The sequence below is a fragment of the Beta vulgaris genome, chromosome 6 (assembly GCF_026745355.1).
Source record: "Beta vulgaris subsp. vulgaris cultivar EL10 chromosome 6, EL10.2, whole genome shotgun sequence".
NCBI lineage: Eukaryota > Viridiplantae > Streptophyta > Magnoliopsida > Caryophyllales > Amaranthaceae > Beta > Beta vulgaris.
In genome coordinates, this window is record NC_079207.1 from 61,807,143 (window position 1) to 61,951,321 (window position 144,179).

At 36.3% G+C, this 144,179-nt stretch overlaps 7 protein-coding genes and 1 long non-coding RNA gene across 27 annotated transcripts in view; 5 read left to right on the forward strand and 3 right to left on the reverse strand.

Annotated features, from left to right (window-relative positions):
* Nucleotides 1-2,431: 2,431 nt before the first annotated feature.
* LOC125491523 (uncharacterized) lies at nucleotides 2,432-6,471 on the reverse strand. Of its 2 annotated transcripts, XM_048647281.2 has the most exons (5): nucleotides 6,113-6,471; nucleotides 5,817-5,902; nucleotides 5,675-5,735; nucleotides 3,375-3,701; nucleotides 2,432-3,269 (listed from the first exon to the last, which is right to left on the reverse strand). In XM_048647281.2, exons 4-5 carry the CDS (start codon nucleotides 3,699-3,701, stop codon nucleotides 2,817-2,819), a joined length of 780 nt encoding a protein of 259 aa, XP_048503238.2. In that variant the 5' UTR covers nucleotides 5,675-5,735; nucleotides 5,817-5,902; nucleotides 6,113-6,471; the 3' UTR covers nucleotides 2,432-2,816. The 2 variants fall into 2 exon arrangements, with proteins under 2 accessions (XP_048503238.2, XP_048503239.2); XM_048647282.2 differs by lacking the exons at nucleotides 5,675-5,735; nucleotides 5,817-5,902; nucleotides 6,113-6,471 and having other exon boundaries at nucleotides 3,375-4,268.
* A 3,605-nt stretch (nucleotides 6,472-10,076) lies between these two features.
* On the forward strand, nucleotides 10,077-57,293 carry LOC104902901 (protein ALP1-like). 15 transcript variants are annotated; one of them, XR_007275035.2, is made up of 5 exons: nucleotides 10,078-11,700; nucleotides 11,810-12,662; nucleotides 13,408-13,450; nucleotides 15,076-15,388; nucleotides 16,535-17,171. XR_007275035.2 is itself a non-coding variant. In XM_057395366.1 (5 exons), exons 3-5 carry the CDS (start codon nucleotides 13,421-13,423, stop codon nucleotides 14,606-14,608), a joined length of 1,011 nt encoding a protein of 336 aa, XP_057251349.1. In that variant the 5' UTR covers nucleotides 10,099-11,700; nucleotides 11,810-12,662; nucleotides 13,408-13,420; the 3' UTR covers nucleotides 14,609-15,005. The 15 variants fall into 15 exon arrangements, 7 of the variants coding, with proteins under 7 accessions (XP_057251348.1, XP_048501913.1, XP_048501909.1 ...); XR_007275038.2 differs by having other exon boundaries at nucleotides 13,412-13,450; XR_008969706.1 differs by lacking the exons at nucleotides 15,076-15,388; nucleotides 16,535-17,171 and adding exons at nucleotides 13,550-14,264; nucleotides 14,343-15,027.
* Nucleotides 53,082-55,895, reverse strand: LOC109135778 (uncharacterized). Its single transcript, XM_048646718.2, has 2 exons — nucleotides 55,526-55,895; nucleotides 53,082-54,168 (listed from the first exon to the last, which is right to left on the reverse strand). The coding sequence occupies exon 2, from the start codon at nucleotides 54,147-54,149 to the stop codon at nucleotides 53,082-53,084; it is 1,068 nt and encodes a 355-aa protein (XP_048502675.1). The 5' UTR covers nucleotides 54,150-54,168; nucleotides 55,526-55,895.
* On the forward strand, nucleotides 55,183-56,635 carry LOC104897263 (uncharacterized). The gene is made up of 2 exons (XM_048646717.1): nucleotides 55,183-55,196; nucleotides 56,212-56,635. Exons 1-2 carry the CDS (start codon nucleotides 55,183-55,185, stop codon nucleotides 56,633-56,635), a joined length of 438 nt encoding a protein of 145 aa, XP_048502674.1.
* A 12,408-nt stretch (nucleotides 57,294-69,701) lies between the features above and the next one.
* On the reverse strand, nucleotides 69,702-72,291 carry LOC125498316 (uncharacterized). 3 transcript variants are annotated; one of them, XR_007275222.2, is made up of 3 exons: nucleotides 72,100-72,266; nucleotides 70,015-71,560; nucleotides 69,702-69,917 (listed from the first exon to the last, which is right to left on the reverse strand). It is a non-coding gene; the product is annotated as an uncharacterized LOC125498316 (long non-coding RNA). The 3 variants fall into 3 exon arrangements; XR_008969884.1 differs by having other exon boundaries at nucleotides 70,015-70,106; nucleotides 70,485-72,266; XR_008969883.1 differs by having other exon boundaries at nucleotides 70,015-72,291.
* Nucleotides 72,292-91,260: 18,969 nt separating this feature from the next.
* On the forward strand, nucleotides 91,261-92,885 carry LOC130591882 (uncharacterized). Its single transcript, XM_057395830.1, has 4 exons — nucleotides 91,261-91,395; nucleotides 91,572-92,097; nucleotides 92,231-92,441; nucleotides 92,531-92,885. Exons 1-4 carry the CDS (start codon nucleotides 91,261-91,263, stop codon nucleotides 92,883-92,885), a joined length of 1,227 nt encoding a protein of 408 aa, XP_057251813.1.
* A 434-nt stretch (nucleotides 92,886-93,319) lies between these two features.
* LOC130591883 (uncharacterized) lies at nucleotides 93,320-94,501 on the forward strand. The gene has a single exon (XM_057395831.1). It carries the CDS (start codon nucleotides 93,320-93,322, stop codon nucleotides 94,499-94,501), a length of 1,182 nt encoding a protein of 393 aa, XP_057251814.1.
* Nucleotides 94,502-141,282: 46,781 nt separating this feature from the next.
* Nucleotides 141,283-144,179, forward strand: part of LOC104897260 (uncharacterized) — a 9,185-nt gene continuing 6,288 nt past the window's right edge. The window contains exons 1-3 of one of the 3 annotated variants that reach the window (XM_057395370.1): nucleotides 141,283-141,810; nucleotides 143,128-143,349; nucleotides 143,607-143,665. In XM_057395370.1, coding sequence (XP_057251353.1) covers nucleotides 141,510-141,810; nucleotides 143,128-143,349; nucleotides 143,607-143,665 — 582 coding nt within the window. In that variant the 5' untranslated portion in view covers nucleotides 141,283-141,509. Of the gene's footprint in view, nucleotides 141,811-143,120; nucleotides 143,350-143,606; nucleotides 143,666-144,179 lie in introns of all 3 variants that reach the window. The other 2 variants (XM_010684101.4, XM_048646428.2) reach the window with 2 other exon arrangements.

Genomic DNA, 144,179 nt, shown 5'->3' on the forward strand with positions numbered 1-144,179 from the left:
CCAAACATAGGTTTATATGCTGGCTTGTTATGAAGGAAAGGCTTAATATAGCCCTGAGATTAAGAAACATGGGAATTACAAATGATCCATTATGCAGATTATGTGGTATTGAGGATGAAACTCATTTACATCTCTTCTTTAACTGCCCTTTCAGTCTAGAGGTGTGCAAGTCAATCTCTAAGTGGATGCAGTTTGAGTTATTTGGAGACACCATTGACAGCAGCTGTAGGAAAGTGCTTACCAGCAGAAGGTAAGGTTCCAGAAGCAAAGCCTACTAGCAGTGCTGGGGGCTGCTATCTATTTCATATGGCTTGCAAGGAATGATGCAGTTTGGAACTGTAAAATTGATATCATCAGGCATCATGTTCATAGAATTCAGAAAGTTTGTATAGATAGAATCTATAGTGTAGGGCCTGTTCGGCAAAAGTAGCTGTTGGGTAGCTGTTGGCTGTTGGAGTAGCTGTTAGCTGTTCGGGTAGCTGTTAGCTGTCGGCTAGTAGCTGTTACTCTTAGCTGTGAAAGTAGCTTGTTTACAATATAAGTGTTCGGTAAAAGTAGCTGTTATGCTTATATATGATAAAAATAACATATTTTTTAATTATAATATTAATTATAATTATATGATTAATTACTATATGGTTAAATCAAATGTTTATATTATGAACACAATGCATTATTTTACTTTTCATAACAAATAAATTTTAGTTGGATTTTACAACTCTTAATATAGTATTCAAATGTATACACTTTATAAAAACTAAAACCATCTTGTAATGAATAAAATATGAAAAAATAATATTATTTCGAATAATTCAATAATGTTGTCTAACTCTCCAAATAAATTTAGCATAAATTTAAAATTAGGATTGTGAAACACTAAAATAATAAAATGGCATTCATATGCATTAACTAAAAAGCAAAAATAGTCTTCATCAGGAACACATTCTACAAAAACTAATATCCTTTACATTAATTTACTTGGCTACGTTTAGCTCGCCATAAAGATTCCGCTATCTTATCACGAATAATCTGCATTTCAGTAGAGCTTCCCGTTCTAATTCCACCACATCTGAAGTAACATGAACATCAGGAAGCTCCGACGAGGGTATAAAATCAGGATACTCCTCTAAAACTCTAAAAAGGGGTCATTAGGTGAATTTATTCTAATATAGTTATGCAATGCAAATGTAGCAACCATAATTTGTATTTGTGTCTCAACATTATATTGTGGCATGTTAGTAAGTACTTTCCACCTCTGCTTCAGGACTCCAAAACATCTCTCAATGCAACTTCGAAGAGATGAGTGCCAGCGATTAAAAGTTTCTCGATCATCTCGTGGAGGTGTGTGTTTAAATTGTTCTAGATGGTACCTTGTTTTTGGGATATGGTACCAAATAACCCTTTCGATCTGGATACCCTTTATCAGCCAAGTAGTACTTACCTACATAAAATTTGATTGAAGAAAAAAATAATTTATTAGCATGTAACACATACTATATTCCCAAATTTGTAAAATTATATTCGAAACATAAAAATGATTTGTAAATAAAAATACCTTCAGGTGGCTTAGGAAAATTTAATTCTGGAGTTTCAATCGCATGAAGAAAAACCCGAGTATCATGTGCTGAACCTTCCCAACCCGCCGATACAAATGTAAAACACATATCAAAATCACAGACAGCCATTACATTAAATGTGGGAATTCCTTTCCTTCCTCTATAAGGCATTTGTTGATCCTCGGTATCATGCTGTTATATGTGTACCATCTATACATCCAATACAATCCTGTAAGAATATCATATAAATCCCATATTAGACATATATAAACATTATAGTTTTATACATATATAGGACACAAATAGAAACCTTAAATAAAATGTACCTTAAAAAATGGCATATATCTTTTATCTTGAGCTATTTTTGCAGGCACACTTGTGAAATCGGGATCATAAGGCTTTATAATATCATGTGCAAGACTCTTCACCTTTCGACAAGAAATTGAATTAAGAACTTCATGAATTGCTCTACTAATAGAATCACCAGAACGTTGAAAACGCTCACCAAGAACTCTATTTGAGGCACCTTGAGCAATTGCGTACAAAAATATGCCGACTTTCTCAAAAATAGGCATGTTACTACTAGCTTTCAACCCATAATTTAATGATACTCCTTACATAATCTCAAAAATAATTGAGGCTCCATCCTAAATGCATTGACACATCGAATAGGGTGGCCATTTATCACTTCTTTCATCCACATCTCCCCCGTTAAAATTGAAGTCATGCAAGGTTCCTTGTAAATGTACTTATAATAATATGTAATTATTAGAGACATTGTGTACGCTATTGCAATACACATTTTGCTTTTCTTTTCGACATTCATATTATGTTGAACCTGTCAATTATGAAGCAAACCACAATTATATGCACCATAAACAAAGATTTTAGTAAATTCATATGAAATATAAATTCAACTACATCCTCAAAAGAAAAAAATACAAGAAACTTATTATCCATACACTTCAAACACAATAAAAACATGTAAAAGCAAATAAGAAATTAGTCTTAAACTAAAGAAGCTTCAATGCTTGTTTTTCTCGTTAAGCAAGTATTGCAACCACTTAACCCTAGTTTCATCATCCTCCATACTAAAGAAGACTTCCCTACTACTAGGATCCTGAATTACAGTAGTAGCATAAAACCACAAATCACTACATTTTTCTAATTCGTAATTTTCTACCATACGATTAAGCATTTTCATTGCTACAGGGATTGTGGACATAGATGGATCAATGCTATCAATAGAGCTGCTTTTACTCATAAGTTTGACACATTGTGACATTTCCTTATTTCCTTAGCCAACATGGCAGATCCAGCAGACTGCCTTCTTGCACGCTTCAACGGTACACTATTCTGCTTTGTCATAGGTTGCTTCTTAGAAGAATGCATGTCATTATCCGCACCTTCACTAATTACTTGTGAACCACCTCCTCGATTACCTGAGGTGGCACCATTTCTTGCTTGTTCCACAAAATTTCGAAAAAAGTTCCCTTCATCTAATAATTCAGTTGTAAAATCATCAACTCTACGATTTTCTACAAACTCTTCCTCAGTATTTTCATTCCCTACTGTAAGGTCTTCAATGTGGTCCATTGAAGGTACATAAACATTTTCACCCGTTGCATACGAGTCTCCAAATAATTTATCCCAATTAGTTTCAAGAGTTGAGTTGACACCCCTGTGTCGAAACTTTTTAATATCTGGATTTTCCTACAAAAATAAACAATACTTGTATTAAATTCCACTAATTGTTATCCTAGTGTTGTTGAAAATTATATTACTAAAAATCATTATGGATAATAAATATTAACGCACCTTGATTTTTCTTTGCCACCACTCATCTGATGCATCAATTTTTCCAGAATTTGGATCCCACCCGAGACCAGTTTCCGAAGATTTTAATTTAGTCCAATTACGCCAATCTCTTCTCATTGCATCATATTTATGATTGCAACTACTCAAGTTACTAAATGGACGGCCAATTTTTTTTTCCACGTCTATTTGGATTTCCTTCCACTTGAAACATTGTGATCGACCATTGTCTTTAATGAATTGAAGGCATACTTCACACAGGATGATAGTGTCCTCATCAGTCCACTTAAATACCTCTTTCGTCCCTTCTTTATTACTAGATGAAGCCATCTACGTATTTAACATAACCATGAAGAATATAAAATCTTAATTACCAAGCTAATTAATAGCAACAATAATAATAGAAACAAAGCAAAATTATTGAAGGAAACAAAGAAAATCATGATTAAGAAGATAGTAAAAATCTAAAAAGTATCCACTCCAATCTTCACATTACGAACTAAACTACACAAACTCAAAAGAGCACTTAAAGGCCCCTTTCAATGTTACAAACCAGTCACAGACCAAATTCTTATATAGTATTAGCCTAGATCCTCAACTATCATATCTTTTACTTTAGTTGGAATATGATCTGCAAAACTCCTAGTAACACTCTAATAGTCTAATTATTGGATATGAAATGAATCAAAGTGAAAAGTTCAAAGTTGAAAGAAGCTACCATAAGTTACTGCTCGGGTGAAAATGAGTGTCTAGATATGAAGCAGTCTGGAAAAGAAATTGAAAAAAAGCATGGAAAGTACGAGAAGTAAAGCACTCTCAATTCATGTCCTATACATCATCAAATTATACCTCCTCACCACCAAAGCAGTATTTCTGTTACATTACGCACTACACAAACTCCCTAAGACCATTCAAGTTGTATGATCTAGCAACTTCAGAAATGTTACAAACCAGAGATAGACCAAATCAAGCACTTAAAGGCCCCTTTCAATTGCGAGCTCATCCAAGAACCAGCACGTGACAGTAAAACTCAACACTGATATGGTATTAATTCGCAAGGTCCTATAACTTTTCTTAGTGAAACAAATTTATTATCTTTACTTTTTGGCTATAAAGAAAAAGATATGATAGTTGAGTTCAATATGTTATGCTACAATTTTACTGAAATAACACCAGATCCACATTGACAGATGAGTAGTTTTAGTCCTCAAGTTCAGCTAAATCATGTTTTCAATTTCTTATAATACCCCCATATTCTTATATAGTATTAGCCTAGATCCTCCATCTTTCTTTTCTCAAGTTTTTTTCTACTGTCAACAAGATATTCGATTTCTGATTATTCTCCATTTCAAATAAATAGTGTAGATCACATTCAATGACATATACTATACAAAAAACTTGACAGGTCAACAATACACCTTTCATAATCAACTATGCAACAGTTTAATAAATGTACAACGTAAGGTTAATTGGAGGATGTATATGAAGAATAATAAGAGTATATGATTTTTATCCATTTGTCAGCTTTGTCATCCTTCTTTGTCCTATTGATTGATAATCTTATATCATCATCCGAAAGAAAATGCAGGCAGAGCAGGCTTAGAAAATGCAGGCGTATGATTTTCAATTTCTTATAATACCCCCTATATTCTTATGTAGTATTAGCCTACATCCCTCCATCTTTAATTTCTTTTCTCACTTTTTTTCCTACTGTCAACAAGATATTCAATTTCTGAGTATTCTCCATTTTAAAGAAATATAGTGCAGATCACATTCAATGACAAAGACTATCCAAACAACTTGACAAGTCAACGTACACCATTCATAATCAAAATGCAACAGTCTAACCATGTACAATGTTGGTGCAGAGTAGTTCTCATACGCAAGCAAACATTATGTTTGAGTGAAAATTATGCAAATTGCAAAAAGAGGCATTATGGAAAATCGTTTTAATATATGGAATTTAAACCATAGTCCATAATATTTGTATGATCTTTGTATTATAAGTTGCTAGTCCAAAGCAAACAAATTAAGCTAATAACAGCGACAATTAAGCTCATGAATACAAAAACTACTTCAATTTCCTCAAAATCAATCAAATTGAGCTCAAGTCAAACACCCAAAAAAAAATCCCAAATCCCCACAACTAAAACCCAGTCAAACCCATTTTTTTCCAATTCAGCTATTAAAATCATACTCACTTATCAATCGATCAAACAAAAACCAAACTAAAAAAAATCAGCAATCAAATTAAGCGAACAATAACTCATCAATAAAGGTAATTTTTGAGACAAATCACATACCTTGGTTTCAGGCGATTGAATCTCTTGTGATAATTATGAACCCAATGAAAAATGGAAGAATCTGTACAATGTAAAATTCATACTTTAAAAAAAAGAGGAGCAAAAAAATTAGTCATAATAGAAAGAGGAATTATAGATTTACCTCGACGAAGAAATTTGGAGATGATACTGTTAATTCCCATAGAATTTATAAACATATACATATTGTTATTTTTGGGATACTCAAACCTAGAATATCACGCACACAAGAAATTACAGCGCCTGAATAATAGAGATTCTGTTAATCTCAAATATTCATCCATAAAAAGTGGATTTTTTTTTCAAAAATATTATTCAAGGTTTGTAAAACATTAATCAAAAGCAAAGTGTATCATAATGTTTTGTGAAATCTTTATATCTCATTCCCTCTGTAATAATTACTGCCATATCGTCACTAACCTTTATCTAGCTTGAATTGCATGCCAATACATCTTTTCTTTTCATCTAAGAAGCAATACCATAATCATCACCATAGGTTAGCTATTAGAGCGATGCGAGTCAGATATGGAGGATTGGAGTGTAGAGATGAGAATCAGTCTCCATAAATATGTCGCCCTATTTTCCTTTGAAAAAAAAAAAAAAAAAAAAGTAGAACGCTGTTATCATAAACTGAACGCTATATTTTATAACGTTTGTGAAAAGCTAGTGAAAAGCTACTTGAAACACTAACCACTACTTCAACCTCTAGCATGCCAAACACATAATTAGTGTTTTGACTTAGTCAAAACACTAAAAGCTACTCCAAAAGCTGTCGCCGAACACGCCCGTAATCCTATATAAGATTACAAATAGAGATAGAAGTTGGTTAAGAGATAGAGCTAACTCAATGTTGATTTGTAATTAGCTTTTTGGCAGGCCTTGGGGGAGAGGGTCCAACCTAGTTGGTTTGTCTCTCCCTTGGTTTGTGGTGGTTTGTATAGTTGTTTTGGTGATCAATATACTTTACTTAACTAGCAAAAAAAAGGACCGAGGAGTGAAATGAGATAGAATTAATCTGCTACTAGCCTATTACTGCAGTACTGCTAGTATAATTTACTTATTTAAAAAATGGAGCTAAGTGCAATAGTTTGGCGCCAAGTAAAATTGTCTGGCGCCAGTTGAAATATTTAGAGAGGGAAGGTTGAAAAAGTCCAAAATTTTAAAAATAGTATCAATTTTTTTGAATATATACATTATATATATATATATTAAATATAAATATAAATATATATATGTGTGTGTGTGTGTGTGTGTGTGTGTGTGTGTGTGTGTGTGTGTGTGTGTGTGTGGTGTGTGTGGTGTGTGTGTTTATGTGTGTGTGTGTGTGTGTTTGTGTGTGTGTGTGTGTGTGTGTGTGTGTGTGTGTGTGTGTGTGTGTTGTGTGTGTGTGTGTGTGTGTGTGTGTGTGTGTGTGTGTGTGTGTGTGTGTGTGTGTGTGTGTGGGTTGTGTGTGTGTGTGTGTGTGTGTGTGTGTGTGTGTGGGTGTGTGTGTGTGTGTGTGTGTGTGTGTGTGTGTGTGTGTGTGTGTGTGTGTGTGGGCGCGTGTGTGTGTGTGTGTATATATGTGTGTATATATAAATATTTTTGGACTAGCGCGTGTGTGTGTCTGTCTCTGTGTGTGTGTGTGTGTCTGTCTCTGTGTGTGTCTGTCTCTGTGTGTGTGTGTGTGTGTGTGTGTTGTGTGTGTGTGTGTGTGTGTGTGTGTGTGTGTGTGTGTGTGTGTGTGTGTGTGTGTGTGTGTGTGTGTGTGTGTGTGTGTGTGTGTGTGTGTGTGTGTGTGTGTGTGTGTGTGTGTGTGTGTGTGTGTGTGTGTGTGTGTGTGGGCGCGTGTGTGTGTGTATATATGTGTGTATATATAAATATTTTTGGACTAGACTGGACTTATTGGATTCCAAAGGGATGAGTCCAAATCCAGTCCAAAAATATTTGGACTCGAAAATTTGAGTTCGAGTCCAGTCCAAAAAATTTTTAATCCAGTCTAGTCCGACAAGTTTGGACTGGACTGGATTGGACTCTGGACTTTTCGTAGTCCGCTTACACCCCTACTGATAAGTTGTCATATTAGGCCTTTTAAAAGAATTTAAGGAAAAAATTGTTATGAAATATTATATTGATTTGCCACTATTCATTCATTATTTAACTTACTCTCGTTAGTCGTATATTGTTTTATTTATTTGCGACATTGATAAACTGATTTACCCCGACCAAGTGCGACCTAAAATCTTATGGACTCGAGATGGACTCATACTGGAACGGAACCGACCCGACTCAAACACAAAGTTGACCCGATTGTGACCCGTTCTCGTATGACTCGTTTGCCATCTTTATTATAATAGATAAGTAGATATATATACCATGACTTTTTCTAGTAATAATGTTTTCTCATAGGTTTAATACATTTATGATTATTTTTAGATTTTGACTATTTGTGTTTCCTTATATACAAAACAATCTTAACCATAAATATTTATACTTGGAAAAATTATAAATAAGAAACAACAATTCAAGTTTCATGAAATACATAACATTTCAAGAAAGTTGATCTATTATATTATGTTCTTGTTCTTTTGTACTTATTTTCAGTTCAGTTTAGTTCAGTTCAATTGAGTTAAGCCAAGTTCAGTTAGTTTTCTCTCACGGTTTTCATTCATATTAGTTCATTTCAGTGCAATTCAGTTCAGTTCAGTTCAATTTAGTTCAGCCCACGTCAGTCGAAAAGAACAGAGCCTATATAAAGACTATAATAGTTCTCATAAAGTTTCAAGGAAAAATAGTGTTGCATGAATATATGAGTATGTGACTATCAATCTACTTTATTGTAAAAAAAAAAAAATACTATCAATCAAAGCATTGTCCTAATATAAAAAAACAATTCTATTACAAAAAGTGTTGATTACATTGTGCATGAACAAAGTTTTAATTTTGATCAAGCCCACCGTTTCTCTTACTACCAAGTAACAACTGGACTATATTGTATAGATAAGTTTCATATTCAAGTCAAAGTTTGATGTACAAAGCTATAATATGTTCATATTAATAAATAGAGAGAGACATGACTTATAACATACCTTATTTACATCTGTCTTCCACTTTCCCTCTATGAAACATCTTTCTTCCACTCTCCCTCCATGAAATGCATCTCTCCTCTGCTATGGGGTATGTCTCTCTCTCTCCTAGCATCGTGTGTGACTCCATTGGCGACTGTCTCTGCATCATACGTTATGTCAATTGGCGACTTCATCGGTGCCGCTACCTTAAGTGTCTTACCCATCTCACTCATGTCTTCACGAATTTCCCCATTTTCATTCACTACTGGGGGAAATTGAAATCAAGTAGTGAGTTTACAATTTCAGTGGACAAATGAAGAAATTGGATGCTAATTGTTTGGCAACTCTTCAACAACTATAGATAGGGATAAGTGTCGATTTAGTTTAAGTTGTGCAAGGTTGCCAATTTCAATATTGACTTGCAGGTTAGTTTTTGCATGTGAAAGATTTTGGTAGGAATTTTTTTGTTGTAGTTACATTTTTCAGTACAATTGATAAAAAGTTGTGTGGGTTTTCTTAATTTCTTGTGAAATGCAAGAGATAAGTATGGGTGCTATTAGTTGGAAATTAGTTTTTTTTCTTGTTTAGAAGTTTAATCGGATGAATTTAAATTCCCCATATAGTTCTACATTTAACATTATTTTTTATGAAAGAGATAAGTTCATAATAATCAAAGGGAAGAAGTTTCATGATGCAATAATAGTGTAGAAGAACTTTCGTATAATGTCTAGTTTTATGATTATATGGATATAAACGCATATAAATGGATCACACGAATTTAAAATATTTACTTTACTAATCAAGAATGTCATGATGCAAATTTAATTGAAGTTTAAGTTTTGAAACATAAGTACTGTAACATTGGGTTATTGTGATTTTAGTTTATCGTAAGAACATACCTTTTTTTTTTTCTCTCTTGAGTGAAACTGCAACTCATTTGATTTGCTTGCTGCTCTTCAAGATGTGGGTCACTTAATCTTGACTCCATAGTTGAAATCACCAGAAAAAATAATTAGACGTTATAGTTGTACAAAGAATATGGGGAAATTTTTTTTAGTTATGCTTTATAATTACATAATGTTGATTTTCCAATTAAATTGTGCTGATGCAATGGAAGAAGATGAACAGAGAACAAAGTATCTCGAAGGATTGAAGATTTTGGAAGAGGAAGAAAATGGAGAAAAAAATTTGTCGTGTGGTTTTTTGTTTCTATATTTTCGGTTACTGCATTAGTTAACTGCTTGTAGTGGCAGTTTTGTTTAGTGGACGTAGTGATTAGTTGTAATTTTATTAACTTAATGAGGGTAAAATGGAGCTTTCATTATTTTGGTGTCCCCCTATAGTTCCCATAAGAATAGAGATATTCAAACGGAACCCTAACATCCCAAATCAATTCTGCTTGGCACCTTGCCGATCCCGAAATCCTAAAATTAATTAAAAAATTCTATAATTGCAAATCCAAAAAAACCTCCCAAACTTACTCGTTGGTAGCATCTGATCGGAACTCGGAAGTAGTATAATGGCACCAGAGATGGCAAATAAACCACCCAGGGCCGCTGAAGACAAAAGGAAGGTTAAGAAATCATCACCGGCACCAAAAAAGGCTGAAGACAAAAGGAAGGTTGATAAGTTATCAGTGATACCGGAATTCAGCGTGATGTTGAGGACTCAGTGCACGGGTCGCGGGCTAATGTGGGTCAGGCTTGATGATGTTTGTAAATCCATGAATAAGATGGTTAATCGACACAAGCAACGGGAGGAGGCCGCCACCACCCATAATCACGACATAGGTACGTGCGATCGAAACCTGTTTCCTACCAAAAAATCCCTCCTAAAAGTTATGAAACCCATGTACCCCAGCTCCTGCACGCCCCCTCCGAATTCGCTGTGTGTTTGTATCAACAACACTCTTTACTGTGTTGGCGGTGACGAGGACATCTGGGCGTTTCATAATGTTGCCTCTGAAATGTATACTGGCAGTTGGAAACTTGAACCCAAACCCCTCTCTTACTTCTTAGACCAAAACAAAGAAAAATTTGATCTACTGCAACGTCCCCGCCTTAATCTCAGTCATTGGATGATCCAAGCTCAGTTTCCTCCTCCTCCAAAACTATACCATGACCATGACCATGCTAAAGAAGCCAAAGCTAGAGGAGATAGTGGAAAAGGCAAAGCTAAAAGTAAAAGTATTGATGATGATGATACTAATGCTTGCATTTGGAGCTGGGTTGAGTCGCCCCTGACCTCCCCTAGGTTCTTTCCTCAGGTTGTGACTGTGGGCGATAAACTCTACTTCTTCGGAGGCAACCGCCCGCCTTTCCCTGAAGTGGAGAAACCCACTGACATGCCGTTTGGTGAAGTGTACGGCCCCGGTGGTCAGTTTCGTGCACTACCTGAGCCTCCATTCCCTAGAATCCCCAGTAAGACCATGGTGTTGCTGCCTTGTCTTGGAGACAAAGGGGAAGAGAAGATACTTGTGGCCTCTACCGCCTATTATCCGGCCCCTTCTGCCACCGTCATGTACTGGTACGACACTCATGACCAGTCTTGGACCGAGTTCAAGGATGATGACCAAGACCACAATCTGTATTACACCTTGTTTGAAAAGTACGGGGATTCTGCCGTCCCTGTTGCGGAGCATAACGCTACTTATTGGCTCAATGGGGCGCATACGCCCCTCAGCCTTTGCTGCTATGATTGGAAATCTTGCAAGCTTTACGAAGGCGAATTTCTGCAGCATTTTGGTGGTCCATGTAGGCCTAGGTTTCTGTTCCATCTCCAAGGTGATTTGTTTTGTTTGATTGATGAGGAAGTCGAAGATGAGAAACCTGTAACCCAATTCCACTTCATACTTTTACTCGTCTCCAAAAACGACTCTAATGCTACTTTGGACACCAAACTCTTGGGTTGTTACTGCTGCAAACTCAGTGGTGTCCAGTGTATTAGATACGCTCATCTATTGTAAGTCGGATCCTTTTTCCCCCAACTAACTAACTAACTAACTTATGCTTTCTTTCTTTCATGCTTATGTTGAATCTTTTTCTTTCATGTGTGCTTTGTTGTGCTCCAGGGAATGAATATGGGGTTTTGTTGATCTGATGATTCTCGACCCATGCTACTTGTATATTTGCCGTTATCAATGTGCTTCGATTACATATCCTTATATTATGCAAGCCTTCTCTACTTGCTTTTGTAGTTGCTCCACTTTTTGACTTGTACATCTCCCAAATTCACCTGCTTTGGCCTCTAATACGTCAAATTATTCGCCCGGTTAGTAGTTACTATGTTAATGGTTGAATATTTGGAAAATGACATAGGTCGTTCATTAGCCTATACATTGAAACAAATTATTTGGAAAATATGTCACAGTATGAGGGTATGATAATGTTAACAGTTTATAAGCATATCATGTCTTTGCACTAACGACTTTGAGAAGCTCTTTTCGGAAATGTGTTGGAATTAGTGCTTCAAATTAATTACTAGCAAGTCAAAAAGTAGTTATTTTTGTTTCCTATTATTTAATAGCAGTAATTGGTTGGTTTACTTAGTCTTATAGTTTTAGAAACATGGATAGTCCACTTTCAATTAGGCTCCGTTTGGTAGGGCGTAAAAGGTTTTCACTGAAAATAGTTTTCCCCATTTTCCATTGTTTGGTTTGGGCTGGAAAATTGGGCTGTAAAATAAAGGTGTAAAATAGTTTTACATTATAATGAAAACATTTTCCCCCAAAATTGGGAGGAAAACGTTTTCCATTCTCTCGACAAACATATGACTTTCTCTCTCATCTATACTCACCTCTCCCTCTCATCTATACTCACTACTCACCTCTCCCTCTCATCTACACTTTCTCTCTCATCAAACGGGTAAATTTCACGCCATTTTGAAGCAGATTCTCTCAATACGGTTTCGTTTCGTCGAATTTGGTACATTCTAATCTCTATTTTTTTCTTATAAATTTCGGTATTTAGGATTTTTAGGGTTCGAATTTGTTACATATTTCGATTATTTTTAGGGTTTATTTGCTGAATATTTGATTGTTTTTATGGTTCTTTTTACACGAAATCCGATTATTTTAAGGGTATGTTTTGCTGCAAATTTGTTTGATTTAGTTTAGGTTAATAAGTCCAATTATATCTAGGGTTTTGATTATTTGATATAGTTTAATTTTGAGGTGAGATTTTAGTGAAATTCAATCAGTGGTTTAGGGAGATCAGTTGTGTACTGGAGTTTTAGAGGTTTTTATGACATTGTATAAGCTCTAATTGATCAGTTTTTGTTGTTTTTGATGTGTAAGTTTTTGACGTGCAGATTACTTATTTTCGTGTTATGTTTTTATGTTTATTTTCGTTGTCTGATTTGTCTTTTCATTTTGATGATCTTTTGATATTGTTGTCAAATTTGAAGGGTTGTGTTACTGTTGTGTTCATTTATTAGCTGACATTTTTAATCATTATGAGTGTTGTTGCTGGGCTACTTTCCTACTTTGGTTTATGACTACGATTGGTGCTGGTTTGATATGGTATCTGAAATTGTTGTGCTAGTTGTTTTTTTTTGGATTGTAATCGTTTATAAGTTTAGATTTTCATTTTTATGTAGGGTAAGTTTCCAATGCAAGCTCTATTATATTGTTTGTCTTCATGTTAACTTTTCTTTCTGGTTTGTCTTAAGTTAGGAAACTATAATGGAGTCAAACGATGTTCAAAAGTCTCAGGTAATAATCTGTTTTGCCCATTAATAATTTGTTATATGTTCTTTGTATTCAATAACTAATTTCCTTGAATTTTCTTTTTGATTTTTCGAATATTTGTAGATAATCCGTAAAGGCATGATCGTAGGTGCTGTTGCTGCCATTATTGCATCTGTCCTTGCTTTTTTGAAAGTAAATAAATCTAGGACTAGAAGACCTAAAATAATTAGGCAACCTTATGTTAATAGGGATAGCTTGAGGGAGGCTAATATCGATAGTGTTTTATATTGTGGTGATTGTCATTGTCTTGGGCAGATTCGTACGAGACCTAGTGCTTTTTATAGCTTATGTAATATTTTAGTTGAAAAGGGACTTTTGTCGAAAAGCAAGCAAATGAGCGTCAAGGAACAAGTATTACTTTTTCTATATGTGTTGGGTCATAATGTGAGATTTCGGGATGTTGGGGGAAGATTTTTTCGATCTACATGGACTATACATTGCTACTTCCATATTATGCTCCAAGCAATCCTTCGATTGTACCCATATGTCGTGAAACCACCAGCAACTGACTTGCAACCAGAAATTCAGAACAATTCTAGATTTTTTCCTTGGTTTGAAGACTTCATAGGAGCTATAGATGGGACCCATGTACGTGCATCTGTTCCTCTTGATATGCAAGAGAGATTTCGGGGAAGAAAGGATAAGACAACACAAAATGTTCTAGCAGCTGTTGATTTTGATCTAAAGTTCACATATGTCCTTGCTGGTTGGGAGGGTTCCGCTCACGATTCAAGGGTTTTGGGTGATGCACTTAAAAAGGGGTTTAACGTTCCCGAAGGTAAAATATTTTCTTATTGGCAGTAATGATCTAAAGTTCACAGTTGAATAAAATATTAATGATAATTTACGGATGTAGGGAAATACTATCTTGCCGATGCTGGGTATGGGGATCGTAAAGGTTTTATGCCTCCATTTAGAATATGCCACTTGAAAGAATATGCCAACAACGCTCCTGAGAATGAACGAGAATTATTCAATCTGCGCCATTCTTCACTCAGAATGTGTATAGAGAGGGCGTTTGGAGTTTTAAAAAAGAGATTTCGTGTCTTGGATGCAGAGCCATTTTGGTCATTTGAAATCCAAGTGGATGTGGTTCTGGCTTGTTGTGTAATACATAACTAACTTAGGGGGGTTGATCGAAATGATGAAATTACAAGAGAGGCGGATTTAGAGATTGCATCACAAGATACAAGAACATCACTTTCTAGGAAGGAAGTGCGTGAAGAAACCAAAGAGTGTGTGAAAAAGCGTGATGCCATAGCATTGGCTATGTGGAATTCATACAAAAAGCGTCGAACTAATTAAAATTGTAATTTTTTTTTCTTAATTTATTGAAGTTGTATTAGTACTGATTTTGCTCGTTCTTATTATTACAAAAGGCAACATGAGTATTGCTTAATTTGGTGAATTTGTGAATAACATTTCTCTGTTCGTGTCTACTTTGCTCTCCCTATTGCAACTCTGATTTCTGGTTCAGTGTTGCTGTTTTTTGGCCTGATGAAGTGAAGGATGCTAATAGTAAATGTTTATGCTATATGACTGCATAGAAATTATATAGTTTTTGCGATTTTCTCGAAATGTTTATTCAGGTAAAGGAAGAGAAGAAAGCTAATTTTCGTTGGACAAAACCAATGTCTAAGGAGTTATTGGAATTTGTTGCTGAAGAAGTGAGGAAAGGAAAGCGGCCAAATAACACTTTCAGGACCAGCTCCTTTATAGCTGCTGCAAAGATGATTTCTGAAAAGTTTCACACCACATGTACGGCTGACCATGTTGAGAATCATAACAGTGAGAAGTAGTTGGGGAATTATTTCTCAAGTGCGGGGAAGATCCGGATTTGGTTGGAATGACAATGTAAAGATGGTAACTGCATCTCCAACTACATATGATGCTTATATTCAGGTATGTAAAGATCGATGTATCTAACTTGCATTATCAAGCTCTATTGTTTGGTATGTTCAAAAATAACACAAATAAAATCAAACAAAAATAAAAAGAAGAAAGAAGCTCGGGTCTTTGAGTTATAACATCATGTATAATGATACATTGAAATGTTGACAATATATATTGAAATCTGTTTCAGGTCTATAATCAATATAAAAGTTAAATTGTTACAAACAAATAACATAGAGGTAGTATAGCACACCATTGTATTATGATCTTAATACTAAGACATTGTTCCTTTAGGCTAATTTTTATTTAATTAAAAAAAAAAAGCAGTTTACACAATTTCCAGCAAACTATCCTATCTTTAAAGTTTATATATTCAAGAACCAAATATTGTTAAAATAATGCAAGCATTCAAGATCCAGATTGCATTATTGCTGTCAATAGAAAAGGTAATTTACTGTTTACTGCCAAAAATTGGCATTATTTCTCAGTTGGCTGTTTATGCTTTGTTTTGCTACCAATGCACTGGTGATAGAAAGTGATTCTGAGGAAGTTAACTTGGTATTGAGAATTTAGATAGAATTTTAGAGGACAAGGAAGGGATGTTAATGATGGGTAGCATTGACATATGATCGTTTCATAAGTAAATTATTATAAAGCATGGTAATTTTAGTGGAAATTGGGATTCATGTGTTTGGTTCCAAAAGTTGGTATGTCTCACTTTGGTGGTGATGTAAATCCAGATGTTATTGTTATCATACTATTTTGAAGATGTTCAAATATGCTTTAAATTTAGTAGTATGAGAGAGTTATTAGTTTAATTCGTCATGTTTACCAATTAGGGTTGTTAAAATAATGCAAGCATTCAAGATCCAGATTGCATTATTGCTGTCAATAGAAAAGGTAATTTACTATTTACTGCAAGTCTGCCAAAAATTTGTCATGTTTTCAAAGCTTTCTTTCTCACTGTTGTGTTATAAAAAGAAGAAAGAAGCTTTATTGTTTAGTTGTGTTATATCAACAGGTACTTCTATCTTCTGTTTTGTGTCAATGTTGTGTGGCAGACTTGCAGTTCAAATGTGGGCATATACTATTGAGCATTGTTTTGCAGTTCAATTCTATTGGATGATTGATGTGTGTTAATCCTTTATTTGACAGCAACATCCATCTCATGAGAAATAGTTGAACAAAAAAATTGAGATGTATGAGGAGATATCGATAGTAGCGGGCAAGGAGATTGCAAGGGGTAATTTTTGCAAGACGTTTGGTGACATTCAGACCTCAAGTGGACAGCCAAGTACTGTTGAAACCGAGCCTACCAAGTCAGATAGTGCAACTTCTTCCGAGCCTAGGTCTCATAGGAAGAGGTCTTGGGTCGAAGAGGAAGAGGGTGACTTGCAACATATTTCTGCTCAACTCGGAGAAGTTGTCACTGCTCTCAAAAAAATTTCCCAAAACCAACTTGATGTGCAGAAACTTTATGAAGAGCTCATGAAAATGGATGATGTCGAAGAAGCCGTTCGTGTTGCTGCTTTTGATCACTTAGTTGAGCGTGAAATGCTTGCTAAGGCTTTCTTGACAAAGAGTGAACCTCTTCGCAAGCTATGGCTCCAAAATTTTGTCAAGTCTCTACTCTAAGTTTTTTTTTATTCTACTAACTTTTTGATGAGAATTATATACATAGTATGTGTTTTAGGGGTTTTTTTAATGAACTATTGTTATGCCTAATAGTTTTATATTATCGTGTTATGGATTGTTCAAATTTTGGAAAGACTAAAAAAAATGAGTGTTTGGTTTTTCTAATTATCTTATGTTATTATGTTTGAAATAAAATAAAATATATTGTTATTTTTTAAAAAAACATATCATATTTCTTCCTCATAATAATTTGGGGTAGCAATATGAGAGGAAAAAAAAGAAGTGAAATTACTATACAATAAGGAGTATCCATATTCAATAGGAGTAGTTGATTTTCCATCCAACCAAACAAAGGAAAATGCTTTCCATGGAAAATCATTTTTCATCCAACCAAACAACGGAAAACTTTCATGGAAATGAGTTTTCCATTGTAAATGGTTTTCCATGGAAAACCATTTTCAGTTGAAAACGTTTTACGCCCTACCAAACGGACCCTTAGTGTTCCTATTTTTGTGTTAAATTAGTTATTTGCTTAAGCCTTATAGGCCACTTGATGTACTTTGTTTCTTGGATTGTATGAGCTTTTCAACATCATTTTCTCTTCTTCATTCCCCTCTCCCATCTTTATGTTAGAATTCCAACATAATGTATGTATTTCCCTTATTTATTATGTTTGTGGCAATTGACATAGCCAAACAGTGTCTAGCCCTGCAGGGCCTACTTTTACATAGATATGTACTCCGAATGGTAAGTAAGAAGTTATTTCAATTATAGAATTACTTGTATCACCTTGCTTGATCATGGGGGCTAGATAGGGGCAAAAAAATTTGAGGTCAATAGATACTGAGCCATACACTACGTAACTAAAAGCTAAGGCCTGGTTATACTTGATCAATTCTACTTCTTTTTATATAGAAGATTGTGATGGAATTGTTGATATTGAGTTAGGGTATTAATGACATTCAAAATTTATTAACCAAAAACCTCCGTTCTCTTCATATGGTACATAGATATACTTGGTTCCTGGAATTTGAACATGTGAACTGCCTTTGTTGCTATAATTCTCTTTCTCAGGTGGAAACAAAGCGAGGACTCAACTAAAAAAGGCAGCTATGTGGACAGTGAGGAGTTCTTTCCCCATTTCGGGCTGCAACTGCGAATTGCGTAGCTCCTCTCTTGGCTTGCTAAAGATTGCTTTTGCCTTTTGTTAACTGGATAATTTGGCCTGTATATGATTGCCCCAGGTTAAAATTTGCTATGCTGCTGTGTACTTGTTAGGATGGTGAACGGTTACTAGTAACTTATTAATTAGTCTGTAAATAATTATCTGTGTGCTACTTTGGCATGGTTTTAAATGAACTTGCAAATTATGAGTTGGAAGTGGCTGATGGCTTATCTTAAATGACTTTGTTTGATTGTCGATTTGCACTGTTGGAGGCCTTTTTCTTTTGGTTTTTTTGGGGAAATTCTCAGTACTGGTCATATTCATATGCTTCGGCCTTTTATCGGTGGTAGCCAATTAAAAGTTTAATTATCAGTGGCTTCACTTAATTAGTGTAGCAATAAAAAAATATAACCTAAGTGATGATTAAACGTTAATGGCAAATCTCAGTTACTTGAATGGTGTTGAAGTTAACTCAGGTTTAGCACTTCAATCACTAAGCTGACCTATTACCAGCAGCACTACATTTCCTACATCACAACAACTTGGTTGAAACAAGTATACACTCTCCATTTTCCGTTCTCTTCCTCTCTCTCTCTCTCTCTCTTTTTTTTTTCTTCTAATTTTTTGCTTCGTTGAACAAGAAATTTAAAACTTGCAAATTCAACAACAATCCATAAGCTTTAACTTTTCGCTTTCTTCTAATTGTTTGTGATAACAACTTAGCCTGGCGAATCATCGATTTTTTAGTGTCATCAAACATGTTTTCACTTTTCAGTCCACTACTCTTGCACGATGCCTTTTCATTTTCTATTTTTTTCCTTCTTAAGTACGGAGTATTAATATTTACTTGGTGCTTGACATCGTTTAGCAGTAGCTGCTTTGTTTTTGTGGCTTTATTGTTCGTTTTCTTAGATTTTTCTGAACGATTGTGTCTTACTAGTTCATTATTTTTTTGTACTGTGATGCATGTATGTTACTATTATACAATACTTGCAATTTTTATACAAGAAAATGTCTTCAATTTGATCCATCTTATAGATACATCAGCCACAATAGACTTGGCTACGTTGGTGTTAGATGAATGTTGATTATAAGCAAGGAACTGGGATAGTCGGTCTTGTGAGAGAACGCCGCCGCAGCCCATGATCGTTCTGGGGTCAGGCAGCACTGGCTTGAATATAACCTTATTCCGGTGAACCCAAACGGCCCACAAAACTAAGAGGAGATTCTGACTCCATGGGCTATCATGCCCATCCTCCTTTAAGAAGTAGATTAAGAAATTATGTAACCATTTCTACAGTGGAATAGTTTGGATAGAACTTAGGTTGAGGCTAGGGCTGGAAGCACTCCAGATATGCTTGGTAAAATAATAGTCCCGGAAGACATGATCTTCGGTTTCATCATTAACCCCCGCAAATTTAAAAAGCAACTAGCATTTTGGCTCGGGCGTTGCCCCACGTTATGCAGGTTCTTTTTACATCTCCGTTTTTTTTAGAATGTGACAATTTGACCGAAAATTAGTACTTTTTTGGGTCAAAGTATCACATTTAAAATAAGGGTAATGTTATATGTAGCCCTAAGTGATACAAATAAACATTAATTACATTTCTAGAAATGAAAACAGTAATTTCAAAATTCATGACAAAATTTCACATTAATTGAGGTAATAAATGCTTGATTCCATTTTTTATTTTCATTTTAATCCCCCTATACATAACCCTTACCGCTATGTATATCATTTTCTTTAAATAAATAAAGGAAGTATCTTATACATTTACATTTCATATAAGTAACCTAGTGAAATTGAGATTGCAAATGTAGTCCAGAAAAATTTAACACTTAATATAATACAAAAATAGTAGAGTACCCTAAAGTAAGTTTTAAAACTTAATATAATCTCTATTATATAAGTAAAGGGAGGAGGTGTGGTGTCCTCATTTGAAATAACTAGAATACCCTCTAATAAATCAAACAATGTTTTTTTCATAATATATTTAAAAATGAGAATCAATGCAACTTGCCATATGGAATAAGTCAAAATTGGAATATGCAATTCACCATTAATAACTTGACTAGATTTACACAATCATCACGAAATTAATTAAAGTCTTCAATTTTAAAAAAGTTAGTGATATATCATGACAACAAAATAATTCGTATTTACAAAGTTCAAACAATATGGTTTATGAACCTGTACAATCGTTAAAGAACTATACTAAAGCCGCTGACAAAGAATTATTAAATCTCGACCAAAATTTTAGAAAATAAGTAAAAATCGGTCACCTTTAGTTCAAAAAGATAATAATATCAACAAAAAAACTTAATAATTTAAATTACTACCAAAATAATTTTAGATTAAAAAAATTATATGCCTATTTACAAAAGATTGTCGACGCACGCATTGCGTGCATATACGACTAGTACATAATATTGAAACTTAATACTTTCAGAAAAGCATTACAAGTCGGTTGCTGTTATAAATGGTGTATAATGACACGTCAATTCTTCTTCTTGTTTTTCTTTTTTGAAGGTTTTAATCTCTTCTTGTTTTTTTGTTTTTGTTATTTTAAAATTAAGAAATTTGCACTACTTTTAGGTGTACCAATCCACATTAATAAATGATTTATTTCATTCTGATTGAAAACCCATCTCAAAAAAAGGCTATAATCCGTATTTAATTTTGACTATAAGAGTCATAAATAAAAGGGGAGATTATCTTTAAATATAGAACAATTATGTTTAAAATGAGGAATATATGAAACTACGATAAAACTTGGTTAAGTTGATAAGTGTATGTATTATTTGATAAGAAACTGTTGTTCGAATTTTGCTATAACACAATTTTGGTGAAAGTTGAGGAGTCCTACATGATGCAAACGCTTCAATATATTTTATAGATTTGCACTATTTCTAAGTGGACCAAAGTGACCGAAGTGAAAAAAAGGTGTATTTGATTCTGATTGTGAGGCCTAACTAAAAAAATTATAATCATGTATTCAATGGTGCTCAAGTGCTCAACTCAATAGAAATGTTATATTCTGTATTTAATTTTCACTAGACTTGAAAATGAAAGGGATACTCCAATAATAATAAAATCTGTTTAGAAAGAGGGATATATTAATTAACAATGAAAGTTGGTTAATTTGATAAGTGTGTATTATTTGATAGGAAAGTGTTGGGTTTGAATCTTATTACAACCATCTTTTTCACTTCCTCCGTTTTAAATTAATGTAACGATTGAATTTTTTATATCTCACAAATAATACCCATTTGTTGCATTTAATTTGGAACGGAGGAAATAGATTAAATTCAACAATTAAATAATATCTTTAAAACATATGGATTAATTTTTATTGCATTGAACAACAAAACAATATCTTTAAAAAGAGGGGTATAGGAAACAATAGTTAAGGTTGGTTGAATTGGTAGTTGTGCAGTGTTTGATGAGAAAGAGATGGGTTCAAATCTTGTTGTAGTCATATTTTTAATTAATAGAGTTTAACAGAATGACATGGTATACATGTGGTATTAATGAATTGAATGAGCTGATGACATGGCGTATAATTGAATTGAATGAGATGGTGACATGTCGTGCATGGAGTTTGTTTTGAAAAGTGATGTGAGAGCTTTTCTTATGGATTTATGGTCTTTCTTTTTAAATTCTATATATAGATATATACTCCCTCCGTTTCCTAAAGATCTTCTCTCTTTCCGTTTAAGGGTGTTTCCAAAAGATCTTCTCTCTTTTTCTTTATTCCTTATTTGGCAAAACAAATTTCCTTATTTACCCTCTCATGTCACTATCATATGATCCACCATTACATTATTAATTCAATTTTACTCCCTTTCTCTCTCCTACTTTAACCCCTTTTTATTTGTTTATTTATCTTAATCTCTTTCTCTCTCCTACTTTACTCATACCATGCTCCACACAACTTGATTTTCCTTGGTATCTGTAGGAACAGTAAGTGGGAAGATCTTTAGGAAACGGAGGGAGTAAATAGATATATAGATATAGATTTCACACTTAATGAGAATAGAACCCTCCAAGCCAAGAGCTTCCACTTAGGAGGCAATTTCACAGAAAATGTCATGGCCGGTGTGAAGAACTGAAGTTCCTTTGACAAAGAAAATCATATGCATCTTGTTTCTGTCTAGAAATTGAGGGTTATGATTCCTTTGCTTAGGGAGTACCGGGTCAGATTCGAATGTCCTGAGTCCAAAGTCCGTACGCCGGAATCCTGCAAAAGTAACGGTTAGACTGCCCCGGGGGTGGTTCCGGGATCGCCTCTCCGACGCTCAAGTCAGTGATCAAGCTTAGAGAGATAAAGTCTAGAGAGAGATGCTCTGCTTTGTTAGGTAAGAATTCAATACCTTCTCATTGATGAGGGGGTTGAGTATTTATAGTGCTGGGGATTTCCCAACTGTAGGCCAGCTAGGGGCACTGACAGCTGGAATGCACCATCACAGGTGGGGCCCACTGGAAGCTCTAAGGCATTTATTGGGCTGGATTATCCTTGGTAAGCTTAAACCAGGAAATAAGCCCAAACAATTAGCCCCACGCCAGGAATGGGAAATATCGAGGCCTTGCTGAAATATTTCCAGTTCGTGGCGGAACCTAGACAGTTTGTAACCCAGGTGGCCCTGCTTCTCAGGCAGGAAAGGAGGGCACGTGCCGACCCGATCTCCTCAAGGAGGAGGGGTGGCTAGAGTGCCGACCCGGTCTCCTCAAGGAGAGGGGTGGCCTCAGTGCCGACCCGGTCTCCTCAAGGAGAGGGGTGGCCTCAGTGCCGACCCGGTCTCCTCGAGGAGAAGGGTGGCTTGAGTGCCGACCCGATCTCCTCAAGGAGAGGGGTGGCCTTAGTGCCGACCCGGTCTCCTCAAGGAGAGGGGTGGCCTCAGTGCCGACCCGGTCTCCCTTAGGAGAGGGGTGGCTTGAGTGCCGACCCGGACTCCTCAGGGAGAGGGGTGGCTTGAGTGCCGACCCGGTCTACTCGAGGAGAAGGGTGGCTTGAGTGCCGACCCGGTCTCCTCAAGGAGAGGGGTGGCCTTAGTGCCGACCCGGTCTCCTCAAGGAGAGGTGAGTTTAGTGAACGGCTCGGCCTAGGGACCAATGAGCCCCATGGTTATCCGAGCCGGTTGGACGCGGCTCGGACGAGGGGCCAATGAGCCCCATGCTTGTCCGAGGCGGTGCCTGCTCTCGCTAAGTCAATCTGGGACTTGGGAGACTTACTCAACCAAGGAGGAGTGCCTCCAAGGGCTGAGCTAGGTGGACGCGGCTCGGATGAGGGGCCAATGAGCCCCATGCTTGTCCGAGGCGGTACCTGCTCTCGCTAAGTCAATCTGGGACTTAGGAGACTTACTCAACCAAGGAGGAGTGCCTCCAAGGGCTGAGCTAGGTGGACGCGGCTCGGATGAGGGGCCAGAGCCCCATGCTTGTCCGAGCCGGTGCCTGCTCTCGCTAAGTCAATCTGGGACTTAGGAGACTTACTCAACCAAGGAGGAGTGCCTCCAAGGGCTGAGCTAGGTGGACGCGGCTCGGATGAGGGGCCAATGAGCCCCATGCTTGTCCGAGGCGGTGCCTGCTCTCGCTAAGTCAATCTGGGACTTAGGAGACTTACTCAACCAAGGAGGAGTGCCTCCAAGGGCTGAGCTAGGTGGACGCGGCTCGGATGAGGGGCCAACGAGCCCCATGCTTGTCCGAGCCGGTGCCTGCTCTCGCTAAGTCAATCTGGGACTTAGGAGACTTACTCAACCAAGGAGGAGTGCCTCCAAGGGCTGAGCTAGGTGGACGCGGCTCGGATGAGGGGCCAATGAGCCCCATGCTTGTCCGAGGCGGTGCCTGCTCTCGCTAAGTCAATCTGGGACTTAGGAGACTTACTCAACCAAGGAGGAGTGCCTCCAAGGGCGAGCTAGGTGGACGCGGCTCGGATGAGGGGCCAATGAGCCCCATGCTTGTCCGAGCCGGTGCCTGCTCTCGCTAAGTCAATCTGGGACTTAGGAGACTTACTCAACCAAGGAGGAGTGCCTCCAAGGGCCGAGCTGGGTGGACGCGGCTCGGATGAGGGGCCAATGAGCCCCATGCTTGTCCGAGCCGGTACCTAAGGTTTTGGACCACTGGCTGAGGCGACCGAGTGGGTAACCTTGAGCTGATGAACTGGCAATACTGAGCTGGTGAACTTAATAGTTCTTGGGAACCCAAATGCCACGTGGCAACGGTGGATTATTGGGGTGCTTGAAAACATGGTGGCGATTCAACTTCTGGTTATTTATGACTTTTGTGACGATTGATATTCCGAGGGGTTGTGCCTTTTGAACAGTTTTGGGCAGTTGGGAGGCCCATTAAGGTGTTGAAGACACAAGGCCCGGTCCAAGAGGTGACGTGGAGCACGGGGACCGAGGTTTTTGCCTATAAGTAGGAGAGAGGGGAGAGATTTTTGTCACTTTTACAATTCTCTCTCTCTCTCTAAATTTGAGTTTTCTGCTCTCTCTCTCTCTACTTTAGAGCATTTTCTCTCCTAAGTCCGAGCCCCATCTTCTTCGTCCGACCAGGTACGCACTTGTTTTGTTTTTCGCTAAGTTTTTCTTCTCTTGCTTTTAATAAAATCGGCCGACCCCCTTCTGTTGATAAATAATGGGGAGCTCGTCCGAGTCAGTGACACCCCCTCCCTCACCTCCTTATAATTTAGCCGAGGAAGTGAGGGGTATGGGAATGGTTTTGGTGTCAACTTTAATAAGTTGCCCGGATCCCTCGGCGTGCCTGAGGCGCTTTCCCTCCCAAGTACTCCTTCGCAAGCCGAGGAGGAGGAGGCCGAGGGTACCATCCCCCTACCCTGGGAGGTGTCCCTGGCCTATCCTTCTTCGAGGAGTTACTTAGACAAATATTTGTCTGATGGTGTAGTTAGGATAGCTATGCCAGGAGAGGAAGGCGAAGCTTCTACATCGGGTCGGCTCGCGTATCCGAGATCGACCCCAAAGGCGGTCCGGGCGCCAAATTTCCACTTCCATCTTTAATAAGGGCCTTATTGGAGGATGCCCGAGGCCAAGCAGCGAAGTTCCAAATAAAGGACCCCTACATATTAGTCCGACCCGATGCTAGCCATACCATTCTGAGTCCGCCTCCTGGATGCACCGCCTTTTATTACAAGGCCATGGAGATGGGCTTAAGATTCCCGCTGACCCAGTTTGAGAAGGACATATTGAATGCCTACAACCTATGCTTGGGTCAGCTGTCTCCTAATTCGTGGGCGGAATCTTGGCAGTCAAGTAATATGTGATATCATTGGCGTCAGGCCGACCCTCACACTCTGGCGCCATTTGTACAAGCTTGAGATGCCAGCGGGGATCACGGACCTGGGTGGTGGTGTTTCCAAGCTCGGCGAGGCTACCGAACCGTTCTTGACTTACCCACTTCTCAAAAGGGGTTTCGCCGGTGCTTTGCCTTCGTCTACTATGGGGGAGAATGGGGCATCCGACGTGCCTCCATCTGACGACCCAAATCACTGCCTCAACTTCAAAGTGCCCGAGCTGTCAGAAGACGAAGCCGTGGCCGCTATTTACTTTCAGTTGGAGGCTAAGATAGTAGATGTTGGTGAAGTTTTTGTGGCGGGGAACTGGCTCCCGAGCTGCAAATCTTTAAAGATGAGCACTTCCTGCCGCGTTCGGTCTGAGCCCGGCTTTTCCCAAGGGTAATTCGGCAAAAGGGGGTCCGGTTGACTTTTTGCTTTTACTTGTTATATTTTGCTAACTGTGTTCTTGTTCTTTGCAGAAGCTTCCTTAGCTTACATAAAGGAAACGACCAGAGATGGCCGAACGACTGACCTCCGCTGCACTGAAAGCGGCTCGGATTAGGGCCGAGATGAAGGCCAACAAGATTAACAAGCCTTCTAAGCCGAAAGTGAGAACCCTTTCTTCCGACCCGGTTTGGCTTTAAGTTCTTCAATTTCTCACCCTTTTAATGTGTTTTGCAGGATCCTTCCAACCCTAAACCGAGGAAGCGCAAGGAGCGCACGAAGAGAGGGTGGAAATGACGGAAAAGGCTTTGGCGAAGGCCCGAGCCGAGCAGGAGGCTCGCCAAGAAGGCTAGAAAGGACCTTCCGTCGAGGTGAATAGTCCTCGACCCGATTCGAAGGTGGGGGACCATGTCTCGTCCATCCCTCAGATTTCGAGCCTGTTCGGAGTCCGGGGTACGACCGGGGCCTCTCACCTTCTCCGCGAGCGCTCTTTTCCGAGGCGCCGGTCCCGTTTACCAAATGTCCAAGACGGACAAGAAGAAGAGGATCTCCGACGCACTGGAGATCCTATGTACTCAAACGACCGAGATCATATCAATGAGGTCAATCAGAGGAATGAGTCGAGTGAGCTCTTTCGCTCTTGGATGGACGTAAGTGAATTTTCTCGCCTTTTACTTGCTTTTATTAGGCCAACTTCTAACTGTTTATTGTTTCTGCAGTTTTCCATCCGAATGACTAAGTGCCGAAGACCGGCTCGCCCTGGTACAAGAGGTCTCGGACCTGAAGAGGCGGCTCGGAGCACTTTGATGAGTTACCAGGCCAAGGAAGCTAAGCCTGGCCGAGCTCGCTTGGAGGAGGCCAACAAAAAGATCGAGAAGGGCGAGGCGACCTGGAACAAGAGAGGGAGGATTGGCAGTCGAAAGGACCAACCTCTCTTGCCAAGGACAACGCTGAGTCCGCCAAAGCTACGGCCGAGACCAAGCAGGCTCAGGCCGAGAAGGACTTGGGGGAGGTCCGGCTCAAACTCTCTTCGGCCGAGGCTCAACTGAAAGAAGCCCAAGCGGCCGTTTCTCGCTCTCAGGCGGAATGGTTCAAGCTTGGCAGAAGTCGGATGACTGTACCGATTTTGCGCCGACGTGGGCCAGTCTTCCCATAAGATGGGCGAGGACGAGGCGCTTGCTAGGCTTAAGGTAGCCTTTGCTGATTCCTGTCCCGGGCCGACTGGAATTCAGTCTGGTCTCGCTACCAGGAGTTGGCCGATGCCGAGCAGCTGCGATCAAGGCCAAGATGGCTGAAGAGATGAGCTCGGACAGCGATTCTGACTCTGACTCTGATGATGAAGGGGAAGATGCTGGTAGCACCGAGCCAGCTCCACCAGAGCAACCTGCCACTGGTCCTTCTACTTAGCTTCCTTAGGATTTTATTTTCTTAGCTTTGGCCTTGTCGGCCCTTTTAGCTTTTCTGCTTTCCGACCCATGCTTTTGTAAACTTTGGTTGTATTTTCAACTTTTATCAATTGGAATACAACTACTATTTTGCAACTGTCATTTGTCGCATTTTTTCGTTATTTGCAATATTACAACATTCAATAGACAATAAACTGGTTAAGTTTTGCTTGCCTTTTTGTTCAAAATAATTTAGACTGGTTAAGTCTTTCATTTCTGGGGTATAAAACCGACTTGTACATGGACTGGTTAAGTCCGAGTTACAATTTGATTTGCTTGCTAAACCGACCAGGTAGTGCTGGCCTTACATCATGCCCCTAGTGCAAGTAACGAAAAAAAGTTACACATAGAATCTTTTGAGATTGTCTAGGTTCCAAGGCCGAGCCAGGGGACCCCTTCGGGAGATTCGAGTCGGAATGTCCCTGGCTTGATGATTTCTGTAACCTTGTAAGGGCCGTCCCAATTTGCCCCCAACTTCCCTTTGAGATGGGAAAGTCCAGTGGCTTCGACCTTTCGGACGACCCAGTCGCCTAGACTGATTGGCCGAGGCTTTACGCGGCGGTTAAAATGCCTTGTGATCCTTTGCTTGTACCGTATGGCTTGTAGCAAAGCATTGCCTCGGGTTTCTGGCAATAGGTCTAAGTTGATGGGCTTTTCTTCTTCATTTTGGTCGAACTCATAGAATGTCATCCGAGGGGAAGGAATTCCCACCTCGACCGGAAGGACAGCCTCGCTTCCATAGACCAAGCCGAAAGGGGAGTGCCCCGTGGCTTCTTTACCGTTGTTCGAGCCGACCAGAGTACTCCAGGTAGGTCGTCTACCCATGCCCCTTTAGCGGCATCAAGGGACTTCTTGATACCCTTCAGGACAATTTTATTAGCCGACTCGGCTTGCCCATTGGTCTGAGGGCGGGAGACGCTGAAAACCTTGTTTGAATGCCGAACCGGGCACAATTTCTCGAGTCGGCCCACTGTTGAACTTCGGCCATTGTCTGATACCAAGGCTCTTGGAATTCCGAACCGGGTAATGATGTTCCTCCATATGAACAACTGAACCTGCTTGTCAGTAATTGACGCCAGTGGCTCGGCTTCGGTCCACTTGGTGAAATAATCAATTGCCACAATTAGGAACTTCCTTTGCCCAGAAGCCGGGGGAAAAGGTCCGAGCAGGTCCATGCCCCACTTGTCGAAAGGCAGGACTGCTTGAATGGTGGTGAGGGGAGTGGCCGGCGCCCTCGGTATGTCCGAGTGAATCTGGCAGGAGGGACACCGTCGGACTAAGTCCGAGGCATCAGCTTTAAGGTAGGCCAATAGTACCCTGCTCTTAGCGCCTTTCCGGCTATAGTCCGACCCCCTTGATGGCTTCCGCAGGCTCCTTGGTGTATTTCTCGGAGGACATAATTTCCTTCCTCGGGAGTTATACATTTGAGGAGGGGATGAGTGAAAGATTTCTTATAGAGCTGCCTTTCATGCCAAAGGAACCAACCGGACTTATGCTTATCCGGTCGGCTTCTTTAGGATCACTGGGTAAGGTCCCGTCTCGCAAGTACTCCACAATTTCACCCATCCAGTTTGAGGATCGATTGAGTACGAGCTGCTCTTTAGCATTTATGCTAGGTTCCTTCAACACTTCCCAAGTAATGGTTCTGGGGGCCGACCCCTCAGCAGAACTAGCCATCCGAGCCAGTGCATCAGCCTGCTGATTTTCCGAGCGAGGAATGTGGGTGATCCGGAATCCGGACAACCTTGCAATGACAGCTCGGGCTTTGGCCAAGTACATCCTCATGTTGTCCTCCTTTGCTTCATAGTCTCCGGAAATCTGACCCACTATGAGTTGTGAGTCGGACTTGGCTAGATTGAGGTTGCCCAGCTAGGATGCATAGCTGATTCCGAGGATGAGAGCCTCATACTCGGCTTCATTGTTAGATCCGAGAAATTCGAACTTAACAGCATATTCAATTTTTTCTCCGACCGGAGGTTTGATGACCAATCCGGCTCCACACCACTCTTTGTGGATGACCCATCAACAAGCAATTCCCACTCCTCTTGCGACCGACCGGGGGTCGAGTTGCGCATTCAGTGATGAAGTCAGCGAGTGCTTGGGCCTTGATGGCTCTTCGGGGCTCGAACTCGAGCCCAAAATCTGCTAACTGGTCTGCCCAATCACTCATCCGACTCGAGTGATTTCTATTCTCAATAAGCTTCCGGAGCGGTTGTCCGGTTAGGACTTTGATGGGGTGTGCTTGAAAATAGGGCTTGAGCTTCCGGCTCGCCATACCAAGGCAAAGACCATTTTCTCAACATCGCTGTACTTCGCCTCGGCCCCCTATAGGCGTGGCTGATGAAGTACACGGATGTTGCTTTCCTTCTCGCTCGGCTATCAGGACGGCGCTAAGAGCGTAGTCCGAGACAGCCAAGTAGATAAACAGGGGTTCCCCCGGCAAGGGGGAGATCAGTTTGGGCAAAGATGCCAAGTGATTCTTGAGGTCAGCGAAGGCTTGCTCGGCTTCGTCATCCCATGCGAACTCTTTTCGCTTCAGGGCCTTGAAGAACAACAAGCTTTTATCGGCCGACCGGGAGAGGAACCGACCAGTGCCGCTAAGCAGCCGGTTAGGCGCTGTACTTCCCGAACATTCCGAGGCGATTTCATTTCTAAGACCGCTTTTTTTGTCCGGGTTGGCCTCTATACCTCTCTCATCTACTAGAAATCCGAGGCACTTTCCCCCTTTAACTCCGAAGACGCATTTTTTGGGTTGAGCATCATTCGGTATTTCCTTAGGGTGCTCAGCGTTTCTTTCAGATCTGCGGGTGATCCGACTGGGCCTTGCTTTTGACTATCATATCGTCAACATATACCTCAATGTTCCGACCCAATTGGTCGCTGAAGATTTTGTTGACGGTCGCTGATATGTCGCCCCGGCATTTTTGAGGCCGAAGGCATCATTTTGTAGCAGTAGACACCCTGAGGAGTGATGAACGCGTATGAACCCTATCCTTCTCGGCCATGGGAATTTGATGATAGCCGGCATTTGCATCCATGAAGCTGAGAAGGGCGTGCCCTGCCGTTGAATCGACCAGCCTATCGATCTTTGGCAAAGGGTGATTGTCTTTTGGGCAGGCTTTGTTTAAGTCGGTGAAGTCGACACACATTCGCCATGCCCCACTCGGCTTTTTGACCAAACCACTTGGCCAGCCATTCCGAGTATTGACACTCTTCTATGAAACCCGCCTCGAGCAGCTTCTTGACTTCTGCTGCTGCCGCGGCATTTCTTTCGGGACCTTGGTGCCTGAGCTTCTGCTTGATAGGTCTGAACCCCTCTTTGATGTTAAGCTCATGGCACATGATTTTCGGGTCGAGCCCCGGCATTTCTGTGGCCTCATAGGCAAAGACATCTTGGTACTCCGTGAGCACTTGGATGATATCTTGCCTTGTTTGCGGGTCCATGGCCTTGCCTACCCTGACAGTCCGACCGGGGTCCTGGCCGATCGCGACTTCTTCGTCCTCTTCGGCTGGTTGAGGACGTTCATATTGCTTGGGGTTTTCAGTTATGTACACCCCGAGGCTCGTTGAGGGCTGACCCCCTTCATACTTTCTTTTTTTCGAGTCCTTTTGGACGTCGTTGTCCGAGTCCTTTTGGACGTCGGTATTTTTGAGGCTATTCACATAGCACTCTCTTGCGGCCTGTTGGTCGCCTTGAATTTTTCCTACCTTCCCGTCATCAGTCTCAAACTGCAAGAGGAGCTGGTAGGTGGAGATGGCGGCCTTGGCCTTGTTTAGCATGGGCCTCCCCATTATTATGTTGTAAGGCAAAGGGATGTCTACCACCAAGAAGTCGATCGGTAGGCTTCTCCCCTTACCCTTTTCACCCATCCGAGTGGGTAATTTATTGATCCGACCGGGTGGACAGAGTTGCCCCCGAAGCCTATGAGCGGCTGAGCCATGGGGTAACATCCCGTTCGGTGTACTTCAGCTTTTTGAGGCAGTCAAGGGTGATTATATCAGCGGATGAGCCGCTATCCACCAATACCCTCTTCACCTTTGTATTCGCTACCTTGAGCTCGATGACAAGGGGGTCGTCGTGCGGAACACGCAACGTCCGACTAGGTTCCCCAAATGTCATGACGGGGCAGCTAGCTCGGGGAGCTGAACATCAAGCACCTGATGTTTAAGGTTCTGGAGGTGAGCCTTGCGCGCTCGGCCGGTTAGGCCTCCCGACGCAAATCCTCCAGCGATGACACCAATGAAGCCTTCGGTGTCCCCACTGTTCGACTGACCCACCTTTTGCTTTCCCTTTTCCTCGCTCGACGCTTGAGGTAGTGGTTGAGTTTGCCCTGGTCGGCCAAGCCGTTCAAGGATTTTTTGAGCTCCCGACAGTCATTGGTGGTGTGACCGCATTCCTTGTGGTAGTCACACCACAAATTCTTGTCCCTCCGAGACGATGACGTCCGGATGGGCGTTGGCCTGGGGAGCCAATTTTTGTCCCGGATGCCAAAGTAGATTTCCTTCCGGTTTGTTGAATCGGGGGTCGTTGCCATTATCAGTGAGCCGATCCCCTCGGCCCCCTGTTCTTTGATGCTTAGGCTGACCCGCGTGATTCCCTTCATCCTTCCTTTTCTTGCCAACCTCGTCCGAGTAACGGCAGATATCCGTTGCTTGGATGAATCTTTGAGCCCGAGCCATGGCTTCCGAGTAAGTTTTGACTTCATTCTCGGCTAATGACCATCTGAGCCGACCCGGTTGGAGGCCGGACATGAGGGCAGCGAAGGCTACAGCGTCCTGTAGGTCGGTTATTTTGAGAGACTCTTCGTTGAACCTCTTGATGTAGTCCGACAAGGATTCATTCTTGTCTTGCTTCACCCCCATGAGGTGAAGGCTGGTTTTTCTTTGCCTCTTTCCCGCTACGAACTGATGGATGAAGAGGTGCTCCAATATGGCGAAGTCAGTGATGACCCCGCCGGCAGTTCTTGGAACCAATTCAGAGCCAACCCTCTAAGGGTGGTAGGGAAGAAGCGGCACCAAGTGGCCTCGCAGCTTGTCTGCACGCTCATTTGAGCCTTGTAACTAGCCATATGATCATCTGGGTCGGTTAGGCCCGCAAATGGCTCGATCAGGGGGGTTTTAATTTTACCCGGAGGTTGGGTCCCTAGGATTTCCTGACTGAAGGGGATCAGGAACTTGAGCCCCCTCCAGCTAGCCTAGGGGCTGAGAATGAGCCGAGTCCCCTTGGCCCTCTCGGTCATTTGCTTTCTTCCTGAGGAACTCCCGAGCGTCATAGCCTTGGCTGAGGCGCTTCTTGTTGTTAAGGAATTCCCGGGCATCTTGGGGTTTCCGACCCGCACCCCCCCTTGGGGATTTAGATACATGGGTCCTGCATGCTGACGGGCCGACCCCTGTCGCGCGGACTTTTCCTTTCCCGGTGGCTCGGGTCTCTCGCATCGGACCGTGGCCGGCTAGGCTGCGGGTCTCGATTAGAACGAGAGTTGTCCCTCTGAGAGCGGACGACCGTGCGCTCCCTGGGCTCATGCTGATTGAGCGGGACGACTTGTTGTGGTGCCTCTGCTGAAGCATGGCCATCATGTCCATCATACCCTTTTGGAATGTCTCCTGGAGCTGAGCCGTGATAAGGGCCAGGTCAGACGCGAAGAGCGGCTGAGGCTCCACATGCTGGATATGCTGGGATACTGACCGAGGGTCCAAAGTTTGGACGTAGGTGACCTCCGAGCCGGTGAGGGAGTCCGCTCGGCCTCTCGGTTATGCGCAGGCGAATGGCCTCGCTCCGGTCGGGGATCGGGGATCCCGATTATGTGCGGGCGAGTGGCCTCTCTGCCGCCTGCGAGAGACCTGCTCGGAGGCTGGCTTGCCGCGAGTGTTTTGGTTGGTGCCATGGTCAATTGGCGTTCTGAGCTGAGTAGCTGAATGAATAAATCTGAGTGAGTGGTGGCGAAGTAACTTTTTGTACTTCCCCACAGACGGCGCCAAACTGTTTCTGTCTAGAAATTAAGGGTTATGATTCCTTTGCTTAGGGAGTACCGGGTCAGATTCGAATGTCCTGAGTCCAAAGTCCGTACGCCGGAATCCTGCAAAAGTAACGGTTAGACTGCCCCGGGGGTGTTCCGGGATCGCCTCTCCGACGCTCAAGTCAGTGATCAAGCTTAGAGAGATAAAGTCTAGAGAGAGATGCTCTGGTTTGTTAGGTAAGAATTCAATACCTTCTCATTGATGAGGGGGTTGAGTATTTATAGTGCTGGGATTCCCAACTGTAGGCCAGCTAGGGGGCACTGACAGCTGGAATGCACCATCACAGGTGGGGCCCACTGGAAGCTCTAAGGCATTTATTGGGCTGGATTATCCTTGGTAAGCTTAAACCAGGAAATAAGCCCAAACACATCTTTAAATGTCAAAACTCAAAAGCCCCAGCATCGTCAAATTACAATAAAGGATATGACACGAAACGACTTTAGAAGTTGTAGACCAATTAAAAACCCGACAAACTCCTCCTATCTTCCAAACTTTAAGTCTCTGAGTCAATGAGATGATCAATTGTAGATTTGAAGTTAAGAAGGTTCTTTAATTTAGGTTCTGGCTTGGATCCTCGTACCCATGGGTCATGCCAAATGCTGGTTCTTCTACCATTACCAATGTTGATTCCAAAACCTGGACTAACCTCAAATACACTACGACACAAACCTCTGAAACCCTACAAAACTACTTCATCCGTTCCAAGAAGCCCGCTACACTTTATTTTACTTCATCCGTTTCAAGAAGTCCCTACACTTTTATTGTCCACCATTTCCTAGGCAATTTTTGAATAGTGAGAGTACGAGAAGGTGAGAGTGGGTCCCAAGCTATTTTATAGAAGATAAAGTTACCAAAACAAGTTGAAAAGAAAAATGTAGTAGCACTAGGGGAAAAAAGCAGAAGGGCTGCGCAAGAAGGGCTGCGCTTTTGATAAAAGCGCAGCCCTATTGTTGAAGGGCTGCGCTTTTGTAAAAAGGCGCAACCCTACAAAACAGAAGGGCTGCGCTTTTTAGAAAGACACATCCCTACACTTTGGGAAGGGCTGCGCCATTTAAAAAAGCGCAGCCCTACAAATTAAGTGAAGGGCTGCGCTTTTTTTAAAAGCGCAGCCCTTCTGGCTTGGTAGGGCTGCGCTTTTTTTAACTCTACTTTGATTTTTTTTTGAGTGAGTTTTAGTGCGCGCATGTACACCTTTCCCTATTTCTTTCACTTAGAGTAATTACGAGCGAAAAACCGAGTGCACCACCACCACCTTGCGAGCCCTAATTCGACACACCACCACCACCCACATTGCTCCACCACTTTGCGCGACCACCACCACCACCACTACTACCACATTGGCGAGTTTTTTCGAGTGCACCACTACCACCACCACCACATTGCGCGACGGAATTTGAGTGCACCACCACTGCACCACTGCCGCCCACTTCTCTTCTCTTCTCTTCTAGTACAGTGGGTTTGAGCGACCTAACTCGACTGGTCCGCCACCACTGCACCACTTCTCTTCTCTTCTCTTCTCTTCTCCACCATCACCACTTCCCTTCTCTTCTCTTCTCTTCTCATTTCTTCTCCACCATTTGAGTGGTTAATTAGGTATGAATTAATTTTGTTTTTAAGTTACTTTTGTTTTTCTTAATTGAATTAAATGATTAATGTGCAATGTGGGCTTTGTCAATTGTAGGAAGAAGAGGCTCAGGAAGGCAAATAAAGTCCCAAGTATATCTTTTCTCTTCATTGCTCGTCGTTGGTGTTAAGAGGTAACTAATAAATAGTTTAACATGTAGACAAAGTTGATAATTTATTGATGTATATATATATGTATTTTTTATAATGTATATTATAATGTATTGATATGAGATTGTATGAAAACGCAATGTGATTTAGCTATATATGAAATCTACAAGTTGTTTGAATCATCATCATATATGCCTAGATACCCGTTCAAGACTTACTTATTAGGAGTAAGTCTTGAATAGTCCCCGGTTTGGGACTGTTCTTGGACGTTTGATCTCACTTAGGTGGTGAATGTGTGTCTTCTTTTCAATTCTGAGGAAAATCTTGGCTTATCTTTTCTCTACATTGTTCTCTGGGTACATATGTAGATAAACAATTATCTACATTGTGTACTTGGAGAACTGTAGGGAAATGCTGCTGGATTTTCCTTAGAATTGAAAAGTTGGCATATATTCACTAGTGAGATTAGACGTCCAAGGATGGGTTAGGTTGGAGTGATAAGGACCTTCGACTGCATGCATACAATTGAACATGTCACTATCTTAACTTGCTGTATACGTGTGTGATTTGAATATGTGAGTGTATGTACTTTAATAATGATTGAATAGTATAATGAATGTTGTGTTTAATTAATAGAGGTGGTCTTCTTGAATGAGATGGATCGTACTTGGATGTATGGTAGTCGTGAATCGATTGAGTTTGTGAATGGGGTCTCGGAATTCTGTAGAAGTGCATTAGAATATCAAACATCCTCTGGAGCAGTCGACTTTTATTGTCCTTGTTTGGATTGTAGAAATGTGAGCAAGGTTAGTAGTATACATGTGGTTAGTGAGCATGTCTTTCGTCGTGGGTTTAGGCCTCAATACCACGTATGGGTTTGGCATAGTGAGCAGGGGAGGTATATGGGAAGCTCGGGAGTAAAGAATGATGTATGTGAAGAAAAAAAGAAGGATGGTGATGAGTTAGGGGATGAGAATTTGGATGATGAATTTGGAGATGATGATAGGGATCGGGTAGACGAGATGATACATGAGGTTGAAGATCAGTCATGTAGACGACCTCATATTTTTGAGTCTATCTCTCAGACTGCTGAAAAGCCGTTGTATCCAGGTTGTACAAAGTACACCAAACTTTCCGCGGTGGTAACACTGTTCAACATTGAGTCGAATGCTGGTTGGATGGACTCTAGTTTCACATCGTTGTTGGAAGTTTTAGCTGAGATGCTCCCTGATGAAAATGAACTGCCAAAGTCGTACTATTATGCGAAGAAGCTGATGTGTCCTTTGGGTTTAGAGTACGAGCGGATACATGCTTGTCCTAACGATTGTGTGCTTTATCGTAATGAGTATGAGCATTTACATGAGTGTCCACGTTGTGGATTGTCGAGGTACAAGCGTGAAGGAGCTGGAGGTTGTGAAGGACCACCAGCCAAGGTGTTGTGGTATCTACCCATAATACCTAGATTTAAGCGCATGTTCTCAATTAAAGGAGATGCGAAGAATTTGAGGTGGCATGCAGATCGTAGGAAGAAAGACGGTCTGCTCAAGCATTCGGCTGATTCGCCAGAGTGGAAAACTATCAACAGGGTGCATAAGTCATTTGGTAATGAGGATAGGAATCTGAGGCTTGGATTATGTACGGATGGCATGAACCCTTTTGGCAATCTCAGCTCGCAGCATAGTACATGGCCAATAGTTTTAGTGGTTTACAACTTGCCTCCTTGGTTGTGCATGAAACACAAGTACATGATGTTGCTTCTTCTATCGGGGCCCAAACAACCTGGAAATGACATAGATGTATACCTTCAGCCGCTTGTTGAAGATTTACAGAAGATGTGGAACGAAGGAGTGTTAGTATTTGATGCGTATGCTAATGAGATGTTCACTCTGCGTGCCATGCTTTTTTGTACTATGAACGATTATCCAGCTTATGGGAACTTATCTGGGTATAAGACTAAAGGAAAAGAACCTTGCCCGATTTGTTTAGATGACATGAAATCTACACACCTTAAGGGCTGCAAGCATGTGTATATGTGCACACGAAGGCTCCTCAGCCGCGACCATCCCTATCGGTTTAAGAAGAAGGCATTCGATGGGACGGTTGAAGAAGAAGTTGCTCATAGACCATTAACTGGTACTGAAGTTTATAATCAGGTGAAGGGCATTGAAACAGTCTTTGGTAAACCTGCTAGTGAGGTTGATCGACCTACAGGATTATGGAAAAAATAGTCCATTTTTGGAAACTCCCATATTGGAAAGATCTAAAGGTCAGACATTGTTTGGATGTCATGCACATAGAGAAGAATGTTTGTGAAGCTATTATCGCGACACTTATGAATATTCCGGGCAAGACAAAAGATGTTAAGGCGTCACGACTTTACTTGGAAAAAGAGGGGATTCGACCAGAGTTGTGGGCTTAGAAAAGGGACGGAAGGAAGAAGAAAAGAGGGGAGGAAAGGGTTGATGATGAAACTCAGAAAAGTAAAAAGGTGGAGGATTCAGAGAAGAATTATTTGCCACCAGCTTGCTACACGATGTCGCGTGCAGAGAAACGGATTTTTTGCGAGTCATTGTATGGCATTAAGGTCCCTACTAGCTACTCATCGAATATGAAGCGCTTTGTTACCTTAAATGGTGAGTTGAAGTTATCGAGTATGAAATCGCATGATTGTCATGTCATGATGCAAGTATTCTTACCGATTGCAATTCGTGGGATACTTCCAAAGCATGTGAGGCACACCATTACAGAACTGTGTTCATTTTTTCATTCAATCTGCAGCAAAGTCCTAGACCCGTCGACCCTCGATTCCTTGCAGGCCAGAGTAGTTGAAACTCTTTGCAAATTTGAGATGTATCCCCCCCCCCCTGCATGCTTTGACATTATGGTCCATCTCATTGTCCATCTAGTTCGAGAAATTAAGCTGTGTGGTCCAGTGTTTTTGAGGTGGTGCTATCCTTTTGAGAGATATATGGGAACTTTAAAGGATAAAGTTCGGAATCCTGCACAACCAGAAGGTAGTATAACTCAAGGGATTGTGGGTGAAGAAATCAGTAATTTTGTGGCTGAGTATTTTGCTAGTGTTGATCCTGTTGGACTTCCGACATCCCGACACGAGGGCAGACTTGAGGGCAAGGGTACAATTGGTTCAAAATTGATCACACCTTCCGTAGAAAAGCGTAAACAAGCTCACTTATTTGTATTGCATCACGTACCAGATGTCCATCCTTATTTAAGTGAACATGTGGAGGAATTAGCAATCCTGGAAAAGGAGTGAGGGCATTGACACAAATGCATAACAAGGCTTTCATTGATTGGTTTCATAAACGAGTACTCAATGATTTGGATGAAAGTGTTCCTGAAACAGTCAATCGGTTAGCATTTGGTCCTCGTGAAGCTGTACGCTCTTATGAGGGTTATGATATTAATGGGTATACGTTTTGGACTAAACGTAAAGATCTAAAGTCAAGATCGCAACAAAATAGTGGTGTTTCACTTGTGGCGTCGTCTACACAATATGCAAGCTTGAAAGATAAGTCACATGTACATGCTGAAAGCAACTATTATGGGCGAGTACAAGAAATATGGAAGCTGGACTACTGTACTTTTAATATTTGCGTCTTGTGTTGCACGTGGGATGACAATAATCGACGTTGTGTAAGAAACGATGATCCTTGCGGTTTCTCTCTTGTTGACCTTAGTCGTCTACGTGAAACTGAGGAGCCATTTGTAATTGCATCACAAGTCAAGCAAGTATTTTTTGTAACTGATCCTGCTGATCATAAGTGGTCAATTGTTGTACCTGGTAAAAGGAGTATCCTCGGTATTGGTGATGATGATAATGAGGAAGAATATGATGGGTTTGAGGACCTCCCCCCTTTTACCTATCCTGAAATTCGTGTGGAAGATGATGTAAATATGTCGGAGAACTATATGCGTGTAGATCACACGGAAGGGATAAATGTACTTGAGGATCCTGTGAAACGGCGGAAGGTCAATAAATCATGAAACATAAACTCAGGTGTGTAATTTCTCCATTTCCGGCCTATTTTCGCCTTTTCGCTCCCAAATCGTACTTATCAAGTGATTTAACCCCAAATTTTCTTTGAACATGATTATATAAGGTATGATATAACTAGTATGTAGATTGTTAGGCTTTAATTTGTTGTTGGTTGAATTTCGGCAACGAAAAGGCCATTTCCGGCCTATTTTGGCCTTTTCGCTCCCAAATCGTACTTATCGAGTGATTTAACCCCAAATTTTCTTTGAACATGATTATATAAGGTATAATATAACTAGTATGTAGATTTTTAGGCTTTAATTTGTTGTTGGTTGTATTTCGGGAACGAAAAGGCCATTTCCGGCCTATTTTGGCCTATTTTGGCCTTTTCGCTCCCAAATCGTACTTATCGAGTGATTTAACCCCAAATTTTCTTTGAACATGATTATAGAAGGTATAATATAACTAGTATGTAGATTGTTAGGCTTTAATTTGTTGTTGGTTGTATTTCGGGAACGAAAAGGTCGTTTTCGGCCTATTTTGGCCTTTTCGCTCCCAAATCGTACTTATCTAGTCTTATATGCACGTGATGCGTGCGAAAATATGTAGAAATATAAATTAGTTACTAATATCATCTAGTAAAGCAGTAATTTTTAAATTTGAAATCAGTTTACTAAATCAGGGATCTTAATTTTTTTCAAAAATTTAGTTGAGAATGAATTAATTGATTGTGTCGTAGATTTTCATTATTTTCTTTCTTTTATGCCTTTTCTATTTATGCCTTTTCTATCTTTTAATTTTTTCATTAATTAGGTAGTTACATTCTTTTATATTTATTTTTCTCCTTTTTAAAATTTTTTTATGTCCTACCCCTATTAACATATATATATAGCCGGCAAGTTGAACTGACTCGAAATACCCAATCTGAGACTCGTTTTCTCCCGAATAACCCGTCCCGAGACTCGTTTTCATCCGATAACCCAACACGAAAGTTAATAGATCGAATCCAAATCTACCCGGCTTGTAAGTCACCCGTCCCGAAAGTTAATACATCCGAATAGGAAGTGACTCGACCCGAATTTGACCCAATAATGATGACCGAAAACTCGACCTGAAAAGTTGTCATATTAGTTGCTTTTAAAAAAAATTAAGGAAAAAATTGTCATGAAATACTTATGGACTATTCATTCATTATTTAACTTACTCTCGTTTGTCGTATATGTGTTTTATTTATTTGCGACATTAAAAAACCAATTTAATCCGTATGACTCGTTTGCCATCTTTATAAAATAGATAAGTATTAGATATGTATACCATGACTTTTTTAGTAATAATGTTTTCTCATAGGTATAATACATTTATGATTATTTTTAGATTTTGACTATTTGTATTTCCTTATACACAAAACAATCTTAACCATAAATATTTAAAATCGGAAAAATTATATATAAGAAACAACAATTCAAGTTTCATGAAATACATAACATTTCAAGAAAGCAGATCTATTATATTATGGTCTTGTTCTTTTGGACTTATTTTCAGTTTAGTTTAGTTAAGTTCAGTTCAGTTAAGCTAAGTTCACTTAGTTTTCTCTCACGGTTTTCATTCATATTATAGTTCATTTTGGTGCAATTCAGTTCAGTTCAGCCCACTTCAATCCAAAAGAACGCCTATATAAAGACTATAATAGTTCTCATAAAGTTTCAAAGAAAAATAGTGTTGCATGAATATATGAGTATGTGACTATCAATATACTACATTGTAAAAAAAAAAAAAAACTATCAATCAAAGCATTGTCCTAATATAAAAAACAATTCTATTACAAAAAGTGTTGATTACATTGTGCATCAACAAAATTTTACTTTTGACCAAGCCCACCGTTTCTCTTACTACCAAGTAACAACTGGACTATATAGATAAGTTTCATATTCAAGTCAAAGTTTGATGTACAGAGCTATAATATGTAAATATGTTCATATTAGAGAGAGACATGACTTATAATATACCTGATTTACATCTCTCTTCCACTTTCCCTCTATGAAACATCTCTCTTCCACTCTCCCTCTATGAAATGCATCTCTCCTCTGCTATGGGGTATGTCTCTCTCTCCTAACATCGTCTGTTATGTCAATTGGCGACTTCATTGGTGCCGCTACCTTAAGTGTTTACCCATCTCACTCATGTCTTCACGAATTTCCCCATCTTCATTCACTACTGGGGGAAATTGAAATCAAGTCGTAAGTTTACAATTTCAGTGGAAAAATGAAGAAATTGAATGCTAATTGTTTGGCGACTCTTCAACAACAACAGATAGGGATAAGTGTCCATTTAGTTTAAGTTGTGCAAGGTTGCCAATTTTAATATTTACTTGCAGGTTAGTTTTTGCATGTGAAAGATTTTGGTATGAATTTTTTTTGTTGTACTTACATTTTTCAGTACAATTGATAAAAAGTTGTGTGGTTTTCTTAATTTCTTGTGAAATGCAAGAGATAAGTATGGGTGCTATTAGTTGGAAATTAGTTTTTTTTCTTGTTTAGAAATTCAATCGGATGAATTAAAATTCCCCATATAGTTCTACACTCAACATTTTTTTTTTTTTGAGGGGATTCAACATTATTTTTTTATGAAAGAGATAAATTCATAATAATCAAAGGGAAGAAGTTTCATGATGCAATAATAGGGTAGAAGAACTTTCTTATAATGTCTAGTTTTATGATTATATGGATATAAACGCAAATAAATGAATCACACGAATTTAAAAAAAAATACTTTACTAATTAAGAATGTTATGATGCAAATTTAATTGAAGTTTAAGTTTTGAAACTTAAGTATTGTAACATTGGGTTATTGTGATTTTGGTTTATTGTAAGAACATACCTTTTTTTTTTCTCTCTTGAGTGAAACTGCAACTCATTTAATTTGCTTGCTGCTCTTCATGGTGTGGGTCACTTAATCTTGGCTCCATAATTGAAATCACCAGAAAAAATAATTAGACGTTATAGTTGTACAAAGAATATGGGGAAATTTTTTTTAGTTATGCTTTATAATTACCTAATGTTGATTTTCCAATTAAATTGTGCTGATGCAATGGAATAAGATGAACAGAGAACAGAGTATCTCGAAGAATTGAAGATTTTGGAAGACGAAGAAAATGGAGAAAAAAAAACTGTCATGTGGTTTTTTGTTTCTATAATTTCGGTTACTGTATTAGTTAACTGCTTGTAGTGGCAGTTTTGTTTAGTGGGAGTAGTGATTAGGTGTAATTTTATTAATTTAGTGAGGGTAAAATGGAGCTTTCATTATTTTGGTGTCCCCCTATAGTTCCCATATAGAATAGAGATGTTCATATTAGAGAGAGACATGACTTATAATATACCTGATTTACATCTCTCTTCTACTTTCCCTCTATGTAGTGGCAGTTTTGTTTAGTGCGAGTAGTGATTAGGTGTAATTTTATTAATTTAGTGAGGGTAAAATAGGAAGATTTTGGCCTATTTTGGCCTTTTGTATCTCGAATCTTGAAGGAGTGGTTCAAGATACACATCTATGTCATTTCCGGGTTGCTTAGGACCCGAAATAAGAAGTGATAACATAATAAATTTATGCTTCATACATAACCAGGGAGGGAGATTATAAATGGCCAGTAGAACCGGCCAAGTGCTATGTTGGGTACCTATTGTGCCAAATGGGTTCATCCCATCTGCACAAAGCCCAAGCTTAAGATTTCGAGGTTCTTTACCGAAATCAGAAAAGTTTTTTGGTCGATATTTCTCCATTGCAGAGAATCGGCCGGATGTCTAAGCATCCCATCTTTCTTCCTCTCGTCCGCATGCCACGTTAATAATTTAGCATTATTTTCATCCGAAAATAACGCCTAAATCTCGGAATGATTGGAAGATATCAAAGAACCTTCGCCGAAGTTTCTTTCTTTCTCACCCCTCATCATTCTCCTTTCTCTTGTATCGAGACTTTCCACACCTAGGACACTCACGCAAATCCTTGTGCTCGTTTCGATACAACACACAATCGTTTTGACATGCATGTACCATTGGACACAACGATTTCTTTGCCTCATAGGTAGAGTTGGGAATTTCATTCCCTTCAAGTAGCAATTCTCGTAAGCAAGTGAACAACTCACTTAGACTTTTATCTGTCTAACTGTGTTTCGATTTCATATAGAACAATGTGAGGACGTCAGACAGTTTAGTGAAATTCTTACAACTCGGATACATAGATTTGCCCGCTGTACTTAGAATAGTATCATACATATGCGGACAATCGGTTCCTTCATCCTCCACATTGTGCAACATCTCATCTACCCTATCATTCTCATTATCATCATCTCCTTCAACCTCAACCTCAACCTCAACCTCAACCTCATCATCAATGTGATCAACATGCAAATAATCATACAAGCTAGTGGAGCTCATACCCTGATCATAAAACTCTCCATGCCATGTCCACCTAGTATAGTTACTCTTAAACTCATGAAGAATCAAATGATTTTTAATTTTATCCACATCACGATAACCCCTTGAGTTATTGCAATCACAACAAGGACACAAGACTAACTTTGACCCATTCTGCGATTGATGTTCTAACGTAACCCTGATAAATTCATCAACCCCTTGTAGAAATGTCGCCGAAATCTGATTACCATACATCCAGTTTTGATCCATATTCAAACATTGGAGACACCAACCAAGAACACAATGGATCACATCATTAAAAGTGGCTTATAAAATGCAGTCATGACCATTTGGGTCCTTGTCACTCCAACCTAACCCATCCTTACTTGAGTTTCTCATGTCACTAGTATGTCCATATAGGTTTGATTATAATTCAACATATACTATCCTAATCACATAATAACCAAACAATTCACATATACTTTCCCAATCATATAACCAAATAATTCCTTAGATTTCCCGACCTTCCCACCCCCATATAGGTCTAGTCATAATTCAATATTATAGAGACAATTAAAACAAAGCCAAACTAATGGTTAGATTAATGTAAATAGAAAATAACAAAAGGTATAATACATACCTCTGCTCTCAAGGAGTAGCGAAGAAAAGTACAACGACGTGCGCTTGGAGAACCGACAAACCGACGGGTACTAAGGTGGCAACTAAAGTACAATGTAAAGGAATGACAAAGTGAGAGAATGCAACATCATTGAAAGAGATGATTTTGGATCGTCACACAGCTTATCACTAAATTTCACAAATTCTAGGTAAATAGGAAACTACAATATAAATCCTAATACGTTTGAAATTCTAAAGTGCGCACTCAAGAATTCTAATTCATAATCAAAAAACATAATTCTAAAGTGAGCATTCAAGAATTCTAACTCATAATCGAAACACATGATTCTAAAGCGAGCATTCAAGACTTCTAACACATAATCGAAATACATAATTCTAGAGTGAGTATTCAAGAAACAAATGCAAGAAATTGATTCAATATAAAACTTATGAATATAATTATATATTAGCTAGCAAGGAAGTATTTCGGAACACTACACAAACTATACAAATTCATAAGCTACAAACATCCTAAATTCAATCTAAAAATTGATTTCACACATGTTTATCATGAGTTGAATTCTAATTTTAACCCCTTAACAAAAATTAGAACTAAAGTTATTTAATGCAACCCCTGAAAAATTAAGAGAACTTGAAAATACATGATTAATGTAAATTAATACAAAAAATAAAAAAAACAACAAGAATAACATACATTGTCGACACCGGCACCGACGGTGGCAAGTAACTCCGTAGCGGCGGCGGCAGGTTGGTCTAAGTGGCAACAAGTGAGAGAGAAAGAGTGCACCGTAAAAAATGGAGTGACCGAATGCATGAGAGAGAGTTTGGGATGAGACGCAAAACCGAGTGACGTTAATGGCATCGGCGGCGAAACGACGACAAGTTTTTGCCAGTGAAGTGGGGCGGCAGCCGGTGAGTGCGACTGAAAACCGAGAGAGAATGAGAGTTAGGATTGTACCGACAATGAGAGAGAGAAAATGCGAATCTAAAAACGCCACAAACCACCAGAGAGGGGTTGAAAGTCACCAGAGAAGCAACAATCGTCGGCGAGCGAGTGTGAGGGCGAAGGGTTGTTTGCAGGTTAGAGAGAGAGTATGAGATTTCAGTTTTTGCATGTAATTTAGGGCTCGAAATAATATCGTTGGGCTGCTGGGGGCGAAAAATGATTGTGGGTAAAGGGTGATTTGTGTTGGATGGGCCTAGAGGTCTGACGCAAATTAGCCTTTTGCAACGCACTTTAGTGAAGTGCGACGCAGATAGGGGCCTTTCCAGGATGCAGCGATGTGCGTCGGATGGGACTCGGTGTCCGACGCACATTCTTGTATCTGAGCTATATGCGTCGCACATCTAGAGGGTACAATGCATATAATTCGTATCTGGTGCTTACATGCGTCGCAAATTATGTTTTTGCATCGTTTTGCTTATCGTGTGACGCACTTGTTGGATGCAAATCGTCCTTTTTCTACTAGTGTGATGGAGCTGGCTTCCCCCATAATGGAATATCAGCAAGCAAACTCCTTATCTATTCAGCTTCTTGACTTGCCAGATCTGAAGCAATAAACTCAGATTCCATTATAGATTTGGCAATACATGTTTGCTTTGATGATTTCCATGATATAGCTCCTCCATCAAGAGTAAAAACATAACTGCTTTTAGATTGAATCTCATCATTATCCAACACCCAATTAACATCACAAAATCCTTCAAGGACATAAGGTGTCCTTTGCTAATGTAGACCCCAATTTATAGTTCCTTTTTTATACTTTAACAATCTAATCAAGGCAACCCAATGCTCCCGATTAGGATTGTGAGTATACCTGCTCAATATACTAACATCATAAGCTATATATCATGTCTAGTATAATTCATCAGGAACATTACACTACCAATTATTTTTGCATATTATTCTTGTGATATACTACCACCCTTATTCTTTTTCAAATGAATACTAGAATCATATGGGGTTTTCATGGGAACACAATCAAATTGATCTAACTTCTTAATATTTTCTCAATATAATGAGACTGATTTAAAGATATCCCATATGATGTTCTAGTAATCTTTATTCCAAGAATAACATTAACCTCTCCTAAATCCTTCATCTCAAAACAAGAAATTAGGAAACTCTTAGTTGCATAACTACGTCTATGTTGGTCCCAAAGATCAACATATCATCCACATATAGACATATGAAAACACAACCAAGGTCATCAAATTCGGAATAAACACAAGCATTAGAATCATTTACCAAAAAACCATTTGAAGTAATAGTTGGTGAAATTTATCATAGCATTATTTTGGTGCTTGTTTTAAACCATACAAAGATCTAATAAGCTTGCATACCTTGTCCTCTTGACCAGGAACCTCACATCCTTCAAGTTGCTTCATATAGATCTCCTCATTTAACTCACCATTCAAAAATACAGTTTTCACATCCATTTGATGTACTATTCAATCGTGAATAAATGCAAAGTGCAATTAATGCTCTAATGGTGGCTATCTTGGACACCAGAGAATAGGTATCATAGAAGTCTAAACCTTTCTTTTGGCGATGCTGTCCAACTACCATTCTAGCCTTATACTTGTCTAAGGACCCATCAGGCTTGCATTTCTTTGTAAAGATCCACGTACTACTTAGGGCCTTATAACCTTTAGAAAGGTTTGACAAAATCCAACTATTATTACTTATAACATACTCTATTTCACTGTTAAGAGCCTCTAACCAAAAACTTGAGTCTACCAATCTCATGGCCTCAGCACAGGTTCTCGGGTTCTCTTCGAATACAAACGCATTGACATCTTACTCATCTAAGCACTCTTTCTCAGCTAAAAAGGTAGTAATAAAATCAAGTCCGAAACTAGACTCAATTCTAGCTCTCTTACTCCATCTAGGTTCTAAGGTCTTACTATATGCAATCACTACTACAAAAAAGGGCAAACACAACACCCCATAAATTAATTCTTATTTAAGCAACCGTTATATGAAGTCTAAATTTAACGTTTTAACTGTAGAACTATTATCTTAGGTTGTATTGATAATATATAACTTAACACTTAATTTAATATGTGTTATCTTTGCTATGAAAATATTATGTGTGATGCTTTAATTTTTTAATGAGAATAATAAAAATTGTTCTCTTTGCTTTATTATCAACTAGTTTTATATGCACGCAATGCGTGTGAAAATATGTAGAAATTTAAATTAGTTACTAATATCATCTAGTAAATCAGTAATTTTTAAATTTGTAATCGGTTTTCTAAATCAGGGATCTTTATTTTATAAAAAAAAATTAGTTGAGAAGGAATTAATTAATTGTGTCGTAGATTTTCATTATTTTCTTTCTTTTATGCCTTTTCGATCTTTTAATTTTTTCATTAATTAGGTAGTTACATTCTTTTATATATCTTTTTCTCCTTTTAAAATTTTTTCATGTCCTACCCTTATTTTATTTATATAGCCGGCAAGTTGAACCGACTCAAAATACCCAATCCGAGACTCGTTTTCTCCCGAATAACCCGTCTCGAGACTCGTTTTCACCCGAATAACTCGTCATGGGACCCGTTTTCACCCGATAACCCGACCCGAAAGTTAATAGACCGAACCCAAATCTACCCGGCTTGGAAGTCACTCGTCCCGAAAGTTAATACACCCGAATAGGAAGTGACTCGACCTGAATTTGACCCAATAATGATGACCAAATCAAACCTGATAAGTAGGGGTGTAAGTGGATTTGACTGGATTGGACTTTGCCAAATTCAAATCCAGTCCAAAGTTTTTTGGACTCGAGAAATTGAGTCCAAGTCCGATCCAAATTTTTTTTGCGTCCAGTCCAATCCAGTCCAATAATTTTTTCTTGAGTCTGAATCCAGTCCAGTTCAGTCCAATTATTATATCTTTTTTTCCGATTTAGATTCAATGATTCACAATGTTTTTTGAGATGCTTGAGCGTTTGACATCTGATTCAATTATCAATATCCACAAATTAGATTGAAAGCTTAAATTAAAGTAAAATACTATGAATAAAAAGTTGAATTAGATGCTTACCTTGATCTAAGTTGAGAGGAAGCAGAGAGACTGAGAATTAATCTGAGGGAGAAATTGAGAATGCGAGAGTAGAGATAGCGAGGTAGAAAGAAAAAGAAGAGTAAGAGGAAGTGAGTAGTAAGGACTGAGGAGTGAAGTGAGATAGAATTAATCTGCTACTAGCCTACTACTGCAGTACTGCTAGTATAATTTACTTATTTAAAAAATTGAGCTAAGTGCAATAGTTTGGCGCCAAGTAAAATTGTCTGGCGCCAGTTGAAATATTTAGAGAAGGAAGGTTGAAAACTCCAAAATTTTAAAAATAGTATCAATTTTTTTGAATATATACATTATATATATATATGTATATATAAATATTTTTGGACTAGACTGGACTTATTGGATTCCAAAGGGATGAGTCCAAATCCAGTCCAAAAATATTTGGACTCGAAAAATTGAGTTCGAGTCCAGTCCAAAAAATTTTCAATCCAGTCTAGTCCGACAAGTTTGGACTGGACTGGATTGGACTCTGGACTTTTCGTAGTCCGCTTACACCCCTACTGATAAGTTGTCATATTAGTGCCTTTAAAAAAAATTTAAGGAAAAAATTGTTATGAAATATTATATATGATTTTGCCACTATTCATTCATTATTTAACTTACTCTCGTTAGTCGTATATGTGTTTTATTTATTTGCGACATTGATAAACTGATTTACCCCGACCAAATGCGACCTAAAATCTTATGGACTCGAGATGGACTCATACTGGAACGGAACCGACCCGACTCAAACACAAAGTTGACCCGATTGTGACCCGTTGCCGTATGACTCGAGATGGACTCATACAGCCGTAAAGGTTTTGTGTGATCCTTTTTATGCTATCTTGTAAACTATTTTGGTAGAGATGCGGAAAAAACAATATTGGAATTTTTATGGGAAGGGGCAACATTCAATGATATGGGGATAGTTAGCTCCTTATGCTATGATCTCATTTAATTACTAATCTATAAATTTAGCCAATTTTACTCCTCCTAAATCAGCAAGTTGGGCTATTAAGTATATTTGTAAGGGAAGACAAGAGATAATGAGTAGTTGTCGAAGCACTTGGATGTCTGCTAGTCAATATCAGACTGCTGATTTGTATAAACAAATTCAAGGGAGTAAGGCAACTTTACATTGGTGTAATGATGTTTGGGCTCATTATAACATACCTAAACATAGTTTCATCTGCTGGTTGGTTATGCTGACACTACAACAAATAGCTTCAAGGAGGGCAATTAAAATTGCCCTCTTTGATACAAAATTTGCCTTCATAGGTTACGAGGGCAATTTTAAAATTGCCCTTCCGTTGCCCTTGTAGCCCCGTTGTATTAGGTTTAAAGGGCAAATCTCATATTTTTGCCTCTTTGATACAATAATAAAAGGGCAAAAAATTTTGCCCTCTTTTGATTCATCAACTAAGGCAAATAAAGTTGCCCTCTATGATCATCAAAAAGGGCAATACTTTTGCCCTCTTTGCTCAAAAACAAGGAAGACAAATACAATTGTCTTAGTTGGTCTACAACAAACAGGGCAAAAATAGGATATTGCCCTGTTTGTACTTTATCAAGCGGGGCAAAAATAAGGTATCGCCTTCTTTGAACTTTATCAAGCAGGGCAAAAATAAGATATTGCCCTCTTTTTACTTTGTCAAGCCCTGCTAGCCATCCATTAACATGATAGAAGTTGGGAAAAATTGCAATTGCTAAAAGTGTCGGGAAGCACGTAACATTAACACCAGATATCACGTAATACACCTTGCAATTTCTGAAATACCACATGTCTCAAAAATAAGAACACAGTCTGATGTATCTACACTACCAAATCACTATTTGACATTTTCTGCACCAACTAAGCTTTGCAGCGGCTAAATCTTTACACTCTCAACTAAAATGTTTAATGTACAAATCAGATACCACATAAAACCAGAAAATTCTAGACGAATCACATTTTCTGCACCTGAGACTGAGATAGTCAGGAAGAGTCCACTAACATTTCTTCATAGCAAGAGCACCATGCTGACAAGTCGCCAAAAATTGTGAGCCTCAGGAACTCGGTCACAAGATCTCTTCATCTGCTCTATAAAACTGTAGCAACTTCAACTCTGCCATTTACAGAACATTACAGAACAAGTCATTTATATTAGTCATATTTTTGTTTATAAGAATCTACCGAGTATTAACATTAACAGAAGAGAACATGTCTAATATACTAAGTATGATATGTTCTCTTTGTCAGAATTTACTTCAACTGTCAAAGAAACAACTAATATATAAAACAAATGTTTTCAGTTAGAATGTTATTAAGTTTGTCTTCATGTTTATTTTCGAAAATATCAGATGTTTTATAGTTTCATTTTCAAATTAACAAGTAAATGTTATGTACTACCTGGAAAGTTACAAGTTTACAAAAATGAAACTCAAAGTTGTACATGAACTAATATGAAAGTCAAAATGATTAAAGTAGAAAACTGAGCAGGTATAAGTGTATGATCCAATAAATATTAGGCCAAACTTCCATTTTAAGCCATTAGAAAAGAAAGGTAATAAGACACTTTTTTTTTTATTAGATTTCAAACTTTCTCATGTTACCTCTCAGATACTCTCAATTAAGAGTTTATCCTATAGAATTCTACAAGGTCTTCTCATGTGCTTACAGATTTGAGATACTATTATGGTTAGCGATCATGTATACGCCAAGCAAAAGATTCTATACTATAGGTTGAACTTTGCAGCTTATGATAGTTTCTTCAAGAGCAAACAAATATCATCAAGCTTAACTTTACCATCAAAATGAAAACCAATACTGCAATATAATAAGTAATTATGTATGTAAGTTTTTTATGTGGAGGAGTTGATTATAAGACAAGCCTTATTATGTCACCTGTAGGCAGTTGAGCTTAGCTAGAATATGTAAGTAGCACTGTTGACCTGGGCAAGCTCTACAGACCTGTTGGCGCTCCTAAGATTTGACTTCCTTAACTATTGTCCAGAAGTGGTGCACCTTTTCAGGGTGTGCATTAAACCTCCTGACAATTCAGCTCTGCAGACTTCTGCTATTTTCATGCTAGATGAGTGACCTTTATGCGACTTATTAAGTTGAACTATTAATAGCGATGTTGATTGAGATTATGCTTATTGCCACATTACAACACAGAAATCTTGTTAGAATTCTAGGATCTGTGTACATGGGGAAGAGAAAATGTTGCTCTATGAATACATACCTAATAAGAGTTTGGATGGCTTTATTTTCGGTAGGTTTACTTTACTTATCTACTTCTAAGTCTCTTATATTGCAGACTTCAAAAGCATCTTGCAAAAGCAACAAAAAGAAAGAGTTCATGAATTGGAGACATTACCTGATCAAAGCCCAAGTGAAGTCGTAATGACCTCAATCTTCTTTTCCAGTCTTTCCTCTCTTTCTTTAGCCTCCTTTTCCTTTCTCTGACTTTCAGCTTTTAGGAAATCTAATTCAGCTTGCATTGCATTGTTATTACCTCTTAGTTGTTGAATCTTCAGCCTCCAATTCTGCTTTGCCTTTTTCCCACCCTTGTCCACCACCGGATGTCCTTTACCAAGGCCCCGGGCATACCCCGAACAATGGCCAAGCACCTTCATGTAAGCCTCGTCTATGGAAAGATTATCAATGCCATTCTCTTGAATTTCTTTCTCGTGTAACGTTTTAAATTCGTTGAACTTTGCTTCACCCTCTTCATCAAAACTACCATCTTTATGCCTTCGGTAATCCATCAAAGAAACATTACAGAACAAGTCATTTATATTAGTCATATTTTAAACCACCAAAAATACATACATGCAAATATGTATTTATATCAGCAATCTGCAATTCACCAATTTATGACAGAAATTCTTTTATCAATCATACTTCCCTTCCCATGCATAACCCCTTTACTTCCCTGAAGCTGAAAACTTGATTTGATACGTCTAGGGAACTCAAAAAACCAACTGCACAGTGCACAGTAACTAAGTAGTTTTAAAAAACCAACTGCACAGAACACACTGCCAGAGTCCAGAGACTTTTCTTAAGCCACTTCCTCTCCTAATCAAATATCTGCTAACTTCGCTAAACTGAAAAATCTTACTACATTAATTTCCACCAAAGCCAAGAATGATGCATTAGTTGTTTACCAATTACCAGATTAGTAAAAGCGAAAGAAAAATATCAGATAAGCTGAAGCCATAGAGATGAGCCTCTGACACAACGAAAAACACATGAGAAGAAGACGATTTAACTCTTGGGTATACCGTCAAAACTATTTTGATATTTATAGATGATGATTAAAGACAAATTAGAATTCAATGAATCAAACCAACCTCTTGTCTGGTGGATGTTTAGGTTGCAAGCAGCCCAAGGGACATGGTATTACTAATGGTCTAATGCTTACGAAATGTAATATAAAATTTGTAGTAGTTTGGCATCTTGTTGCTGTAAATTACTACAATTAACTTGCACAGATTAGGAATTGTTTGTAGTGCTCTTTTCTCTTTTGACCTTTAATTATTTTCCATTGAGAAGCTTACATTGTTTATTTAAGTTCACTATAGAACTCATACTTGTTGGAGGGAGATGTAATATGCCAAAGCAATGCCCTTGAATCTTAAATTGACTACTTTGTACATTTACTATATCCCTGTTCTGACTCTTTGATTTCCCCTGGCATAATTGCGTCAATCCCACCGTCATTCTTTGTAGAAATGTGAATACTTGGGTATATATCTACTTGATATAATAGAATTGACATATCATTTGCTCAATAGGACATGAATTATGCTGAAATAACTTACTGTTTTGTTTTTCTCCACAATTTCAAATACATTGGGTCATTATCAGCTTCTGTTTGTGTTACGGTGGATTGAAACCATCGCATGATAGACCTAATCTTACGTTACGTGCATCAGCCTTAAACTCGGGATATAGATCATCAAGGTGCTTCCATGCCATTGAATCAGCCGGGTGCCTTAGTATGTCCTCATCAACGCGCCTCTCGTTATGCCATCTCATGTGTTTTGCAATTCTTGATGACATAAAAAGCCTTTGAAGCCTTGGCACCAAAGGAAAATGGCGAAGAACCAAGCGAGGAATTCTAGGCTTAAGTTGTGAGATCCCTTGAGATTTTGTTAAAGAAACGCTATCATCTAATTCACCACTGCTTTCTTTCCATCGAGACTCCCCACAAATAGGACATGCATCAATGTTAGCATAGTCTTTTCTATAAAGAATACAATGGTTCACACAAGCATGAATCTTCACATAGTTCAATCCAAGATCTTTTGTGTACTTTTTTGCTTCATATGAACTCTTAGGGAAGCTCACATCATAATTAAAGGCCTTGTGCAATGCATTAAGCAACCCATTAAATGACTTATCACTCCAACGACCACTCACCTTAAGTTGCAAAAGAGTTACAATGAACTCTAATCTTGAGAATGTCTTACACCCTGGATAAATCTCTTCTTGTGCATCTTTCATCAATTTGTGAAACTTGTCAGGGAGTTCATCATCACCCCTATCCCTATCATCTGAAACTTGAGGTTCTACAACTACATTTGTGGCCTCACGCACCAAAGAAGCTAAGTCATCAGACACAAGGGGATCTTCATCCTCAAAGTCATCACCTTCCTCTTCGGACATCTCTTCATCCGTGACTTCAAAGGATTGTTCCTCTCCATGAAAAATCCATGGATTGTAATCAGGATCTATTCCGACTCGAAAAAGATGAGCCCGCATAGTATCTTGATCTTGATCAAAATAATTTCGACAATTCAAGCAAGGACACCTTAACTTTACCCCAGAATTAGGAGCGGTGTCCCTAAATGCAAAGTCCAAAAACTCTTTAACACCTTTCTTGTAATCTCCTTGTTTCCTTCCATTAAACCCTTGGATGTGCATCCAACTTCTATCATTATCCATGATAATTCCCAAAAAATAACTGAAATAACTTAACAAAAAAAAATATTAAAAACATACATCATAAAAAAACCAAAAGCCAATCAAATAGCACTAACAGTCATAAACTGAAACACCTCCATTTCTAAATATTTAAGTACCACTTTGGCCGTGTTCTTTTTACCGTAATTCTCATATATTTATTATATGAACTTATTACATATTATTGAAGTTCATTTTATAAGCTGTTAAAACTTAACTAAACTTAAATTGAAAACTTATTTTTTAAAATAAAGAGAATGCACCCTTAATTTGTCAATTTATTTTCTACGACTCATTAAAACTACAAAAGACAGATATGTTTTATACAAATTGCAGCTACCTATTGGATGCAACCAAAAAAAAACATAACTAATTTTAACCATTAAGTAGCTAATCTCTTTCTGACATAACAAATTAACAGCAAATTAAATTAAAAAAAGATGTGGAAACTAATCAAATTTTGCAGCCTAATGGAATTCCAATCTTTTTCAAATCAATTCCATCCCAAACATCATCTAAGATAACCAAGATTCTATCTCCGTTTCCAATTCTTTCCATAAGTCTCCCCGCTCTGCCAAGTTCACTTTGGTTTGTAATTGTCATGCCTAACATATCAATTAACTGACCTTGAATCTTGATAATGTCAGGGGTCTGAGACACTACAGCAAACACCACCTTATCAAACATATTACTGCACACTTTACCAATATACTTAACCAAGGTTGTCTTGCCAATCCCCCCATCCCAATGAGACCAATAATCCTTTTGTTTTTACTTTCCAAAGCTTTAATAGCCGCATTGACAGATACAACAGCTGAAGGAAAAGCAGTGAACTCGTTATCTGATACAAGTTGTATTCCTTCACTCGGGTAAGATACCGGTGGATAGTTATTGCTACGCTCCACAAGCGACACAATTTTTTTCATTTTTTTCATGGCTTGCTTACTTAGCCTGTAACGTTGCTGACAATCAGGACATTTGCTCTTTGAAGATGAATATTTATGATTTATTTCCTATGGCATCTGAAAGGTGAACAGAGCTTCTAACAAATTGCAGGGAACAAATCATTAGACCTAATTATCAAATCACTTAGTATATCAAATTATCGCTTTATCAAGGAACTCAATTCAAATCACTTAGACGTCTGCAGTACGATACACTATGTTTGTAGAAGATTGTTGTAGCATCTCAATTGCTTAATCAAGGAACTCAATTCATAAAAATCATTATCAAATCACTAGACCTAATTAAATTCAATTCGTCTGATTTTGTGGAAAAAGTTAAGCAAACCTAATTGACAAAAATGCTGAAACAATCATCCATACATCTAATTTAAAAAGCGAAATTGAATGATTTACCTGAAGATGCGATCGAATTAGGAAATTGCTAAGAAAATCTGCGAGAAACGTCAATTCGAAGGCTTGAAAAACTGAATTCGAAGGCGAGAAACGTCCAATCCCTAAAACGATGAATTGGTAGGGAGAACTGGTCCTTTCAATGTTCCATTGAAGATTATGATCGAAGATTACTGCCCAAAATCACCAGATTTTCTAGAACATGTTAAGTGAGATTGAAGATTTTGTAGAACACTCTTTTCGAAAGAACACTGTTTGTTTGCGGGGAAATTGAATCGAATAGAACAGTGTGTCATTTTAATCCTTTTTTTTTTTTTCCCTTCATTATTAAAGAGGGCAAAAGAGTTAAAATTGTTGTTTTAGGTATTTAAGAGGGCAAAACTTTAAATTGTTGTTTTAGGTTAATATTAAAAAGGACGAAATTTTAAATTGTTGTTTTAGGTTAAATATCAAAGAGGGCAAAATTGAAAAGTTGTCTTCTTAGTTGGTATCAAACAGGGCAATTTTGAAATTGTTTTCTTAAGTGATAGCAAAGAGGGCAAAACAATATGATTGTCTTTTTAGTTAATATCAAAAAGGGGGAAATATTTTTGTCTTCCTTGATACTATTAAATAAGGCAATCAACTAGTTGCCCTATTTTATTCAAATAAATTGCCCTCTTTGATAACATTTCTTGTAGTGTGAACAGGTTGCAGACTAGGGACAAACTTGTGAAGTTTGGGGTCTGTGAGGAAGATACTTGTATGTTGTGTGATGCTGGGAAAGAAGATCAGCAACATTTGTTCTTTGAGTGCATCTACAGCAGGAAGTGCTTGCAAGCTATTAAAGAGTGGCTGGGGATTCATACCACATCCAGAAACATAGTGCAGATTCTGGATTGGACTAGGAGGAGATATAGAGGTAGTAATTTCAGAAGGAAGGTAGTCAGGGCTGGTATTATAGCTGTGGTGTACAAAATATGGCAAGAAAGAAATAATGTGCTGTGGAACTCACAAGTTCGAACTATTGTTTCTGTTGTAAATGATGTAAAGTATATAGTAAAAGAAAGAGTTAGGACTAGATTGGGGAAAAAAGTGAAAGATAGAGATGTTGTATGGCTGCAGAGCCTATAACTTTGTTTGCAGCTTCTGTAGACTGAGTGTTCTGTAGTTCATTTCGGATAGCACATTGCTATCTCAGTTTTGGCAATACAAATTTTACTTACTTACCAAAAAAAAAAATTTAGTCAATCCCTTATTTGTGCTCGGACTAGTTTCACATAATAGGTCACTCGATGTCGTCATAGTGTGGAATCAGTATAAGACTCATCTTTATCTAGTAAATGTAGTGAACTTGATGTATTGATACTATTTTTTTGTGCTTTCTTGAGTTAAAGCTGAATATTGTGCTGTTTATATTACAAAAATAATTGTTTGGTAGACATTTAGCTCAAACTCTGTTCTTTCCTTTTGGACTTTGGCCTAACTTTTGAAGAGTAAGTGTAATCTTAGGATCAAACTTCCAGTTTATTGTTCCATTACAGGGGTTTGCAGAATCACTGTACATTTGGGGATTAATTTGTAACAGTTACACTTGAAAGGAAAAACGACCTAGGTAGTTTTTTCAAGCCCCTTGCTATCACTTGGAACTTACTCTAGTTTCTGCGAGTGCATGTAGATCTAAGGATCAATTATCACTGCTGTGTACTTCTGACTTTGTATGATTGCTATGCAAGCTGTCTTAACACTACCTTTTCCCTTTCCTTTGTCCAGCAAGGAGCTCATGTATGTATCAGCAAGTCCGTGTTGAGATCCTCTAGAGTTTCAAAATAACTCTACACGGTAGAGTTTGTTAAATATCAGTCGTTGATTAAGAAATCAAAGACTTGTATTTTCTTTCCCAAAAATCCCCCCTATTTTTCCCCCGAATATCCTGCCCATATCTTTTCCATTCCCACTAATCATGAGCACTTGATTTTATAATATATGATTAGGATTTAACTCTACTTTGTAGAGTTTCCATAAAACTCTAGAGGATCCGGACCTAGCAAGTCCTAGGTCGTTTTGCTCATTTTAGTTCTATACAATTGAGGGATCCTGTGCCATGCATCTCTATCATGGTAAGTTTCTACATATTTAACTATTTATAATATTTTTTTATTTGATTTCTATCTTAATTTATATACAATTTATTTTGTATTTTGACTGTTGATTCATTAGAGCCATTTTATTCAGTAATTTAGGAATGACAAATGATGATGGTAACGAGGACTATCAGATGCAAATCAATTTTCAAGCATAGCTAACATACTTGTCTAACCACTTTCTGTTAAAGAAACTCTTTATTTTCTGGCATCTGCATATATTTTGAAAAATATAATGTATATTTTGGAGAATATGATACTTCCTCTGTTTTTTATTAGATGTTACACTTTTCAAATCACGGACTCATAGGTAATTTTTGGAGAGGAGAGGAGAGAGATAGAGAGAATGAAAAACAAAAGGGTCCCATAGGAGAGAGATAGAGAGAATTTATTACCCAAAATAAAAGTGTAACATCTAATTTAAAACTTCCTAAAATAGAAAGTGTAACATCTAAAAAAACGGAGGAAGTAATAGTTTCATGGTAATTCGGTGGGTTTCCTTGTAATGTACATGCATTGAATTGGTTTATATAGACTAATATTTTAACTTAATTGGTATCTTTTTAAATTAATTTAGAATTGTCAAAAAGATTCAATAATTGCATGTGATATGCAATGCTAGATGAGAAAGATGGGGCTACAAGCTACTACAAATAATGATGTAATATTGCAATTAGATATCGACTATAATCTTTGTTTCGACAACAAAAATATTTGTTGGCATAAAGATTTTCTGAAACAATGACTATAAAATTTGGTTGACAACAAAATATTTGTAGCGAAAAAGTTGTTTTGGCAACAAATACTCTTGTAGCCAAAGGAGAAATTTTTGCAACAAGTTTCTTCGTTGCAAAAAATAACTTACATAGTCCATCCATGTTTCGAAATATAGCACCAATATTTATGCAGCAACGAAAATGTCGTTGCCAAAATAGCATATTCCGCAACCAAAAAAAATCGTTGCTAATTAAAACTTTACGTAACGGCATCTACCATAACGAGCCGATGTCGTTGCTAAAAATATGATTTTTTTGTTGCCAAAAATCGATATTCTTGTAATTATATAACAAGATGTATATATATATATGAATTGCGATTATTTACATTAGAGAAGATGCACACCTTAATTACCACACAACCACAACAAAGAAAGTCAGCTGAAATATACATAAAATCGCCTTCCAATAAGACAATAATTACAATAAATTTCATACCCTGAACTGCTTATCACAATCTGAAACTCGGACTCGGTAGAATCATAAGGTGGGTTAACTTCACAGCCATCTCTAAAGCTTCCAGTTTCCTGGATGGAAAGCAACCAGTCGTCTCTTTCCTCAATGATCATAGTCTTGGTCTGCTTCAAAACATCACTGTAATAGCTGATCTCATACCTTCTCGAGACACCATCGTCCCACGATGGTAAGTAACCGTTGCAATTGTTGGATTCTGATAGCCCTGCATCGATCTCGCCGCTTTCGTTCTTCCATGGATTGTGGAAGCGCAGTTTATGGTTTGTGCTGTTGATGATTTTGCCCAACCTTATGCGTCCAAAATTGGCCATTTCGATGAGAGCTTTGGATGCAAGCTGTTATGAAGATACTGTACGTTTTATTGGATTATGCATCTTTACTAATATTGAAATTGGATAATGCATTGATTATTCTCATGACTAAGATATTTTAAGCAAGTATTTTATCGTTTGTAGGAATCCCCCAGCAAGAAAGAAAGCTTGGTGACATGTACTTCGGATAGAAGTTATATTGCTTACAAAGATAAACTTAGAACCAGTCCATTTTTCTTATAAACAAATATTTTTAGAGGAAAAGACCAGGCCATTTCAATACCCTACGCGTAAACGGCTATAGAAAGGGTATGGAAATCTACTCTTCGTCGAGGCTAGCTCGGCAATGGATTTATATAGTACGCTTCAAATACTAATTAAATCTTCTCCTCCACAATTTTTGGAACATATATAAATCATGGTGACACAGTTTTCTAGGCAAATTGAAGAAAATGTAAACGGAAAAATTTAGAGAAATACAAACATGATTTTAGAACATACATTCATTCACATCCTAAGTGAGATAAGAAACTCAAAGACAGTCCCAAACCGGGGACTATTCAAGACTTACTCCTAATGAGTAAGCCTCGAACAGGTATCTAGGCAAATGATGCACATTGCAATAAAACAACACAAACCAATCCATTCCTTAGATTTCCCTCCTCACCCATTAAGGTATGTCCAAATAGGTTTGGTTATGCATGATTCAACATATATTTTCCCAATCACATAATAATCAAACAATTCACATATATACATCCTAAATCCAAATAATGGTTACATTAACATACATAAAAAAAATAACAAAAAATATAATACATACCTCTGCTCTCAAGGAGCAGCGAAGACGAGCACAAGTGCACGAGCTTGGAGAACCGGCAAACCAATGAGGACTAAGGTGGCAACTAAACTACAATGTAAAGGAATGACATAAGTTTCAAATTCGAAATTGAGCATTCAAGAATTCTAACTCATAATTGAAGCACATAATTCTAAAGAGAGCATTCAAGGTGGCTTAGATTTCTCTCCTTCTCTATTCGGTTTCCATCTCAATGCAAGGTTACAAATCAAGCAATAGAAATTATTCAGATACTTAGTTACAACATATTATAACAAACTCACTTGTTATAGGGGAAAATGCAGCTCCTAAGGTAGATTGAAAAACCTCTTTTGACGGTTGCTGCAAAAACAGAGAAAAAATTGAAAAATAAGTATAATTGAAAAAAGTACAACAAATTTACACAATCCATTACTCATTCCGAATATGCAATCCATTAACAGTATATGAAAATCAGTTCTGAATTTGCTTTTAGAGCTAATTTTACCATGCATGAAGTAAATATACGATTCATAAAATAACTTGAAATACCTACTTTGCTGGCGGCTGGACCGTCGCGGCTGCAGGTCAGTCCGTGGCGGCTGCAGGTCGCCGTAAACTTAGTCCGTGGCGTGCAGCGAAGGGAGATTGAGAGAGAACCGGCGGTGCAGCGAAGGGAGATTGAGAGAGAGAACCGGCGGTGCAGAAGCAACTTAGACCGAGATAACGTGCACTGGCGCGAGAATGTGAACGAGGGTGCGCCGGCGAAAAGGGCACCGGCAGAGTAAGGAACGAGAATGAGAGAGAGAGAGAGAGAGAGAGAGAGAGAGAGAGAGAGAGAGGAAGTCGCACCAGAAGAGGAAGTCGCCGGCGAAATTCAGGGTGCGCCGGCAAGATTGTGAGCGAGGGTGCGCCGGCGAGAGTGTATGCGCCGGTTTGTTTGAGTGTGTACGAGGGTTTCGCAGGAGGGAGAGAGGGGGATAGCAGTCAGTTGCATGAGTTAGGGCTCCAAAGAATGTCGTTGGGAAATATTACAAAAAGAGTGAGAAGTATTAAAAGCCCAATTGCGGCGCACCCATCAAGCAGCATATTAATGTGCGTCGCACCCCTTGCTTCGTGCGACGCACATTAGTCTCGCAATACTCCCACCACTCGCAGCTATTTGCGTCGCACACAAGCACCATGCGTCGCACCTATGTAATATGCGTCGCACCTATGTACTATGCGACGCATATTTCTCGTGTCCTGCTATTGTTTTTGATCTTTTGCGTCATACTCTGCTGGTAAGGCGACGCAAATAGATGTTTTGCGTCACTTCCGTGTCTGTGCGACGCAAATCGTCCTTTTTCTACTAGTGTACAATAAAAAATACAAGCACTATATTATATGATAGAGAGTGTATAATGCATAATCAAACCACATATAGAGAGACTAAAGGTGTTTGTATAATGTAATAGTTATTAAGGCTGTAAGTTTTCCGCTCGACCAAATATAGAAAGACTTTGGCTCCGTTTGGTAGCATGTAAAATATTTTCCATGAAAATGAGTTTTTCTTTTCCTTTCATTTTTCGTTGTTTGGTTTAATAAGGGGTGTAAAACAAGATTTCCATCAAGGGAGCTTTAGGTAAAAATCATTTTCCTTTCAAAACGAATGGATCAAACACATTTTCGCTCCTCTTCCTTAGAATTCTTTTACTATCCTCTTATCCATCCTCTCCCTTCTCCTTCCATTTTTCTCTTTTCCATAACTTTTTTTACATTGAACCAAATAATGGAAAATTAGCTTTGCATTTGAATTTTCCATTGTAAAATGTTTTACATGAAAAATCATTTTACATTAAAAATATTTTACGTCCAACCAAACGGAACCTTAAGGTCTTTGTTAAGCAATTTTCTATATAATAAAATAAAATTTATATTTTCCTTGACCGAACTCAGACATGTATTTTCTCTATTCAAATTTTATGGATATTAAATTAGGAATCCGATCGAATCGAAGGTATGATTTTGAATCTCTTAGCATGTTGAGGCCAAGGGATTAAACCACATATAAACACAAGGTTTGTGGAGGGTGAGATTGTCAAACATCAAAGACGTATCCACAAGAGAGTCTGGAAGACCCAAAAAGATGTTTTTGTAATGAAAAGATTTCCAAAACAAAGATAACTTACATAATCAAGAAGGATAAGGTTTATAAACTTTGTTATTTCTATTTGCTTAGAACTTCAAAATTTGAAGTTCCTTTCTTTCTCTGTGTGTATATCCCCCTTCGGCATGAAAACCATTCATTCTTGAGGCCCACAACTTAAACCTACAAGCCAACTAATTAAGAACACCCAAAATCTCAGACAAGAAAAGAGAGAGTTGTATTATTAATAGATGCACACATCTGTACAAAAAAGGCAAAGTAGGACAAATTTCCTATAGTGCAGTGCACTATATCTACAATACAACATCATACTTTAACCAAGGTATATTACATATGTATCAAACTTCTTACAACCCCCCCCCCCCTCAAGTCGGAGCTTGGCAAAAGTTACAAGACCGAACTTGAATGCTAGGAAGTTATGCTGATGTTGACCCAAAGCCTTGGTCATCAAGTCTACTAGCTGCATTGCACTCCTCACATGAGATGTTTGAATGAAACCTGACTGCACATTCTCCCTTACATAATGACAATCAAGTTTCAAATGTTTTGTTCTCCCATGAAAGACCGGGTTTTGAGCAATATGTTCAGCAGCCTTGTTGTCACAATGTAGAGTGATGGGCTTGGGAATAGGTATGTGTAAATCCTCTAACAACCCATCAATCCACACTATCTCACTAGTGGTTTGAGACATACTCCTATACTCAGCTTCAGCTGAGGGCTTGGAAATTATTTTTTGTTTTTTTTTTTGTTTTCCAAGAGATCATGCTTTTACCAAGGAAAAGACAATAACCAGTGAGAGACCTCCTACTGTAAGCACATGATCCTCAGTCAGCATCACAATAACTGTGAGCGCTATTTGATGGATAGAAAAGACCCCAATCCAATGTGCCTCTCAAGTATCGAAGGACATGTAAAGCAGCCTGGTAGTGAGGTTTCCTAGGTTGTTGCATGATTTGGCTTAATTGTTGCACAGACTAGGAAATGTCAGCTCTTGTGAGATTGAGGTAGAGAAGTCTCCCAATCATTCTTCTGTATATTTCAAGGTCTTCAAGCACATCACCCTTCATCATTAGAAAGACTTAGACCCTTTAGGAAGGAAACTTGGCTTCCTTGCATACCAGTAATAGCAAGAATAACTAGAATATACTTTCTCTGGTTCAACAATGTTCCATTTTTCTTTCTGGCAATTTCTATTCCCAAAAAATATCTTAATTCACTGCCTCAAGTCATTGAGGTCTTTCTTCAGCTGATATAGTAATGGTGCATTAGTCTGACCATAACACTCCTTCAGCTCATCCCACAGCTACTTTGCTATCTCAATGTACATCAAACTAGAAGAGATGTCTAGTGAGATGTATGGTAGTAACCAGCATCTCACAGCACAATCATTGCTCACCTAGTTTGCATAATTCTTGTTTTTGCTATCTGGTTTATATTCCTTCATGTCAATGATCCAGATTTTGTTCTTAGCTCCAAGGGACATCCTCACACTTCTAGACTTGTTTAGATAGTTATCACCCTTGAAAACTATACTCCCAAGTTGTTAATTCGAGTGGCAGCAATACCTAAGAAGTAAGGATCTGCATATCCTCTCTCAGTATTTTCAACCTCATTTCCTTTCCTTTCTCCAGTCAATTCAGAAATTCAAGAAAAAAATGAAAACTTTGACAAGATAAATATTTAAATCACTGCTCTGATACCATGAAAAGAGTTATAAAGCAAAGATAAATTAAATAATTAAGAAGGATCAAGTTTAGAAATAAACTTTGTTATTTCTATTTTCTTATAACTTCAAAACCTGAAGTTCCTTTCTTTCTGTGAGTGTATATCCCCCTTCGATTGAAAGTCATATGGCCATTCATTATATTATTACATCTTTATGAGTCCCACACCTCAAACCTACGAGCCAACTAGGAACACCCAAAACCTTAGATAAGGAAAGAGAGAGTTGTATTATTTACAAGTGTACACATCTGTGTAAAAAAGACAAAGTAGGTCAAATTCCCTATAGTACAATGCACCATATCTATATTGCAGCATCATACTTTAACCAAGGTATATCATATATGTAGCAAACTTCTTACAGTAATTGTCAAAGTCATTTTTTTCAATTATTATTGTAACAGGATTGTATAACTAAATATGAAGCAGATGATGACAATGATGATGTGTAATGAAAATTAAGTATTAGGGAATATTGCATGTATTTTTGTATTTTAGGCTAATATATATTTATCTGTATAACTTGAGTTAGTGGCGTTTCTTTAAGTTGTATATAATCCCTTCACTAGGCGAAAAAAAAGGAAGGGTTGCGCTTATTCTAGAAGCGCAGCCCTACTAGTGAAGGGCTGCGCTTTTTTCACAAGCGCAGCCCTACTAAGTCAAAAAAGCGCAGCCCTTCTGACTTAGTAGGGTTGCGCTTGTGAAAAAAGCGCAGACCTTCTTTTTTGTAGGGCTGCGCTTTTTGTTACAAGCGCAGCCCTACGTTAATTTTTTTTTTGTATGAATTAGTGCGCCCATGTACAGTAGAGAATTACGAGCATTCTTCCCTCTTTCCCTCCCTTAGAGAATTTCGACGAAAAAATTTGCGCGACCTAACTCTGCTGCCCACCACCACTGCTCTACCACCACGACCATGACCACATTGCTCCACCACTGGGTTTGCTCGACCTAACTCCACTGCCCCTGCTGCCCACTACCTTGCGCACCACATTGTTCCACCACTGTTGCCCACCACCTTGCGCACCACATTGCTCCACCACGTGCAACCGCGACCATTCTCTTCTCTTCTCTTCTCCACCATTTGAGTGGTTAATTAGGTATGAATTAATTTTGTTTTTAACTTAATTTTGTTTTTTCTTAATTATTGAATTAAATGATTAATGTGCAATGTGGGTTTGTTGAATGCTAGGAAGAAGAGGCTAGAGAACAATTAAAGTCCAACTATCTCTTCTCTCTTCATTGCTCGTCGTTGTTGATAAGAGGTAACTAGTTTAACATGTAGACAAAGTTATCATGTGCTTCAAATTGATTATGTTATGGTAATTTATTGATGTATTTATGTATTTTTTATAATGTATATGTATATTTATTGATATGAGATTGTATAAAACGCAATGTATTTAGCTATATATGAAATCTACAAAGTTGTTTGAATCATCATCATATGCCTAGATACCCGTTCAAGACTTACTCATTAGGAGTAAGTCTTGAATAGTCCCCGGTTTGGGACTGTTCTTGGACGTTTGATCTCACTTAGGTGGTGAATGTGTGTTTCTTTTCAATTCTGAGGAAAATCTTGGCTTATCGTTTCTCTACATTGTTCTCTGGGTACATATGTAGATAAGCAATTATCTACATTGTGTACTTGGAGAACTGTAGGGAAATGCTGCCGGATTTTCCTTAGAATTGAAAAGTTGGCATATATTCACTAGTGAGATTAGACGTCCAAGGATGGGTTAGGTTGGAGTGATAAGGACCTTGACTGCATGCATACAATTGAACATGTCAGTATCTTAGCTTTTTGTATACGTGTGTGATTTGAATATGTGAGTGTATGTACTTTAATAATGATTGATGCATTATAATGAATGTTGTGTTTAATTATTAGAGGTGGTCTTCTTGAATGAGATGGATCGTACTTGGATGTATGGTAGTCGTGAATCGATTGAGTTTGTGAATGGGGTCTCGGAATTCTGTAGAAGTGCATTAGAATATCAAACATCCTCTGGAGCAGTCGACTTTTATTGTCCTTGTTTGGATTGTAGAAATGTGAGCAAGGTTAGTAGTATACATGTGGTTAGGGAGCATGTCTTTCGCCGTGGGTTTAGGCCTCAATACCACGTATGGTTTGGCATGGTGAGCAGGGGAGGTATATGGGAAGCTCTGGAGTAAAGAATGATGTATGTGAAGAAAAAAGAAGGATGATGATGAGTTAGGGGATGAGAATTTGGATGATGAAGATAGGGATCGGGTAGACGAGATGATACACGAGGTTGAAGATCAGTCGTGTAGACGACCTCGTATTTTTGAGTCTATGTCTCAGGCTGCTGAAAAGCCGTTGTATCCAGGTTGTACAAAGTACACCAAACTTTCCGCGGTGGTAACACTGTTCAACATTAAGTCGAACGCTGGTTGGACGGACTCTAGTTTCACATCGTTGTTGGAAGTTTTAGCTGAGATGCTCCCTGATGGAAATGAACTGCCAAAGTCGTACTATTATGCGAAGAAGCTGATGTGTCCTTTGGTTTAGAGTACGAGCGGATACATGCTTGTCCTAACGATTGTGCGTTATCGTAATGAGTATGAGCATTTACATGAGTGTCCACGTTGTGGATTGTCGAGGTACAAGCGTGAAGGAGCTGGAGGTAGTGAAGGACCACCAGCCAAGGTGTTGTGGTATCTACCCATAATACCTAGATTTAAGCGCATGTTCTCAATTAAAGGAGATGCGAAGAATTTGAGGTGGCATGCAGATCGTAGGAAGAAAGACGGTCTGCTCAAGCATCCGGCTGATTCGCCTGAGTGGAAAACTATCACAGGATGCATAAGTCATTTGGTAATGAGGATAGGAATCTGAGGCTTGGATTATGTACGGATGGCATGAACCCTTTTGGCAATCTCAGCTCGCAGCATAGTACATGGCCGGTAGTTTTAGTGGTTAACAACTTGCCTCCTTGGTTGTGCATGAAACGCAAGTACATGATGTGTCGCTTCTTATATCGGGGCCCAAACAACCTGGAAATGACATAGATGTATACCTTCAGCCGCTTGTTGAAGATTTACAGAAGATGTGGAACGAAGGAGTGTTAGTATTTGATGCGTATGCTAATGAGATGTTCACTCTGCGTGCCATGCTTTTTTGTACTATGAACGATTATCCAGCTTATGGGAACTTATCTGGGTATAAGACTAAAGGAAAACAACCTTGCCCGATTTGTTTAGATGACATGAAATCTACACACCTTAAGGGCTGCAAACATGTGTATATGCGCACACGAAGGCTCCTCAGCCGCGACCATCCCTATCGGTTTAAGAAGAAGGCATTCGATGGGACGGTTGAAGAAGAAGTTGCTCATAGACCATTAACTGGTACTGAAGTTTATAATCAGGTGAAGGGCATTGAAACAGTCTTTGGTAAACCTGCTAGTGAGGTTGATCGACCTACAGGATTATGGAAAAAACAGTCCATTTTTTGGAAACTCCCATATTGGAAAGATCTAAAGGTCAGACATTGTTTGGATGTCATGCACAAAGAGAAATGTTTGTGAAGCTATTATCGCGACACTTATGAATATTCCGGGCAAGACAAAAGATGTTAAGGCGTCACGACTTTACTTGGAAAAAGAGGGGTTCGACCAGAGTTGTGGGCTCAGAAAAGGGACGGAAGAGAAGAAAAAAGGGGAGGAAAGGGTTGATGATGAAACTCAGAAAAGTAAAAAAGGTGGAGGATTCGGAGAAGAATTATTTGCCACCAGCTTGCTACACAGAGCGATACGACGCGTGCAGAGAAACGGATTTTTTGCGAATGGCATTAAGGTCCCTACTGACTACTCATCAAATATGAAGCGCTTTGTTACCTTAAATGGTGATCGAGTTGAAGTTATCGAGTATGAAATCACACGATTGTCATGTCATGATGCAAGTATTCTTCCCGATTGCAATAAAATAAAATAAACAACACAAATTCATGTTAAAAACCTACATCATGAAAAAGAATAATAGTAACTTTAATAAATACTAAATAAAAAGAAAATAAACAAAAAAGACTGTTCATTTCATTGACCCTCATACATTATACCTCCGTATAAATTGTTTGTTTTCACGAATCTTAGATCAAATATTTATCGGACATTGAAGATATTAAGTCTTTATGCATTGTATGTTGCGCGGAATAAAGAACCACATTGTAAAGTTGGATACTTGTATGGGTGAAGTGAGTTGGTACTATGATGATGATGTGTTGGTGTATTATATTAGATGATGGGTATTAGAAAGTATGAGGTCATGGAGAGTTGAATGTGAGAACATCTGATTAGATGTATTTAGGCATAGTACACCCCGCTTTTTTTTATCTTTCTCACTTTCCTACTGCACATCTTTGAACTTAAATATCATTCATTATATAATAGTAAAATTATAATGATTGAATATTAATAATGTATCAATTGAGATAAATCAAACAAGACCCCACATGACTATATTTTTTATTATATATTGAAAAAATTGAAAAGATTCTGTCTACATATGAATAGTGTCAAGATTCTAAGTGAGAACGATAAAAAGAACAGAGGGAGTATTTGGTAAGGAATAGAGGAGTTACGTAATGATCATGCATGGAAAAAACGATGCTAGTGAAGTGATTTTGACGTAGATGGTTAAATATTACGCTCATCATCCCTCGTAGGCAATAAAAATAAACCTATATTATTAAACTACAAGCATGAGTGAACATGAATAATAATAAGAATAACAATAATAATAACAATAATACTAATAATAATAAAAGTAATAATATATAAAATAAACCATGAAGATGGAATTAGTTGTAATACATAATATAAACAACATAAATCCATGCTAAATACATACGTCATGAAAAAGAATAATAGTAACTTCAATAAACCAAAAAAGAAAAAAAAAATTGTGAATTTCATCGACCCTCTAAAATTATACCTCCGTTTAAATTGTTTGTTTGCACGAACCTTGCATCAAATATTTATCGGACCTTGAAAATATTAAGGCGCTGTTGCACTGTATGTTGCGTGGAATGAAGAACCACATTTAAATTTGGATACTTATATGAGTGAAGTTAGTTGGTACTATGATGATGATGAGTTAGTGTATTATATTAGATGATGGGTATTAGAAGGTATGAGGTCAGGGCGAGTTGAAAGTGAGAGCATTTGATTAGATGTATTTGGCGTAATATTAGGTAAGGAATAGAGGAGTTACGTGATGATCATGCATGGGAAAAAGGATGATAGTCAAGTGATTTTGACGTAGATGGTGAAATATTCACAACAAGAATGTCACCCTTTTCCGTCTGCACAAATCGGACGCTAAAAACGCGGGATCGGACGCTAAAGTTATTAGCGTCCGTCAACGGACGCTAAAAGGCTGATGCAAAACCCCTAGTCGCTAATTCTTCGATTAGCGTCCGCTAAGCGGACACTAAAAATTTAGCGTCTGAATTTTCAAATTTAGCATCCGCTTTAGAGACGGGCGCTATTTAGCATCCGACTTCAGAGACGGACGCTAATTAGCGTCCGCCTCTAGAGTCGGATGCTAATTAGCGTCCGCCTCTAGAGTCGGATGCTAAACTTTAAAGTCGGACGCTAATTAGCGTCCGACTGTAAAATCGGATGCTAAATTTGAAAATTCAGACGGTAATTCTCTTTCTTTTTTTTTCAAATGTAATGTTCTTGGCTTGTATTTGTATGGTGCAATGTTGAGACTTGTTGGTAACCACTTTTCATTGGTTATTTTGTTGGGTCAGATTTGTCACTATCAAATATAATAATGCAAAGTTAGAGGAAAAATTATAATTATTATTATATGTAATAAAAGTAATTACAATATAAATAGAAATGATAAATCAAAATTCGTGAATAATTTACAACCTTACTTAAATAAATAATAACAAAAAATCTATCTAATACATTAGAAAGAAATCATTTCTTCTTCAATATACAAATTTTCAATCTTCAACCTTTCCAAAGTCATCCTATCAAACCCAAAAAAACCTGTAAAAGAAAAAAAATCACAATTAGTACAATATTTACTATATTAAAGTCATAAATATCCTCACATACTATAAATATTATCAAATAAAAAATTTACCTGCATTAATGGGAACACTGCTCCAACAGCCATGGCCATGTTGAAGAATGTAATCAATCACTCAGTGCACCCTCCCAGAGGAAATAATGAATCTGGACTACCTTATTTGTTAAACATATGGGAGTAGAGGCAGTAATTGTAAAACATGAAAATTTTTTAGGGCTTAACCAAAAGAATGAAAAGCAATAAGAACCATTTCTCAAGGCATTAATCTTATCCTCCATTAGACATAATTTGTTACAATAATATTCGGCAATCATATGAAAAAGATAGACTTTTCACATTCAAAAGCACATACGTTATGGTGAGTTCCAATGCACTTTATGAAAGAGAAGATTCAATTTGACATCAAGAAAGCAAATCCAAAAAAATCACAATTAAGGAGATCCAATGTTGAGCCAATCTTGTGAATCAACTTTAATGATTATGGAAAGGTAAATCAATAGATCATCTGAGAAAATTATCCACACCTGTATATGTATTGAAAAGCCCCAAGTATTCTCAATTCATCATGTGTAGCTTCTTTTCCTAATATCTTTATGGCATCTGGGGCAGGAACAGCTACAATGCATCCATCATGGCCATGGCCAAGAATGTAATCAACCACTCTTTGTCAAAACAATTTATAGTGCTCAACCTCTCCAAACGACTATTATCAGCATAGTTTTCCAAAAGACTCTTGCATCAACCACTCAGTGCACCCTCTAAGAGGAAATAATGAATCTGCACTACCTTACTGATTTGATCCCATTCATAAAAGATATATACATGTGCACCAAGTCAATCATCACCTCTAGCAACAACCATTAGATATTTACAGATTCCTAACTCAAAATCTAGTGATTCCCTTCAACTTAACAGAATGCAAAATCTATAAACACATTATAGATCTGTATACAAATAACTTACATATTTGATGAATTTCTGTTCACATTATAAAGGAACAGATTTGGAAACATACACATTGGACATCCCAAACCTGAAAAGTGAATCAACCCTTAAATCAAGAACAAGTAAACGACCCTCTCGGTGTCAGTTAGCGATTGGATGTTTCCCAAATAGACAATCTTTAGCATATGGCACAGTTGAGCTAATTGTGATGAATTAAAGTGATCTTATCAATAAGTCGACTGCAACTACATAGAACTACTTTGAATAGAAAGGTTACTAATTCATCGATAAACTTAGAATAATTTCACAACCAGCATTACAGTACTAGCTGATAATAATCACCAAACTTCATCTATATATACAGACAGATGCAAATCATGCAATCATACAACAAATGGGACATTAAACATCAATGTTCATAAAATCATATATTTTCATAATTAAACACTTCATAAAAGAATAAGTAAGTTGAAGCTATGATTATTTCTCTGAAAACCTATAAAAGACCAAAAGAAAAAGGTCATTTGAAAGGAGAGAATAAAGAAGAGCTGATAAATTAGATTTTGAATCGAAGTGAAAATGCGCTAGAACTTTCCGATCGGGCAACGGTTTCAGTAGCAATTCTTCATTGAACTCTTCTTTTTGTGCTTGTTCACTGGCAACAAAAAGTGAGGCGGGTGAGACGAAGAAGTAGATTGATAGGAGAGAGAAAATCCATTTTGATTCTGCCATTGATGAGTTCTCAATAGAAGCTGTCAAGTGCAAGTAGAAGAAGACGACGATGAAACCCTAACCCAAAGCCCCACCCACCCAAAGCCCCACCCACCCGAACCCCCACACGAGCGGGAAATCACCACATCCAAAAACCAAAACAACAGATCCAAAAACCCAAACCCAAACAACAGGGAAAACGAAGATCCAAAAACGAAAACTGAAAACAAAAATTTAAAAACTAAAAATTTAAAAAGCGATAATTCAAATACTGAAAATTTAAAACCAAAAATGAAAATAAAAAAACGAAAATTATGAAACTGAAAATTTAAAAAGCGAAAGTTAAGAATTGGAAAACGGAAATCCAAAAACAAAAATTCAGAAACGCAAATTGAAAAATGAAAATCCAAAAACTGAGAATTCAAAAACTGATAATCCAAAAATGAAAATTCAAACGACAATTAAAAATAAAATAAAATATACCTGATAAAGAAGCGGCGGTGATACTTGAAGAGGCCGATGATGCTCAGCAACCAACTGAACAAAAATACCAGATCTGAGGAAAATGAATTGAGTGAGAGAGAGAATTGAGTGAGAGAGAGTTGAGTGAGGATTTTATTTCTTATTTACGACAATTGGACGGTTTGGTCGATTGAGTTGGTAATACCAATAAATTAGCGTCTGTCAAACGGACGCTAATTTACTTAACGGACGCTAATTAGCATCGGTTTACAGAAACGGACACTAATTAGCGTCTCTTTACAAGAACGGACGCTAAAAAACAAGAAAGCAGACGCTAATCTACGTCTGTTATATATCAGACGCTAATTTTGATTTTACCGTCCAATTGTACTGTCGGACGCTAAATTCAGACGCTAAAAAAGCGAATTCTTGTTGTGATTGCGCTCTGCATCGTCCCACGTAGGCAATAAAAATAAACCTACATTATTAAACTACAAGCATGAGTGAAGATGAATAATAATTATATTATTATGACTAATAATAATAATAGTAATAGTAATAATAATAATAATAATAATAATAATAATAATAATAATAATAATAATAATAATAATAATAATAATAATAATAATAATAATAATAATAATAATAATAATAATAATAATAATAATAATAATGATATAATAATAATAATAATAATAATAAGGATAACAATAATAATAAAAAAAAAAATTTTACGAAGTGGAGCTTTAAGGATAGAAATTGTCTTGCAAACCTATAAGTTTCTTATTGCCTCCGTTTTGCTCCTTCCGTTTTGGGTAATTATATTTAATATGATGGTTTCTTTGGGAAGCTACGCACTTATTACTTACTTACCCAAAAATAATAATAATAATAAAGCTAGAATCATTTTTTTATTTTAAAAAAGTGCAACGAGGTTATTGATTGCAACTTAACGCAGAAAGACAACAATGTTATGTTGGATTTTAACACATCAAAAATCTAATTTTTTTTATGACAACTTGAATTAATAATCAAATTATAAAGTATCAAGAAATAGTCCAGATTATCTATCTAGTCATGAGAACTATTTTTTACCAATCATATACATGAAGGAAAATACTATAATTAATATAAAAAATAATAATAAGGATGGTAGTTGTGTTTCTTATTGTTTACCCTTGTTGGAAGAATCCAACCTAGTTGGTTTTTTCCTTCTTGAGTGAAGTTTGGGTGTAACCCGGTTCATTGTTCAATAATATCTCTTACTTATTTAGCAAAACAAATAATATAAAAATTAGTTAGGAAATGGGGTTGGCTCAAGAATTGAGCTTTCCCATCTTCCCTAGCAAGGTTTAGGATTCAATTCCTGCTTGGGATTTAATGGGGGAGGGGATTGGGGTGTCTGACTTATAATGGGCCTCTAGGTAGGAAATTAGTTGTAATACATAAAATAAACAACAAAAATTCATGTTAAAAACCTACATCGTGAAAAAGAATAGTAGTAACTTTAATAAATAATAAATAGAAAGAAAATAAACAAAAAAAAGACTGTTAATGTCATTGACCCTCATACATTATACCTCCGTATAAATTCTTTGTTTTCACGAATCTTAGATCAAATATTTATCGGACATTGAAGATATTAAGTCTTTATGCATTGTATGTTGCGCGGAATAAAGAACCACATTGTAAAGTTGGATACTTGTATGGGTCAAGTGAGTTGGTACTATGATGATGATGTGTTGGTGTATAATATTAGATGATGGGTATTATAAAGTATAAGGTCATGGAGAGTTGAATGTGAGAACATCTTATTAGATGTATTTAGGCGTAGTACACCCCGCCTTTTTTTTTAATCTTTCTCACTTTCCTATGCACATCTCCTACTGCACATCTTTGAATTTAAATATCTTTCATTATATAATAGTAAAAATTATAACGATTGAATATTAATAATGTATCAATTGAGACAAATCAAACAAGACCCCACATGACTATATTTTTTATTATATATTGACTAAAATTGAAAAGATTTTGTCTACATATGAATAATGTCAAGATTCTAAGTGAGAACGATAAAAAAAAATAGAGGGAGTATTAGGTAAGGAATAGTGGAGTTACGTGTTGATCATGCATGGAAAAAAGGATGCTAGTGAAGCGATTATGACATAAATGGTTAAATATTGCGCTCATCATTCCACGTATGCAATAAAAATAAACCTACATTATTAAACTACAAGCATGAGTGAACATGCATTATAATTATGATAATAATAATAATAATAATAATAATAATAATAATAATAATAATAATAATAATTTAATAATAATAATAATAGTAGTAATAATAATAATAATAGTAATAATAGTAATAATAATAATAATAATAATAATAATGATAATAATAATAATAAGGATAACATAATAATAATAATAAACTTTTTTTACAAAGTGGGGCTTTATGGATAGAAAGTGTCTTGCAAGCCTATAAGTTTCCTACAACCGTCGTTTTGCTCCTTCCCTTTTGGAAAATTATGTTTAATATGATGGTTTCTTTAGGAAGCTATGCACTCATTACTTATGCAAATAATAATAACAATAAAGCTAGAATCAATTTTTTTTTCAAAATGCAATGACAATTATTGATTGCAACTTAATACAAAAAGACAACAATGCTAAATTGGTTTTAAACGCATCAAATATCTAATTTTTATTATGACCACTTGAATTAATAATCAAACATCTAGTCATCAAAACTATTGTTTAGGTCTTCGTTAACAATTATATACAGGAAGACAAATATTATAATTATTATAAAAAATAATATAAATAAAGGTCAAACAAGAAAAATAAATAAAATAAACGATGCCCAAGGATATAGTTGTAATACATAATATAAACAACACAATTTCATGTATGTCAAATACCTACATCATGAAAAAGAATAATAGTAACTTCAATAAACAAAAAGAAAAGAAAAAATATTGTTAATTTCATTGACCCTCTGAAATTATACCTCCGTTTAAATTATTTGTTTGCACGAACCTTGGATCAAATATTTATCGGACTTTGAAAATATTAAGGCTCTGTAGCATTGTATGTTGCGTGGAAAAAAAAACCACATTGTAAAGTTGGATACTTTTATGGGTGAGGTTAGTTGGTACTATGATAATGATGTGTTGGTGTATTATATTAGATGATGGGTATTAGAAAGTACTATCTTCGTTTTCTAAAGATCTTCCTTGTTACTATTACTACAAATACCAATGAGAATCAAGTTGTTTGGGGTGTGGGGTGTGGGGTGGGTAAGTAGGAGAGAGAAAGGGGTTAAGATTAATAAACAAATAAAAAGGGGTTAAAGTATGAGAAATGGAGTAAAATTGAATTAATAATGTAATGGTGGATCATATGATAGGGACATGAGAGGGTAAAAAGGGAAAAAAAATTCCAAATAAGAAATAAAGTAAAAGAGTGAAAATCTTTTGAAAACGCAATTAAACGGAAAGAGAGAAGATCTTTAGGAAACGGGGGGAGTATGAGGTCAGGGAGAGTTGAAAGTGAGAGCATCTCATTAGATATATTAGGCGTAGTATTAGGTAAGGAATACAGGAGTTACATGACGATCATGCATGGAAAAAAAGATGTTACTCAGGTGATTTTGACGTAGATGGGCAAATATTGCGCTCATCAACCCACATAGGTAATAAAAATAAACTTACACTATTAAACTACAAGCATGAGTGAAGATGAATTATAATATTATTATTACAAATAATAATAATAATAATAATAATAATAATAATAATAATAATAATAATAATAATAATAATAATAATAATAATAATAGTACAGGAAATTAGTTGTAATACATAAAATAAACAACACAAATCCATATTAAAAACCTACATTATGAGAAAGAATAATAGTAACTATAATAAATAATAAATAGAAAAGAAAATAAACAAAAAAGACCCTAAGATATTTATCATCCCTATTAAATAACCCATGCACTTGGATTTTATTTCATTTTACATTTTTTTACTCATCTACCATCACATCCAATAATTGAAGACACGCTCCAATAATCGTCTATAAATAGGGCCTTCCAACACTTCCCTTTTTCACCAAACTCACTACATTCAACTATACAACAAACAAAAAATGGCTCAACAATTTCCCTTCCTCTTCCAAGCTGCCACCATCCTTCTCATCAGTGCAGCAATTGGAGCAGCGGGGCAGGTGAATGTTGAGAACATCACACCCAAACTCATCTCTACCAACGAAGTTATCAGAAATTCGGGGGCCAAAACCATCCCAAACAGCTGGTTCAGGATTCAGAAACATCATTTAGGTCCATTATATGCATACAAAATATTATTTTGTTACCTCATTCCTCAACTTGGTAGTGGTCTAAGCCGTGAGCACTGTGAACAGATTGCTGAAGAGAACGGTGATTTCACTTCTCTGATTGGGACTGGAAGGAACTCTATATCTTCTTCTTCTAGTTCCCTAATCGGGACTGGGAGGAGTTCTTCTTCTTCTAGTTCTCTAGCTGGGACTGATTTGATATCTATAAGTAAGGATGGCCTTGTTTCTCTAATTGGGACTGGGGCGAATGATGTGATATCTATAAATCACGGTGGGTATAGTACTCGCGACCTGCTGTCTTCTTAATTGTGTTTGATTTAAACAAGGTTACTATCACTATTACTTAATAATATTAATTCATAGGTATATACTATGATACTATCTAGTATCTACGTATCTAAATTAAATAATGGTCATTCCTCCTGTATCTCAGCATCAGTTCACTTGTTTAAGGAGGAGGTTTCTACTTTGTATCAGCTAGGGGTGTAAGTTCGGTTTTTGGTTTGGTTTTAGGTCAAAACCAAACCAAACCGAAATAAATTCGGTTTTGAAATTTCCAAACCAAATCCAAATTCGACTCAATCCAAACCAAACCAAACCAAAATATGAAACCAAAAACCAAACCAAACCAAACTAAACCAGATTTTTTTTATCTTTTAAAATCCAAACCAAAACAAACCAATTTTTTTTCATATTCCAAAATCCAAACCAAACCGAAATGAAATTAAATCAAACCAAGATAAAAACCAAACCGAATTTAAACCAAACTTTTTGATCATTTGTATTTTAAGTGACAATATTTTTGTATTTTCGTAATTAATATTAAAAAAAAGAAACACAAAAAAATAATAGACAAAATTCGTATGTTAAGTGACAATAATTCGGTTTTTTTCGGTTTTCCAAAACCAAAACCAATCCAAACCGAAAAACCGATTTTTTTTTTTTTTTTTTGAATCCAAACCAAACCGAATTTCAAAAAAAACCAAACCAAATTACTAATTCGGTTTGGTTTGGTTTGGTTTTCGGTTTTTAACCAAATAACTTACACCCCTAGTATCAGCTATAAAAATGTAACTCTTGTTGTCGTTGTATAAATATGCCATTATTAGAACTTAATAACTTTAGTTTGCTGCTGATTGATACTCCCTCTGTCCCAAAATATAGTTCTCATTTTCCTTTTTTCACAATAATTTATGTAAGTAGAATCTAAGAGGGATAATAAAGATTTTTTTTTATTTACATAAATGTTATATGGAAAAAGATGATTTTAGGAGAGAGAATGGAGAATAATTGGTGAAAGAGCATTAATTGTAACGTTTTGGTTGAATAAACAATGGAAAAAACAAAATTCAAGAATCAAATAAATGATAGGACACGATTTTTCTAGACAAATTACGGAAAAATGTAGAACTTAATATGAAAATGAGAACTATATTTTGGGATACCAAAATGGAAATGGAAAATATATTTTGGGACGGATGGAGTACATACTAATTTTACTTCGTTTCTCATCTAGCCGCATTGGATTGGCTTAGAGTTTACTACTCCCTCCGTCCCATAATATAGTGTTTGTTTCTTTTTTACTCGGTCTCGAAGACGTAACTTTGACCTTTTATATCTTCAATTCAATATTAATAAAAAATTTAAAAAATTGATATTATGAAACTACATATTAAGACGAATTTAACAAGATCTCACATGAATATGTTTTTTTATATATACAAATGAGAATATTTGGTCAAAGATTTTAAAATTTGACCTACCAAAATGAAGTAGCTAGGCACTATATTATGGGACAGAGAGAGTAATAAGCAACTATGTAAAGAAAGTAGTAGTAGAACCCTAGCTAACTAATTAGTAACTACCAAGCTTGCTTAGTGGAGGTGGTCGGCAACTGATCAACTTGTGACTTTGAGGTCACAAGTTCGAACCTCGTTACCTACTTGTAGGGTTCCTAAAAAAATTAGTAATTATCATGTATTATTTTATTTTTTTTTTGCTAAGTCAAAGAAGTATATTGCAAACCATTCATAAAACATACAACCTACAGAGCAACCAAGGGGAGGCAAACCAACTAGGTTGGACCCCCTATCCCAAGGCCCTCAGACACCCTTTACACACACACTTGAAGTGCTAGCTCCCTAAGCCACCTTCTATTAGATGTTGAAACTTTTTTAGGGATGACACTATAGCATATATCAATGACATCTTTCTGCACTCTATACACTGTGTTATTTACAGAATGAACAGTTTGAGACTAGTACACCTCATTTCAAATTCTCCATATATGGTATACCAAAGCTCCTAGCACAACAGCATAGACTTGCTTCTTAAATTTGGATTCCCTGCATCTGCTAATCCATTGGATAAAGTTCTGTGCATTCAGATTACTCTTCTGAATTCCCACCCATATCATTATCTTCCTTAGTACAGCCTTGTTGTAGCAACATTCAAAGAACAAGTGCCCTTGATTTTCCTCATTCATTCCACATATCAAACATTGATCTGTTTCTGCAATTCCCATAGCATATAATCTTTTTGTAGTCTGTAATCTATCCAATTTCATCAACCACAGGAAGAATCTATGCTTTGGGCTTACCATTCTGTCCCACACATATTTGTCCCATTGTATCTTGATGAATTCTCCTGTCAATATATTATATATTGACTTGACTGAATATACAGGCATATTCTGTAGCACAACCACATTTATCCTGCCCTTAGTTTCATCTTTGACCTCACAAATCTTCTTCCAATACCAGCTACAACCTTGGGCAGGTTTGTAATCCCACCACTCATCATTCTTTACATATAATTCACTCACCCACTTAATCCAAAGGTTATCTTTCTTGTTAGCCAGCGCCCATGAATATCTACCCATTATAGCCTTGTTCCAGCATACTAAATTCCTCACACCTAATCATCCTGGATACTTAGGCATCTGTATTTCATGTATAACCTTCTTTGGCAGGACAAAAATTTGGGACCAGTACACCTGGATACTGAGCAGTATTGCATTAACAAGTACCAATCTACCCTGGTAAGAAATATTCCTACTACTCCAGCATCTCACTCTTGCTGTCATCTTCTCCACCGGCATCATACATTCCTTCACTCCCAACCTTTTGTGGCTGATTGGGACCCTTAGATATCTAAAAGGTAGCTTGCCTCTAGTGAACCCAGAAACATTCCAAATTCTTTGAACCTCCACATCCTTCATTTTAGCTGTGTACACTTCTGTTTTTTCTCATTTAACTCCAAGCCTGAAACATTGGAGAAATGCTTGAAGCCTTGTAGCATCAGATACACAAATTTGAACTCACCTTTACTGCATAATATAAGGTCATCAGCAAAACAAAGATGATTAAACTGCACCCCTGAGCATCTTGGATGGTATTTAAAATCTGAATTCTCCCCTATCATCTTCATTGTTCTGGATAGGTAGTCCATACCAATGACAAACAGTAAAGGTGACATAGGGTCACCTTGTTTGATGCCCCTTCTTCCCAGCAAAATAGCCACATCAGCTTCCATTGATTACCAATGTGTATTGTCATGTATTATTGAGTGTTGACTTTGTTAAAACACAAACCTTTATTATTTGTCTACTTCACACAAGTCTCTTATGTTCACCTTATTATAAGATAAACTAAATACTACTTGGTCTAGTGGTTAAAACTTTAGTGCATGAACTTGAGGTCACGGGATCAAAACCTATACTATGCAATTTCTAATTTTTTTTATTGTACATGGATTACATGATCTAAAACTCCTTAGGGAGAGCGCCACGTGGCACCGTTCTTGGTTTACGCACGCCTTTTAATATACTACCTCTGTTTTTTTTTTAGTTGCAACGACTAGACATTTTCCCTCTCTACTTTATGTGAAATCGTTGCAACTAAAAAAAACAGAGGTAGTAATATAATAGATTAAATTCAGATAAATTCAAATTAGTTAAAATAAGTTCATATAAGATCTAATAAGTTCAGTTCAGCCAAACTAAGGTATGACACTCTCACAAAATAATGTTTTCGATAAGTTCGAATTAGTTCAGATAAGGCCTAATTAACAAGTTCATATAAGTTTAGTTAAGTTCATATTAGTTTAGATAAGTAAAAATAAGTTAAATATAACATAATTGCTATGAAACAAAAACTAATTCTTATAAGAAAAAATGGACACAATAACTTACAGCTGACCATGGGTCGGGCGGGACTTTGGCAAAAAAAAGTAGGTCATGTCGGGCCAAAACCGCGGGTTGGTCAGGCCAGGCCAAGGTTCGGGCAAAAAAATTCGTGCCAAAGACCGGTATTTCGGGACGGACCTAACGGGCTGTTCGGGCCATTTTCGGGCCGGGCCAAAATTTAGCATATTTTCCCGAATCTAGGTTGCCCTTGACCTCGAATTTTTTCCCAAAACATCGGGTCGGGCCGACTGCGGACCGAAAATCGTGCTCAAACCCCGCCCATTTATTGTGCCGGATTAGACCCGTAGGTCGGACACATCTTGATCACCTTTACAATTTCTACTTAACGCATTATTCCATTTCTCCACACTGAAGCATCTGTTTGGGAGGAGAAACTATTGAAAAAAGGGAAAAAGAGGTTAGGAAATTTTGTTTTAACTAACGATTAATAAAATGCCGAATTGAAGTCAAACATATATAAGGTAATTAATGTTTACATCCGTATTAATTAGAAAATAGGAGTTTACGGTTATCAGAGACAGATGTGTAAGTCAGAGTTATTTGGAAAAATGGACTAAAGGTTAGAGTCATTTGAGATAGTTTTCCTAAGTTAATTATTTAGTCTAAAAGTATAGTATTTATTCATTAAAATATAAATTATACTTCTTCTATTTTAAAATAGATGAAACGTAGGGGAGAGGCATGAATATTTAGGAGAGCTAGCGTTGAGAGATGTATAAGATGAGGAATTCATGTGATGATGAAAAGACGTATAAAGAGAAGTGGCAGATCTACTACTATATGGGGTAGTCGCAAAGTACGTAGCGGACTATCCAAGTAAGATTTCTAAGGTTGTGCTAGCTTGATATTCCTATTTCCAAATTTTTATTAAGTGGGAAAGACTTAGTTGTTAGAAGTGGAAGATTCTTATAATTAATTAGTTGTTAGTCATGTTGTTAGCAAAGCCAATCTAGTGATTTATATTGTGGTTCACCTTAATTCACTTGAGTTCTCTAAACGAGTTTGGATAGGAGGTTGTCTAAGTATCGCAGAAAAAGTTGTTGCTTCTGATTTTTTTTTTTTTTAATTAATAATAATTTCTAGTGGACGGTGTCGTTCTCCTAAAAGAAAGTTAATTAGAGGTAGTTTGGTGGTGCAACTATGACATTTTAAAAAAGAGGCAAAGGGTTCAAAACCTCTAATGTATCTAGAATTGTCGCTTCAAAGTGAAATTTTCCTAAATACATGATGCATCTATTCGATTAAATTGCTTTCATCTTTATTTTTAAAATCAACTTCAAAATGCTTTTCTAAAGTGGCAAATATTTGTTTTACATCTTCTGTGCGAAAATGCTCCATTTTAATAAGATTTTCTTAATTGTGGTATTGGTCGTCCTAAAAGGTACCTTAAAATACCACAAGTATACGGGTCAACTAAAGTAAATATAAGGTAAGCAAGATATAGTTTCCCACAAGGAGGTCTATAATCAACTACCAAATTAAGAAATATTAATTAGACGATTCGGAAATAGTGAATGATGGTGATAAACTAGAATTTTTTCCTTGAATAATGCAAATAAGGGGATTAATTCCCAAAATGTGCCACAAAAATTTTATTTCCCTGCGTACCGTCCACGTAGGACGGCACGCGAGAAATTTTTTTTTTTTTTTAAACTTTAGTAAAACCGCTACTCAGAGTAGCGGTTAACGCATAAAAACCGCTACTCCAGGTAGCGATTATATTTAAAATTAACCGCTACTTGACGCTACTCAGAGTAGCGGTTTACAAGGCTCTGGACCCGCCCCTAGTGAAATTCCCAAAATCAAACCTAAGCCCCAAATTCTCACACATGAAGTAATTTTCTCTCAAACTCTCTTCTCCCTCTCTCTCTTAACCCGACGGCAGCGAACTTGCGCACCTCACCGCACACGGCCACCGGAGCTCAGCCAGTACTCACCGGAGCAGCGCACCTCGCACCTCAACTCTCTCTTGCGACGACAGCAGCGCACCTCGCACCACCACCTCTCTCTTGCGACGACAGCAGCGCACCTCGCACCTAGCCCTAGCCTGATTTTTGTGAGTTTTTTTTTTTTGTTTTTTTTTTAATTTAATTTGCTTAGCATGCCATATTTGTTATGTATTTTAGGTTTGTAACTGTTAGATGGAAATTGTTTAGTTTGATTAGTATAATTTATTTGTTGATGGTTAATTTTGTATGAATGGGAAGGTTAGTATAATTGGAAGGTGATTAGTAAAATTCGAAGGTTATTAGCATATTGTTTAGTTGTTTGATTAGTATAATTTAGTGCTTGGTTGGTTAAAAATGGATTTGAGCATTTTGTGATGGTTGATTTTGCATGAATTGTTGTGTTTAAGTTATAAATACTACTAGTATAGGTGAAAAACAGTGTTCATATTGTTTGAATGTGTAGAATAAGAATAACTTAAACATTATGTTTTTTGTATGTAGAATATGGAACAACCTAAATATCCTCTATACCTTTATTGGAATGGTGAATTATCTCAAAATGATGTTGATATTGTGTATAGAGGTGGAAGGAAAAAGTTTTTGTTCATCAATTCCGGTATGATGTTTCAAGAGATTCTGAATAGGGTATATGACGTTGTTGGATGTGATCATATGTATGTGGAACTGAAATTGTTTATGAGATATCCGATGCCGGGAATATATGTGCCAATTGCACTAGAGGATGATGAGTCACTGAGTGCTATGTGGCTTTCAGTGACACAAACGTCAGCCATGGCAATGGAGGTGTACATTGAACAAGTTCCCAAAGAGAGAAATGTGCAAAGTAATGTGGGTTATGTACCTTCAATGGACTTTAGGGATAGCATGGAGGTACCGACATCAGCTCCTAATATGCAATTTGAATCATTTACTAGCATGTTGTCAGACCCACATTATGTTAATCAGCACATGAATGAGTTTATTTCTCCTGCTTCGTCTCCCCACATACCATCCACATTCCATCTTGACACTCTACATCAAAATGATGTTGATTTTTTGGGAAACAAGGAGGAGCATGTGGATTCTGATAGGGATGAGGATGATGATGCTAGAGAATTAGCTGACAAGGCAATAAAGGTTGGTGTTCCTTCACAAGATTGGCTTAGAGTTGACGAAGTTGATCAAAGGTTAATAGATTCATGGATGACTTGGAATTGCACTGGTTCATTGACTGTGGCTTCTGAATTTGAGATAGGACAAGAGTTCGCCTCATTGCAGCAATTAAAGAATTTTGTGAAAGCATGGTCGATCTCTAGAAACTAACCAGATGTTTCGGGTGTTAGAGTCAGAGCCCACAAAGTATGTCATTGAATGTGCCAGAAAGGAAGTGTGTCACTGTCCATGGAGGTTGCGTGCAATCATGACTAAGTCGTTCTCATTCAAAATTGTACGATATGTTGGTCCACATGCAAGCAATTGTTTAGGAGACATAACATGTGGAGACCATCCTCTCATTTCATCAGATTTCGTTGCTGATCTTATCGAGAATTTCATTAGGACTGATTCTTCAAGTTCAGTCCATCCTTACTTTTGTGAAGAACCAATATCAATTTTCAATAACATATAAGAGAGCTTGGTTAGCAAAACAAAAGGCAATCAGCAATATTTTTGGTGATTGGGAGAAGTCGTATCAAGAGTTACCGAGGTACTTGCAAGCCTTGAAAGAGTCCAATCGAGGCACTGTCGTTTACTGGAGTACGATCCCAACACAAGATCCTACTACGCACATCTTTAGGAGGGTCTTCTGGGCTTTTAAACCCTCCATTTCCGGATTCCGTCATTGTCGGCCTCTTATCACTATAGATGGTACTCACTTGTACGGGAAATACAAAGGCAAATTATTGATTGTTATGGGAACAGATGCTAATTTCCAGCTATTCCCACTTGCCTTTGCTGTTGTGGAGGAAGAAAGCACGGAGGACTAGTCTTGTTTTTAGCTTGCATTAGACGTTCCGTCACAGATAGAAAGGATTTGTGTGTCATCTCTGATCGTCATAGGGGTATCCTTGCAGCTATGAACGAGCCTGGTAGTGGATGGGAAGAACCATATGCACATCACCGCTTTTGTGTGCGTCATCTTGCTTCGAACTTGAATTCGAAGTATAAGAATGTTGTCATCAAGAATCTATTCGGAAAAGCTGCATATGCTAGGAGAAAAGGAAGTTTTTGTACTAATGGATCGAATTGGCTCCATTAATGTCGAGGCAGTAGATATTGTTGGACATTCCCCTTCATCTATGGTCTCTGCATCATGATGGTGGGTGTAGATATGGTGTGCAAACCACCAACATGTCTAAAGTGTTTAATGTTGTCCTAAAAGGGGCAAGATGTCTTCTGATCACTGCTTTGGTAAGAATGACATTTTATCGTGTCAATTCTTATTTTGCTACAAGGAGAGAATTAGGTAGAAAAAGACCTGAGGAAGGCCATGATTATAGCCCGAAGGCGACTAACATCATTGAAAAGAACATGGAGAAGGCAAGTGCTCATGAGGTGATTGTGTTTGATTATGAACGAGGGCTATTTGAGGTCACTACTGGTCGTGGAGACCGTATTGCAGGGAAAGGTGGAAAGAAACACACGGTTAACTTAATGCAGAAGACATGTACATGTGAGAAAGTCATAATATATAAGTTGTCGTGTTCTCATGTCCTTGCGGTATGTCGTCACCGGAGCTTGTCATATAGTGGTTTTGTGGACGCTTCTTTTCTGACTAGCTCGTATCGATCTACTTATATGTCCTTTTTCAAGCCTGTGCCTGATATGCATAATTGTTCTCCATATGATGGTCCGAGAATTATAGCTGATGAGAGGCTAAAACGTGGAGTTGACGTCCACGGTCCACTCGAATACAAAATGAAATGGATGCAGCTGATAGGTCTGGCAAATATAGATGTAGTATGTAAGGTTTCAGGACACAATAAGCAAATAAGAACGGTGAAGGAACATCTGGGTAAATGTTTTCATATTTTTTAAATTTCATAAATTTATATTATTTTCATAGTCGTCATTGTGTTACTAACCGGTATATATTTTTTTTCTTATTAGGTCTGATGGCGCAATCCATCTTTCCCGGCCCCACTGATCGCAGCGTTCTACCCTCCAGGACCAGCATCGGAGTGAGGATGTCTGAGGGGAGTAGCGGACACGTATTATCGTTCGGTTGCATCATCACAGTCTCTATCTTGACTGGAGATTCACGAGAGGGTTCTTCGGTATGTCGAGCTGCTGGTTTTCTCGGCATACATCGTTTGGTAGGGGGAGGTTTGGAGATTGATAGACCACTTCTGACGGCATTAGTGGAGCGATGGAGGCAGGAGACCCATACATTTCATTTGACTGTTGGGGAGGCGACGATTAATTTGGAGGATGTCGTTGTTATCTTTGGACTTAGAGTGCACGGGGCACCTGTTACTGGTCGAGGCGAGGGTAACTAGGCTACATTAGTTTTCGAGTTGTTAGGGATTTGGCCCAACACACCGGAGAACGAGCCCAAAGTTCTCCAGGGTTCGTCTTTGAGATTGACATGGCTTCGGCAACATTTTTTCTTGTTGCCGAATGATGCTGATGAGGTGACAGTACTACGATTTGCACGTGCTTACATTCTTTGGTGATGGGGTCCATTCTTTTTGCTGACAAGAGTGGAGATGCAGTCCAGGTTCTTTATCTCCCACTTTTAGCTGATCTCGACGTAGCAGGGACATATAGTTGGGGTAGTGCGACCCTTGCATACCTGTATCGGCAGCTATGTCGGGCATCACAGAGGGGTGCGAGGGAGTTAGGTGGCCCTGTGTTGTTGTTACAGATTTGGGCATGGGAGCACATACACATTGGCAGACCTCGGATTTCGAGGGTGCGGGACCCACCTCCACAGTTTGACGAGGCCGTTCCTATTTTAGGCTCCCAGCATGTTCCGGGGCTTGACCCCTTAGCTGTCAGGTAATATTCAATGTCTCACATTTGTTGACATTATTTAGTTTCATTTTTCTCATGGATAATAACGTATATTTCTTTTCAGTTGGCTTCGAGTACACATCACTAGGTCCACACAGCAGGTGGGCTTCCTTACTACAGGGATGCACTTGACCATCAGACGGACGAGCAGGTACATAGGGTCGTACTTGCCTAACTTATATACATTGGTAGACTCTTCTTTTGCCTAATATTTGTAAGATTCTATTTTTTGTAGATGACTTGGCAGCCATATACTGATGCGAGACTGGCGTTGTTACCTGCTATATGTCGAGCTGATCGACATGTATGGCGCACAGTGGCCCCACTTATCTGTTTCGACATTGTAGAGTTCCATTTCCCTGGTCGAGTTATGCGCCAGTTTGGATTCGAGCGACGATTCCAGCACCTTCTGATACGAGCACAACCCTTCATGCCATAGATCGGAGGTCGAAGAACAAGAACTATCCGCTCAGACATCGACCTTACATTGCACATTGGGATGAGCGCGAGGGACACATAGTTCAGGGCACTCCTTTTAGTGGTCGTACTCATGCCTTTGAGGAGTATATGATATGGTTTCGTCGCATCACGAGGTTACGCCTGACGAATCCATCGAGGCGACCACCTTCTACACATTATCAGCCTGCGTCTGCAGATATAGTACTGGTAAGTTCACTGATTTTTAGTTGCACTTTTATTTATTTATACGACTATATAATATGTATTTTTCTTTCTATTCAGGCACATACTTTATCTGATATTGCTCATAGGTGCGGTACTGTACTAGAGGCTTCTGAGTCATTGCCTCCAGATATGGTGCGTGAGTTGTATGCGCAGACATTGCGACTATGAGGGGACTGTGTGTTGATGCTGTTGGCCGAGCTGGACATGGCCACATCGTACAGGGCGTGCCTACTTCTGCTGGATATACATCGACTTCTACATCTTCTACGTCTGCTGCCCATATATCTACCACGACAGCTTTGCTTTCACCTCCAGTCAGTCAGAGGGCCTATCGACGACGTTCTGACACTACTCCCCCTTCTCTTGATGCCATTGCAGAGACTCATAAGATCACACCTAGCTCATCTACACCTTCACAAAAGAAGAAGAGAGGGTTTTAGCAATTTCATTTATTGTTTATGTAGTTAGTTAACATTATGTTACATTTTAAACTTTGTTTGTGATTGACATACTACCTCTGTTTTTATTTAGTTGCAACGTTTTGACTTTCACGCTTGCCAATGTACAATTTCAAATCGTTTTATCTCTAATTGTATGTAAGTAAAAATTATAAAAATTTGATATTATGAAAGCTTCCATCGAAACGAATCAAACAAGACCCCACATGACTATATTTTGTTTAATATATAAATTAATAAATGTGGTCAAATAAGAGAACATGAATAGTGCAATTTGTCAAACGTTGCAACTAAAAAAGAACGGAGGTAGTATTTTCTCAATCTAACTTGTAACTAAAATTTTTTTACATACATTTGAATGTGGATGAACTTGGTGATGGGTGATCAATGTGGCTTATATTTGGTGTTATTGAATGGAATTTGATGCTGGAATTGCAGGTTGGATAATGTTGAAATTGGAGGTTGGATAATTGTTTGGAATTGCTGGAATTGCAGGTTGGATGCTTGTTTGGGATTGCTGGATTTTTTTTGCCTTTCTGGCACTTGGCCAGTTATGTGGAAACAATGCAGTGAGTGGTGTAATGGGTACAAAACCGCTACTCCGAGTAGCGGATTATGTGAATGAACCGCTACTCGGAGTAGCGGTTTACTGGTGTCTTGGACCCGGGGAACAAAACCGCTACTCCGAGTAGCGGTTCAGTCATTTAAAACGCTACTCCGAGTAGCGGTTTATGTGAAAGAACCGCTACTCGGAGTAGCGGTTTTGTTTGAAGGAATCGCTACTCCGAGTAGCGGTTTACCTCCGCTAAAACAAAAAAAAAACTTTTTTTCGCGTGTCGTCCTACGTGGACGGTACGCAGGGAAATAAATTTTTTGTGGCACATTTTGGGAATTAATCCCCTTTTTGGCATTATTGAAGGAAAAAATTCTGATAAACTAGACTACTAAAATAATAACTGTACTAATTCTAACACTAAAAGGGTGGGATAATAGGTAAGAATCAAATATGAGAAATAGTTCTATGACTTAGATTTCGCCAATTAACTTCTACAATGAAATTAAACTAATTGCAGGATAAAATAATTAGATCGCAATGGTCGAATTCCTAATGTATATCAACCCCTCTTCCAAGGTGGAAAACGTATATTTGAATACTAATTTTATGCCTACTTCCGTGGTCATAAAATTTAGAACAAAATCATTAAGAATAAGAATTCATATAAAAGACCATCCTAAATGTATAACTATTTCTAAAATTATACTACTTAGCGTTTACTAATCCCATGAACTAATATTGAACTTTCACTTCCGCTAAAAATCCAATACCTTAAACATACAATTGAACTCAAGGTTACCAAATTGCAATTTAAATTAAAATAACCCAACAATAATTCAATTCATTGACAGAAAATTAAAAGACTACATCTAGTCCTAGAACATGGAAACTTAACTAGACATAACAACTAAATCAACCCAACTAATTGACAATAAAATTCTGAAATTAAGCATAATAAGTGACAAAATTTAATAGCATAAACTAAGAGAAGAGAGAAAGAAACTCCAGATTCATAAGAATCAGTTGAACGTTCGCTTGCTCTCGCGTCGGCGTCGCGTTTCTGATCTTTGTGGCTTTACGTCCTCTGTAGTCTGTCCTTCGCCCAGACTTTCATCCTCTCTCTGTTGTGAGTCTTTCCACTCCTCCCCCTGTACTACTCAATGTTGCATCCCCCTTTATTAGTCTTAGGTTTTCCTTCTTATTTTTCAATTGCTTTCTTTGCTGCGTGGATCTGTTTTTGATGATAGGTTTTGGCCCATTTTCTCTTTTATATTTCTTCTTGTCATCTGTCTTAGGTTGCTCCGTTGCTGTAGGAGTGTGGCTTTTCTTTTTTATTTTTTCATTATATTATTGCTTGTCTTTTTTTGGGCTTTAATGGAACACTTTCCTAAACTTTCTTTCTTTTTTTTATCCAAACATGTGTTAACATAGAAATTGAAATGAGGGGTTAGAGAGAGAAACTCTCTCCTCTCTCTAGGTACTTCAATGAAACAGTAACGATTTCTGGAATTTTGAGTTTCTTTAGATGCAACATCTTAGCCATGGCGAGAACATCAAAACAACAGAAATCACATAGTAAACCAAAAGGACCTGTCTCGGATTCGAATGCGAAGAAAACGAAGTCAATGGATGAGTTGCTTGGTGTGCAAGCAATGGAAGTCGAAATGAGGGATGGTAATGAAGAAAATGATGTTCTAGAGCTGCAGAGAACTCAAAAATCTCACAGGATGTTTTCAGAATGGTTATCCTCGATGAATACGAATGCTGAGAAGATAGATAAGGAAAAGCGAAGCAAGCTGAGCTGGGCTGATCGAAGTGTAAGGGAGGTGGAACCTATCCCGATTTTGCAATTCTCTGATAATGAGGTATGTTCAGAGAACTCTGACCCTATTGATGATGATAGATGTATAGAGAATGTTAATAGGAATAACACAATGCGAGAAACTGTGAAAATTGAGCTTGAGGATGTCCAGCCTGAGGTGGATTTTTGGAGGTCATCAATCATATGTTATGTGATTGGTGCAAATCCACCACCATTGGTGATGGAAGGATATGTGAGGAGAATATGGAGGAACAAGAAGGTGGATAAGGTAAATATGTTGAAGAGAGGGGTATTCATTGTGCGATTTACAACGATGGAATGCAGAGATCAGGTTCTAAGTGGGAGTGCGAATTTCTTTGATAATAAGCCCCTTATTGTCAAGGCCTGGGATCCTGATATGGATGTTATGAAACAGAACTTTGAAGTTCTCCCTATATGGATACAGGTGATGGTGGATTTTAAATACTGGAATACTTCATGCTTAAGGAAGTTGGTGAGCCCAGTGGGGAAGTATATAAAAGTGGATCAAGCTACTGAGAAAAGAGAGAAGCTCCAATTTGCTCGTGTGATGATTGAAGTTGCAGTGAATCAGGAATTTCCTGATCAATTGAACTTCATAAATGAGAAAGGAGTGGAGGTGGTGTATGAGATCAAGTATGAATGGAGACCTACCATTTGTGGTAATTGTAAGAAAGTGGGACATACACAGGAAGACTGCAGGGATAAGGGTGGTCAGGTGAGTAGGAAGGTTTGGCAACAAAAACAACCTGCTAAACAGATTATAAGTCCAGCACCTAGTAGAGTGGAGGAAAAAAATGATGTTGAGATGCAAGTGAAGGTTATAGCTAAAGTGCAGGAGCCTCAGAGGGTAACTACACAAAATGCCTTTGAGATCCTAGATAGCTTACAGAATGAGGAGATCATGGTGGGAAACATTGATTGTGGAGCAAGAAAGGGTGAACAAGGGAGAGGGAGCTCTCCCCATGAAAATGGATAGCATTTTTTGTTGGAATGTCAGGGGCATCTCTAGTGTTAATAAGCAGTTGGATGTCAAAAATTTGCTAAACACTAGAACCCTGGGATTAGTTAGTCTCATTGAGACTAAGGTCAAAGTTAATAAGATGGGAGACCTGTATAAAAGACTTTTTAGTGGGTGGTGTTTTTGCTCTAACTCAGCATATCACCAAAATGGCAGAATTATTGTTGCTTGGAATGCACTATCCTTCCATGTCAACATTATAGCAATGTCAGCTCAAGTAATTCATTGCATGGTAGAAGGGTGTAGTAGTAAAACAAAATTCTACTGCACTTTTGTTTATGCCTTTAATCAGGCTGATAGAAGGGAGGGACTATGGAGGGATCTGATGAATTTTGAAGCACAGATCCACTTACCATGGCTGGTGCTAGGAGATTTTAACTGTATGATGCATAGAGAAGAGAGAATGGGTGGAAATGTGAGAGAAGCAGAGTTGCTGCCTCTGAGAGATGTGCAGAGAGATGTGGGTTGAGTGATCTCAAATCTACTGGAGCTTACTACACCTGGAATAATAAACAGGAGGGAGAGGCCAGAGTCTTTAGTAAATTGGATAGGGCTCTTTGTAATGATAAATGGCTGGAGATGTTACCTACTTCTGAAGCTTGGTTCATGCCTGAAGGGCTGTTTGATCATAGCCCAATATTAGTGAGAGTACATAAGGAAATAGTGCAGGGGAACAAGCCTTTCAAATATTATCAGATGTGGAGTAAAGCCCCTGATTTTCAAAGAAGAGTTAGTGATGCTTGGTCCACAAATGTTACTGGCACTGCAATGTTCTGTGTAGTCCAAAAATTGAAGCTGGTTAAGAAGGAAATGAAGCAGTTGAATAAAGATGGGTTTGCAAACATCCAAACTGCTGATACTCAGGCCCATGAAAAGCTACTGGAGTGTCAGAAGAAGCTCATGGAAAGAAATGATCTATGTACCAGAGAAATGGAAACAAAGGCAGCAGCTGAATATAGGAGAATTCATGAGAATTTTCTTCATTCCTGAGACAAAAAGCAAAGTAGAATGGATTGCTCATGGTGATGAAAATAGTGCTTTGTTTCACAAAGCTATCAAGCAAAGAAGACTTCACAATACCATTTATGGTATTCATGACAGCTCTGGAGTTTGGAGAGAAAATGAAAGAGTGAATGAGGCTTTCATTGAGTATTACAAGAAGCTACTGGGCACAGCAAAAGAGCATGAGACTAGAATTAGCCAGGAGATCATGGAAAGAGGCAAATTTCTTACTGAAGAGCATCAGATAGCCTTCTGGAACCGGTGACAGGTGAAGAAATCAAAAAAGTGCTGTTTTCTATTCCTGGGGAAAAATCCCCTGGTCCTGATGGGTTTGGAACCCATTTTTTTAGAGACTCATGGCACATTGTGGGGAATGAAGTAATTCAAGCAGTTAAAGAGTTTTTTCAGAATGGAAAACTCTTGAAAGAAGTCAATAACACTCTTATCACTTTAGTGCCTAAAGTGAAATGCCCAGGTCATGTCACTGAATACAGACCAATAGCATGCTGCAATGTGATATATAAAACTATCACTAAAGTTATATGCAACAGATTAAGCAAGATACTACCTGAGATCATTGCTGAGAACCAGGGAGCCTTTATCAAAGGAAGGTTTATTGCTCATAATGTGCTAATTTGTCAAGATATGGTGAAAGGGTATGGTAGGAGCAAGGCTAGTCCTAGTGCATCATTAAGATGGACTTGAAGAAAGCTTATGATTCAGTTGACTGGAGTTTTATTGAAAGCTTACTCAAGGCCTCAGTGTTCCTGATAAATTCACACAGCTGATTATGGAGTGTGTCAAATCACCTCACTATACCTTAGTGATCAATGGGAGTTGTTGTGGCTATTTTCCTGGAAAGAAGGGGCTGCGACAAGGTGATCCTATGTCACCTCTTCTGTTTGTAATTGGGATGGACTACTTGTCTAGAACATTGAAGATGATAGGGGAGAAAACTGATTTTCATTTTCACCCTAGATGCTCTGGAATTAAGCTAAACCATCTGAGTTTTGCTGATGATCTCATCCTGTGTTGTAAAGGTGAGTTCAAATCTGTTTACATGATGCTTCAAGGGTTCAAACACTTCTCTAGTTATCGGTTTGGAGGTAAATGAAAAAAAACAGAATTATACAGTAGGCATGAAGGAAGAGGAAGTTCAAAGAATCCTGAATGTTTCAGGTTTCACTAGGGGGAAAATGCCTTTTAAGTACCTTGGGGTCCCAATTAGTCACAAAAGATTGGGGGTGAAAGAGTGTATGGTGTTAGTGGAAAAGATGACAGCAAGGGTGAGGTGCTGGAGTAGTAGAAATATTTCTTACCAGGGTAGATTGGTTTTAGTAAATGCTGTTTTACTAAGTATCCAAGTGTACTGGGCTCAAATGTTTGTTTTGCCAAAGAAGGTTATTCATGAAATTCAGATGGTTTGTAGAGCATATCTTTGGACTGGAAATTATTTCAGTAGCAGGGGTGGCTATGTAGCTTGGGAGAAGGTTTGCAGACCTAAAAATGCTGGAGGCTTAGGGGTGAGGAATTTAGAGTGTTGGAAAAGGCTACTATGGGGAGATTTGCTTGGGCTTGGAAACCAAAAAAGATACCTCTGGATCAAGTGGGTGAATGAGCTTTATGTGAAGAATGAAAATTGGTGGGATTATAAACCTAATCAAGGTTGCAGCTGGTATTGGAAGAAAATTTGTGAAGTAAAAGATGAACTTAAAGGAAAACTCAGTGAAGCTGTGCTACAGAATATGAATGAATATTCTGTTAAGTCAATATATACTATATTGACAGGTGAATTTACCAAGATTCATTGGGATAAGTATGTATGGGAGAGAATGATTATCCCAAAACACAGATTCTTCCTATGGCTGATACAATTAGACAGGTTACAGACTACAAAGAGATTACATGACATGGGTGTTGCAACAAATGACCAATGCCTAATCTGTGGCATGCATGTGAAGACTCAAAAGCATTTGTTCTTTGAGTGTAATTATAGCAAGACTATATTCAGAAGGATTGCTATATGGATGGGGATACAGCTGAGCAACATGACTATGCACTCAATAATACAGTGGATCAGCAGATGCAGTGAACCAAAATTTAAGAAACAAGTCTATGCAATGGTTCTGGGTGCTGTGGTTTATCACATATGGCGCAGTAGGAATGATGTGTATTGGTCCCAGTATGTGTCTACTGTAAACAACATTGTTCATAGAGTACAGAAAGATGTGATTGATAGATGCTATAGTGTTCTCCCAAAAAAAGTGTCTAGAGTTAATAGAGATTGGCTCAGAGAGCTTGCTGTTAATGTTTGTAGGTAAATGGTGTTTGAGGGCCTTGGGGTAGAGGGTCCAACCTAGTTGGTTTGTCTCCCCTTGGTTTCTCTGTAGGTTGTTGATTTGAGATTGATTTGCAATATATTTTTTCACTTTAGCAAAAAAAAAACTTTCTTTCTTTTATTTCTCCTTTTAATTTTCCTACAAAACAAACCAATAGAGTAATGCATAAATAAACTCTAAAAATAAAATATTTGTATAGTAAACACATACCACTATTATAAATATTAAATAAGCCAAATTAGCACATATAAGTAGTAGCAGAATCAAGCAAGTAATTTATTGAGTATATTTTCCATATTTTAAATCAACTTTGTTACTCAAGTAACTCAACTGTTATGATATTAAAATATTAGAAGAAAATCTATTATAAGCCTCGAAACTTATACTAAAAAGTAATATAACGAGTAAAAATCATGTATAAAATAGAGACTTATTAGGTATTCAAAGGTCTAATAAGGTGTGTATATTGGATTTTTTATATTGGATTTTTTGAGGTGATTGCATATCCTAGGTGGAAATTCTAATTAGTGGTCAATAGAAATAGATTTCAATGTCGTTTTTTTTTTTTGTTTTTCTTTAGTTCAACCAATTCATTGTGAAAGGTAAAAAGACTATAGTAACTCTGTGAGCAACCTTTATATGACGGCTGGCGCGTTCTAACCTTTATGTGTCGGCTGCCGCGTTCTATAAACAATGTATTAGAAGGGTCTCCACAACACATAAATGGTTTTTTTATAGGAGAGTAAGGAGACACATATATGAGGTTAGTAGTTAGTATAGGATAAGTATAGGTTTATTACAGATATTACTTAATTAATACTTTGCTTTTATAAGAATGATGGTGGGAAAGGTAGGAGATAGAAGGGGACAATGAGCTTGCATTTTCCATCGAAATTTTTTGCAACAATTGAAGAATTTGATTTTCTAACAGAGGATGAAAAATGGTTATTTAAATGTCATTATATGTTATCATGCTATATGACTTGAGATATTGTCTGAAGTAATGACAAGTAATCAAAAAAACCCTAAACCTAGTTTCTCTCCAGCCGCCTCTCTCTTCTCCCCTTCCTCTTCCCCTGCTTAATTAGTCAGGGGTTGCTATGGACGATTTCATCCATGGATATCCTCTTTTCTTCTCTTGTTTCCAGTATTTATTAGCTGAATTTTCATATTGTCGAATAAATTAGTCTCTCTCTATCACAGTTTCTCGAGACCTGTTATATATGGGCAATTTTAGTCTCTATTGTGGTCTGTGGAGATCTCCTTCTCCCCTATGAGAGTTGTCAGTTTGATTATTTGTTGTCTTTAAGTATGGAAAATTATTCCCCTGGGTTGAAGTTCAAGACTACCAACATGAAGGTATTAGAAACTCGGATCCAGTCAACTTGACTAGATCAAAAACGCTCTCCCCAAATATCTCAGAATAATAGACTTCATAATCAATCGCTGCTTGATTCAGCATATACAAGGGGGATGCACTGTATTGCTCGATTTGGTCCATTGTAGTTTATCTGAAGATGAATTTTGTTTCATCTTGTTCAATTGTATCTTGTTTTTCTTTATTATCTATTGTAGACATCGTTTCACCTTTAATTAAAGAAGTTTTTTTAAAAAAAAAGTAATAACAAGTAAGAGTCCGTTGTTCAAAGTTGAAACTCCTTTGATAAGGGGTTGCTAAACGCAGTCTCACTTTACTAATGCAGCCTTAAAAAAACCCAAAAAACACTTATTATCATATTTTTTCTAAAAAATCCTCTCTCTCTAAAAATATTCTCTCCTCCTATCTAACTGTTAGATATAAAAAACTTCATTGAAGATCTACAAATTTTAATTTGATATTCAATGGACCATAATTTTGTCCCAATCGAATTTCAATATGATGTAATAAGTTGTGAATTTTTTTTCGTAACTATGATTCAAGTTGTGAATTTTTTTTCGTAATGCATAATTCGTCTGTTTTATGTAGACTACACGAAACAATTGATTCCGTTTCGTGTAGACTACACGAAACAATTGATTCCGTTTCGTGCAATCTGCACGAAACAATTGAATCCGTTTCGTACACCTTGCACGAAATACAACAGAATTCCAAAGACGTAGAAAATTGAAGGCATCATAAAAAATATAGGATTATCCAGAGGTTAGCATTTATACAATCTTAATTTTTAACATATGTCAGACCATATGAAAGCATACCACTAAATTTGACATCAAAAGTGATTTTACCATCCAAAAAAAAAGTTCTAACGACTTCAAAATTTCTCTAGTCAACAGCTTTATACACAAAAATGAGCATCACAGTCAGGTGCTTTGCAAAGAGACAATACAATTCTAATGAAATCATCCTCTGCAAAGAGAATTATGGAGAGACAATTATGAATAATTTATGGAAATCGCCCCAATTATATTTGTTCAAATCTATGGAAATCTAAAGAGGAAGAAGAGGTTAAAATTTATGAAAATCTGAAGAGGACGAAGAGGAAGATGGAGAGAGAGGAGTGGAGAGAATAGTTACAGAGAGAAATGGGTTTTGAGGCAAAAAATATTTTAAATATTTTGTAGGTTTATATTTAGCAACCATATCTAATAATTAGTATTTGTGTGGTGATGGGATCTTATGAAGAGAAACACGTGTTTTGAGACGAAGTTTCGATTTTCGTTTACAATGTTGCATTAAAATAAATTACCATTATCACCTTTTGACACCGTCTACCAAATGCATCGTAAGAGTATATGTCAGCATTTGGAACTTATAGTCCCAAGAATGCTGCAATTTGTTATAAGGAGGTAGAGCTGGATGCAAGGTTGGACTATACATTTTTTTATGGAAGTAGTCAAGACAAATTGAATGGTTAATCCAGATCCAGACAAGAGTTCAATGTTTGTGGCCTAAATTGTTCGTTCTCTTATGTACCTTTTTCAGAGATAGAACATGATATCTATAAAAAAACTTGTAGAAGTTATTGATATACTTCATCGATTCTCTATTAGTAGTTTACCCGTATTTCTTTTAAGGGTGTCCCTTATTAGTTTACCCCTTTCTTTTTTTTCTTTTTTTGGAATGGAATCACAAACTTTTTTTTTTTTTTTTTTCTAAATAAGTATAGTATTATATTACTTTTGAAACTCCAAACAATACAACCAAAACAATTGGCTAGTAGCCAGAAGAACCAAACTATACAAATTTCACATCAAAGTGCAACAAACCAAGTATAATCTCTCCTAGCAATTTTCACAGGTAATACTACTTGTATTCTACTCTTTACAAAAAAACTTGATTTCATCTTTAGTCTTTTGAATGCGAGGAACCTACTGCTTCCAATAAGCCTCATTACGGCATCTCCAGATCATGTACACAGCAGCAGCTACAGCAGCAGCCCACACAGCTTTCTTAAACTTTGAAGCTTTACTTCTACTAATCCACCTATACAACTGCAGCATATCAGAAGTAGCAGCCCCAATCTGTAACCAGCTTTTAATGGAATCCAAACAAGTTTTCCCAAAATGACACTTAAAAAATAAGTGAGAGTGAGTTTCATCAGCAGTACCACAGATGAGACAAGCAACACTATCACTAATTCCAATTTTGGCAAGTCTGCTGGTTGTTTGTAGCTTATTCTGGACAGCAAGCCAATTAATAAATCTGTATTTAGGAATACTCAATCTATTCCATACAAATTTGTTCCAGTGAACTGGAAGCATCTCACCCAACAACTTTTCATATATCTGATTTGTAGGATAGTAAGAAAAGCTCATGAATTTAGCTTTTGAGAGCAAGATCTTTAACTCATCTTTTGTATTGCAAATTTGCTTCCAATACCAGCTAACACCTTTCTTAGGGACATAATTCCACCAATCATCTTGCTTCAAGTAGACCTCATTAATCCATTTCACCCATAAATTGTCTTGTTTAGTAGCAAGAGCCCACACATACTTACCCATGCTTGCAATATTCCATTTTAGCACATTCCTAAAACCCAATCCACCTGAGCTTTTAGGACAGCATATGTTTTCCCAAGCCACATTACCAGGTCTGTGATAATATCTATCCCCACTCCAGAGGAAGGCTCTGCATGTTTTCTCAATGTCATGAAGGACCTTCTTGGGAAGAGTAAAGACTTGAGCCCAATACTGATGATGACTCAGAATAGGAAAAGTGTCTTGTGCTCCAGAGTTTGATTCTAGCAGCCATTTTTTCTACCAAACCATCACACTGTGCTACAAAGATCCTTTTTGAGCAAATGGGAACTCCTAGATATTTAAATGGAAGAGAGCTGACTTGTAAACCAGGTGCATCAACCACTCTCTGAATATCTCTACTTTTCATGCCACAACAGTACAATGATGATTTATCCATATTTGCTTTCAGGCCTGAGGTACTAGAAAACAGTTTAATATAAATAATAGTTTCTCATTCTTTCTATGACCCACAACGTTATTTCTTCTAAAACTCTGTGCAAAAGAAAGGATAAACCAATAAAGGATGGAGGGAGTAATATCCAATAGCTAATGTGCCACCTTTCTCCACAATATTTAAACGTTGGCTCGACACTTGATAATCATAAGAATTCCTCTCTGGCAAATCACTAGTATTTTAAATTCATGGATTCTTCTAAAGATAAGGTGAAGGTCTCAAAAAGAGTTCACTAATTTGTTCTTTCAGCTCACAGTTTTGTGGAAGGTGGTTGGTAAATTTGTTTCGCCAAAGCCCCACAAGGCTACAAGTCCTACAACAACAGAAAATAAACCCACTTCGCCATTGAAGCTCACGCACTTGTTGAGGACCTGAAGTTGGCTGATTTGATATACTGGTGGGGGATTCAAAAGGTAAATTCTCTATTAAAATAGCCATGAAGATCATTAGAGGAAGATATAAGTAGCCAAGATGACAAATGTAAGTTGGTTTGGAAAGTGCAAGTCCAGCAATGCACGCGAATGTTTCTAGCGCTTGTCATGTATGATAGACTAGTTTGCAATGAGAATAGAGTTAAAAGACATATGTCTGAAGATCCTAGATGCCCGCTTTGTGGAGCGAATGAAGAAACTCTAGTCCACCTCCTTTGTGACTGCAATGTAGCTCGTTTTATTTTGTCGAAAAGTCTTTGGCAAATATCCATGTTCTGAATTTTTGGGAGGAGATCTTCAATGCTAGCTAGCGCGTAATAAAAAAGCGGATAGAGTGCCGCAAGCAGATACTTAGCCAACTTCTTTGCCATCACTTGTTGGTGGATAGGGAGGTGGGGAAATTGTTAGGTCTTTAGGATGAAACATGATATTCCAGATAATGTGCGTGAATTCCTTAGGTTGAGATTTGAGGAAGCTTGACGTATCCTTCATAGGGAGGATCTCTTGGGAATTAAACAATGTGTTGCATCTACAAAACAAACTTAGATGAAACTCACAAGAGAAGAGAAGGAAAACTGCAATATGTTATCTATTAATGAACTCAGCTTACAATGCATATATAAGTACAATAAAACGAACCAAGCAACTACTTCCACTACTTATGTGAGTGGCTAACATTTAGAGAATTCAAAAAGAACACTAAAATAATGCTCCTGAATAATAGCAACTAACAATTGACTACTTGACAGTAATTCATACATGCTGAATGTTGAATCACATATTCAACACCTCCCCTTGATTCAAATTCTCTCATTCCTATCTTCTCTGTGAAGAACTTGTGCTTTGCTTGACATAATGCCTTAGTGAACATATTAGCGTGTTGATAGTTTGTTCCACAGAAACTCAGCTCAACTTTCTCTTCAAGTACCAGCTTCCTTATAAAATGATGTTGCACTTCAATGTGCTTTGTTCTAGCATGGAAAGTTGGGTTAGTTCTTGGTCATGGCAATAGCCGACTTGTTGTCACACCACAGCTTAGTTGCACCTCCTTGTTCACTGCATAAATCCTTAAGCAATTTTCTCAACCACATTGCTTGTCTTTCAGCTGCTCCTACTGCCACATACTCTACCTCAAATGAGGATATAGCTATTGTGTCCTGCTTCTTTGAACTCCATGTGACTGCTCCAAATCCAAAGCTGAATACTGAACCAGAGGTGCTTTTTCTGTCATCCAAGCATCCTGCCTAGTCACTATTAGTATAGTCCAGCAGGTTGAACTTCTCCACACTTTCATACCAGATTCCATAATTCACACTTCCAGCAACATATTTGAGTATCCTTCTTGCTGCTCCTAAGAGTTGTTTAGTTGTACTGTGCATATATCACTAGGGGAAAAAACAGAAAGGGTTGCGCAGGAAGGGCTGGGCTTTTCGTAAAAGCACAGCCTTACTAGTCTGCGCTTTTTTAAAAAAGCGCAGCCCTTCCTGAAAAAAATTGAAATTTCGGAATCGCGGGCTTTGAAATATTGAGCGGGGATTCGTCAAATATATTATCCCTCATTCTCTCTCCTCTCTCACGTCCCTCATTATTTCTTTCCTCCTTCTCTCTCATCCTCTCTTCTCTCATCCTCTCTTCTCTCTCAAAAACTCCCATAAACATTTGCGACAAAAACCTTGAAATGATTTGCACTAAACATGGCGACGGAGTCCGATTGCCTATTGTGATACCTTTTCGGAAGCGAAACGGGCCAACGAGTCAAACACACTGCTACGCCGTGATGTTTAGGCTTTTTAAGCCATCCGAGTTCGTTTAAGCCTCCAAATAGCCATTTTAAGTTTTTTCGATTTTTTTTTTCCCTTAAATTATGTATTTGGGTTATGTTTTATGTATTTAAACATTATTAGGTTGTAGTTCTTGTATTTTCAGATCTATAATGTTCTTGTATACTTCTCTTTGTTTATATATTTTGATTAATGTTCTTGTATACTTCTCTTTGTTTATTTTGATTAATGTTTTTGTATACTTCTCTTTGTTTATTTTGATTAATGTTCTTGTATACTTCTCTTTGTTTATTTTGATTAATGTTCTTGTATACTTCTCTTTGTAAATAATTTCTTGTATTTTCATCTTTGTTTTGATTAATGTTCTTGTATACTTCTCTTTGTATATAATTTCTTGTATTTTCATCTTTGTTTTGATTAATGTTGTATACTTCTCTTTGTATATTAGTTTTTGTTCCTTTTTTTCATTTTCGTTTCATTCTTTTTATTGTTTTGGGTTTAGTATTTTCGTTTCGTTTCTCTTCTCTTCTGTTTAATTTCAGAAAATGTGAGATTATGAGTAAAAAAATGTAAAAAAAAAAATTTTTTTTTAAAATTTTTTTTTTGGTAGGAAGGGCTGCGCTAGTTAGGAAAAAGCGCAGCCCTTCTAGCTCAGAAGGGCTGCGCTTTTTCCTAACTAGCGCAGCCCTTCTGGGCTAGAAGGGCTGGGCTTTTTCCTAACTAGCGCAGCCCTTCTAGCTTAAGGGCTGCGCATTTCTAGCGCAGCCCTACTTAAAAAGTGAAGGGCTGCTGTCAAAAAGCGCAGCCCTACATGCCTTTTTTAGCGCAGCCCTTCTTCATTTTTCCACTAGTGTATGTTGATACTATAGACTCGCACTATAGGCTATGTCCTGGTGTGTGTGAGATATAGTAGTCCTCCAACCATGCTCCTGAACTTCTTCTCATCAGCCCTGCCTGTTCCATCTTCTCTCAGAAGTTTTCCATTTGTATTCATAAGTGTTGCTGCAATATCTCCTTCTCCAATGTTAAACTTCTTGAGCATATCTTTTGCATATTATCTTTGACATACAAAGATTCCTTTCTCTCCTTCTTTCACTTCCAATCCAAGAAAGTAGTGTAACTTTCCTAGATTTATCATCTCAAACTCTCCCATCATGGAGTGTTTGAATTCTTCTAGCAACTTTTGTGCAGAACTGAAATATATGATATCATCTACATAGAGACATACCACAATAAACTCCTATGCTCCTTGCTTCTTAATGTAAAGAGTAGGTTCATTCTCACTTCTTTCAAAGCTATTTGTGAGAAAGAAGGCATCTATCTTGTTGTACCATGCTCTTTGTGCCTTTTCAATCCATAAAGTGCTTTGTGTAACTTGTATACCTTCCCTTCTTCTCCTTTCTTAATGAAACCTTTTGGTTGCTCAACAAAAACCTCTTCTTGTAGTTCTCCATTTAAGAAGCACTACTAGAAAAAGAGTGTTTTCTTAACGCTTTTCCTCAATATTCTAGACGGAAAAATGCGTTGAGAAATTGATTCTCAACGCTTTGTAAAAGCGTCGAGATTTTAGGCGTGGAGAATTCTCGACGCTTTCTTGCGTTGAGATTCCCAACGCAGAGACGCGTCCAGTATGACTTGTGACGCTTTTTTGTGTTGAGTTTCTCAACGCTTTTCTGCGACTTGAAATGTGTGTGACGTTGTTTTGTGTTGGGTTTCTCAACGCTTTTTTGCGTCGCGCAATATGCTCTAGACACATTATAGCGTCAAGATTATTTTACCTCCACAAATAAATTTTTAGAGCCAAAATAACTCTTAACACGAAAAAGTGTCAAGATTTTAGCCTAGAAAAAACATCTAATAATAATAATAATAACCATTATTTAATTCGATATGGATCAAATATAATATATTATAAGCGATTTTCCAATAAAAAGTACTTAAGTAGAAATGACCAATAATATATATATATATATAATAATATTAATATCTGTCTTAATTAACGTACTAATACACACTAAAATATTTTGTTCGATCACAAATAAGTCAATTAGAAAATGTCTACTATCCACTTCTTAAAACCTTACAAAAAAAACATAACAAAAGAAATATATCTTTTAGAAGACCTTTTCAAATTAAGGTTGATGTAACATCAAATTGATACACTAGCAACTTTAGTTGTGCAGCCAATGCCAGCATAGTTCTCACTGTTTCAAACCTTGCAATTGGTGACAATGTTTCTTCAAAGTCTTCACCCTTCTGTTAAGCATAGCCCTTAACAACAATTCGAGCCTTATGCTTCTGAACATTTCCATCTATGTCATACTTAGTTCTGAAAACCCATTTCAGACCAATTACATTTTTATCTTTTGGAGACACTAGTAGAACAAATGTTTATTGTTGCGATCATTAAGTGGCCTATTGTGGCGGTTTTGGCCACGCAACAATTAAGGGGGTAGCAATAGGTAATAAATATATTGTTGCGGTTTCTGGGCAAAATCGCAACAATGTATATATTTTATATCAGATTCATAAAGTATATTGATGCGGTTTCTAGGGAAAACCGCAACAATATGCTGAATTTAATAATAAAAAATAGGCATATTGCTGCGGTTTCTTGCAAAAACCGCAGCAATAGGTACAGGTGTAGGAAAAATAAAATTGGCATTTTACCATTAAATTTGAAAGATAAAAAAATTCAGAAAAATAGCAAAAAATCAGAAACTTCCACCATAAAATGAAATGAAACTAACAAAGAAAAAACAACAATAAAAAAACTGACACAAAGTAAAAAACAACAATAAGAAAACTGAACAAAAAAACAAAAATGAAACTAATGAAGAAAAAAATCTGAGATACAGAAGAATTACAAGAAACGAGAATTACACTACACTGAACAAATGAAAATGAGATAACTACACTGAACAAACAAATCTGAAACAATAAAAACAAAAAAAATCCCATCAGCAGCACTCGACTAAAATAACAACATGTATAAAATTAAACTATAAAATTTAAGTGAAAAAATAAAAAATAAAGAAAACAAAAGACATAACATCGCGCCGAAGTTGAAGAGGGAGACAAGGAAAACCAGAGTCATGAACCCACCAGAAAACCAAATCAACGAACTTGCTGGTGTGGTAAAGAGAGAGACAAAAGCTCGTGGTTGTCAAAAATCTACGAAGACTCACCGGAAAACCTCGCGCGAAGGGGAAAGAGAGAGCAGAGGAGTGAAGGATTGAATGACGGTAACCTCGCACCGGAGATGAAGAGGTGCTCGCGCGAATGAGGGAGAGAGAGCGCGAAAGAGTTTCAGCACCTTGAGCCAAATATGACGACCGTCAGCGAACACCTTTGCTTCATTCGCCAACGCCGTAGATGCTCGACGATGAAGGCGCCCGAGTCCAAATCTGAAAATCCGCGAAAAATGTCACACAAACTGTAACACCCGTCTGGGGACCACGAGCCCGCTAGTAGATATTGTCCTCTTTGGGCCCTAGCCCGCAAAGTTTTTCTTTGGAGTGGGAACGGCCCACCCAAAAGGCCTCTACTAGGTTGAGGTATCCACCTCTATATAAAGAAGGCTTTGTTCTCCTCAACTTCCGATGTGGGATGGCTTTTACTCCCTTTCCCCACCCCCCTTAAAGGCTGTCTGCGTCCTCGAAGGCACGACAGAACATCGAATCGGGCCCTGGCTCTGATACCACCTGTAACACCCGTCTGGGGACCACGAGCCCGCTAGTAGATATTGTCCTCTTTGGGCCCTAGCCCGCAAGGTTTTTCTTTGGAGTGGGAACGGCCCACCCAAAAGGCCTCTACTAGGTTGAGGTATCCACCTCTATATAAGGAAGGCTTTGTTCTCCTCAACTTCCGATGTGGGATGGCTTCGAACGCCGGCACGAAATCGAACGCGTGAAAGATTGAGACCGAACATCGGCAAAACGACGGTACGAAATCAGACGACAGCAGGAAATCGAATGCGTGGAAGAGGGTTTAGAGGAAGAGGGAGAGGGAGAGGGAGAGTGGAGAGTGAATGAGAGGGAGAGGCGTGAGGCTGAACTGATGAGAGGGAAAGGAGTGAAATGAGGCTGAAACCCTAAATGAACTCTTTTTATATTAATTTAAAAGCCTATGGCTGCGGTTTTTGGTAGGAACCGTACCAATAGGTCCAAATAATATTTTTTTATATTATTTTAATGTATTGCTGCGGTTTTTGACAGAAACCGCAGCAATATGTTTGGTCAAATGATAAAAAAAATTCAAAACATATTTTGTAAAACCATAGTACTCTGATTTTCGGCAGAAATCGCAGCAATATGGTTAATTTTTTTTTTCCTTCTTACGTGATATATTGTTGTGTGTGGGTAAAACTGCCGCAATATCACCGCAGCAATAGATAATTATTCTACTAGTGAGGTTCCACTAGTTGTCATGTGTTATTTTTCTCAAATAGACTTCATTTCTTCTTTCATTGTTGCCTGCGATTCCTCTTTCACTTCTGCTTCTTCAAATGTTGCAGGTTCAATGACTACCAGGGCAAAAATCACATCTTCCATGTATCTCTGCTAAGGTTCTTGTTTTCCTTGGAGGTGATTCACTTGATGAATCTGAAGAGACAGAACCACTAGAATTCTCTGCAGTGCTTATAGGACTGTGTGATGCTGTAGAGGAGTTTGGAGGTGATGACGCTTCTTCTTTAACTGGATTTGGGTCAATTGTTGTTGTATCAAAGATCACAACAGACTAATTTCCATCACTCCTTTCTTCATGCTTCAAATTTCACACTCCATCTTCATTGAAGATGACATTCCTACTAATGATCACTTTATTCACTAGTAGAAAAAGGACGATTTGGGTCCCCTCAAGTGCGTCGCACAACAATGAAGACGATGCAAAAACCTAATTTGCGTCGCATGGGAGCTCGAGTGCGATGCAAAACAACTCGTATCTACGTCGAATGTTATGAAGGTGCATTTCAAAAGGTTGATTTGCATCAGACGAAGAGGTCCATGCGACATACATGTCTTGGGCGAATTAGACCAAAATAACAAAAAAAAAATTATGCTGCGTCGCATGGCTTCGAAGTGCGACGCAGATGGCCTCACAACATAAAAAGCCCATTTCAACAGTTCACTCTCACTTTGCCTCTAAAACCCTGATCTCGGCCCCTTACTTTCTCACTCCCTTCACTCTCAGCAGCCTTCACTCTCTCCATGTTCTCTCAGGCCTCCCATCAGTTTCATTCTCTCATGCCGCTCCCTCCTAAATTCTTCAGTCTTTCCCTGATCTAACGCAGATTAGTCTTCCTCCTAAAAACTTTAACCTAAATTCGTCTGCTTCACGCCGCATCTTCCCTTCATCTGCTGCACTCTTTTTTTTCTCTCCTTGTCGCCGCTAGTGTTGTTGTTCGTTGTTCTATCGTTGTTGTTCGTTGTTCTATTGTTGTTGTTTGTTGCTGTTCGAGAAGCCATCATAAAAAAAACCACTTCTCCAATCAGGAAACCAAATCTGAAACTGGAGCAAATATGGGATTTGTAGATCTTATCATTCGAAACTCAAGAACATCGAAGGGAAATTGAAGAAGAACAAATCGCAATTTAAAGGACAACAAATTAAAGAAGCAAGAACTCAGCGCAAGTTAAACTAGATCTTAACCTTCGACGAAAATATTCGATGGTAATTAATGCTAATGATAAATATTTAGGTTTTCCAGAGTTTCTTTTGTTGTATTTGAAAAGTTTTTGAGAGATTTGTTTGTTGTTTTAGAGAATTTGTAATTCTTATTAATTTTTTTTTGGGATGTGGTGCAGATCTAAACCTTCTCTTCTTAATCTCTTCTGTTTTGGATTTGGTTAGTTTAATTTCTGAATAGATGTACTTGTTTTGTTGTTTTTGTCAATTTCACTATCTAAGATCATCATAAATTTCCTCCATTTTTGTTTTGTTATGATGATTTAAAATACAATGATTAGAATTATTAGTATTGTTCATCTTTTGGTGTGATTTTTATTTTTCACGTCAATTATTATTCGTACAGGGATGGATTATAAAAATTAATGTAAGGGATTAACTTACCATAAAAACAACAGACCCAAATCCAACTTGAATAGAGTAATAGAATTTCTAAAAAAACTCGACCAGTACGCGTTTTATCAGATTTTTTTTAAAGAAAGAACAACCATTTGCGTCATTTATGGTAATCCATCTGACACACATTTGGGGCTTTTGCGTCAGATGTTCTATCATACGTGACGCATATGGCATGAATGGTTGCAGCCCTTCTCATTATTTGCGTCGGATGGGACATACGGTCCGACACAAATGACACGACTTCTGCGTCGCACTTATATCCGACGCAGATTAGCTATGCACAATTTGCGTCGAGACCTGTGTCGTCGGACCCAAGTCCGACGCAAATAGGGGTCTCAGGTCCGATGCAAATCAACCTTTTTCTACTAGTGTGCCACTAATAGGATTGTACAGTCTATATGCTTTGTATTGAGCAGAATATCCAATAAAAATGCACTTTGCAGATTTTTCATCTAATTTGGATCTTAAATTAACCAAAGAGTATGCAATACAACCAAATGTTCTTAAATGACTTGCATGTGGTCTTTTCCCTCTCCAAACTTCATAGGGTGTCTTTCCCATGACTGCTCTTGTTAGAGAAATGTTGAGAAGGTACAGTGCTGCTGCTACTGCTTCACTCCACAATTCGTTTGGCAAGCCTTTTTCCTTCAACATGCTTCTTGCCATTTCAACCACGGTTCTATTCTTCCTCTCTGCCACTCCATTTTGCTCTAGAGTATATGGTGCAGTTAGCTCTCTCCTGATTCCTTCTACTTCACATAACTCAGTGAATTCATGTGAGGTGAACTCTCCTCCTCTATCTGTTCTTAGAGCTTTGATTTGTTTTCCATGTTGCTTCTCCATCATTACTTTGAATCTCTCAAAATTAGCAAAAGCTTCTGACTTGTTTTGCTGAAAGAATACCCAACTCGTTCTATAGTCATCAGTGAGTAAGAAAAAAATACTTACTACCTCCTAATGATTGTGTTTGCATTGGCCCACATAGATCAGCATGTAGCAGTCCCAAGCATTCACTTGCTCTCCATGAATTTCCACTTGGAAATGACCCTTTAGACTGCTTGCCATAGATACACCCTTCACACAACTCAAGTTCACCCATTAATATTTGTGGTAAACCTGTTACCATCTGTTTCTCTGCCAGTAACTTCAAACTCTTGATGTTCAGATGGCCATATCTCAAATGCCAAAGCCTTGCATTTTTCATCACCTTTCACCACCAAGGCTTTACTTACACCTTCTTTTAGATTCAAAGTAAACATCCTATTCTTTCCCATGGCCACCTTGACAATTGATTCATGAGCTTTCTTGTCTTTAATGATACAGTCTTCATTTTCAAATAGTACTGAATATCCATAGTTCACCAGTTATACCACACTCTGAAAATTGTGAGCCAAGTTAGGAACATATTGAACATCATGCAGTAGTCTGATGTTCCCTTATTCAGTTTTGAGAGCTATTGTCATCCCCTTTCCTTCTCCATTGAGTTGTTTTCCATCACCAAGTGTGACCTTGCTCTTCTGTCCATCATCTAACTCCCTGAACATAGTTTTTGTTCCTGACAAGTGTTTGAACATCCAGTGTCAATATACCAGGAGGTTTCTTCGTGGTTTCAGTTGGTTTGACTGCAATGAACAACTTCTCTTCTTGTTCTGCAAAGTTAGACTTTTGCTCAGACTTTTGTTCTTCCTTTTCTTCATTTTTCTTCCAGCAATTGGATTCCTTATGGTCTGGCTTCTTACAGTAGTAGCATTTGATAGTGCTCTTGTAAGAGTTTTGCTCTCTCCCTTCACTTCCTTTGTAATCCCCCATAATTTTAAAGGATTTTAGAAATATATATATATTTATATTTAAATCCAAATTAGTTTTAAAATAATTTGATTATTTAAAATGGTTGACTATTTTTAAAAGTCAAATGAAATTATTTTCATAATGTAATAAATTAAAGTTGAAAATAATTTTATTGAAAAGAAGTCTAATGGAATCAAAAATCCTAAAAGGATAAAAAAAGAAAAGAGTCATATTGATGATTGAAGTCTTAAGTTGATTATCTTATTGATCATCAATTTCTACTAGAACTTTATCTCTTTTCTAAAGCCCAAAAAGGGGGAGCCTTATAAATACCTTACTTCTCAATTATTTTATCCCACACAAAAGAAAATTTTCTCTCTCCTCCTCCTCAATTCACACGGCCTCCCCCTCTCCTTTTCTCCTTTCATGGTTTTTTCTCGCCTTCTCCAAAAGTTCTTTCTTCTTCTTCAAGTAACGTTTTTTCTTCAACAAGAAACGTCACAAGCTTTCCTAAAAGATCCGAAATTACTGCCATTGTGTTGTTGTTGGTGTCTATGGTGGCCGGCGCCCTTCTCCTCCTCTTTTTGTTGGTTGTTTTCTTTTCTTCCTTCTTAAGATTCCATTAAAGATTATATTTTTTATGTTTTCTATTACTGTTAATCATGTTTATTAGTTTTAATTACTGTTTTATTAAGTAATTTCGATTCATCTATAGTTTATATTATAAGAAAATTTTCAGATTTATTATTATGCTTAGATTCTTAGTTTTAATCATGAAAACATGAGTTTTTAGGGTTTTAAATTGCTAGAAAACTATAGTAGTATATTATGTACTATGAGATTTACTTAATTAGTATGTGATTTTAAATATGTTATACATGTTTTAAGGAGGTTTATTAATTTTTAAAGATGTTGTAATTTCAGAAAAGGGTTATTTATAGAGTTTTTAAGAGTTTTTAAGTGCTAGAATAGTAGAACTATGCTAGGAATTAAAAATAATTCAAGTTTGACACTTAAAATTGATTTTAAAACGTATTTAAAGGGGGTTTTAAATTATTTAAAGCTACTGTAATTTTTATTTAAAGTTATTAATTTTAGTTACCTTGATTTCTAGGCGGAGAATATCTCGTAGGGGACTTTTAAAGGATTAAAAGTGGCCTACATGCTAGTATACACGAGGTATGTACATAATTACGTGCTATGTGACTTAGTATCATGTTCTAAGGAAGATTTAAATTTTAGTATCATGTATAGGAACCTACTTTGTTCATATATGTGATTTCTGGAAATTATTTTACATGTTTTATGCCTGTGTGCAACATGTGACTTGGAATTTATTATGAATATCGAATTATATGTTTGTATGAAATAATTGATGCAAGCATGTCAAGAAAGTTTATTTATCAATTCGCATGAAGAATTAGTATATGTTATAAAGTTGAATCATGTTATTCATGTATTCTTTGAGAAGTATTATTTTATTATCTTATGAGGACCGTGGACCTTATTTGGTAAGTTTACAAGTTATGCCTATATAAAGGTAAGATTATTGTTGGCTAGGCTCAACAAGGAAATAAAGTTGAGATTAAAAAAAAAGGAAAGTATTCTTGGATTGTAAGTTGTGATCACTTGTTAAATCCAAAGATAAAAGAAGTTCAGTTGTGACTGTCTGATTATTATTTATGTGTTATTGGTATGTGTGTGTCAACACAAGTAATAATATATAAATAATGTAAAGTGTAACGAGAATAGTTATAGACTTTAAACTGGTGCACGTCTAGAGTTGGAAATTAAGGGTTGGGGTTATGGTAAGCGTGCCATAGCTTTTCTACGAATGGATTGATCACTATCCCTCTTTTATTTCAAAGGTTCCTCGATATCGCAGGTCACTCTGAAATGCGGCGTCGCGCCCGTATTTCACATTAGTAGGCAAGACAACTCGTTCCAATAACTATTCCATTTAAAGGAAGAAATGATGTTTAGAGTCCAGTTCAGTAAAAGTTGTCTGTAGAATATTATGTGTTTATATTATTATTTATCCCTGCATGTCAATTATAGTATCATGTGTAGGACTATTTATGTTTGATATGTAGTACTCGGCTTTGCTGATTACGTGCTTTGTTTGTGTGTGTGATCATGGCTTTGCCTATTGATCTTGTGATGATCCTTCTGGTGAGTAGAGTCGTTATAGCATTGACATTACAGGTTCGCAGATGTGCATCTCATTGGGAATCTGGAGTGCAGAGACTGTGTATCTAGCATAGTTTAATTTCTGCTCTCGTAGGAACATGTTTTACTTCAATTGGTTGATTATTTAAGTTGGTTTGTTTAAGTTCTAAACATTTGTCATTTACTTATTGAGATTTAATAAAGTTAAAGTTTAGTTAATGATTTTCCGCTGCAAAATTCTGAATAAGCCGATACGTTATCACACGGGCGATAATACTTGGGTAATTCTCTACTTGTGTACTTATAAAAGTATTTTCTAGAAAGAGAGAATTATCGGGGTGTTACATCCTTGCCATCTGCCTTTGCCTCTACCACCAAATCTTCCTCTACCTCTTCCTCTTCCATCAAACTGTCTGGATTTATCTCTACTATGAGATTTTTTACTGCAAAGGTATTTTCTTCCTTCTTTTCAACCTTTCTATTAAGTCTCTCTTCATGGGCCTGCAATGACCACATCAACTCTTCAAAGGTATATGTTTCCATATCCTTTGACTCCTCAATTGTAGCTACAACATGGTCAAATTGTTTGGTAAGACTCCTCAAGATCTTGCCAATAATATGCTCATTACTCATCTCTTCTCCATAGGCTTTCATCTGGTTCACAGCTCCAATTACTCGGGAAAGATAGTCTTGCACAGATTCTTTCTCCTTCATGAGGGAAGTCTCAAACTCCCTTCTTAGTGATTGCAGCATAACTGTAATCACTTTCTTATCTCCCAAGTACTCTTTCCGTAGGGTACTCCATGCTTCATGAGATATGGATGCAGATACTATCCTAGGAAAGATCTCATCATCCAAGGCTTGTTGTATCATAGACAAGGCCTTAGAGTCTTTCGTTCTTTTCTCTCGAAGTGCCTTATCTGGCTGCTCAGTATCATCATCTTCAAAACCATTTTCAACTAATCCCCATAAGTCTTGGGATTTAAAGAGCATTTTCATTTTCAAACTCCATAATTGATAATTGAAGCCTTTGAAAATAAGCAACAATGATGAGTTGTTGTTGTTTGATCCAGTGGATTGCATTATGATCAAACCTCTCTTTCACTCGTGTTTTCCTTGTGTTTAACCCCTTAATTTTCTCTCTTACTGCCCTGTATATGAACCTGAAACTCTCTGCTCTGATACCAAGTGTTGGATCTAGAGAACAAACTTAGACAAAAAATCACAAGAGAAAAGAAGGAAAATTATAATATGTTATTTATTAATGAACTCATCTTACAATGCATATATAAGTAAAATAAAACGAAACCAAAGCGACTACTTCCACTACTTATGTGAGTGGCTAACATTTAGGGAATTCAAACTGAACACTAAAATAATGCTCCTGAATAATAGCAACTAACAATTGACTACTTGACAGTAATTCATACGTGTTGAATGTTGAATCCTATTTCAACACAATGTGTTAAAAGCATTGAGCGACTCATAGGATGGAAAAGTCCTCTAGATTGGTTCGGCTTGAATGCAGATGGAGCTTCAAAATAACCATGAGGTTTTGCAGGTGGAGGGGGAATAATTCAAGATTATAGGGGCCTCTTTAAGATGACCTGGGTTTCACTACATGTTATGGTGCGTGCTCCTCGTTCTTATGCTGAGATGCTTGCAGTTTGGAAGGGAATGGAGTTGGCTCGTGAAGCCAACATTACCAAGTTGCTTGTTCAGATGGATAACTAGGCCTGCATTCCTCTCCTTCAAGGATTAACTGATAATAGAGGGGAATGTGTGCACCTCATTAGTGAATGCAAAAGACTTGCTGCTTTCAATCAATGGGAAGTCTTATTCATTCATGTCTACCGTGAAGGAAACAGGGCCGATTGGCGAGCTTATCAAAGAGTAGCACAATAAGATAGTTTAAAGTTAGTTTATGAACCTCCAAGGGAGTTGAAGAGAATTATGGATGAAGATCTCATGGGTATGGCTTGGCCACGATTAGTTTCTGAGTGTTTTTTGTTTTTTCTCTTTGGGGTTGTGGCCCTCTTATGCACCAAAAAAAAAATATTGCAGCTGTTTATAATTTGTAAAGCAAAAAATAGCGTATGTACAATGTATATATAATGAATGTATATAGTAATTTGTTTTAATTAAAAAGTGTAATAAACATAAACATTGGTTGCATAACTGGTTTTAACGGGTGAAGTAAGGAGACAAGTTTTAGTTGTCAATTGGTCTCCTATCATTTTTATATGTTTCATAAACACTTTGCCTAAGAGACTGATTTTAGCTGTCAACTGATCTCTCAAACAAATCAAAGAAACCGAGCATCATAAATGGCCTCTTAACATAGGACACGTGTGAGATGGAGAGTGGTTATAATCCCGTTGACTAGGCCACTTTTATCTGATCTCCTGGGCCTTTTGGTAGTAATAAATTTACTTATGACTAAGATCCACTACTATCAATTAGGAAACTTTTTGGATGGACAAAGCGCAAATCCTTCAGGATGTACGCCACACATAGGACATGCATTAGTGGGGCAAGGACACTGCCTTAAGAGGAATTGGCTACTAAATTGGCCATGCAATATATATGCCTAATAAAAATGTTGTCATTAAATTTTTTCGATATTTACCCAATAAATTTTTGTTAAAACTTCTAATTTTGAATAAAATTAATATTTTAAAAAAAAAGATATTCCCAATAAAGTCGCCAAATTATAGGCATAAAATCATGTAACCAGTAACCTATATAATTTTATTTTTGTAAAAGAATGCCAATAAATTTTCAGGCTTAAACTAATGAGCCTACAATAATGAGATTCTAAGCTCCGAGGTGAATATCCTTTATTAATTCATTGACATATTAACTTTCAAAAAACATACAACGAGAATTATTGATTGCAACATAATACAAAAAGACAACAACACTAAATTGGTTTTTAATGCATCAAAGATCTAATTTTTATTATGACCACTTAAATTAATAATCAAATTATAAGGTACAAAGAAATATTTCAAGTCAAATATCTAGTCATGAGAACTATTTTTTGTTGTTTGTTAACAATCATAGAAGGAAAATATTATAATTAATATAAAAGTAATATATATGAAGATCAAATAAGAAAAATAAATAAAATAAACCATGCACTGAGAATTAGTATACATAAAATAAACAACACAAATCCATGTTATATACCTACATCATGAAAATGAATAATAGTAACTTCAATAAACAATAAATAAAATGAAAAAAAAAATGACTGTAAAATATTTATCATCCCTCATTGTAAAGTTGGATACTTGTATGGGTGAAGTGAGTTGGTACTATTATGATGATGATTTGGTGTATTAAATTAGATGATGGATATTAGAAAGTCTGAGGTCAGGGAGAGTTGAAAGTGAGAGCATCTAATTAGATGTATAAGGTGTCGTATTACGTAAGGAAAGGAGCACTTACGAGATGATCATGTATGGGGAAAAGGATGCTGGTCAGTGATTTTGACGTAGATGGTTAAATATTGCGCTCATCATCATCCCACGTAGGCAATAAAAATAAACCTACATTATTGAACTCCAAAAATGAGATAACATGAATAATAATAATAATAATAATAATAATAATAATAATAATAATAATAATAATAATAATAATAATAGTAGTAGTAGTAATAATAATAATAATAGTAATAATAACAATAGTAATAATAATAATAATAATAATAATAATAATAATAATAATAATAATAATAATAATCAAAAGGATAACCATAAAAATAATAATCAATTTTTTTTACGAAGTGGAGCTTTATGGATAGAGATTGTCTTGCAAGTCTTTAAGTTTCTTATGGCCTCTGTTTTGCTCCTTGCCTTTTAGGAAATTATGTTTAATATAATGGTTTTTCTGTGAATCTATGCACTTATTACTTACCCAAATAATAATAATAATAATAATAATAATAATAATAATAATAATAATAATAATAGAATTATTTTGTTTTAAAAATAATGCAACAAGAATATTATTAATTGCAACTTAAAACAAAAGACAATGATGCTGAATTAGTTCTTAACACATCAAAGATCTAATTTTTATTAGGACCACTTGAATTATTAAGCATATCATAAGGTACCAAGTAATAGTCCGGGTTATCTATCTAGTCATGAGAACTATTTTTAGGTATTTGTTACTAGTCATATATACAGGAAAAAAAAAATAATTAACATAAAAAGTGGTATACATGAAGGTTGGCCAAGAAAATTAAATAATAATCATGCACAGGGTATTAGATGTAATACATAAAACAAACAATACAAATCCATGTTAAATACATTCACCATGAAATATAATAATAGTAAGTTCAATAAACAATAAATAGAAAGAAAAGACGGAAAAAAGATTGTAAGATGGTTATCCTCTCTTATTGTAAAGTTAGATACTTGTATGGGTGAAGTGAGTTGGTACTATTATGATGACGATTTGATGTATTAGATTACAAGATGGATATTAGAAAGTATGAGGTCGGAGAGAATTGAAAGTGAGAGCATTTGGTTAGATGTATTAGGCGTAGTATTATGTAAAGAATGGAGCACATGATAATCATGTATGGGAAAAAGGATGTTGGTCAGTGATTTTGACGTAGATAGTTAAATGTTGCATTCATCATCTCACGTAAATAATAAAAATAAACCTACATTTTATAGCTACAAGAATGAATGAGCATAAAGAATAATAATAATAATAATAATAATAATAATAATAATAATAATAATAATAATAATAATAATAATAATAATAATAATAATAATAAGAATAATAATAATAATAATAATAATAATAATAACAATAATAATAATAATTATTATTATAATATCTTAGTAATAATAATAATAATATCTTAGTAATATTAATAATAATAATAATTAAAATAATTAAAATGTTAACCATAATAGTAATAAAAAAAATTACGAAGTGGAGCTTTATGGATAGAAATTGCCTTGCAAGCCTATAAGTTTCTTACGTTCTCTGTTTTGCTCCTTCCCTTTCAGGAAATTATGTTAAATTTGTTTTTAACACATCGATGATCTAATTTTTATTATGACCACTTGAATTAATAAGCATATCATAAGGTACCAAGAAATAGTACTGGTTATCTATCTAGTCATGAGAACTACTTTTTAGTTATTTGTTACCAGTCATATATACAGGAAGGAAAATATTATAATTAACATAAAATGTAGTACACATGAAGGTTAAACAAGAAAAATAAATAAAATAAACAATGCACGGGTAATTAGTTGTAATACATAAAATAAACAAGACAAATCCATGTTAAATACTTACATCATGAAAAAAGAATGATAGTAACTTCAATAAACAATAAAAAGAAAGAAAAGAAAAGAAAAAGTTTGTTAATTTCATTGACCCTCAAATATTATACCATCGTTTAAATGGTTTGTTTGCATGAACCTTGAATCAAATATTGAACGGAATTTGAAAATATTAAGGTTCTGTTGCGTTCTATGTCGCGTGGAATAAAGAACCACATTGTAAAGTTGGATACTTGTATGAGTGAAGTGAGTTGGTACTATGATGATGATGTGTTGGTGTATTATATTAGAGGATGGGTATTAGAAAGTATGAGGTCATGGAGAGTTGAAAGTGAGAGCATCTGATTAGGTGTGTTTAGGCGTAGTATTAGGTAAGGAATAGTGGAGTTACATGATGATCATGCATGGAAAAAAGGATGTTAGTCAAGTGATTTTGACGTATATGGTTAAATACTTCGCTCATCATCCCACATAGTCAATAACGATAAACCTACATTATTGAACTACAAGCATGAGTGAGCGTCAATAATAATAATAATAATAATAATAATAATAATAATAATAATAATAATAATAATAATAATAATAATAATAATAATAATAATAATTAATAATAATAATAATAATAATAATAATAATAATAATAATAATAATAATAATAATAATAATAATAATAATAATAATAATAATAGCAATAACAACAACAATAAATTAATAAAAAAAAATTACAAAGTGGAGCTTTATGGATAGAGATTGTCTTGCAAGCCTGTAAGTTTCTTACGACCTCTGTTCTGCTCCTTCCTTTTTGGGGGAATTATATTTAATATGATGGTTTATTTGGTAAGATATTCACTCATTACTTACTTAACCAAAAAATAATAATAATAAAGCTAGAATCTATTTTTGTTTTTAAAATGCAATGAAAATTATTAATTGCAACTTAATACAAAAAGACAACGTGAATTATCCGTAAAAACAAAAGGTGCATATTTAGCAAGTAAATCACATAACGGAGATGCAATAGTGGAAAAATTACGAATGAAATGCCTATAAAAGCTAGCATGCCCTAAAAATGATCTAATTTCACGCACACAAGTGGGGTAAGGAAGTGAACTTATGACATCAATTTTAGCTTTATTGACTTCGAGTCCTTTAGAACTAACAATATGACCTAAGACTACTCCTTTTTCCACCATAAAATGGCATTTTTCAAAAAAATTCAAAGCAAGAGATAAATTATGAAGGCACAAAGTCAAAATCATCACCAAAAACCGTAAAATCATCCATAAAGACTTCCATAGAATTATCAAGCAAATCAAAAAATATGCTCATCATACAAGGTTGAAATGTATCTGGTGCATTACAAAGTCCAAAAGGGATTTTACTAAATGCAAATATGCCAAAAGGGTAAGTAAACGTAGTCTTTTCTTGGTCCTCAAGGGCAATGGGAACTTGAATGTATCCTGAATATCCATCGAGAAAACAAAAAAAAAAAAAGAACATCCTGCAAGCTTTTCTAACATTTGGTCAATGGAAAGTGGTCTTTTCTAATGGCTTGATTAAACTTCCTATAATCCATACACACTCTCCATCCGTTGGAAAACTCGAGTAGAAACAAGTTCTCCTTTATTATTCTCAACAACCGTTATTCCTGTTTTATTAGGCACAACATGAATAGAGCTTACACACTTTGAATCTGAATCGGAAAAATGACACCTGCATCTCGCCACTTAAGAATTTCCTTTTTTACTACATCCATCATTGAAGGATTAAGTATCCTTTGGGATTCTCTAACAGGTTTGGTATCATTTTCTAAATATATTTTTTGCATACACAAGGTAGGACTAATTCCTTTAATGTCAGTGACGGTACATCCTTTGGCCTTTTTGTATTTCTTAAGAACATTTAACAATTTTTCCTCTTGTCACTCAGAAAGTGAACAAGAAATGATGACTGGCAAAGTGTCATTTTCACCCAAATAAGCATACTTAAGGTTACTAGGTAGGGGTTTTAGTTCAAGTTTAGGGGGTGATTGAATAGATGGGATTATCTTAGGAGTATTGACAGGCAATTCACAACTTGAAACAGATTGCATATTATTAGTACATGTATTTGTTGACTCATAATTAACACTTCTAGATGCAAAATCAATATGTGTAGTAACAGAATTTTCTGAATGTGTAGTGAGAGGAGATTCAACATGGAATGAGTTATTAACAGTAGCATCAAGAAGATAATCATCCATGTTCAATTCTGTTAAATTTTTATGAAAACTGTTACCACATGACTCGTAAACTCTATTAAATTTTTCATGTTTAATGCAATCAATCTCATCTATACAATCCACAGAGTTCACATCCTGTGTGTTAGAAGGGTATCTCATCGCATCATATATGTTAAGTTTAATCATTTCACCATCAAATTCAAAAGAAAGAGTCCTCTGACACTCAATTTTTGCTTTCAGCATTTGAGAAAGGGTCTCCTAACAACAATGGCACATCAATAGATTCAAGCATATCACCCATATCAAGAATATAGAAGTCAACAGGAAACACTAACTCATTTACTTGAACTAAAACGTCCTCTAAGACTCCTAAGGGATATGCTTGTGATCTATCGGCTAACTGAATCACTACGTTCGTTTTAGAGAGCGGGCCCAGGTCAAAGATTTATGTTTTGTTAGGCATTGCGCTAATGGAGGCTCCTAAGTCAAGCATACACCTCTTAAGCTCATGGTTTCCTATCTTCAAGGTATAGAAAACATCCAGGATCCTTATTTAGGAGGTATTTTCTTTTGAATAACGCAGAGACGTTCTCCTCCACACATACTTTTTCACCACTCTGAATTTTCCTTTTGTTAGTGCATAAGTATTTTAAGAATTTAGCGTATTTAGGCATTTGCTTGATTGCATATAAAAGAGGTATGTTTATTTCAACCTTTCTAAATGTCCGTAAGATGTCATTATCTAAATCTTCTTTCCTAAAGTTAGCAAAATATGAGGGAAATGGCACTATCTCCCTAGGATCAAGTTTATTTGAAAAAGGATCCAGTAGGTTTTTCTTTTCTTTTCTCACCTTCACGACTTCGTCTTCCACATTTTGGACTTCAATCTCATCACTAATATCACTAATCTGGCCAATTTTGTCACCTTTAATTTTTTACTATCCTTTTCTATGGTTTCATGACTCACCTCAACTTCTTTTTCCACCTTACCTCGATTTTCCAGTTCTTTACCATAAAGTTATGGCTTTAGTTTCATCTATCAAGTGAGGTATAGGCTTTTCAAAAACTTGTCTATCCAATTTACTTTCTATGTTGTTAAGAGTAGTACATATTTGTTTATTTGGTTATCTAGATGGTGAAGGTGATTTTCAATTTGTTGTTGGTTATTAAATCCATGAGAGTGAACTTTTCCTATTTGGAGAGCTAGTCGTTTTACTAAATTTTCCAAAGACTCGTGTTGAGTACTAAAACTGAAAACTTGGTTACTAATATTAGTAACTACAACTTTAAATTTAGCAATTTGTTCAGTTTGCTCCTTCAGTTGCCTTTGGATTTTCACTTCGAAATCAATTTTCGTCTCATATTGTTCACTGGTAGGCCATAGTAGTCATTAATTCTCTCGCTTCACCAGGAGTTTTATTCACCGAAGTTCTACCACTAGCGATATCTATTAAACGATTCTGATCATCTAGCAAACCATCGTAAAAACATTCAATTGGGAATTTCTCACTCAGTTGATGTTGTGGGCATGAAATGCAAAGTTTATTAAATCTTTGCTCAATACTCATATTTGTTTCCTTATTAATCTAGTCATGTTAGCATGTTGGTATTTTTCAAGAAAAGCTCTCCGAAAGCCATCCCAAGAAGTAATATCCAATTAAAAGAGAAAGTAACCAATCTCTAGCTAAATCATGTAAAGCAAAAAGGAAAACACGAAGTTTAATACCATCATCATCTTTACCATTTATCGATAAAGTAGAGCAAGCAAGAGAAAATTCTTGTAAATTTCTATGAGCATCTTCCTTATCATGACCATAAAATTTAGGGAGAATTTCGATAAAACCTGGATCAAGTTTGAATGGTTTCTCTAAGGCGGGAAAAATAACGCTCATGGGTGTCTCATATGCATTGAACATGTTCTTTCAAGCTCTTTTCACCTTCTCCTGCCATTTCACTAGCAAATAGTTGCACAGAAAATATGAATGTAAATATTAGATCAAGCAACAAGAACCTAGAATTAAACAAATAACTAGATAAATATACTTAAACAATAGTCTAAAATAATAAATTATACAGTCCCCATCAATGGCGCCAAAATTTGATGTGTGTTATTTCTGCAACAAAATTAAATTTAGAAATAACTCACGAACTCTACCAAATAGATAGGGAAAGTAAGGGTCGAATCCACAGAGACTGCATTATTATCGTAAACTAATTATTTAATTATATAAACAACTATTACTATATAATATGGGGGGTTTCAAATATCAAAACTATACTAAAGCTACTAAACTAAAATAATGAATATAAATTGCAGGAAATAAAATTGGTTTGAAATATAATGAAGAAGTTAATAGGAGACACATAATTTCCTCTTGAGATAAGGTTTGATCATTGAATGATAGAATCATTAAATTAGTCGATAGATAGATTAGCTAACAAATAATTCCTTGAAGCAAGAAAATTAGTTGCTTTAGCATTCATACTAACTAAACCCCATGAACGCACGCAAGTTCAATCTTAATCAAATATGTCAATTTAACAATAAAAGCATGTATTAAATTAACAAACTTGATCGCTTCATAAATACCCATCAGTGAACTTTAATCAAGCCAGAAAGTTGCAACTAAATTAAAATTAACATCACACAAAATTTCAGCAATAATATCAGACAAGTAAGCTTCAACCTAATAATATTACTATTAATCCAAGCAAATAACCATGAATAAAACCCTAGGTGATCAATCTAAATAACATTCATAACTTATAAACTCAGATAACGAATTTTGTCTGAATACCCAATCAAACTAATCAATTGAGCAAACAAAAATCATAATCTCATAAACACATAACAAATTTAATTACATGTTCCTATTAGACTATTAGTGTAGAACTACTCTAAATTAGACATAGATACAAAAACAAAAAAGATAGAAAAGAGTAAAGAAAACTCATTGTAGACGAATTTTCGGACTACATCTTCGTCTTCCTACTGCTGCCCGCTTCTCCGTATTCCTTCCGTCTCCTCCCCTTCTATTTCGCCTCTTATGCTCCCTTTTATTATTGTTGTTTTGCGGGTTTTCTATCAAAACCCTTCTTTTCTTCCCATACCCACGTGTTAATTTTTTTTAGCCCAACAAGAAACGATGGGTTTTTTTCTCCACTACTCACTTTTTGCTTTGATGTAGGTGTGTACGTGTTTTGGTTGGAAGCTTGCTGGTTAATACAGGTGATACATGTGGGCCATTAATATTCAACTCAATACAATTGCATCAATATGTGCTACTTCTTTATAATATAATTTCGACCCATTAAACAACTGAATTAACTCTTGCTTTCTTCTAAGAAGTTGTAGGTATCGATTTCAACTTTCTGTAGCCACTTGAATCATCTCGTTTTGATTCAGTATGAGTGAGATATGGCCAAAATATTATATCAAGCCTGCAGAATTAGTAATACTCGAAGTTAGTGTATCTTTCCAAACTTTATTCATCTAGGTTATCACTAAATAATTAATATAGACACAAATTCATCTTTTAAACACTAAAAATAATTATCAAGTGATTAAACCGAAATATCCTAAAAGTATAATATTTAACACATATAACTCAACAGAGAGGGTAAGAATATGTATAAATCGACACTTATCACTTATTATTTATCTTATCCTCATTATTCACTTCGTCATTGTCGATATGGTTGTAGTTCTATTGTGAGTTGGTGGTGTGGTCGATATGGTCGTGGCTCTGTTGTTGTAAGGTTGTCAAGGTTTTAGGATGGGTGGGAAGGTGATAAGCATGGAAAATAAAATACTGCTTGATTAATTCACTAAAATACAGAATAAAGAACCTATTATATAGGCCAACATAACAAACAAAAGCTGAAATTTTGCTACCACTAACCACTAACATATTTGTTGCTTACTAACCGTAGCCTACTACCATGCCACTAACACCACTTCTAATAAACTGACTTTGACTAAATAAAATAAACTACCCTAAATAAAATCTAACTAAATTAATTAAATACTTTGAAGCACACTTCAACACAACCCCTTGCTTCAAAGTTGATAATTTGTGAAGCACTTCTCTTCAACCGCAATGCACATCTCATCGCCTTCGTTTTGTTTTGGTTGATGCACTTCTCATCAACATTACGCTTCCAAATTTGGAGCACTTCTCTCCATGGTGCACTTCTCACCCTCAACTTCAAAATAAGTTTTCTTCTATGGCCACTTGTGCCATATCTTCTTTGTCATCATTTGTAGACCTGCAGTTCTTAGCCATATGCCCAAATTTTTGACATTTGAAGCATTGTGGCTTTCCCTTATGCCAACAATCCTTCTCTTCATGACCAATCTTGTGACAATTGGTGCATTGGAGGGACTTTGCTTTCCCCTTTTGAGACTTTGCATAAAAGGATTTTTCACTCTTGCTTTCATTATCTTCCTCTCTCATGCTATTCCTTTGATCCACCACATGAAGTTTATTGATCAACTCCGAAACAGTCAGTTTTGAGAAATCTTTAGTATCTTCAAGGGAAGAAAGTTTGGCTTCATATTTTCGTGGGAGTGTGACAATAAGTTTATCCACCACTCTTTGATTGTCAAATTCCCCACCAAGTAGTTTAATTTGGTTGACAATTGACATCAACCTTCCTCCATACTCTCGAACTCCTTCACTTGTTTTCATTTCTACCATCTCAAATTCCCTTTTGAGATTTAATATTTGCATCATTTTAGTCTGCTCATTTCCTTCGAACTCCTCTTTGAGTTTCTCCCATGCTTCTTTAGGAGAATCACAAGACATTATACTTGTAAAAACTCATTCCGACACTGCCGCATGAAGACATGAAAGTGCCTTTGCTATTTTTGCCATCTCCTCATCATATTTTTTGATTTGGGATAAAGTTGGATTTTGTGGAAGGGGGGTTGGATCAATATCACTCTCAATTGCTTCCCATACACTTAAAGCTTTCAAATATGATGTCATTTTGATAGCCCAAGAATGGTAGTTCTCTCCTTTGAACATGGGAATGGAAATTGAAAAATTGTTTGATGCCATTGATGGAGATAGATGATGAAGGTAAAAAAAAACCTCACAGCAAGATAACCTGGCTCTTGATACCAATTTGTTGGAATTAAGAAGCAAAAGTAATAGAGATAAGCGTGGAAAATGAAATACTGCTTGATTAATTCACTGAAATACAGAATAAAGAACCTATTATATAGGCCAACATAACAAACAAAAGCTGAAATTTTGCTATCACTAACCACTAACATATTTGTTGCTTACTAACCGTAGCCTACTACCATGCCACTAACACCACTTCTAATAAACTGACTTTGACTAAATAAAATAAACTACCCTAAATAAAATCTAACTAAATTAATTAAATACTTTGAAGCACACTTCAACAGGTGGTTGGAGGTGGGGTTGGTGGTGCTGCGCAAGTGGTTAAGGACATGGTGGTTATATCGGTGGAGGTGGGTATGACGGTGGTTTAATAGATGTAGAAGTAGTGGGACTTTCGAAATTAAAATAAAAATAAAAAATCTCAGACCAATTCAAATTAAATAGGCGTCCATTTTAATTTGATAAACCGATTAACTCAAATCAACAATACGTAAAGGCTTATTTTTAGAAAAATTTGTCAAAAAAACCTTTGAAAAGTTCCATTTTGCGAAAAAAAAAACCTTTTAAATCGTTTTTTGCAAAAAGAAACCACAAACCTAAATTTTCTTGCTAGGTTAAACCTATTCACATTTTTCGGTGTGTTTTTTAAGATGCATAGGGGTAGTGCTACAGTTAATGGAAATAGGGAGTTAAAGGAAGATAGAAGGGTCAACGCCAGAATTTAGAAAAACTTCACCGAAAAATGGGAATAGGTTTCATCTTGTAAGAAAAATTATGTTTGTGGTTTTTTACAAAGAATGATTTAAAAGGTTTTTTTTTGCAAAATTGAACTTTGAAAAGGTTCTTTTGACAAATTTTCCCTTATTTTAAGAAGATCATGAGTAACAGTGGGGTTATCTTGAGATTATTAAAAGGTTTTAAGAATATCACTAAAAAGGTGGGATTATTAAAATTATTTTTTCCTTTTTATTATGACCACTTGAATTAATAAAAATATTATAAGTTACCAAGAAATAGTCCATGTTATCTATCTAGTCATGAGAACTATTTTTTAGTTATTTGTTACCAATCATATAATATAGGAAGGAAAATATTATAATTAATATAAAAAGTAATTTACATGAATGTTAAACAAGAAAAATAAATAAAATAAACCATGCACAGAAAATTAGTTGTAATAAATAAAATAAACAACACAAATCCATGTTAAATACCTATATCATGAAAAAGATAATAGTAACTTCAATAATAAACAATAAAAAGAAATAAAAGAAAAAAATTGTTAATTTCATTGACCCTCAAAAACTATACCTCTGTCTAAATTGTTTGTTTGCATGAACCATGGAACAAATATTGAAGAAACTTTGAAAATATTAATGCTCTGTTGCGTTGTATGTGGTGTAGAATAAAAATTATATTGTAAAGTTGGATACTTGTATGGGTGAAGTGAGTAGGTACTATGATGGTGTTGCGTTGGTGTATTAAATCAGATGATTGATATTAGAAAGTATGAGTCAGGGAGAGTTTAAAGTGAGAGCAACTGATTAGATATACTAGGCATAGTATTAGGCAGTGGCGTATCCAGGGATTACGGGATGGGGGTACGGATGAGAAAAAATCAAATAAAACAAAATACAATACTTGAGTTAAGTTACGACTAAAAATTCAAATCAAAATACAATGTCAATATCAATTAATGATTCAAATTACAACTAATTTAAAACGACAAAGATACATAAGTTTCAAATAAAAAAAATACAAGTGCATTTAATTCCAAATTCAACTAATTTCAATTCACAACCTCTATTTCAATTTTACCATCTCTAATTTCAATTCAAGTAATCTCAATTTCAATTCAAGTAATGAAGTAATCTCTAATTTCAATTCAAGTAATTTCAATTCAACTATTCAAATAATTAGTAATCTCTAATTTCAATTCAAGATTGAAATCTCTAAGTTCAATTCAACTATTCAAGTAATCTTAATTTCATAATTCACAATTGCACAACATTTAAATTTCATTCTCATAATTTCTTATTTCAATTTAAAATATTAATTCTGAATTCACCTAAAAATGAGAAATCTATCATTTATAAATTAGCACAAATTATAAAAAAAATTATAAAAAAAGTGGCGACGACTTACAGTTACTGAGTTCTGCAGTTCTCGTGGCCGGCGGTGGTGTCTCGTGGCGACAAGAAGAACTCCGGCAAGCAAAGGGGCAAAGTGGCGACAACTACAACGTCTACAAGTCGGCCTCCGGCTGCAAAATGGCGACAACAACTCCTAAACTCTGGGCTCTGGCTCACCAGTTGCAAAGTGTGAAAATGGCGACAACAAAATAAGAACTCCGGCAGGGCGCAGGCGGAATCCGGCAGGCGAAAAAGAAAGAAAGAGAGAGAAAAGAAAAAAGAAAGGTTTTGTACTTCTGTCTTTAGACTGACCAGAGGAGAGAGAAAAGAAAAAAGAAACTAAGAAAGGTTCTGTCTTTACTGACCAGAGGAGAGAGAAAGAAGGGGAGTAGCATAACTAGCGTTAGGGACGCGTGAGTGAGAGTAATGAGCAGCGTCCTTTTGTCAGTCTTGGGCCACGTTTTTTTTTTATTTCCTTCAAAGTTTTTTTTGAAAATGGGGGTACAGTTGTACCCACTGTACCCCCTGTAGATCCGCCCCTGGTATTAGGTAAGGAATGGAGCGTGATGATCATGCATGGGAGAAATGATGCAGGTCCAGTGATTTTGACGTAGTTGGTTAAATTATGCGCTCATCATCCCACGTAGGCAATAAAAATAAACCTACATTATTGAACTACAAGCATGAGTAAACATGAATAATAAAAATAATATGAGTTATAATAATAATTGTAATAATAATAATAATCGTAGTAATAATAGTAATAGTAATAGTAATAGTAATAATAATAATAATAATAATAATAATAATAATAATAAGAATAATAATAATAATAATAATAATAATAATAATTACTATTATTATTATAAAATTATGAAGTGGAGATTTATCGATAGAGATTGCCTTGCAAGCCTATAAGTTTCTTTTGGCCTTCATTTTCCTCCTTCCCTTTTGGGGAATTATGTTTAATATGATGGTTTCTTTGGAAGCTGTGCAATTATTACTTACCCAAAAAATAATAATAATAAATCTAGAATCAATTTTATTTTAAATACAACGAGAATTATTGATTCCAACTTAATACAAAGAGACAACAATGCTAAATTGGTTTTTAACGCATCAAAGATCTAATTATTATTATGATCACTTGAATTAATAATCAAATAATAAGGTACCAAGAAATAGTCATGTTATCTATCTATTTATGAGATTTATTTTTTAGGTATTTGTTAACAATCATATACAAGTAGGAAAATATTATAATCAATATAAAAAGTAAAATACATGAAAGGTCAAACAAGAAAAATAAATAAAATAAACCATGCATAGGAAATTAGTTGTAATACATAAAATAACCAACACAAATCCATGTTAAATACCTACTTCTTGCAAAAGAATAATAGTAGCTTCAATAAATAATAAAAAGAAAGAAAATAAAAGAAAAAGATGGTTAATTTCATTAACTCTCAAAAATTATACCTCTGTTTGGTTTGTTTGTACAAACCTTGGATCAAATATTGAACGAACTTTGAAAAAATTAAGGCTTTCTTGCGTTGTATGTCACGTGGAATAAAGAACCACATTGTAAAGTTAGATACTTGTACGGGTGAAGTGAGTTGGCACTATTATAATTGCGTTGGTGTATGAGATTAGATGATGGTTATTAGAAAGTGCTACCTCCATTTCTTAAAGATCTTCCTTGTTACTGTTCCTACATATACCAAGGAGGATTTATTTGCGTGGGGTATGAGGTGGGTAAAGTAGGAGAGACAAAGGGGTTAAGATAAATAAACAAATAAAAAGGGGTTAAAGTAGGAGAGAGAAAGGGAGTAAAATTGAATTAATAATGTAATGGTGGACCATATGATAGAGACATGATAGGGTAAAAAGGGGAAATTTTTTTCCAGATAAGGAATAAAGTAAAAGAGGGAAGATCTTTTGAAAACGCACTTAAACGGAAAGAGGGAAGATCTTTAGGAAACGTAGGGAGATTGAGATCAAGGTGAGTCGAAAGTGGGAGCATCTAATAAGATGTATTAGGCATAGTATTAGGTAAGGAATGGAGGAGTTACGTGATTATCATGCATGGGAAAAAGGATTCTCGTTAAGTGATTTTGACGTAGATGGTTCAATATTGCGCTCATCATCCCATGTAGTCTATAAAGATAAACCTACATTATTGAACTACAAGCATGAATGAAAATGAATAACAATGATGATGATGATGATGATGATGATGATGATGATGATGATATTGTTATTATTATTATTATAAATAGTAATAATAATAATACTAACAATAATAATAATTATAAATTTTTTTACGAAGTTAAGCTTTATGGATATAGATTGTCTTGCAAGCCTATAAGTTTCTTACTGCCTCCGTATTGCTCCTTACGTTTTTGGGAATTATATTTAATATGATGGTTCCATTGGGAAGCTACGCACTTATTATTTACTTACCCAAAAATAATAATAATAAAGCTAGAATCATTTTTTTTATTTTTAAAAAGTGCAACGAGGTTATTGATTGCAAACTTAACACAAAAAGAGAACAATGCTATGTTGGATTTTAACACATAAAAAATCTAATTTTTATTATGACCACTTGAATTAACAAACATACTACAAGGTATCAAAAAATATTGCATGTTGTCTATCTAGTCATGAGAACTGTTTTTTAAGTATTTGTTAACAATCACATACAGGAAGGTAAATATTACAATTAATATAAAAAGTAATACTCCCTCCGTTTCATATTAATTTACTCACTTCACTTTGGGGGAGAACCAAGGAGGAAGTATAAAAGTATGAGAGAGAAACTGAAAAGGTGGAGAGAGAAACTGAAAAGTGAGAGAGAGAAACAAAATAATGGGTTAAAAATATTAAAAAGTGAATGACATGGGTGAAAAAAGTGGAGAAAGTAGATGTGATGTATTACCAAATACAGAAAAAGCAACAGTGTGTAGATTAAAAAGAAACAAACTGAAAAGGAAAGTGTGTAGATTAAAAAGAAACGGAGGGAGTATACATGAAGGTCAGACAAGGAAAAATAAATAAAATAAATCATGCACAAGGAATTAGTTGTAATAAATAATATTAACAACAGAAATCCATGTTAAATACCTATATCATGAAAACGAATCATAAAAACTTCAATAAACAATAAAAAAAAATGGAAAAAAGTTGTTAAATTTATTAACCTTAAGAAATTATACCTCCGTCTAAATTGTTTGATTGCACGAACCAATATTGAAAGGACACTGAAAATATTAACGCTCTGTTGCATTGATTTCGCATGGAATAAAAAACCACGTAGTAAAGTTGGATACTAGTATGGGTGAAGGGAGTTGGTACTATGATGATAATGCTTTGGTGTATTATATTAAATGATGGGTATTAGAAAGTAAGAGGTTGGGGAGAGTTGAAAATGAGAGCATTTGATTAGATGTATTACACATAGTATTGGGTAAGTAATAGAAGAGTTACATGATGATCATGCATGAAAAAAAGGATGCTAGTGAAGTGATTTTGACGTAGATGGTTAAATAACTCGCTCATCATCCCACGTAGGCAATAAAAATAAACCTATATTATTAAACTACAAGCATGAATAATAATAATAATATTAATAATAGTAGTAATGATGATAATAAGGATAACAATAATAATAATAATTTTTTTAACGAAGTGGAGCTTTATGAATAGAGAGTGTCTTGCAACCCTATAAGTTTCCTACGGCCGTCGTTTTTCTCCTTCCCTTTTGCGGAATTATGTTTAATATGATGGTTTCTTTAGGAAGCTATGCACTCATTACTTACTTATCCAAATAATAATAACAATAAAGCAAGCTAGAATCAATTTTGTTTTCAAAATGCAACGAGAATTATTGATTGCAACTTAATACAAAAAGACAACAATGCTAAATTGGTTTTTAACGCATTAAAGATCTAATTTTTATTATGACCACTCTGATTAATAATCAAATCATAAGATACCAAGAAATAGTCCAGGTTATCTATCTAGTCATGAGCACTATTTTTTAGAACTTTGTTAACAATCGTATACAGGAATGCAAATATTATAATTAATATAAAAAGTAATATAAATAAAGGTCCAACAAGAAAAATAAATAAAATAAACCATGCACAGGGAATTAGTTATAATACATAATATAAACAACACAAATCCATGCTTAATACCTACATCATGAAAAAGAATAATAGTAACTTCAATAAACAAAAAAAGAAAAAAAAGATGGTGAATTTCATTGACCCTCTGAAATTATATCTTCGTTTAAATTGTTTGTTTACACGAACCTCAGATCAAATATTTATCGGACTTTGAAAATATTAAGGTTCTTTTGCATTGAATGTTGCATGGAACAAAGAACCACATTGAAAAGTTGGATACTTGTATGGGTGAAATAATATAAGTTGGTACAATGATGACGATGCGTTGTTGTATTATATTAGATGATGGGTCTCAGAAGGTATGAGGTCAGGGAGAGTTGAAAGTGGGAGCATCTAATTAGATGTATTAGGTGTTTTATTAGGTAAGGAATAGAGGACTTACGTGATGATCATGCGTGGGAAAAAGGATGCTAGTCAAGTGATTTTGATGTAGATGGTTAAATATTGCGCTCATCGTCCCACGTAGGCAATAAAAATAAACTTACATTATTAAACTACAAGCATGAGTGGAGATGAATAATAATAATATTATTACTAATAATAATAGTAATAATAACATTAGTAATGATAATAGTAATAATAATAATGATGATGATAATAATAATGATAAAAATAATAATAAATTTTACGAAGTGGAGCTTTATGGATAGGGATTGTCTTGCAAGCCTAAGTTTCTTACTGCCTCCGTACAGCTCCTTACGTTTTGGGGAATTATATTTAATATGATGGTTTCTTTGGGAAGCTACGCACTTATTATTTATTACTTACCCAAAAATAATAATAATAAAGCTAGAATCATTTTTTTTTATTTTAAAAAAGTGCATCGAGGTTATTGATTGCAACTTAACAGAAAAAGAGAACAATGCTATGTTGGATTTTAACACATCAAAAATCGAATTTTTATTATGACCACTTGAATTAATAATCAAACTATAAGGTACCAAGAAATAGTCCAGATTATCTATATGAGAACTATTTTTTAGATGTTTGTTACCAATCATATACATGAAGGAAAATACTATAATTAATATAAAAAGTAATAGTAAGGATAATAGTTTTGTTTTTGGTTATTTTTCCTTGTTGGAAGAGTCCAACCTAGTTGGTTTATTCCTTCTTGGGTGAATTTTGGGTGTAATCCGGTTCATTGTTCAATAATATATCTTACTTATTTAGCAAAAAAAAAAAAGAATAATATACATGAAGGTCAAACAAGAAATATAAATAAAATAAATCATGTACATGAAATTAGTTAGGAATTGGGGTTGGCTCAAGTAGTGAGCTTTTCTATCTTTTCTAGCAACGTCTAGGATTCATTCCTAACCTAAGCATTTGCTTGGGATTTAAGGGGGAAGGGAGGTTGGGGTGTCTAGCTTGTAATGGGCCTTTGGGTAGAGGCCTTGTGCGAGGGCGGCCCAGAGGATTTCTTCTTAATTACCGTTTTTTTAAAAAAAATAATGTACACGAAATTAGTTGTAATACATGAAATAAATAACACAAATCCATGTTAAAAAGCTACATCATGAAAAAGAAAAATAGTAACTTCAGTAAATAATAAATAAAAAGAAAAGAAACAAAAAAATTATTAATTTCATTGACCCTCAGAAATTATATCTTCGTATAAATTGTTTTGTTTTCACGAACTTTGGATCAAATATTTATCGGACATTGAAGATATTAAGGCTCTATGCATTATATGTTGCGTGGAATAAAGACCCACATTGTAAAGTTGGATACGTGTATGGGTGAATTGAGTTGGTATTATGATGATGATGTTTTGATGTAATATATCAGATGATGGGTATTAGAAAGTATGAGGTCATGGACAGTTGAATGTGGGAACATCTGATTAGATGTATTTAGGCATAGTACACACCTCTTCTTTTTTTCTTTTTTATTATCTTTCTCACTTTTCTGTGTACATCTCCCAATGCACATCTTTGAACTTAATATCTTTCATTTGAATTTTAATAATATACTAATTGAGACGAATCAAACAAGACCCCACATGACTATGTTTTTTCTTGTATATTAAAAAAATTGAAAAGATTATATCTAAATATGAATAGTGTCAAGTTTCTAAGTCAGAACGATAAAAAAAACAGAGAGAGTATTAGGTAAGGAATAGTGGAGTTACGTGATGATTTTTTTTTTGAGGGGGGGGGGGGGGGTTACGTGATGATCATGCATGAAAAAAAGGATGCTAGTGAAGTGATTTTGATGTAGATGGTTGAATATTGCGCTCATCATCCCACGTAGACAATAAAAACAAACCTACAGTATTAAACTACAAGCATGAGTGAACATACATAACAATAATAATAATAATAATAATAATAATACTAATAATAATAATAATAATAATAATAATAATAATAATAATATTTATGATCATAATAAGGATAAAAATAATAATAATAAATTTTTAAAAGTGGAGTTTATGGATAGAGAGTGTCTTGCAACATATAAGTTTCCTATACCGTCGTTTTGCTCTTCCCTTTTGGGAATTCTGTTTAATATGATGGTTTCTTTTAGGAAGCTATGCACTCATTACTTACTTATCCAAATAATAATAACAATAAAGCTAGCTAGAATCAATTTTGTTTTCAAAATGCAACGAGAATTATTGATTGCAACTGAATACAAAAAGACAACAATGCTAAATTGGTTTTTAACGCATTAAAGATCTAATTTTTATTATGACCACTCTGATTAATAATCAAATCATAAGATACCAAGAAATAGTCCAGGTTATCTATCTAGTCATGAGCACTATTTTTTAGAACTTTGTTAACAATCGTATACAGGAATGCAAATATTATAATTAATATAAAAAGTAATATAAATAAAGGTCCAACAAGAAAAATAAATAAAATAAAACATGCACAGGGAATTAGTTATAATACATAATATAAACAATACAAATCCATGCTTAATACCTACATCATGAAAAAGAATAATAGTAACTTCAATAAACAAAAAAAGAAAAAAAAGATGGTGAATTTCATTGACCCTCTGAAATTATATCTTTGTTTAAATTGTTTGTTTACACGAACCTCAGATGAAATATTTATCGGACTTTGAAAATATTAAGGTTCTTTTGCATTGTATGTTGCATGGAACAAAGAACCACATTGAAAAGTTGGATATTTGTATGGGTGAAATAAGTTGGTACTATGATGATGATGCGTTGTTGTATTATATTAGATGATGGGTCTCAGAAGGTATGAGGTCAGGGAGAGTTGAAAGTGGAAGCATCTAATTAGATGTATTAGGTGTTTTATTAGGTAAGGAATAGAGGACTTACGTGATGATCATGCATGGGAAAAAGGATGCTAGTCAAGTGATTTTGATGTAGATGGTTAAATATTGCGCTCATCATCCCACGTAGGCAATAAAAATAAACTTACATTATTAAACTACAAGCATGAGTGAAGATGAATAATAATAATATTATTACTAATAATAATAGTAATAATAATATTAGTAATGATAATAGTAATAATAATAATGATGATGATAATAATAATAATGATAAGAATAATAATAGATTTTACGAAGTGGAGCTTTATGGATTGGGATTGTCTTGCAAGCCTATAAGTTTCTTACTGCCTCCTTACAACTCCTTACGTTTTGGGGAATTATATTTAATATGATGGTTTCTTTGGGAAGCTACACTTATTATTTATTACTTACCCAAAAATAATAATAATAAAGCTAGAATCATTTTTTTTTATTTTAAAAAAGTGCATCGAGGTTATTGATTGCAACTTAACAGAAAAAGAGAACAATGCTATGTTGGATTTTAACACATCAAAAATCGAATTTTTATTATGACCACTTGAATTAATAATCAAACTATAAGGTACCAAGAAATAGTCCAGATTATCTATATGAGAACTATTTTTTAGATGTTTGTTACCAATCATATACAGGAAGGAAAATACTATAATTAATATAAAAAGTAATAGTAAGGATAATAGTTTTGCTTTTGGTTATTTTTCCTTGTTGGAAGAGTCCAACCTAGTTGGTTTATTCCTTCTTGGGTAAATTTTGGGTGTAATCCGGTTCATTGTTCAATAATATATCTTACTTATTTAGCAAAAAAAAAAAAAGAATAATATACATGAAGGTCAAACAAGAAATATAAATAAATAAATCATGTACATGAAATTAGTTAGGAATTGGGGTTGGCTCAAGTAGTGAGCTTTTCTATCTTTTCTAGCAACGTCTAGGATTCATTCCTAACCTAAGCATTTGCTTGGGATTTAAGGGGGAAGGGAGGTTGGGTGTCTAGCTTGTAATGGGCCTTTGGGTAGAGGCCTTGTGCGAGGGCGGCCCAGAGGATTTCTTCTTAATTACCGTTTTTTTAAAAAAAATGTACACGAAATTAGTTGTAATACATGAAATAAATAACACAAATCCATGTTAAAAAGCTACATCATGAAAAAGAAAAATAGTAACTTCAGTAAATAATAAATAAAAAGAAAAGATTCAAAAAAATTATTAATTTCATTGACCCTCAGAAATTATATCTTCGTATAAATTGTTTGTTTTCACGAACTTTGGATCAAATATTTATCGGACATTGAAGATATTAAGGCTCTATGCATTATATGTTGCGTGGAAAAAAGACCCACATTGTAAAGTTGGATACGTGTATGGGTGAATTGAGTTGGTATTATGATGATGATGTTTTGATGTATTATATCAGATGATGGGTATTAGAAAGTATGAGGTCATGGACAGTTGAATGTGGGAACATCTGATTAGATGTATTTAGGCATAGTACACACCTCTTCTTTTTTTCTTTTTTATTATCTTTCTCACTTTTCTGTGTACATCTCCCAATGCACATCTTTGAACTTAATATCTTTCATTTGAATATTAATAATATACTAATTGAGACGAATCAAACAAGACCCCACATGACTATGTTTTTTCTTGTATATTAAAAAATTGAAAAGATTATATCTAAATATGAATAGTGTCAAGTTTCTAAATCAGAACGATAAAAAAAACAGAGAGAGTATTAGGTAAGGAATAGTGGAGTTACGTGATGATTTTTTTTTTTGAGGGGGGGGGGGGGGGGGTTACGTGATGATCATGCATGAAAAAAAGGATGCTAGTGAAGTGATTTTGATGTAGATGGTTGAATATTGCGCTCATCATCCCACGTAGACAATAAAAATAAACCTACAGTATTAAACTACAAGCATGAGTGAACATACATAACAATAATAATAATAATAATAATAATAATAATAATAATAATAATAATAATAATAATAATAATAATAATAATAATAATAATAATAATAATAATAATAATAATAATAATAATAATAATAATAATAATAATAATAATAATAATAATATTTATGATCATAATAAGGATAAAAATAATAATAATAAATTTTTTTACAAAGTGGAGTTTTATGGATAGAGAGTGTCTTGCAAGCATATAAGTTTCCTATACCGTCGTTTTGCTCTTTCCCTTTTGGGAAATTCTGTTTAATATGATGGTTTCTTTAGGAAGCTATGCACTCATTACTTACTTATCCAAATAATAATAACAATAAAGCTAGAATCAATATTTTGTCAAAATGCAACGACAATTATTGATTGCAACTTAATACAAAAAGACAACAATGCTAAATTGGGTATTAACGTATGAAAGATCTAATTTTTATTATTGCCACTTGAATTAATAATAAAATTATAAGATACTAGGAAATAGTCCGGGTTATCTATCTAGTCATGAGAACTATTTTTTAGGTCTTTGTTAACAATCATAAACACGAGGGCAAATATTATAAACCTTCATTATGAAAAAGAATAATAGTAACTATAATAAATAATAAATAGAAAAGAAAATAAACAAAAAAGACTCTAAGATATTTATCATCCCTATTAAATAACCCCTGCACTTGGATTTTATTTCATTTTACATGTTTTTTACTCATCTACCATCACATCCAATAATTTAAAACACGCTCCAATAATCATCTATAAATAGGGCCTTCCAACTCTTCCCTTTTTCACCAAAGTAACTACATACAACTATACAAGATACAACAAACAAAAAATGGCTCAACCATTTCCCTTCCTAGGCCTCTTCCCAGCTGCCATCATCCTTTTCATCAGTGCAGCAATTGGAGCAGCGGGGCAGGTGAATGTTGAGAACATCACACCCAAACTCATCTCTACCAACGAAGTTATCAGAAATTCGGGGGCCATCCCAAACTGGTTCAGGGTTCAGAAACATCATTTAGGTCCATTATATGCACACAAAATATTGTTCTGTTACCCCATTCCTCAACTTGCTAGTGGTCTGAGTCGTGAGCACTGTGAACAGATCGCTGAAGAGATAGGTGCTTTCTCTTCTCTAATTAGGAATGGGAGGAGTTCTATGTCTTCTTCGTCTAGTTCTCTAGTTGGGGCTGAGGCAAATGTTTTTATATCTTTAATTAATAGTGGGTATTCTGCTGCTGCAATTGTGTCTCTCTGAGCCTGGCCTAATTGGGAGGAATGCTTTGGCTTCTTAATTGTGTGTGTTTTTAAGAAGGTTACTATCAGTATTACTTAATAATATTCCTTCATAGCATATACTATCTACGTATCTAAAATAAATAATGGTCATCCCTCCTATATCTCAGCACCAGTTCACTTGTTTATGGAGGAGGTTTCTACTTTCTACCAGCTATAAAAATGTAACTCTTGTTGTCGTTGTATAAATATGTCGTTATTAAAACTTTAACTTTAGTTTGCTGCCGATGATTGCTATATACTAATTTTACTACGTTTCTCGTCTAGCCCCATTGGATAGGCTTAGAGTTTACTAATTAGCAACCAAGTAAAAAAAAGTAGCAGTAGAACCCTAGCTAATTAATTAGGGGGCGTTTTGTTCATATAATTGTATAGGTTTGGAATCAGCAGGAATGAAGTCATACCACCTCCCCCATGGGTTTCTAAACCCCATACCTTATGAGTTTGAGATATGGGTTTAAAATTTAGAAATAAATTAAACAAACACTAGGTATGGGTTTTGTTCATTCCAAACCCATACCTCATACCTAAAACTAGTGAACCAAACACCCACTTAATAACTACCAAGAGGTGGTGGGCAATTCAACTTATGACTTTGAGGTCACAAGTTCGAATCCCGTTACCTATTTGTGGGGACCCTAAAAAAATTAGTAATTGTCATGTACTTTGAGTGCTGACTTTGTTAAAACACAAACCTTTATTATTTGTCTGCTTCACACAAGCCTCTTATGTTCACCTTATTTTCCTATTTTATAAGATAAATTAAATTCAGATAAATTCAAATTATTAGTTAAAATAAGTTCATATAAGATCTAATAAGTTCAGTTCAGCCAAATTAAGGTATGACACTCTTACAAAATAATATTTTCGATAAATTCGGATTAGTTCAGATAAGGCCTAATTAACAAGTTCATATTAGTTCAAATAAGTAAGAATAAGTTCAATATAACATAATCATTATGAAACAAAAAATAATTCTTATAAAAAAAATGGACAAAATAACTTACAGGTGATCTTGGGGTCGGGCCGGACTTTGGCAAAAAAAAAAGTAGGTCGTTTCGGCCAAAACCGCGGGTTGGTCAGGCCAGGCTAAGGTTCGGGCCAAAAAATCCGTGCGAAAGTCTGGTTTGCGGGACGGACCTACCGGGCTGAGCCGAAATTTAGCCTATTTTTTCGAATCTAGGTTGCCTGTCACCCCGAATTTTTTCCCAAAACATCAGGTCGGGCCCGACTGCGGACCAAAAATCGTGCCCAAACCTTGCCCGTTTTCGTGTCTGATCAGATCCGTGGGTCAAGCTCATCTTGATCAGACCCGTGGGTAGTAGCAGAGGTGTCACGTGGCGGGTATACATTATCGCACACGTCTTTTAATATATTTGTATAGATTTGTCTACAATTAATAATATATGAAGCTGCTCCACATATTGTCGTGAGTTTGGTAGAGAAAGATACCGTAAATTATTGAACACATTAACACATAAATACTACCTACTCCCTCTATCCCAAAATATAGTTCTCCTTTTATTTTGCACAATCTCCAAGACGTACCTTTGACTTACGATATCTTCTATTTCTTATTAGTAATAAAAAATATAAAAAGTTGATATTGCGAATTTATACATTGAGATGAATCTAACAAGACCCCTCATGAATATGTTTTTTTTGTATACATTAGTAAGAATATTTGGTCAAAGTTTTTAAAATTTGACTCCTAAAATAGAAATGGGAACTATATTTTGGGACGGAGGGATTATTAAATATCATTATAAAGGTGGCAAAAAAAAAGTTAATATATTAGTATTTTCAGAAATATTTATACTTCCTACCTCTAAAATAAATGAAACGCTTCTCTCAAAATGCGCTCACATAAAAGAGGGAAGCGTTTCATTTATTTCGGAACCGGGGGAAGTAGTTTGGATTATTTTGAGAAGGTATGCCCAGGATCTAGGATTTTGAATTTGGAGGGTCCTAAGTCTCCTAGCTAAACCAAGAAAATAGATAACACTAAGAAAACCATATTATATATTATCTGAATCATATATTAGATATACCTTCATTATGTCAATATTTCAATTTATTTCCATTTTCAGTAAATTTAACAAATTGACTTTTACACTCATAATCAGGCGGCAGGCGCGACTCTACCTTTAATATCTTCAATTATCTGTTCCTAAAGTTTTTAGGAAGTTGATATAAATTTGGTAAATGTATGTATTGCAAACAAATCCAAAATTTTACGTAGTAAATATTTGTAAGTTTTGGTATATAAATCTTGGTCATACTTAATGATTTTTTTTTTTGAAAGAGATGACTGGTCATACTTAATATAGCAATATTGTACAAAGTCAAATTGTTGAATTTATTTGAAAACGGAAGGAGAATAATTGTTATATCACAAAAAGAGGATTAAGAATTAGAGCTAAAATTAAGATAGATGTATTCTATTGAAGATTATGAATAAGATCCAACATAAAAAAAATAAAAAAAGAAAATATGGTAAAAGAGAAAAGAAAAATAGCAAAAAAGTAAAATAAACAAACAGACAATAATGCATCAAGCAAATTGAGAAGAAAGAAAAAAAAAGGAAGAAAAAGAAGTTGGAAATGGTGCAAGGATTCAAACCCGTGCACTGTATGCAAGAATTTGTTGGTAAGTTTACCACCAGACTAAAGCTACATTGAAATGAGTTTTAGTGCGGGTATTAGTTTTATATGTGTTTGACTGACGTTAAGAGAAAAAAGAAAACTGTTTTTTTTTGGGGCCCGTGCCATCCAAGACCCTTAATAGGTCCGCCCCTGGATCTAGTAAAAGTCAAAAAATCACAACTTTAAAAAAATGAAGGAAATATACAATTAAAGATGTGTACATAAGTCATGTCAATTAACAAAAGTAAAATTACCTTGCAACAAGATTTGACCTTTTAAATGTTGACTTTCCATAATATATTTTAATGGAAGTGGAAAAAAATACATATCAAGTTCGGAAGACAATACCAACCTGGGACAAACCCTAGGCCCAAATACAAGTTATATATTAGAAAGTGTATCCAGTCAATACAATATCAAAGTTATCTTTATTTGAAAAGATAAGCATATTATTTAAATGTAATACTCAGTATTTTTAGAGTATTTATTTATTCTCTTTATTATATTTTAAATATTTTGTAATGTTAAATAATTTTATTCATTTAGTTTTATGAAAGTAGTCCTTGTTATTGCTCTTATATGCAAGGTAACATTTTGGAGGATTTACATTATCCTTAGGTAGGGGTGGGGAATCAATGTAAAGGAGTTAGGGGGTAATTATGGGGTGAAGAGAATGATTAAATACACCTAACAAATAACAAATAAGGGAATCAACTTACTTGATTCTCTTACCCTTTTCTGAACACCCTAAATCAAACGCCCCCTGAATGCTTAACCCACTATTCTAACTAGGAGTAACGAATTCGATAAATTTATAAGGAAAAGCTAGTAGAAGGCCCATATTATATTAACTCATTTGCTAAATCACGCCCTAAATTTTCCTGGTAACGCCCTGTATTGGTATAAAATACTGTATTTTTGCATTTTTCATTTTTTGTTCATTTTCTCCTCTTTCCTCACTTTCCCTTCTTCTTCCATACCACCATCACCTTCATGCCCCCTCCACCACCACCAACACTACCACCTCTCATAATTTTTTTTAAAGGCAAAAAGACCAAACAAGTTGACAAAGCTCATCACCACTCCACCACCGCCGCACCACTGCCGCCGTCCGCCGCCACACCACTGCCGCCGTCCGCCGCCACACCACTGCAGCACCACCAACACAACACCACACCCTCTTCTCTCCGTTTTATTCCTTTTCTGATTTTTTTTTTAAAAAAAACAGGTAGGCATCCACCATGGACGCCCCACCAACGGTGGAGGCGCCCATGGCAGGCGCTCCACCACATGGTGAGGCGTCTGCCATGGGCGCCTCCACCGGTGGTGGGGCGTCCATGGTGGACGCCTCCTTTAATTTTTTTTTTTAAAATTCAAAAAAATTCAAAAAAAAAGGAGGCGTCCACCATGGACGCCCCACCACCGGTGGAGGCGCCCATGGCAGGCGCCTCACCATGTGGTGGAGCGCCTGCCATGGACGCTTCCACCGGTGGTGGGGCGTCTATGGTGGATGCCCCTTTATTTTTTATAAAAAAAATTCACTGTTGTAAACTGAAAAAAAAACAGAGGGTGATGGTGGGGTATGTGGTGGTGGTATGTCGGGGTAGGTGTTCCGGCGGTGGGGGTGCATTGGTGTTCCCGCAGTGGTGGTGCGGCGGTGGTTGTGTGGTGGCACCGGTGTTTAGTGGTAAGTGGAAGAAAATGGGAGAGAAAGTGGAGGAAGAAGGGTAAAAAATCTGAAAAAATTAGGAAGTGAGTCAATGGAAGGAGAGAGAAAAAATACAAGTATATAAATACGGTATAAAAATACCGTATTTAGGGCGTTACTAGAAAATTCTAGGACGGTGTTTAGCAAAATCTTATATTAAAGGCCAATGATCCTCATTCCTCAGTCATCACATTAGAAGTACATTACCTCAGCCCAAAATAAGGAGCCAAAAATACCACTACTAGAGTAGTCTCCCTTCTCTGAGGTTCGAGAAGCGGCAATTTATCCTCCTCTTTTCTGCTACTGCAATTTCTACTACTACCAGAAATTGCAGCAAACAACAAAAACAAAGAAGGCGATTTCCTTAATTAATGCTTAACTAACAACATAAGCTTAATCTCAAAGCTCCATTAATGGCGTCCACTCCTTCTCCTTCCTCTACACTTTCTCTCTCCTCTACCCACCTCTCATTTCTCCCTCAAAAACACCCTTTTCGCCAGGGTTTGCTTTCTACGGCGACTGTTGGTCGGAAAACACGATTTTTGAAGTTAAAATTCTCCGCCGTAAGAGCTGTTGGTGGAAGTGGCGGCACTTCTCGTAGTCGTAGAGTAGCTTATAGAGAATCTCAGTCGCAAAATCAATTACCCATTTCACAGTTTAAGGAGATTGCATCAACTTTTGTTCCTCCTGCTCTTTTTGTCGCCGTTACTTTCGGTAATTAACTTCTCTCATTTTTTTATGGGTTTGTTTGATGAAAGGTTTTCTCAAATTCTGGGTAGTGTTTGGTTTGTTTGTGGATGGAAATTGAACTCGATGGATTATGTTGTTTGAGTTCAGTTGTGAGAAAGAATTTAATGCTAATTGTAGGTTAAGACAAATAGACAATGTAATGTAGAATTGTAATTAACTACATTGTTTTTTCTTTTCTTTTACTTTGATTAATTTCTTTTGGCCAAACAAGGTGTAAGTGTGTAGGATGATAGTATTACAAGCATGTAAACTACAAGGGAGGTGGGCAAATTAATAGGCTCTTAAAATTTGGGATTGTGAAGTTTATTGAATTCCGTGAAGTAAAGATTATGGAACCTACTAGGCTACTACTAATATGGAGCATATAATTGGGTCATTTAACTCATGAACTTTTCTAACAATTAGTTAATCAAAGCTCAGACTTGTTTTGTAGGCTACATTGTTGCGCAAATACCAATCTGTTTGTTTCTAGAAACGAGGAGCTGTGATTGTTGTGTAGGCTACATCGTTGTGCAAATAGCAATCATTTGTTTCTAGAAATGATGATTTGTCCGTGATTGTTCCTTGCTTTTAACAACTCGCTTGGTTAGTGGTCGTAAATGGTGGTAATGGTAATGCATTTTAGTGTAAAATGGTAAAGGAATGTGTAATGCTGTTTTATTCCAAAACATTTATTTTCTTCCCAAAATGTCATTATCGGTTTATCATCCATTACCACTTAGGAAGGTAGTGTGTGGTGATGGGCTTTTATGAAGAAAAACAACGTGTTTTGAGGCGAAGTTTCAATTTTTGTTTACAATATTGCATGATAATATATTAACATTATCACCTTTTGACACTGTCTACCAAATGGATCGTAAGAGTGTGTCTCAGCGTTTGGAACTTATAGTCCCAAGAATGCTGCAATATGTTATAAGAGGGAGGTAGAGCTGGATGCAAGGTTGGACTATAAATTATTTGATGGAAGTAGTCAAGACTAATTGAATGGTTAATCCGGATCCCGACAAGAGTTCAGTGTTTGTGGCCTAAATTGTTCGTTCCTTATGTACCTTTTTGAGAGATAGGACATGATATCTATACAAAAACTTGTAGAAGTTATTGATATAATACCCAATAGCTAATGTGCTACCTTTCTCCACAATATTTAAACTTTGGCTTGACACTTGATAATCATATGAATTCCTTTCTGGCAAATCACTAGAATTTTAAATTCATGGATTCTTCTAAAGATAAGGTGAAGGTTTCAAAAAGAGTTCACTAATCTGTTCTTTCAGCTCACAGTTTTGTGGAAGGTGGTTGGTAAATTTGTTTCGCCAAAGTCCCACAAGGCTACAAGTCCTACAACAACAGAAAATAAACCCACTTCACCAGAGATGAAGTGGTCATTTGCTGCCGGGACTAACCTGTTGAAAAATATGAGTCAGAAGATTGAGAGGGATTCAAAGTTGAAGCTCGATGATTTTGCCAAAGAACTTAGGTCATTCGGTGTAGTTGACATGTCAGGTATGCTCAGAATTGATGTCTTTCTGTTTGTTCTTCATGATTCCTCTTTAGCATTCACCACTTTCAAGGCGGGTTTTCAGTATCCATTTATTGGTTCATCATCATCTTTGTGCTTCCTGGTCCTTACTAGTTTTGTTGCTATGGTCTTCAATGCTGTTCTTTGTCTGCCACCTTGCAAGATTATCTCAAGTGTTTCTTTACTGAAGGATACTTTATTAAATATAATTGGTAATTTTTTCACACCTTTATGTATGCAGGCCGTAATTTTGGTGATGAAGGTCTATTTTTTCTTGCTGAGAGCTTGGCATATAATCAGGTTAGATATTCTATTCAAAACATTTCCTCATAATGAATATTGTCAATTATCGTTGTAGTGATTTACTATGTTGCTCAGACACGGATTGAGTGTCTACTCGAATACGGGTGTCCAAGTGTCCGACTCCGCTATTTTGTATAAAAATGACAAGTTTTTAGTTTAAGATGAAGTATCCAAGTGAAGTGTCATGTTGGACACGACAGGACACCCTGTTTTTGAAGTAAATGAAGGTGTCGAGTAACATAGGTGATTTACATGGGACTGACTTGATGCCCTTTGAAATGATTTATTCTTTTCCTAATTGTAATGAATATATATCTGTCCTTCTGCCCCCCTTTATACGTGTGCTTGTATTATATCTTTGACATTCGACCTGCAGAGTGCCCTTGCTACATGTTTTCCTTTTGATATTCTCTTGTATGTTTATATATATTATATTGTGTTGCTAGACTTCCTCCAGTGTGCGTTTTTTTTTTGCTTGAAGCTTAGACTGTCTAAATATATGCTTTGCCAC

Bases quoted from the DNA above. Each gene is read 5' to 3' on its own strand.
- LOC130591883 (XM_057395831.1), top strand. From the start codon at position 93,320: ATGAAGGAAGAGGAAGTTCAAAGAATCCTGAATGTTTCAGGTTTCACT.
- LOC130591882 (XM_057395830.1), top strand. From the start codon at position 91,261: ATGGGAGACCTGTATAAAAGACTTTTTAGTGGGTGGTGTTTTTGCTCT. The intron at 91,396-91,571 runs GTAATTCATTGC...TATGATGCATAG, and splicing joins TTATAGCAATGTCAGCTCAA to AGAAGAGAGAATGGGTGGAA. The intron at 92,442-92,530 runs GTGACAGGTGAA...CCATTTTTTTAG, and splicing joins CAGATAGCCTTCTGGAACCG to AGACTCATGGCACATTGTGG.
- LOC109135778 (XM_048646718.2), bottom strand. From the start codon at position 54,149: ATGGATAATGATAGAAGTTGGATGCACATCCAAGGGTTTAATGGAAGG.
- LOC104902901 (XM_048645952.2), top strand. From the start codon at position 10,259: ATGGCACCAGAGATGGCAAATAAACCACCCAGGGCCGCTGAAGACAAA. The intron at 11,701-18,088 runs GTAAGTCGGATC...TCTCTTTCTCAG, and splicing joins ATTAGATACGCTCATCTATT to GTGGAAACAAAGCGAGGACT.
- LOC125491523 (XM_048647281.2), bottom strand. From the start codon at position 3,701: ATGGCTTCATCTAGTAATAAAGAAGGGACGAAAGAGGTATTTAAGTGG. The intron at 3,270-3,374 runs GTGCGTTAATAT...TTATTTTTGTAG, and splicing joins GGTGGCAAAGAAAAATCAAG to GAAAATCCAGATATTAAAAA.